At 39.6% G+C, this 144179-nt stretch overlaps 1 protein-coding gene and 1 long non-coding RNA gene across 14 annotated transcripts; one reads left to right on the forward strand and one right to left on the reverse strand.

Moving 5' to 3' along the window:
* The first annotated feature begins 17825 nt into the window (after nucleotides 1–17825).
* On the forward strand, nucleotides 17826–114377 carry LOC131088715 (uncharacterized). Of its 12 annotated transcripts, none has more exons than XR_009115146.1 (8): nucleotides 87698–87833; nucleotides 89314–89453; nucleotides 98434–98608; nucleotides 99428–99473; nucleotides 102383–104093; nucleotides 104395–104474; nucleotides 109841–110021; nucleotides 110315–111528. It is a non-coding gene; the product is annotated as an uncharacterized LOC131088715 (long non-coding RNA). The 12 variants fall into 12 exon arrangements; XR_009115151.1 differs by lacking the exon at nucleotides 89314–89453 and having other exon boundaries at nucleotides 102383–103583; nucleotides 103944–104093; XR_009115152.1 differs by lacking the exon at nucleotides 89314–89453 and having other exon boundaries at nucleotides 102383–102506; nucleotides 103403–104093.
* Nucleotides 82083–88109, reverse strand: SLITRK2 (SLIT and NTRK like family member 2). Of its 2 annotated transcripts, none has more exons than XM_058032962.1 (2): nucleotides 87851–88109; nucleotides 82083–86728 (listed from the first exon to the last, which is right to left on the reverse strand). In XM_058032962.1, exon 2 carries the CDS (start codon nucleotides 86683–86685, stop codon nucleotides 84115–84117), a length of 2571 nt encoding a protein of 856 aa, XP_057888945.1. In that variant the 5' UTR covers nucleotides 86686–86728; nucleotides 87851–88109; the 3' UTR covers nucleotides 82083–84114. The 2 variants fall into 2 exon arrangements, with proteins under 2 accessions (XP_057888945.1, XP_057888944.1); XM_058032961.1 differs by lacking the exon at nucleotides 87851–88109 and adding an exon at nucleotides 87363–87443.
* Nucleotides 114378–144179: the final 29802 nt, after the last annotated feature.

Here is a 144179-nt window from a genome sequence, read left to right on the forward strand (position 1 = left end):
CCAACAAAACCCACAGTGTGGGCCCTGCCTAAAATGCTGCCTTGTTTCATCTGAAGGTAGCTGCAATCTGCAGTCTCTGTGTCAGATGAGCAGTAGTGTGGCAGATGTGGAAGGAAAGGCAGGAACGTTCTGTCTGTACTGAAAACATTACAGCAATGTTGCATTGATCTGCTGTCTCCTCAGACCTTCCCTGGCCCAGAAAAGCCAAAATATTAAGGTTTTTGAGCTGTCCAAAGTTTGAAATAGAAGAGGCAGAAGTCAATAAGTAAACCAGACACTTTTAAAGAAAAATGCCAATTTCATAAAGATTTTACTTTAAGTAAGAAATTGGGAAGCAAGTCCTTTATACATACTCCACTTTTCCCAAATATTTGTTGTTCAGTGTAAAATCCTAAACAATTTATTAAAAATATCTGTTCCATGTCTGTGGCAAGGGATCAGATTCCATCAAAATATGACTGCAAATCAAGTGTCCACTGCAGATCTGGGAGGAAATTTTGAGTGTTCATCAAACAGCAGTTCTAGTGTTGTTCATCAAACAGCAATGTTGTTCACTGAAGAGCCTGAGTCATGCCAGAGAGCAATACATCTCCTCCTCTACCCTTGTAAAACCTCAGATTATGTTTTGGTGAACAGGCACATAAATATGATATGTTTATTTTTTGATCTTTTAAAAGACAAATTGTGTTCCTACTAGGAAATGTCAAATGCATTTGTGTCACTAAAAATATTTTCTTCCAAGCAAATAAGGCACTCTTTAATACCTAACTACATACTTTTATTTTCAAATTGATTCTCCTGCAGACCTGGAGGAGTACTTAAGATCATTAATGCAGGTGTGTTGTTAATTCTCACTGAAAGCTCTTCAAAACTCAGCTAAGTGTATCACCTGTGAAGATTCTGTTTTCATTTTGCATGAACCAGCATCCCAGTAACAGTACCCTTGCCCTGTTAGGACCAAAGTATGCGTTTTCTTGAGACTTTGCACACTATAATAGGTGAAATCAGTTGTTTGAAATGCATGTTTTTGACCCTAGGTTGTCCACTTGTTGGTGCTGTAGTTTTCCCTGTCACAGATGACAAGACCATGCAGAAAAAACTCCCTATATTGAATCATTATTGAGATGGTACTCAATAATATTGTGCAAACTTGTAGCTGGAATATATTACATTACCATGTTAAAAGGTTTGGGATATTAAACAGCACAGCCTCCACAAGGATATCCTTGGGCTGATCAGGATGATAACAGCAGCAGAGCAGAACAGACCAATTCAGCCACTATTAGGATGCAAACTCTGCAGCCCATCTCGGAGTTCTCAGTGCTGATTTGCAAATCAGGCAGCAGCTCTTTTAGGAAACATCATGCTGGCATGTGGCACCTGTGCTGGAGCTCTGCTGCTTTTAATCACAACAGCTAAAGGTTATAAATATAAACATATTTTCCTGAAGGAGTGATAAGAAAAATAAACAGGTCTGATCCTGTATTGGTTGACAGAAGGTATCAAAAGTAAAGGTGATATGAGTTTGCCTGGTATTGAATCTCACCCTGGTAATGAAGAAAAGGTGCATTAGAAATATGACCATAGGGCTGCACTGAACCTTCTGCAGCTTGATACACTGAAAGATGCAAGAAAACTAACATTATTTGGACCATGGAGGTTTGTGGTGTACAGGAGGCTGCTGGGAAATCATTAGGATGTTTCTGTTGCTTTTCTGGATCGTAAGGAAGCCACTACAAAGAGAGTTGTAGAATATAGAAGGTGAAGTAGCTACAGGTGGAGGTTCTAAGGATAAAGCAGTTGAGTAGGCATGTCTAAGAGCCCATAGCAACAGAGAGAGATGGAGGGATCTGGAGATGTGAAGAGGTGAGGAAGAACTTGAAATTGTCCTGAAGTGATCTCAGTTTCTACACTAAGTTTCAATATTGTTCTTGTAATCATTTTGCTATTTCTTCACTCTCCATTCTGTTCCTTGCTTGGAATGAACAGGCTCTGGTTAAACAAGGTTTCTCTTCTGATATTTGATGTAAATATCAGAGGAATGGAGTGCTGACTTCTGCATTGGCTTACTCTTATGATTTATGTTTCATGCATTCACTTCACTGTCTCCAACGAGTTCTTGGAAGGTATGGGAAACAATTGTTTTCTAGTGGGAAGGAGTTTTATTGCTCTTTTAAAAAGTCAGCTTCAAGGAGGTGGTCTGCTGAAACACCAGCTCCCTGTCCCTGATGATTTGTCTTTTATTACACAATGTTGTGCCAGCAATACAAAGAGTGAATTCTTACTGATTCATAGAGGAATCAGAAATGTGCTTTCTCTTTGCCTTCTCTCCCCATAAAAATTCATCAAGCCTTTAAGTGTCTTTCCATAAAAAGCCCAGAGAACCAGCCAATTAATTGTGAAAAACAAAATGCCATAGTTGCCAAGTATTGTACCTGATGGAAGAGAAGGGTATATTTAATTATAATAACTCCAGTTTACATTTTAAACAAAATTTCTTCTCTTGTGTCAGAGATCGCAGTGCTTATGCTTGGTACTGTCTCACAGCAACACAAAATTTTGTTAGATTTAATTATTAAATACACAGCAAAGCTGGCAGAAATGTTGAAGAGTGAACTGAGCTGGGGTATTTTTTTGCCTTGTTTTGCTTTGCTTTCATTCCAGTGTTGTTGTGGTGCTCACTACACCTGTAGATGTCGAGCACAGCAGCAGAGGTTTTTCACCCCCATGTGTGGATCCTCTCATTCCTGCTGTTAATGAGCAAACAAGATGCAGGATGAACCTTGTGGGAAAATGCCCCAGGGCAAACAGACATGTCTGAAGGCAGAAAAAATTGAAAAATGAAACTAAAATAAAAAAAATCCCTCCCAACAAGGTATTTCTGCAGTTATAGGGAATGTATTAGCTAGGTTCATTCACACAGAGAACTGAATACAATTTTATTTTATTTTTTCCCTGCTCTCTCTCTTAGTGGAATATTTACAATCAACACAATTTATGCTTGGAGATAAGGATTTTTGTGAGATAAATGGAGTTTATTTTTATTTCACTATTTAGAGAGAGCTGCATCACAGAGTGATTATTATAGGAAAAAAATATTGGAAAGAAGTTATAGAAATTATAATTATAGGAAAGCTTAAAAGTCAGTTTATCTAGATCAAACATCTTAACAGGCTTTATGAGATAATGGGTTTTATTAAGGTCAGTTGCCATTTTGTCCAGCATTCCTTGTTGCAGTGAAAATGCCTTTTCTGCAGCTATTAGAAACAAGCTGGACACACAAAGAAGAAACTTTTGTGTTATTCTGAGACCTCTCAGGAAAGTGTTCTGCAGGTGCAGCAGTGCCATGGAGCTGTGCCACATTCTCACTGCACACTGCAGAAAGGCTTTCTGGATGCTGCTGGGGCATCCTGTCAGATAAAGTCTCAAAAGTCTCACATGTCCCTTCAGTCAACACTGATCATCCTGGGCTGCTTTTCTTCACATAAAATATGATGTGCATAGTAAAATTCCATTTATGAAGAATAAATATAGCAATTTATGACTAAAATGTAGATTTTATTTAAAGTCATGTACATGCCTCCATAGGTGCTAAAAAGAAATGTTCCAAATTGTCAAGTGCTAAATGTTTATTTCCATATTTTCAATAACTATGGTTGAGTTAATTCAGATGTGTGATTTGTATTTATTAGAAAAACAGGATTCTTACTTAAGTGTTAAGGGATGCTGGGATCAGAGATGAGGAAAATAATCAGCTTTAGACAGCAGTAAGAAACAAAATGAGGGTAGAAAGACTAAACAGTACACAATCAGCAAGGAGTAATTTCAGATTCTATGTCAGAACTTCAGAATTGATATGAAATAATTTTAAAGTTTTATGACTAAAGGTTTGGTGGTTTTTTGTTTTGTTTTGTTTTTTTTTTTTTTTTTTTTTTGACACTAGAAACCTGACAGTGCATGACAGAAGGCAGATTTCTTAGAAATATCCTTGGCTGGAATATTTGATTTTATTAGTTGAACACCTGTTGTTATATCGGTAAGCAGCTGAAAAATAATTGTCAGTTTCTCTCAATCTCACGAAAGTTACCAGGACACCTGTAATGACATAACACCATGCCATAAATTTTAATAGCTATCACAGATGGTCATCTTCTAAAAGGTCTGACTGTGCCAATTCTGCAATGTCATTTTGTGTGTGTGCATCCTCTGTGTTAATGCATGAGTATATGTGACCTGTATGTGAGCCCTCAGCACTTACCTTGCCAAGCAGTGTTCAAAGGCCATAAGTTTGTGCTGCTGTTTTTGCTTTAAAAATAAGAAGAGTTAGCTGGAACAGCTGGAACTAGCCCTGGGCTTTTTACTATCATCATGGTTTAGGTCTTCAGAAGCAATTTATGATTGCATCACTCTTTGTTTGCCAGTAGTTTAGAGGATGCACATTGGAATTGCTGGTGCAGTTACTTGCTAACACCCAATCTGTGTTTGAGCCCTTAGAATAAAATGAGTGGAATGTAGAGTAAGTTCAAAGTAAAAACACCCCACATTTTTACCTTAAAGATAGTGAACATATTAAGGATTGAAGAGTTTTCAGGGGCCAGTATGCAGTCTGATAAATCAGAGGCATGATGAAGTTGAGGTTTGAGCTATTAAGGAAAACAAAGCTGTAATCACCATGAGATTTTTGTCATCCAGAACCTCAGGCATCTTCCAGAAGATGTTAAATCCAGGAAAAGAAAATTCCATCTATGACTCCTCCCTTGCTACTGTTAGCATACTTTAGGATCTTTACTAAATTAAAAGGACATTTTTAAAGTACACTTAGTTAAGAGGAAGCAGTGAGGGTTTTGAGATGCTGCAATCAAGAGAAAATAATTTCAGTCCCGTTAAGGAATTTTTTGTTGTTTCTTGGCAGTCAGCAGTTTGAGTTTGACAACTTCGCAAGAGAAAAATGATCTGTGTCAAGAAAAACAAGAAATAAGAGATGCTTGATATTTTCACATGTCCAAAGTGTCTATTATATAAACGTAAATTTTCAAAAACTGGTGCTGGTGAAGAAGCTTGGCTTTTCACCTAGGGCAAATCATTATTATCTCTCAAGACCTTAGCAGAATCTTTTACACTGATTACACTTTGAAAAACAGTTTTGAAAAGAAGTGAGACAGACTGCCTTTCAAAACTTGATTTTTATTGATGATAGATAAGCAATGATGGAGTGGAATTATTACATGTAAAGCCTTTTTTCTGTGCCTGATTTTTGAGATGCCTGAAGGTCTCACCTTTTCTCTTTGTTACCTCATACAGAAATTCCCAGAACACACAAATTACCAGTAGCACCTCATGCTCGAAGATGGAGCTCTGGTAATGATTAGAGACATTCTGGTCAAGAGCAGAGTTCAGAGCTCCCCTTTCCCTGCTGGGTGGTTTGCACTCCCCTTGTCTCAGCCTGACTGCTCCCTTGGTTGCCTGAGGCTTTCCAAGTTGCCCTCAGGCCCTTCTTCCTAAAAGTAGCTCTCAGCCCCTTCACTCCTGTTTAGACAGTAAACTCCTAGGACATGGGAGTTCTCTTTCCTTGTGTATGTACAGCCAGGGACAACTTTGTGAACAGCAATCAGGAGCGGGGCCAGAGGCCTGGAGCCAAGGGAGAGAGAGCTGCTGGACGATTAGGCAGGGAGTGCATAATTCATGCTGCGCTTGGGAGGGAGGAACAGCAGCCCAGGCTCTACCAACAGCCCTCTGCAGCTGAACTGGTTTGGTCTGTTGCCAAAATAAAAACTGAAGTAACCCAAATTGGCTTATGCTGACTTGCTTTACATGGTGCTGTAATGGTTAATGAAGGTGCAAATGGAACAATTGCATCAACTGCAAAATTGGATCTGAGAGATCAGGAGACTCTTAAACTGCACCTGTTTGACTCCTTGCTGTTGTCTCTGTGCAGGATAACACCTGGGAAACCTTGTTTGTGAATGATGGAATTAGTCAAGTGCTAACATAGGATTTTTTTTGTTTGCTTTTATATTTAATTTCCTGTATATCCTTTGCATGAAAACCTGACATTTGTGACAGAAAATTACAGCCCCAGTCCCACACATACTGACTTTTCTATTCTTCATTGATTGTCCCTGGTGGCACAGTCATTTCTGAGTTTGGAGTTCTGCCTGGGGATGGAGGACAAGCCTCAGCCCCTGTGAATAACAGGCAGCTCCCAGATGAGAAGGCTCCTCTGGCCTGCAGCAAACAGCAAAGGCTGTGTTATAGACAGGCTCCTCTAGCCTGTGTTCAAGGTAGATAAAATCAGCTAAAGCTAGAAAGAAAAGAGAAATTATGCATTAAAAGAACAGAATAAAGAGGGGAAAAAAGGCAGCATTCGAAGTGGTTGGATATGGTGGCTTTTAATTAAGAAGTGGGGTGTGGACCCTCTTCCTTTCAGAGGCAGTAATTAAATGTCAGATGCCTACATCCCAGGCAAATGATACCATAAAAAATAGAAACCCACAGCATCTACTCTTTTTGACTGGGTTTGGAAAAAACCCAGCACCAGAAAAACTGCTCTTCAGTCCCTTAAACTAAGTCCTAGGTGTCACACTCCTAACTGGATTTTTAGACATCTCTTATGTGGGAGCAGTCATTACCCAGTAAAACCTTGTAAAGTGCATAAACACTATTATTGATATTTCATACACTCCTATCATTATCATGTTTCCTCTCTTGGGACCATTCCCAGACCTGATTCATGTGTTTGTTTAACTTCTGTTGTAGATGGCTTTGCTTTTTTAAGTGAAAGCACAAGAATGAATGCTGCAGACCAATTAAAGCTCAGGAGAATAACACACATTTTAAAATCACATGCTTCAAGTCACCTGCAATACCTCTGTGATACATTTTTAGTAAAGTAAGAAGCAACTCTAATCACTAAAATAAACTCATCAATGTCCTCGCTTCTGCTGGAACCAGGAATTTGGGCCACCATTCTCAGTGTGTAGGTGTAAAGATCTGTCATTCAATCTGGGAGCTGTAGGAATACATTCCTTCTCTCCATATGAATCCCCATTCTGGTTTGTGCCTGTCCAGAGTGGGGACAGCTTCCTTTAACAAGGGCAGAGGAACAGTCAGTCTCATTCACAGTCTCAAAAAGTCACAGGGTTTACAACACTGCTTACAGTGACACACTTGGCACTCTGAAGGATATTGCTATCTAGGTGGTACTTCAGCCCTCAGCTCCTTTTGCTAGGCTTTTCATTAAGAAATCCTTCAGAAGATTTATATGTATGACTTCAAATTTCCTTGATGCCTAAAGCAGAAATGCTAAAATCCTGTCAAAACTTTTGTAAAGAGTACAGAATTGGCAGCTTCCCAGTAAACATGAAACTTGGTTAGTGATTAAAAGGATTCAGAAATTGCATAGCTGACAATACTCAGATGGGGGTAAATAAATTGTCTGCATCTCTTGAACTTGTTCTCCATGGGTGTGCTGAGAAGTGTATTCTGTAGAAAAAGGGTGGCTGAAATGGCAAGAGTTGTAACTGTCAATTTGTTAAAAGGGAAAGTAAATTATCAGCTTGAGAAAACCATTCTGGAATATTTAATTTGCAATGTCCAGCACCAGGTAGCAAAGTCTGGGTTTTTTTCATACTTATAATAGTATAGAACTGATGAGGAAAGAGTCTTAGGTAGAAGGTGAGGGACTAAAACTAAAGTCCTGAAACAAAGTTTTAATTGATTTTAAAATATCTGAAACTTAACTGAGCAGTTTTCATTTCCTCTGAAAGTTCTGTTCTAACCCTGAACCGTTCACAGAAAATACAGTGAAATAAAAAGGATTTTCTTATAAATTTTAATGCCAAGAAATTGCAAGATTAAAGCAGATATTTCTTATTATTTGCAAAAACATTTCTGCATAATTACTTCTGCCACCATTTCATTGATTTAGCATCCCCTTGAAAGATTGCCTTTCAAAGTGTGTTTTACAGCAAGCAGTCCTTAAAGATAATGTAAGGTTGTATCTGCTTTTTTAAGTGAAAAGGCATTGTAAATGCAAGCTCTGGTTTCTCTTTTCACCTGACCCGAGTGTGCATTCAGTGCCTTTGAGAGTGTTTCAATGTTTATGTAATATATTCTGTAACTGCTTTAATTTCAGCAGGATCCATACTCCAGAAGGTCACCAAAAGGTTGGGATGTACCAGTTAGCAAATGTTATTATGATCTTCATGGCCTCTATCTGAAACTCGACTTAAAACTTGATGTGGATTTTTGAATACAAGCTGTGCTTCTAAAATTGCCTTTAGGAGGTCACTTTTTAGCTTCTGCTTTCTCAATGTATTCCCAGCAGCAATGGATCTTGGTTTTCCAGGACCCAATTACATTGCATGGGGCTATCTGGAGGACATGGATACAGGCTACTAAACTGCATATTTGATTTAACTTTCCATATAGAGTTCTTTGACCTCTGAGTCTCCTTCCAGTTGCATGAAACACTCAATTCTGTGTCCCTGTCTGTGTGCTGCTGAAAGCTGGCTCAGTCCTCACTGAGCAGTTACAGACTCTGCACAGACCCTACCAGGGGCAACAAAACAAGGTTTCCTGTCACCTCTGCTCCTTGAGGACTCCGGTCTCTCAGACAGTGTAGGAGGAGCCTTTGTAGGGTTTTTTGTCTTACAGGTTTCACTGCTTTCTTCCAAGACTGACTGGCAGAAGAGCCAAGAGTTGTCACTTCCCTACAGTCTGGTGATCAGAGCCCTCTCTGGAGTGTAGAATAGCCATCTGTGTCTTGTACAGCAACCAAACGAGTCAGGCTTTCTTTTAGGCAACAACCCTGCTGTTTAAAAGGTGCTTGGGAATCCATTCTGAAGTAGCACTTCAGTGGAGCACAAGAAAGTTTCTGGTTTCTGGCCCTTAATAACAAGGATGATATTTTCCCCCCATATTGTGCTATTAAGGAGCTGTTAAATTGAAGTATTGATAAATAATTAAATTCATAAATCCCAAAGTCAACAACTCCTCCACCTGTCCTGGTAAAGAGGAAAAGACAAACCTTGAAACACTTTCCCTGAGCTTGTCCTATGGAATCTCCTTCTTCCTTCTTAACACCATGGAAATCCTCAGTTCAGAAACAGTTTGATTTCTATTTTTCATTCACTTGAATGATTTTAGGAGTGAAATAAGGATGAATTGTGATGTGTTAAATAATTGTTTGTTGGTTTCAAGTAAGAGCCAATATTAGGATTACAGTTTCAGTGGGTCTTGACAGCAGAATACCTTTCCACTTGGGTGCCATCTTCTTGTGGAAATTAATATAAATCTCAATCTATGGCCTCCAGTTTATGTAAGGTCTTGTGGAGGTGGTTTACTGAGCTGCAAAATTTTGATTAATATTTTTCTATCCACATCTGATTGGATATGACATCTGGAGCACAGGATCAAGTTTTTCCGGTTTTTAAACAAAATATACTCTGAGATGAATGGAAGGAAGGAAGGGAAAGAGGAAATTCCTCTCTTGTCAGTGCAGACCTGAGGAGCTGCATAGTTCTCTTTCACCCTATCAGTTTCTGTGAAAGGTATCTGTAGCTGGATAACTTGTTTGGTCTTTACATGATTCTGATTTCTTGAGCATATTCTGTCTCTACAGAGCACTGCTCACTGTGCAGGATGTTTTAGGCTGTCACTTTTTTTCAAGATACCACCATTTAAATTTTCTCAGTAGAAAAGATCATTCTGTATCAATTTTAACTTGATGGAGGGACATTTTTTCTACCTGCAGCAAAGAGGCCATGGTAACTGTCAGGGCTCGTGCCTGTGTACAGTTTCTGTGAACCAACCAAAAATAAATAAATGCAGTGCATTTTGAAAATTGATGCCTGTCCATTTTCAGGAGCATTTGAAAGTTAATCTAAAAGGCGAAAAACGTCAGATAGAGTTTACTGCACTCACGATTTTTAGCTTAACTCTGCAGTAATTGGAGACTAAGAACTTTCTGTGTGCTCTTGGGGAAATGTCAATGTCTTCTGTTTTGTTATGACATTTGAAAGCTGTGGCAAACGAATAAGAAATATGTAACCCACTCACTAGCAGTCATTATGCCTGTGCTTCCCATTTTGCCCACTCTGTTGTAGATGGGAAATTGCTTTGGTTCTTGGTTATAGGTACAGTCTGTTCAGTTCAAACCATAATGGTTCATGCAGTAATTTTGATCACTGTCAACAAGGATCAGTTGTGACAATACCTGAAGCTGCTTTCAATTACAGTGAATTTGGAGTCAGCACAGAGGAACTTCAGGGCTGTTGCAGTGTGGTGAGCAGGATCTCCCACACAGGGGTGTTTGATGCCAAGTTTTGCTGCTTGTTCATTTTATTGCTTGCCTGCAGAAGCACTGTGGCAGTAGCTAATGCAGCTGTCACCTGTGACCGAAGTCAGACTGTCCTCACAGTGGCACTCACTGCCAGGTGGATGGTCCATGATGTGTTGTGCTATCTGGAACACTCCCTTATGCTTGTGGGCAAAGTCATGCTCCTGTGATTACTCTGGATTTTGGGTTTTTGTTGTGATGTGAACAGGAATTTTTCGACAGCCTTTGAAGAAGCAAATTCTTCACATGTGCACAGTGCTCACACTGGGCAGTCATTAACTAATAGTAGGATTGGTTAGGAGAGATGTGTTTCCACACTGGAGAGAAAGGCTGACTGCTCTCTAGCCTGTCTTTCCTCTGCTTCTTTCAAAAATTTCACTCCTTCATCCTTGGGTTATTTGTGGGTTAGGTATGGATGATGTGTAAGTTATCAATTGCGTGGAAGACACTCCCTGTGTCTGGTGTTTGTGCAGGGAGTGGAGCATGCTCTAGGACAGCTCCAGGCAGGGATGCAGCTGGAGCACAGAAACAGAGAATCTGAGTGCAAAGGGCTGCTCTAGCAGTGTGTTTAGTAGAGTGTGCAGCCTTTGTCAGGTGCTTCCAGCACCCATACTCAGCCTGTGTTGGTAACTGAAGGCCTCTACCCTTAAAGGCAGTAGGAACAGGAATGTGTAGGGCTCAGTTCCAGGTTTGACCAAGTCCATGTCATACAGTCACCAGAGACAAGTAACTCCATCTTGTCACAGGTAATCACCTCATTGCTGGGCAGGAAATACTTTGGTTAGTGGCAGGCTCAGACTAAAGACCAAACCATGATACCGTGGTCTTGAACAAACCAGAGTGGGTTAGAGCAGCATCTGGTCTGCAGACTGTAGAGGGTGGAATGTTAGCACACCTGAGCGGGTCTTTATGTTTACTCACCTACTGAAAATCCAGAACCCAGTTCCTGTGTAGAATGGATATGAGGATGAAATCTTAGCCGGAATTGTCTGTGGTTCCTCCTGATTTCCCTACATTACTATCTGCGATTTAACGAGGTTATTTTAGCTTGGCTAAAAGGCTCTGTCCAAGTTTTAATTTCCTCTGTCCCTGACACATTGCTGTTTGCAAAGAGGTTATACGAAGTTAAACCAGAGAAAGATTAAAATCAGTGTAATGAAAGTTGTGTGCTGACATCTGAGAGAAAAATTCAACCTTCTTAATTTTGAAGAAGCTGCAAAGAGCCTGGCTGTACAGTACCTATGTCAGAGGGGTAAAGAAAAGCCTGTCAGATTTTGGCTTGGAGCCATTAGACATGATTTGCAGTATCCTTGCAGAGAGGAAGGCGAGGCAGCTGTGTGATGAGCATGGAACAGACAGAGATTTCAGATATCCACATGCAAATTCATTCTTTCTCTTCAGTTCAGGAACTACCAACATATCACATCCACAATGCCCCAAAGCATCCTCCCAGCCAGTTGGCTCTTAGCAAGAATAGAACCAATTTCTTAATCCTTACTACCACCTCCTGCCAACACACTATGGAAATAGAAGATGTATCTGCTTCAAAAAGCATTTGTCTGCTTTTCTGGCCAGGCATATGCTTCAGAGGTGACAGCTGGTGCAGGAAAGAAGCATTTATTTATACATAAATATATTTAGAAATGTATCTATTTATATAAATATATACACACAAAGATATATATATATATATATATATATATATGCCTACAGAAAATGCTTTATGTGCTCATGTGTATATGAAAAGGAAGGAACCAAGGAAACTGATGAGATGCCAGTTTTCCAGTTCAATTTTAAAACTCAGTACTTTATAAGAGTAGGGACAATATCTGTATCCCTAATGAACAGCAGGCAGAGTAGATCTTATCTTGGGATGATTTCTAGGCCGGGCAAAGTACATTTTTTGAAAATTCTTAATTTGACATCAAATAAATTCTTAAATATGCAGAAGATCAACTGTCTCGCTTCTCCTCTTCATAAAAGATAATCCTGCACTCACCATTTACTGAGAGTGACTCAGTAAATTCTCAGTAATGACATCTCTAGTGAAGTATCAAGAGAAAGCTAAGGAAGGCACTTGAATTTAGTTTTTAAAGGCCTCAAAGAAAAAAGTAACTCAGAATCTTCCTGAAAGAGAATTCACCATGTTGCCACACTAGTAGCAGAGTTAACAGACACTACATGCCATAGCCTGAGTTCTATTCAAATGAAAACTGCAATGAAAAGAATTTTAAGAATATGGGTTTCTGTTTTTCAGAGAAAAAACCCCTTTCTTGCTATATTTTCTCAAATTCATACTAAACAACATGCTTGCCTTGGCACTGAATAGATGCAAAAATTGTCAATCTAAAAATTTGGTTCATCTGTAAGAGAACAAGCCCACATTGGATGCCAAGTGTGGGTTTGAAATGCATTTATTCATTCCCGATTTAGCACCTACTCATAGCATAAAATGCAGTGAGATATAAAGGATACAGAAAAACACTGCTCCCCCTCCCCAGTTTTAATAGCACATACTTATCACCATTCTTATGTTAATGAAGTGTTTATACAGCTGCCACAGTGGGCACGGGAAGATTAAAATCTGCCTTCACTCAGTGTAAAGAACCTAAGGGAGATCAGCACATCTGGTCTGGGGGGAAGATAAGTCTGTCAAAACCATTATTTCACATCTTTTCCAGCAGCTTAGAAGAAGGGTGCGAAGGAGAGAAGGAAATTTCTTAACTTTAGGGCAGCCATGTGTCTGTAGTTTTATCCTACCTGACAACTGATCACTTGTTTAATGATCAGTACCCTTGGCACCCACATGTCATCTTCAGTATCCTGATAACTTTTACTATTAGCTGCTCTCTTTTGCTGGGTTGGTTACAGCTCAGGTACTGGAAACCAAACGAGGTTCTGGTGAGTGTTTCCCAAGCCAAACTCCAGCGGTGATGCTACAGAAAATGTGGCTTTTTCTATGGATTGGTTGTTGTTTCCTAGATAAAACATTAGATATCATAAGGACACCTTTCAGAAGAAGCGTGCATAGATGTGATGGAGAAAGAGATTTTAATGGTGATGCTGAGGATCTGCAGCTTTAGTCACATTGTCATTTGTGAAGCCAGTGTTCTTGTTTTAGCCCACAGCTCCTCCACAGAACAGTGACATTTCTCTGAGTTTTAGTCTCAATTAATGCAAGAAATATTATGAAAGGCAGAAATGTTTTGTCTGTTCCTGTTGCTTGCTGAGAATAATGATCGGTGGTGGTTGGTTGGGTATGAGCTGATGGGGCAGATGGAGAAGGAAAGGTGTTTTTTGAAGCAGTTAGAACTATTTTAATCTATTTTGTTACAGTGACATTGCCTCTAATCCTTTCCTTATATATTATTGATAAACTTTTCACAATGTACATCATAGTAGGATTCATCAGACTTGACATTTTATCCTCCCAGTGCATTTGGGAAGCTCAGAAGTCTTCTATTTCCCATTTTACATTTACATTTATTTCTCATTTTCATGACATTGAGAGAGAAGAGAGTGTAAGGCAAATTGTTTGAACGTCAGTTTCTGCAGTTAGGCAAGAAATGCTCATCTTGTTAAAAATCAGGCCATGGATTTTGGTCTCTAAATATAGATTTAAAGATCTAATATTAGCTACCTCATATGGGAGAGATTGACCTCTGTGATTGACCAGTACTGTGCAAAGGCCCTGCAGAGAATCTCAGAGGTGGATTTTTGATCTCCTAAAGCTTCATTGCTAAAAAGTTGTTTTTCCAAGAAATTTTATGCAAATAAATCTTTAAACACATCCTAACAATGAGACATAAGTTGGCTAAAGATGTTGAAAAAATGGAATTTTTTTGCAGAAACTGAACCAAAAACAAAGACAAAATAAGTTTTGGTCACTTTAAATGAAAATTATAACTGATTTATTTGGGGCTTTTCTTTTGAAACAACAAACTTTAGAAAAAAGAAAGTCTGTTGAGGCATGAAATGTTTTAACTGAGTGGAAAAAGAATTGATTTCTTTTTTGTGCTTGGGTATCTCTTTTATCTCTTAAAAAACCATTGAGTCTTGCTTTTCCAGATGAATCGATTTAAGATTTTTAAAAGACTGTAAAATTTTAAATTTAAAAATTTTTCCTCATGCCTTATTGTAAAGTAAGTACTGCTTCTGCTTAGGTCTAAGAATTTTTCTATAGTGCTATGTTCCTAGATTGAGAATAAATAATTTTCAATAATAGAAATAAATAAAGTATTTCATCATCTGTTCATCCTAAAACTCTTCAGTAAGGCCCTTCATTATTTCTGGGGGGACATGTGCAAGGTCTGTGGGATCCCATCAGAAACACTGCCCATAGCCTTGCTGTTCACTCTTGTGCCTTCGAGAAGAAACAGTTTGTCAAGCTTGATCAGGCCCACTCTTAGCAGCATCACTTCAGATTTACTCTGGAGTCCTCTTCAAAATACACTCTGTGCATCCGAGTCTGCCTTGATTTATGTTCAGTGCTTTCCTTGGATCTTGACTGTAGATCTGTTTCAAAACAGAGTTTGAAACATTCATCTTTGCCAACACGACTGGTTTGAAGGAAAAGGCTATGTTGCTTTAAAAACATTTTTATCAAGGCCAAGAAACTATTAAAATTATATGATCTTTTGTGTTTAAGCATTGATTTGGTCATTCAAACAAAGGAAAAAACCCATAGCCCCACAGATTCCTTCAAATGCCAGATATTGATTTTCCACTGTTTTGCAGAGACCAGATAGTAATTTTAGCATAAAGTGAATTTTTTACTTTTGAAAATTACTTGTTCAGGTTACTGAGCAATTGGTGATGTGTTGAGGATTTAAGAAAGCAAGGTGGAAAGCTTGAAGTTTTTGTGGTTGGTGCAACTTGCACTTTGAGACAGTCCTGTCTCTTCTCTCTTTCTGTGGAATTCAACCCTTCTGCCCCAAGCTGCTCTGAGCAGGACTGGTCTTGTGAGATAAGGGGGAATGCAACCCATGTGGAGCAAAAACCAGAAAAATCCTACACCAGGCCAGGAAACCCAAAAGAGACAAACCAGCACATTCTACTGACAGAGTGTCAGCTACAGCATCACCACTAATACCATGTAATCCTACCTTTACAGATCTTTTTTATCAAAAGGGATGGATTAGTTGGTAAAAACCTGAGCAGAGATGCATATTTAAAAAGATACATATTTGGAAGTCAGCTTCTGGCTGCTTCAGTTCTTGATGAATGTTGTCAGTTTGTTCTGCAAAGACTGATCCCAGATGTTCCCTAACAGGCTGTATGTAAAGGGGTATTTATTTAATTTTAAGATGGAAGATGTGTTGAAAGCCTTTTTTTTTTTTTTTTCATAATCTATCTTTTCTATTTTCTAGATTTAAATGTGGATGACATGATGATCTTCAGTTTTTTCCCCAAAAAACACGTGGAAACATGCAGTGGTTAGTCAGGCATCTGTCTATCTCCAAATAACATGTAGTCCATTGCTTACTTTAGCACAACACATTGTACATCTTAAATATCTCTTTGTCATACACTTAGGCCAGTACTGAAACTATAATTTAGTTTATCAAATAAGCTGATTAGTGTTTATTTAATTGGGTAACTGAGAAGGTAATAGCACACAAAGCTGAAGAGCCTTAGTAGTGGAGTCTGACAGGAAAAACAGATATGAAAACCACTAGCATGGGGAATCAGGTCTCATTTAAAAATTAAAGTATATAAATTTATTAAATTACCTCGAATTAATTCCTAAGTGTACACATGCACGCATTGTGAAACATCATTAAGATCCATCATAGTCATATTGATTTGAATTAATTCCCTGCAATAACAGAGATCCATATTCTAGTTTGTCAACTAAATCAGCTTTTCAAGATCTCTGAACTCCAATAATTGAGCACAGAAAAGCAGAGAAGACCAGGAAATCGTATCCACAATCAAATCTTTTGTGGGATATAAGTAGCCTTCTGAATCTCACCCCAGTAGCACCAAGTTTACCACAGACTGCATAAACCTGGCCGAAAGCTGGTTAAATTTTACTTCCTTTTTTCTTTTTTTTTTCCCCCCTTTTTTTTTTGTTCTAGTATGTCTGAGAGCTTTTAGTGTCTGAACTGATAAGATTTCAAGAAATCTTAATTTCTGTACGAAGCCCTCTGTGGTTTGTTTAGACTGCACAGTAGATACCCTCAGAATGACTTCACACATCTCTCTCATAAAATCTTCTAATACTACAGGAAAACAATGTTCTTTGTGACTTGGAAAGGGTGCTGTGTGTTTGTGTTAAAAGGCAATTTTTCCTTTTGAAAAGGCTAGCACGGAGCATCACTTCCAATCCTAAGAGTGACCTGGTGCTTCTTGTTGCCAAACTCTGATGCCTTAGACATGTATGGCATGATCATTTCTCCTTGAAAGGGCAGAAAACTCAGAATTTTGGGCTGCATCTGTTCAAGGCCTTTATTCCTTTTGTTCAGGACATTACTTTGTCATTTGCAGACTCTGCTTAGCAAACCCAAAGCCCACTCTTGCTGTGATTGCAAAACTCCATATAACATATTTTTCCTCCAAAATTACAAATGCACCTTTCAGATAAATCTCAACACTAGTAATTTCAGTGAAATAAAACTGCACACTCTGTGCCATGGCTCTGTGTGACTAAATACCCTCTTTTCTTGGCTGTGGCTCTCTGATCTGGTGGGGTTATGGAGAATGCTGTGGATTGAATATCCATCTGTATCAACTAAAGCAGTGCTGCACTTCAGTGTTGTGGTTACCTTTGAGAGTGCCATGGAGCTGTTACCACTGAGTTTTAGAGGTCTTTTCAGAGAGATGTGTTGTTCAGAGTATATTGGCGTAATAATGTGGGCCCACCACTTTAAAACTGCCCTGCTCAAGGTAGGGCGCTGCACTAAATTTTATTGTTTTGAGATGAATATGTTCATACTTAGAATATATCCACTGCTTACTACAAGTCAAATCTAAAAAATCTGGTGGAAATCTGGTGAACTGAGTGGATTTTTTTTTTCCTTAAAGGAAACCCCAAATGTATATGTCCTTATTGTGTAATATTGGAAATTCAGCCTTGTCACTGTGAAACATAGATCTCTAAATGTTTCTATCCTCAACATTTTTTTTTCAAATGTCAAGATCCAAATTTACAAGGGTGAATTCTTATCTATGTGAAAATGAAGGGGAGAAAGCTCTTAACATATAGTTAAGCAAAGAAAACTCACTAGTCTATAAGAAAAGAATTTATTGAAATATTTCAGAATGTATTGAAAAGGATAATGTCATACTATTAGGAGAACTTGCAATTAGATTCAGGAAGGCTGTTAAATTGGCTTATTAAATTCAATCTGCAATCTGAATAGCACTGAAGGTTTGGAGGAAAAAAATTGTGTGAGCTAGTTATGTCCACTGTTGCTGTGACAACAGGATTGGAGAACAGTCTGTTTAAAACAAAACAACCTCTCCCAAAAATAACCACCAAACCCAACAGAAGAACATTCTGCTGGCCCCACTAAACCCAAATAACCAGACAATAACAACATGATGCCATTCCAACTTAATGAAAATGAATCATGTAAGTATTGAAATCGTGCCTGCTGCTGTTGTCTAGAATAATAGTAAACTCAGAAATGGATAAGTCAAATTAATGTCAGTGTTGTTGAGCATTTGCTAATTGAGATAAACTGTTATGTGTAAACCTCAGTGTGTGTTTTTACTGATTTTTTGAAGGAGTATGTTTGACCTCCTGTTCCATGATGCAGGGGGGTCCTGCAAAGGGAACATTAGATGCTTGCAGACAAGTTTTGTGTTTTTAGCCATGGCTTGTGCTGAGCTCTGTTACAGGCTGAGCACTTCTGAAAAATCTCTCCTCCCTTTGGGAGTCCAAATGGAAATGGGCTCCCATATCTCACCCATAGCTGCTACTTGAGTTGCTGTTATTTGTGCTTTTCATATAAGGTTTTGTCTCTGGTTTGTGGATCAAACTAGATAATTTGCCTGTTGTTCTGGTGCAGTCACCTCCCTACCTTTATCTCTGTACATGTAGCTGGATATTTCCAGTGCACAGTAACTTTATTTCCAACTGCAGGCTCACAGGTCACAGCATGGTCACAGTGGCAGGCAAGGGTCATTGTTCTCTTAAAATTAATTTCATTTGGTTAGGACAAATTACAGTAGGTATCCTCAAGTTGTGAAGATAAGGGCAGAGATGGACAATTATTCTGATTTGAACTGAATGAATTTGCTGATTGAGGAAGTTCTGGTTGTTGGGGGCAGAGACAAAAAAGGAGAGATAGAAAAAGGCTAAATTTTATATCTGCTGCCTAAAATATGTCTGCTGAGCTATAATTCAACTAAGTAGCAGCAAGTAAATCTAATTAATCTCTAATTAAGCCCATGAATCTTGGCTAACAGAGGGTTTGGTTTCTTAAAAATAATAATAAAAAAATCTCTCCACCACCAAAGACTGTGTTTCCAGACTTTTCTAGCCTTAATTGGAGTCCCAAACACCTCAAACAATTTCCTGGGCCAATTAAATCAGGGCAGTGGCTAGATTAACATATTGCAGTGCATTTGGTGTGCTTGCTTGCACATTTGGTGTGCTTTCTTGCTGGAGTTAAATGGTTTGAAAAGTGAGGAACAGCCTGGCCCCCAGACCTAGATCTTGCAGCTGGCATTGCTCTGCAATTTTACAATGGCCACTTCAGATCTTAATGGGTAATATTTTTTTTCTTTATGCGTAAAATTTTTTTCTACTGATGCCTAAGGAGACTTAGAAGTAGGAGAAACAGCAAAAGCAAAAGAAAAGAGAGAGAGAAAAAGCTGATGGGAAAAAATTGTGCCTTTTTTATTACCAGGAATCTTATGTGGTGAGAAAAGATTCCAGTGAAGAAGAGTCCTTCCTTGTGTGCTCTGCAGTATATTCAGCATTGTTTATGTTGCCTATACAAAGGAATGAGGTTTTGCAGTGACAGTTTTTAATATACAACTACCCTAATGCTACTTTGGAGGATGATTCACTCTATGGGAGCAGGCATCAATATTTAACACGCAGTGACATTTTCCCTGTGTTTTTGGAAGAATTTACACAGCCTGAAAGACAGTGAAATTTGATAATGCTTTTCCCAGTGCAACCATGGAGGATCTGTAGAGAGTCCTCTTTCTGTGACCTACATCTGCAGAGCATGAGCTTTATGTGATGCATTTGTCTGTTTTCTAAAGGGTTCATTAAGAGGAGACACTGGAATAAGCTAAATATGCTGTTTATGTGAGCTGCTCCATTTCATACAGTCTTGAAAAATATTGTTTCCCTGCTGGTTCTCTGTTGACCTTAGATTACTCATTTGCTACTGCATTTATATTTCATGCAATGGAAATTGAATCAAACAAGTTTCAATCTGCAATATAAAGGAAGAGGACACAGTAAGATCAAACAGAAAAGATGAGAAACCAATTTAAGAAAATCTGGATGAAAATTATATTTTTGAAATCGGGGAGTACCTTTCACAGCAGTAGGTTGAAATGGGAGGTCATAGGAACACAAGAGTTCACATGGGGGAGGGAGCTTGCCAATTCTAGAGCACAGGTGGTTCGCATAGATGTGATGAAGGGCACAAGCCCCTTTCTGCTCATCTAAGTTCTATCTCAGAGGGTCTATACACCTGTAAAACCTTCTAGGTGCCTACATTTGTGCAGAAGTGTAATTGTAGGGACCCTAGGTTTTGACAGCTTAGCATCTCCACCTTTCCCATATGGCCTGGTGAGGATTCACAGGCTGGATGTTTCCATGCATCCTTCTTCACGCAGTAAATATGGCCTTGCACGTGTGCTCACACCTTCAGGATTGTTTTAATGAAAACTGAGAAAATTTAAGTAATTTTTTTTAAGACAGAACACTTGGTGATAATTCAAATGGTTCTTTAGAATTTTAAAGAAATATGGATTTGTTTCCTTGTTTTAAAGCAATTGTACTAAATGGAAGAAACTGAGATAATTTAATAGTAGAAAGAACCTGGCTGATGACATTTGCCAAGATGGGAAACTGACACTCCAATGTCAGAATATTTTAAATAAGGAATGTCTGTTGAAGCATGAGCTAGCAGAGGTTTGACTGTCTTTCTAGTATTATTAATGCAAATTCCTTTTGAGCTGCAAGATTATAAACTTTGTGTCACTAAATCAAACAATTATATATGAAAGGTGTGAAATATAGACCATGCCAGAGTAGTGTGACCCTTTTGGATAGTGGCAGATTTTAAATGCTTGATCTCCTACCTTTGTTCTCCTAAATAATTCTGGATTTCCTTGTCAGTTAATAAGCATTTAAGCAAATTGTGTATTCTTATCAGAGTTTGTGGCAGTGAACTGTAGCAGCATTAAAATGGCATTTAGAGGAAGAGAAGAGTATCCTTTCATGGCTGTCCTGATGAAAAGGACTGTCAAATCCATCTGGTATTATCTCCTTTTTTTTTCCTGCAGTTGTTGCCAATATTGAAAAGCACAAACTGGCTATAACAGGGCCTGCAGTGCCTCTTGCTATGGTTTCTGCTGGTTGATTTCCTTGACCAGGAGAGTCAGTGATGTCCTGGAAGAGGAGATGTTTTGCAATTATTCATCTGTGATTAGAGGCTCAGGACAAACAATACTGCAGAGTGCATGTGGGTGGCTGCCTTAGGGAGGGGGAACATCTTGGAGTCCACTGGAGGGCTGGGAAGGCTGATTGTAGCTATAGCACATGTGAGCACAGCTTTTTCCAGCTTTAAAAGAAATTCATGTTTGTTTGAGATTTTCATACTTTGAATGTGTGTCTTGGCCTTTTTTACATGAACTGGTAATAATACCACTGTGGAATGCAAGCTGTTCAGATATTGGACTATGTTAGAATTGCACAATCAGTTGATTTGATTGCATTTAGAAATGTCTTCATCAGCTTCTAGCTCTGTAAAAACTTTACTGATCTTAAAACAGTTTAGCAGAACAGAACTTGCCATTCTGGGGTATCCTGAAGTATGTTATCCCTAACTGGCTTGAATTTTAGGTGAACTTAAAGATTAAAATGAGCTGACACCAAGTTCTACTTGATTAAAGGGGTAAAAAAAAAAATCAGATCTCTTGTATTGCAAGCGCCTATTTCTAATTTTTTCTGATTTCATATAAATAGTGGCATAAGTATTCCTAACATCAGACTGACTATTATGTGTGGAATGAAGCCTGAGGCTGGTAGAAATTTCTATGAGCTTGTGTTGGAAGCATTTCCAACCCAGAAAGGGCTTAGTGTAGCAAATCTAGAGTCAGACAGTAGCTCAGAGCTGCATACCAGATGAGATATGTAAAGAATAGAAATTATTTATTCTAAATGGGCATGAAGAAACACAATCTGGAAAGTAAAAGAATAAAGTTTTTGCTCAAATATTTGGCACCACCAACAAAAACCAAATTAGATTCATGTCCATGCTCTGCTCTGGCCTTGCAACGTCCTTAGCAAATTCCATAAAATATCCATCTGTGTGAAAGGCAAAGTGCTGCAATGGAAAATTGAGCATGATGGCAAAGCACAAAAGAACAATGCACATGAGGTACTTGCTCAGAATCCGCTCTGCTTCACGACGCTGCCTCTGCAAGAGGAGGTTGCCTTTCATGTTTTTTCATCCTTTGCTGAATGTTAGGTGCTTGAACAATGCATCACTGTGAGCCAGTGCAATAAGTCTACAGAAATGTGTAGCCATAATCCCTCAGTTCAGCAGAGCCTTGTGTTTTTTCCCAGTTAATAGGAACACATTTCCAGTATAATAAGATAATCACTTGGAAAACTGGTAAGAAAATAGGGCTGTTTCCTATGCCATTTTAATTAAAGTCTTGAGTTTTAATATGGAAAATTTAATTTGGGGTGACACTCTGACTTAACAACCAGGATCTTTTTTTTTAAAAAAACTTGTAACTGTTATACTGATGATTAAGTGTTTAAAGTTTAAATTTTGAGATAAATCACATTGGCTCTGTGTGCATGAAGCTCTAAAACTAAAAAGTAACATAATTTATTGGACATTTTCACAGAAATGTCTCTCCTTAACTTAGTTTGATTTTATTTTTTTTCCGGTTTTGACCTCCTGGAAATTTTGGATTGTGACTCAAAACTTGACTGCTGGTATTTCACATCCCGGCTTCTGGTTCTTGGACATTTTAATGCCTTTTGCCATGTTTTCTTCATCTGCTTGCAATCCAGCTCCATCATAAATGATTATTCCAGTAATTTTAAGGAGCAATTCTGAGAAATGGTTTAGTTCTCTTTCAGTAGTCCTAATCCAAATAATTTTGACATCTGTTTAATACACTCTTCATGAAAGTACTGAAATTATACTGTCTCCTTCCTAATGCTATCTTCTCATCCAAAATGACCCACTAAGAACCTTGAGCTTTGGTGAGGTGAATGATTCTAATCTCTGGTACTAATGTGGAGAGTTCCTGGCACACAAAAATGAATGATAGGATCTTAATACTCTATATAGATATACATAGACATTATCATGTCCATTTAAATCTGAAAACCAAAAAGTACAATGAAGCTTTTATAATAAGAGCTTGAGTGTTTTGTAGGGCCAATTAGCAGGCCAGATTCAGAACTTGTGTCCTGCATGGCTCCTTAACTACTCATTAACCTGCTCTTCCTCTCTAAAATTCATTGCAGAAATGAAATGTTTTTCAAAGCCTCTTCTTCAGCTACTTTTGCCACGTTAAAAAATCTTGAGCTATACTATATTTAAACTATTAAACTATACTGTGACATTAGAATGGCAAGAATATGCTTTTCCCCAGGAAAGCTGTAGAAAGTAAGCAGTAAATCTGTAATGACAAGTGAAAAGTGCATAAATGTTATAATCTTCACTGACAAAATCATATCTTGGTTTAGGCAAGATTAGACTTCAAAGCATGGTTGTTCTTTGTGCTACGCTAAATTCTGCATCTTTGCTTCGAAGGTGAATTTAATTAGAGAACAGAAATTCAGGGAACATCAGTGTCATGTAGGTCAGCCAAAAGGATTGTGTGAAGGTTCATGATTTGCAGTGGAACCTCAAAATCAATAATGCACCTCAGGGAGCAGGGTGGTGCCTGAGTGTGCTGCTCATGCTGTGCTTTTAGCACCTGGTTTGGAGAGTAAAAGAGCTCCAGACATGTTGGTGTTTGTGTTCTCAGCTGAGACTAATGCACATTTTGGAAAGAAAGGTCTGCTTGAAAGATTTCTTTTAAATATAGGTGCCCTGCAGTTTTACACCAACTGGAGCTTTGGGCCAAAGTGTTTGATCAGTCTTTGATGAGGTGAGGGCAAGATTTCTGTGCCTGAGTGATGGCAGGAATGCTATGTAGGTTAGAACCCTTGGGCAGAGCTGCACTTGAAAGGTTCTAATGAGTGACAAGGTAAGCCCTTTAAAAATGCAATGACAAAAAAGAAAACCCAGCACATCATTTGAATAGTACTTACAAGAGGAAAAAGTAGATATAGAATATGAAATAGTATAAAATAAGTAGTTTCATTCAAATGGATGTCTATTGTTCTCAGCTGGGTCGATGGATATATTGGTGTTATTTAAGAAAAGAAGCATGATATGATTGGTAAATATCAAATAATTTTTAGGATGGTTTTAATGAGTGGTAACAAGTGGAGTTCTGTTTAAAACAAACAAATGAACCAAAAAAATCCCTCAAGTCCCAGAGCGTATCTACAGCAATAGTTTAAAAAATTTCAACCTAAAATGGAACGTCATTTGTCTCAGTGCAAAATCCTCAGTGTCTTTTGTGGGGAACTTGAAATGCCTAGTCCCTTCAAATGCTGAAATTGTACAATTCTACATCAAGCTTCCTCCTTGCCTAATGCCCACATTAATTTTCTTCAGCTAGAAAAATGAAGACGTTGTAATTAACAGTAGACCAATTCCCTGTCACAGATGCAGTGTTAGGAGCAGAACCTGTCCAGTTTAAAGGGGCGTGAAGGCTTTGTTGGCTTGCAGAGACTGAGAGCACTGCAGAGATGACACATTTGATTTCTGTAGGGAAGGGGAAAACTGACTGCTCTAACTGATGACATTCCCTGTTGGCCAGAGGTAGTGTAGGGAAAATGGCAAGGCTGATACTGCAGTAGGAAATGTTGAGGCAATGAAATTGAGATAAAGGAAATACTGTAGTGAGGAGCACTTCTCTCTTTTAGATTTTACCTTGTTAGACTTTGAGATGTTCCAAACAAGCAAGAAAGCACATCTGAGTGATGGATGGTACAAAAAACAAGTTAAACAAATTTATGCAGAAGGGTTTCTCATATGAACTCCTAACAATAAGTTAGTTCACTTTCTGCTGAAGCAGGTCTGAGCTTTATAGCTACAGCTAAGGCAAAAAGGCCAGTTGTGCTCAGCACTTTTGCAAATTGCATCACTCAGTGATGTGTTTGAGCAAGAACTAATTTGTTCTTAATGCACTTGTTTTTAGGGTTGTTAACCTGATTTAACATATTTTTACAGATAGATAGATAAATCTTTTAATCAAGCCAGCAAGAATCAGGGCTTTCAATTTTAGTGCTATATTAGCATTGGATCAAAACTTAAAGCTGTGTGGTTTTTGACACAGTGGTGAAAGGTAAATGTGTTGCTTCTTAGTTGATGTCTGGCTGGGGCTCAGCAGTGGTGATCCATCTAATTATTGGAATTCAACAGATTTTGGAGTGAAATGATGCTCATTTTTCAGAATGGTTCAAATAAAGAAAGGTGTGAAATTTCACATCATGCACCACAGAAGATCTATCATAAGAAAACAGCAGAAACTGCTGCTTGGAAAAATTATTCTGGCCCGTGGATGCTTGTGTAGACACAGAACATTTCCTCCACACTGTGACACGAATCAGAGGGGAGACTGAGCATGGCCGAGTCACAGGAAAAAACATAAAATATACTCAAAACCCCTGGGAAAATTGAAACTACTTTGAATTAAACTTTATGGCCACTGTATGTGTTGCTTGCACATCTGCTGCAGAAGGAGAGGCAAAGTTAAAGGTGAGAGGTTGATCCCTGAAGTAGCTTCTGCCTCTGCCAGTAGTGCTGAGCAGAAAGCTGATTCTCTTCTGTCCTTGCCTTCATTCTCCTTACTTTTAAATTGTGAGGACAAAGTGAAGTGGACAGTAAACAAAGACGCAGATAAGTAAATCTTTTATTGTTGCTACACAATTTGTTGCTGGGTTTTGATTGAATAATTCACTTTATGCAGTTGACTCCATGAATTAGCTTGTTGAAGTGGTTTGTTTTTTATAAGTCCTTGAGGATTTTTCTGCCTGGTCTGAGATTCTCTTCTCAACTATTCCCATTCCTTGTATTTTCCTCTCATTTCTCTATTTTTATTTGCACTGCTGCATATATTAAAAGACAAAGAGATTTTATTTTACTAATCTCCTTGTGCCTATGTGTGTAGTGCACCAAGTGTGGAATGAAGAGTGAATAAAGTATCTTTATAAAGGATAACAGAGTGAAGGACATACAGCTTGACTTTGCTGTTAAACTTCCACAAGCATATGAGGAAGGAGCTGATTATTAGGATGTCAAGTAACTGAATTGTTATTCCTTGGAAAATACCCGAAGTATTTTTGGGAGTGTACTTGTTTTCTGATAGGGTTGAAGTTTTATGATATTGTTTCCTTTATTTAAATTTGTTTGTGTATATTTCTTGGTGTATGTCATTTGGGTTTAGTGGTTCAGTGAGGAAGGTCCAAGGTCTCCCCAGGTTGCTGTAGATGGAAGATGAACATGAAAATGCATTTAAATTCAGCAGTATCTCCTAGTTTGCATGAAACCTAGCTTTGTGTTTATTTTTTTCCTTATGAGAGGAAGAGGGACAGACTCCACTTTTACCACTTTCCAAAGCAATTCTGAGCTTAATTGGTGTAATTCTTTGGGGTGGAACAAGGCAGCAGCCTGTGCATTGCTCATTCTTCTTGCCTCAGATCATGTGCAGGACTTTAGAGAGGCATTACACAGCCTCTCTGTGTCAGGGATTGTGAGAACTCCTCGTGCTGCAAATGCCAAGAAAGTCCAGAAGGTATTTAGGAGCACAAAAGAATTGGTTCTGTTCTTAAGTTTGTGGTGTGTTGGGTGAACCGAGGAAAGCCATTGCCCTTGGTTGTTTTTTTAATTGATTTATTTAGATTAACAAAAGGCACATGTGATGTTGCCTCTGTGGGCCAAGTATTGTAACCTGATAATTACGTATTATAAATTATAATTATTATATTGTATACCTGATATAATTAGCACATGTCAAAAGTAGCTGGTGCTGGGCAGTTATCCTCCAGCAGTAAAGATGGTGTTCATAAGGACTCAGAACTACTCTGGAGGTGTTAGAACTAGAAACATGCAGTGCTCATAAATTATTTCATTATAGGCTCACAAACAGATCCATAAAAAGAATTGTTTCTTGTTATATGTTGGCCTGATACCAAATGTAAACCCTGCTCTGACTCACAGACCTTTGGAAAAATTTTGCTCCTGAGAAAGGACTCACCACAACACAGTGAACATCAAAGTAATTAGAATTCAGTAGAAGAGATTTAAAATAGATTTAACCGTTCCATTTTGGATAAATTGGCAATAAGAAGTAGACAACTTCCTTAGGAGAAAATAGTGAGAATGAGTGCTCTGTGAGGCCAGGTTTTAGGAGGCTGCTGGTGATGCCTCATTATGCCAATAGCAGTATTGTCCCTTGTATTGTGTATATCATGGTACCTGGGAGGAGTATGGGACTGAAGATCAGGAAGAAGTATGCTATTCAAATATAAATGTGGTTTTATACATTCTTCCTATGCATCTAGAGTCATTCCACCTCCTTTTTTTTTTTCTCTTTAGAGGTCACTACATAGGCGTTATAGTAAAAGTCATGTGGGTTTTTATTTTTTTTCTCTATGGATATGTAATGAATTCTGGTAACATAATTTCTTGCACAGTTAAAGATAATAGTTGTTCATGACCATTAAAGCTAGTAGGTTTTCATTACAATTTCCCCTGATGTCAGCATTTTAGTGTCATATATTTTTATTTACATTTTCAGCACACAAATACACCCAGATTTTCTATGTACCATCTGTTGCAATGGTGTGAGCTGGAGGATTGATGGTGTGATCACACACTCGGAATCTGCTGTTGTTGGAGAAGGGGCAGCAAGCTCTGCAGCCACAGGCTCCAGTGTAACACAAATGTCAGGAGTGGCAAAGAAGGGACATCACAGAGTCATCACAGCACGTCCTGTGGGCATTTTTTGGTACAAAGGACAACCTGAGTTTCCCAATTAAGTTTCTGCATGTGCTTTGTGCTTCCTAACTCTTCCTGTTGACTGAGAGTACTGGTCCCTGTGCCCTGATGTTCCAAAGCTCTGTGAAACCTGGTGTTCCAAAGCTGTGGGGAAATTAAATGAGCAATTTCCACGCTGTGTGGGTGGATATAAATAGAACAAAAATGCTCTTAGTAAAGTACTGTTCTGTAAGTGGCTCCAATGTCTGTTCTACAAAGGTCAATTTGAAGAAATCTGGTTAAACCTGTAATAGCAACTGTGGAAATCTAAGTAGATGTTTCAAACACCATCCACTTTTTTCTGTCTACAAAGTCTGCAAAGTCTAATCCAGTGATCCTGCACACTGCAAAAAAGGAGGAATAGGGTAACCAAATGTACCTTATATGGGGGGAAAAAGGTATCTTTTTATCTCTATTTGTATTTATAGGTGGAAAAGGATGCAAAATTTAATTAGGAGAAATTATCTTTTCTTACGTACTTGGAACACAAGAATTCCTTCTGATAGTTAGATCTTTGAAAATCTGGTGAATATTTTACAATAGATCAATTGCAAAAAGAATCTGAGCTTCATATTGCTGCAGGAAATTTTGGGTTTTAGCAAACTATTTAAAGAAACATCCCTCAAGGCCTGTTAATCACTGAAATCGCTATAAGCACAGTTTTAATGAATCAAGAACATATTTAATAGCTTTATTTTTTTCTTTAAAAATTTATTGTATACAAAAGGCTTAAAAAGCAGTTATGAAATCTAAATTAATTGTAACTCTTCAAAATACAAAACCAGACCATCAGATCTACATTTGCAATTTAAAATCAGGATGGTTTTTGGAAAGATCAAGCTTATTTTCTGCTTTTGAAAGAAGGGATAGGGAGAATTGCAGTCCTTTGATTGCATAGCTCTGATTGCAGACAGTGATATGCTAACAATGATTACTGGAATTTTCAGAAAACTTCATAGTGATAATTCATTTACAGTTAGACATTTGATTGCATAGTCCATGTCTTTTTAACAGTGCCTTTAATGTGGGTACAAATCCTTAGCTTTGTGTCTTCAACAGAAGAAACTGAGCTGGGTTCTTAGGAAGACACTGTCCAAAAGTCCAACGTCACACATAACAGAAATTATTTAGAAACTTTAATGCCATCCCTGTATTATCAAACCTCTGTTAAGTTATTGTGATGGCACCACTTTCTTCCATCCTTCACTTTTTATTTTTTATGCAGTCACAGAACTTCTTTAGATTTTTCTTTTTCTCTTATTTCTACAGCAGAAGTTGGTGATGCCGGGTTGGGTGGCTTGGTCATTTGCACTGCACGTGGCACAGGCAGGTCCTGGGCTGTGCTTCCAGGCTGCAAAACAGGCAAATGCAGCAGATACATGAAACATATAAAAGCATTCAAAGATTACCTGGCTTCTTTCCAAACAAATTGGGATTTCTCAGCCTGGAAAAGGGAAAGCTTTGGGGTGATATAATTATGCTTTTCAGTACCTTGGTGGCATCCGACAAGAAAGATGGAGAGAGACAATTTGTAAGGGCAAGGAGTGACAGGACAAGGGAGAATGGGTTCAAATTCAAAGAGAATAAGTTTAGGTCGATATTAGGAAGGAATTCTTCCCCTGTGAGGGTGGTGAGGCCCTGGCACAGGGTGCCCAGGGAAGCTGTGGCTGCCCCATCCCTGGAAGTGTCCAAGGCCTGGTTGGACAGGGCTTGGAGAAACCTGGAGTAGCAGAAATGTCCCTGACCATGGCATGGTGTTGGAGCAAGATGATTTTTAAGATCCTTTTCATTCCAGGCCATTCTGTAATTCTATGATTCCCTGAGTGGAATGCTTGGTTAGGTGTTTAACAGGAGGTTGTGTGCATTCCTGCTCTGAATTTTTTTTTTTTGAGGTAGAGCACTGTGTCTTGCTAAATTTTTTAATTTTTTTTTTTATTGGAAGTTTAGGTAAGAAGCAGGAGCCTGTGAGGAATTTGGGGCCAAAACTTCCCCACTGTATTTGAAGAGCATTCAGCACCCAGTGCCTTGAATAATACTATAATAAATATAGCATAGAAATGCAATAGCAGTGATGATCCTGCTTACATCAGGGATATTTCACCCAGACATCTTTTCTTTCTCTTTATTCACATGACAGAAGCTAATTTTAAAGAGGAAAGCCTTACATAATTCCAGGTGAGTATATAAACTGGAAAATGTTGGTATTATTTTCTGGTACTACTAAGCAGTACCAGTAAGTATCAGCTGGAATGAATCTCAGTAGAAGTTGTTTTTAAAAGTGCAATAAAATTCTAATATCCTCTGAAAGGTTATTATCCAAGTAAAGAAGGCATTTATGTATAAAGCTATGCCAATTTGTCTCGTCAAGATGGGGCTTTTCATGACACCAAATGTGAACTAATTCTTTTTTCACTTACCTTGTAAGTAGCTTTATTCCAATACTGCTGAAGTCAATGACAGAGCTGCCATTAAATTCTTTTCATATAATAGCACGGAACTAATGGTAAAAAGGCCATGAGGTGGCAATTCCAGCTGGCAGCACTTACAAAGGAGGCTTTATGAGGAAGTTGGATAAATTCAAAGCCAAAGTGCAGTAGAAGGTGACAAATTCTCAGTCACCAGACTGGATTTACAGAAAAATGATTGTGACAAATTAAAGAACTGACAGAAGTTTGTATTAGTGCCGTTGCATTTAATTGGTGGAACGTAGCAGAATTATGGAGTTATGAGCTGGTAAAGAGGTTTATAGAAACCAATTAAAGTATAAACATTAAGGATGGCTGTTTGAGTGGCTGGAAACAATTGCTAGGCATTTCCTGAGGTTGTGCTCTTCACAGAGATGTTTTAATTGCCAAGGATAATGCTCTGAAAAGCAAATAGTTTATTTTATCACTTTCTGTTATTTCTGTAGCTATCCACTTATCTCTCTAGATTTGGTTATGTTTCCTTTTCTGAAGTTATTCAGGGTTATTTAATTTCCTTGTACATTCTTTTAATGGAGAATATGGGCATTCACCTGTCACCAGAAATTCAGTGTTTTACTGTGGCAAGCTCATAAAGAAGTAGGATCATCCACAGAAGATGCTTGTAGAGTAGTTTTGGACCAATCTGCTCCTAGGAGCCAGAGATATGCAGCTGAAGAGAAGATAAAGCTGGTGGTTGAGTTAGTAGCCAGAAAATCCAGCATTACTGTCACTGAGTGCAGTTCCATATTAAATCACAATAAGGAGGTTGGAACTGGGTGATCTTTAAGGTCCATTTTAACCCAAACCATTCTATGATTCTATGAAATGAGTGTCTCCTGGGGATTCAAATATTTTTATACATGAACCCTATAGAGTATCCTCATACTTCAGTTTCCAACTTGTAAAGCAGGACTAACAAGAACATCCCTCTTCACAAGCATGTAACTTGATCTCAAAAACATATATAGAGGACAAATATTTCAAAGATGGGACTCATTTATATCACTCCCATAATGTCTAGCTAGAGTGGGTAAATATTGCCAAAATTTATTTTCAGGCCTGAAGATCCCGAGGAAACAGCTCCTGTTCAGTACTTAGAATTCTGATTTCTGAGACTGCAGAAAAGACAAGAATATATTTAACTGATAAAATCCTAGACTTTAGTAAAGGTGTAAAAATTAATAAAAAGCTATACATAACCTCTTAAAATTAAAAATTGTACTCTTTCCTCCTTAAAATAATGATATCCAACAAAGAACTAAACAAATTTGTCAAAGTTTCTGTAGGATCTGTTTGTACTCATCATTTCCTGAGTAGTTATTTCTCCCTGTGATTTTATTTTATATATATAATTTTGAGTTCCACCTCGCAATCCTCATTCTTCTGTGTGAATGTTGGAAAAATTTCCTGATCCTGCTGCTCTGGCTGTGCTGGCATTTTCATTCTTTATTCAAGCTTCTCCCTAATCTAGGCAGAAAGAACTATTCTAGGGCTGCCTCCAGGTAAATAAGTCTTTTTTTGCAGTCTCCCTGTGCATGAGAATTTTCCCATGCCCTTAATCAGATTTAACTAAGCCCTTAATTGCCTCATTCTATTTGGTCAGATTCTCTAATACGATCACTTAGATGACAAGAGAGTGGTCATAATCTGGCTGCAAATTCCCTGTGGCTTAGAGGAGCCGATGGCTGGGCAGAACCTGACAGCTCAGAGTTTTCCCCTTCTTGCCACAGTGGTTGATTTGCCACTGATTTACTGGAGGGGAATGACAGAATCTGGGAGGGGGTGCAGGAGAACAGCTGTGCTGCATCAGTCCAAGGCTGGGAAAACAGAGTGGCCCTGTGGGCTTCAGGCACTTGCAGGATGAAGTGTGGCACGAGCACCTCGGTGGTCGTGTTTCTTTGTGGCACTGAGTGCGGTAAAATTTGACCACAGAAGTTTGGGTAATAATTTATGTGCCTCAAGTGGGTGAGATATTTAAGTGTCCCACTCTGCAAATCCCAATGGCTGTGCTATTTATGGCAAGTTCTGTTGTTATCAATAGATCATTTATGACATGTGGCAAAAAAAAGAAAGAGAGCCTGAGGCAAGATGGATTTTAGTTAGGTCTGAATTAGATTTTATAGGTCGGGTACTCTCAGTTAATTCAATACCATCTGATTGCTAAAAAGGTACTTAATGAGGCTTAATTAGAAGGGATGTCTTTTATTGTCATTTAATGCAGTTGCATTTACATGAGTTCAGGGTTTGGCAGTAGGTTTTTCTCAGCAATTCTTGGGTCTCAATCTAACAAAAGCCAATAAATGATCCCATCTGCTCCCAGGCTTTCTGTCTGATCTTGTAGTGTAAGCAGCATAAGGACCAGCTTTAGAGAATGTGTGACCACTGCCCAGAAAGGGCCTCAACCTTGAATTGCTTACTAGCTTGATAAAAAGAGAAAAAAGCAGTAAATGCCAGAGTAAGTTGAAACTTGAATTTTGTGTTTCAAGAGAAGAGGAATTTCATGGGAAATCTTACTTTTTAAAGATTATTCCCTGTCTTCTATCTCGTTCTAATGAACAATTAATGTCATAATGTGGCATAACAGGAGAAAAAAAATACCCTATTACTTTTCAAAAGATGTTTTAAGCATAATTGCCTCTTGGAATTGACTCTTTCCTCAAACATTTTGTAAAGACTTTTCCTGTTTATCACGACAAGTTTCCATCTGTATATTATTGTGCTGTAGTTCCTAAAAATGCTGTAGATATGAAAAGAGAAATGGATTTAAAAAAATGTAGATCAGGATGTAATATTTAAAGCAAAATCAGAACATTCTAAATTAATTTGAAAGTATTTAAGATATATTAATCCCTGATAATTTGTAAAAAAGTTTTTTAGAACAAAGACAATACCATCAAATGAAAAAAAACTTTTAAAAATATCATTTTATAAAAAAATTCTCTAGCACTTGTATAAAAACTAATGTTCTTGAAAAAAAGGAAAACTGTTTGAAGCTTACAGAGTGTTTTCTACCAACCAGATGGAACAAGTTTTGTGATCAGACTCTTAAGAGGCTGCTGCATTTTCTCTGAGGTACAGCCAGGGTTGCACACCAACCCTCTGTGATCTCTCAGGTGGTGTATACATATAACCAGCCACTGTGCAAGCCTTAAATAACCAGTGCACATAAATGGTTGGACTGAACTGATATTGAAAATAATGAGGGGCAACAGATTGAACTGAAAAAGGAAAAATATAGTGAAGATGTTGACATGACAATAAATTAACTGGGCTTGAATTATAGTAAATGTATCTTCATCAAGCTCACAGATGTGCTTCTCTCACAGTTGAATGATGTTCAATTCTATACAACAGCCTTGTTAAATTTAAATTAAATGCTAATTTAACACATCTAAAGGCATTATCACATTTTGTTCTGAACTGTGTTTCTAATGACTTCAAATCGTGTGTGGTGTATTTATGGCAAACGTCTTTAGCTGTTGTGCTGGAGAATTTGTGAGGTTTTATTAAATAAATCACATTCTGCTCCCTGTCAACCATTTACAAAAAGAAAAAAGTCAAGAGAGTCAGTGAAGCACAAGGTGAAGGCACAACCCAGGAAGTGTCTCATACAAAATACATGGAAATCTAATGACCAAATGAGGGAGAGAGAAGATAGTAATGTGGAAGATGCAATTAAGAAGAGAAACTTCAAGTTACACTTTCAGCTGTCATAATCTTGCCAATTGAAATGCTAGATGGGTCCTGTTGTACTAATAGATTATTTAGAAGGAAAGGTGCCTTTTTACTTTAATGAAATTAGTATATCTTTCTTTTCAATACACCGTGCTGCTTGAACAACTAACCTTTAACTAATGTGCTACTGCCACTTCCAATTGATGTACCTATTTAAAATGAACAATGTTAGTGACAGAATAATGAAAACAATTAAGCTGAACTTGTCAAAATTAATAGAAGAGATTGCATCTTCATCTTAGGCAGCAAAGGCTATTAGAATCAGATGGTTTCCATAAGAAGGTTTAGCACTGGTTGTGTGTGGTTTCAAAAAGATGCACACTTCACATTCTTATCTTTCAAAAGCTGGGTGATCTGAGTAGATCCCAAAATCCCAGAAATTCTTTCTGGTGACTCATTTTCTCAAAGTTTTTCCCTTCTTTGATGTTCCTAGTAGCAGGTGCTCCCAGCAGCCCTCAGGAAGTCATCAGCCCTCCTTTGGATGCCAGGAGTTACATGGATTCACCTAAGGAGGTCTGGGCTTTCAGATGCTGATAGACTTTGTAGGTACATTCTCAGATTTGTTCAATACTCCATGAAAAATCCCTGTTCATGTGGAAAATGAAAGGACAATGTAATATGCAACATACTGTTCCACAAACAAGAGCGTTCTGTAAGTTTAGCTTCCTGTAGAATTTTCTCACATGTTCTTATATCCAGCTTCACAATTAGCACCCTCTTTGATCTTACTCATTACCACTATCTCTTAAATCCCACTGTACTTGAGACCTTCTGCCTCATCCTTGCTTTGGAACTCTTTTATGGATGTTCTTACATTATTCTATAAAATATAGTCACTTGTGCAACTTGGCAAATAAACCAGGCATCCTGGATTGTACCTACAAACAGCAGCATCTTCTCCCCATGTTTGTATCATTATTTTATGGCAGGACAAAAACTACCATTGTAATTAGGGTTTTTTTTTTTTTCCCCTTATAAAAATCTGGAGTCATTATGATAATATTTGCTTTAAGAACAAAAACTGTAATATATATTTTAAGGGTAAACTGAGTTGCTGTGTTTTGCAGAGTGCTTGCACAAATCTTCTGGATTTAGTCAATAGCTTATCTATACTTTGCAAAAAAATTTAGATTTGCTATGTCTCTCCCATACACTGAATTAAAGAGAAGATGCTAATCTCAGTAATTAATCTTGAGATCTTCCTGTCTTCATGTGCTCTGCCTAAGCCTCTGCAGTATTACAAGTAAGTCTTTGGAGTGCATTTTAGCACTGATAGTACATTGCTATTATTTTTGGAACTATATTTGATGCTACATAATTACTACTGTGAGCTCTGTGTTACCAGAAGCCTTCATTAATCACAAATATTTTGCTCCTCTAGTTATGGCTCTTCCTTCCCTTGTTCCACTGACTTCCGTCTTCTTTCTTATTTTATTTAAATCTCTGGCCCAGAGCAGCTATAAAGGGTAGACATTTATGGCAAAAACAAAGAACAGCAAATTCTGTGCTGGGCAATGGAGGCAGTCATTTGTTTGTTTGCATGCTGAGAAACCTGCCAAAAGTACCAGAACTTCTCTCCTGTGAATAATGTAATAAATTAGATTTCATCTCCATGTAATCACAGGTCCATGAGAACTGGGTATAAAAATCTTTCTCTGAATATTTCCTCAATGGAGCCCGTCATGATATACACACAGGCTCTGTTTGAAAATGTGCTTCCTTGTTACAAGGCTGTGTTTGCTCTTCAAAGAAACCCAATCTTTTCTACCTCAAAAACTGCATGGAGGCTCTGTGTGTTACTAGCTAATAAAAATGTGTAAAGAGTTGACTGTAGAAGTAGGGCATATTTGTAAGCATCTGCTACATTTATATTTTCTAAATATGTCCATTTGAGTAGGCAGATCCACAATTTAGCTGAAATAAAACAAGACCAGAAAAGGACTTTACAAATATTCTGATTTTCTTTCAAAAGTTTTATCTTTTTAAGGCATTAAAATGTAAATATATAAATGAGGAGGACTGAAAATGCCCAAGAAGAGGCAATGAAGCTGATATGATTCGTAAGCCTGACTTCTGTTGTGTTTATGGACATGATTTCATCTTTAAGTGCACAAACCAGCTGCTGGAGTGTTAGAGGGATGGGTCAGTTGGTTAAAGTCCAACCCTGCAGAAGAGCCTGGGCAAGCCACTGCAGACAGGGACTGTGGCCACCAGGTTTTGAGCTGATCTCAAGAGCTGTGCCAAAACTGTTTAGTAGGGTTTGGAAATGCTCAACAAAGGAAGGTACCTGCGCATTCACTGGTGTCCTGCCCTACTCCATGGGAGATTTGGGGTGTTGGAGTGAGATCATCAAGGTGATAACTCCTAAGTGGTTTTCAATACACAACACTAGGTCCATATTTTATTTTGGTGATAACAAAGAGCTGTCAGGAATACAAGGAAATGAGTAAATTCACAGGAAGGTGCCTGTAGACATCCTGTCCTAGAAAATGTTCTGCTTGGCAGGAGGCTCCCATACTGTAGCCTTTCCCTCTGTGGCATCAGCCAGCACAAACTGCAGCCCCATGTTTACATCTCAGGGATCTATGGACACTGGTTTTTCTTTGGTGAGTTCCTTTACATTCCAGAACTAGAGCTGGTTTGGTGTTTGGGAGTTTCTTTTGAATGGTGGTGCTCATTTTTATATGTAGACAGCTTGCTAAGCCTCAGAACCCTGCTTTATTGTTTTAAATATATTCTTATGTCCTTAGCATTCTTTCCCCTCTTTAATTAAGTGATAACTACAGCTTTGTGCTAAAGGCTTTCTACTTCTAATAGGGTCTTTTATTCACAGTTTAAAAACAACATATTTTTTCCCCTTCCTTGAATATAGTTTTGAAATTTTTTATACACTTATCATGAGCTTCACAATAATAGTGTCTTTTAATAGTCTTTCTATCATGAACAGCTTTTTAGCTGCTCCTTTTTGTTTGATCTCTGAAAGTTGCTTCTTTTTCATATAATTCTCTCCTTGGAACTGAGTATTACTTTGGTTGATTTGTGTGTGTGTGTGGCTTCCTCATACTTCCAAAGACACTGAAATCAATTTTGAATTGAAGAGTTGTTCTTATTTTGAAAATGGGTCTTCAGTAACTGCAGCTTCTGCTGTGTCCAATATGCCGCTAAGGGAGTAATGAAGAATTGCTTTTGCCCTTCTGCATTGTCCTTTTCATCACAAAAATGAAGTGCCTGTTGAATTTCAGTCTCTTCCTCTCTGCCCCTGTCCCCAGCCTGTTGGGCTCCCTCTGAAGGGCTGCGCAGCCCTCTGGGGCGGTGCCACAGACATCTTTCATGGAAAATCCTTTCTTAGGATTTTTCCTCCTGAGAAGTTGAGAGCCCTCAGGAACGAAATGCAAACAATGGTTATCTGCTGCTGTGGAATGCAACAGGTGCATCTGTGATTGGCCTATGTTGGATGTTTGTAATTAATGGCCAATCACAGTCAGCTGACTCAGACAGAGAACCCAAGCCACAAACCTTTGTTATCATTCCTTTCTATTCTATTCTTAGCCAGCCTTCTGATGAAATTCTTTCTTCTATTAGTTTAGTATAGTTTTAATGTAATATATATCATAAATTAATAAATCAAGCCTTGTGAAACATGGAGTCAGATCCTCGTCTCATCCAAAAACCCCTGTGAACACCATCACAGGGTGACGGTCACTTCTCCCAGCTTTGTGCCATCAGCACATTTGCTGAGGAGGCATCTACCCCCTCATCCAAGTCATTGATGGATAAGTTAAACAATAATGGACCCGCTTTAATATTAAAAATCTGAGTAAAATCGAGTTAATTTTTTTTCTTGAGTCTGAAAATTTTGCCTCCAGTCTTTAAATTTTGGATAGCAAAGAACATGCAGAAAAACTCTTAATTTCATGCAAGATTTACAAATCACTAATAACACTGAAAATCTGTGTTTTCTTCAGAAAATAATCCAGGAATTTCCTTTTAAATTAGGGAGTTAATATTTTATGTGATTAGAATTAACTTTGGGAACATTTGTCTCATCATGTTTGAATATTCAAGTCTATGATGTATTTTGAGCTAATTTGGGTAGGCTCATTAGGGTAAAAAGGTGTTGTTATTAATAGTAATTTGCAAGAACTTTTGTTGAAGATTAAATTCCCTTTCAGACTAGATTTCTTAGAAGTCAGTGACAAATATAGTAACAGGCTGACATGAGAAGGTGTAAAATCTCAGGCTTGACTCAGTAAGAAGCTGTATCATTATTAACTTCTCATCTTAGAATATTCATTAATATTTTTATCCCAATACAATCCACTTTGATGACACTGCTTTCCTTTTTAGTGCATTTTCAAAAGAGATCAGGTGAAAAAAAAAGGTTTTAGTATTCAATTAAAATATTCTGTACTCTCTTTCCAAAATCTCCCTAGTCTAACACTGAGCATCCAGTAGAATCCTTTTTTCAGGAACAGTGGTTTGATATCAGTGCAGAACACTTTCGATTGGAAATAGGAGCTTTAGTTTTCCAGTCCCACTTTTGGGCTGTGCTGGAGCAGAGTTTTCAGTGAGGGAAATAGCTTGGCTTAGCCTCTTGTGCAGCTGAGCGCATTTGTTTCACTGCAGTCATCTTTTTTACACTCTCTGTGGAGAAATGGGAACTCAGTTTAGAATGTTCTCTTTTACCAAAGGACACCAGCTTTGACCAACATTTCATACATGTTTATGATGGAAATGATGAATGTTTGAGAGCAGGCTGGGAATACTAAAAAAAGTACTATGATTTTTCTTTTATTTTAAAAATCCAATGTTTTCAAAATTATTTTGAACTTATTTTGCTTGACATAGAATGTGATTATGTTTACAATGCTCATTTTAGAAAGTATGAATTTCAGTTTAAAGTAATGGAGAATTACCATGTAATTTTTCTCCAGCTATTTCTAATAACTAATGCAGTTAATATTACCTTGCATACCATTCATCATTTTAGGATGAATGCTATTAACTGAAAAGGAATTTTTTAACATAATACAATATAAATAAGAATTAATTAGTAATTTGCATAGTAAATAGCAAAAATAAGTGCATCCAAATTAATGAGATGTGAATCTGTACACATACTAAAGGAAATTACACTGCCTAAAGAAAAGGGAATGTGATGTACTCCACCTATTCTGTATTCAGAACTCCTTGGAGTTAGGTCTGATATTAAGTCAAAAACCTTCTCTTAAAATAGACTCAGCTGCTTTGATTAGACAAATGATGGTACAGTAAGAAGAGTTCAAAGCCTATAAAAAGCTTCTTTTTTGATAGCTGGTTATAAGTGCATTATCTAATACAGGAACAGTGAAGAAAATAGGTAAATGAGGACCTTAAGAGAAGGTCCATGCAGGTCATTATTTCAGCCATTTCTTTTTTCTTATTTTCATCATCAATTGCAAGATTTGATTTTTTAATTGAGACATTGCATTTGAGTAAAGTATAATTTGCTCTAATAGATAGCTAATTGCACTAATTGTCTACTGTAATTAGCTAGAAGTCTAGTACATCTTTATTTTAAATGTTGAAGGTCTCATTAAAATTCCTTCATGTGAATGGGGGAAGAAGGATGTACCATAAAACTAATTGTTTATGCGAAGTGAAAATGTTCTGCTCTTTCATGTGATATCAAAATTTGAGAACTTAGGAATGGAGCTTGGGGACCCTTATCCATCTGGGAAGATTTGCCTTGGGATGTGTTATGAGGTTTACCAAGTTTCTCCAAATCCTGTCCTTGAACACATCCAGTGATGGGGCAAACAACTTCTCTGGGCAGCTTATTCCAGGGCCTCACTACCCTGGCAGGGAAAAATTTCTTCCTAAAATGTAATCTAAGCTTATCTTTTTTCAGCTTAAAGCAACGTTCCCTTGTCCTATCACTCCATGCCTTTGCAACAGTCCCTCCCCAGCTCTGTTGTAGCCCCTTCCCATCCCATGAGGGACTCCAAGGCCTGCCCAGAGCCTTCTCTTCTCCACCCTGAATGGCCCCAGCTGGCAGCCTGTCTCCCCAGGAGAGCTGCTCCAGCCCTCTGAGCACCTTTGTGGCCTCCAGCAAGGTCACATCTTGTGCTGGAGCCTAGAGCTGGATGCAGTGTTGCAGGTGGGCTCTCACCAGAGCACGGTAAAGAGGGAGAGAATTCCCTCCCTCAGAATTCTGGCCATGCTGCTCTGGGTGTAGCTCAGGGTATGATTGTCTTTCTGGGCTGCAAGTGCTCATTACAGGGTCAGGAAAAGCTTCACCACCACCCCAAGTCCTTCTCCTCAGGGCTGTTCTCAATTTCTTGCACTTTCTTTCCTTTAGAGGGTGGCAAATTGAGCTAACACTCCTGTGTATTTCTCATGTCTTTTTCAGAGGTAGATAGAGCCAAAATTTCATCAGAATAGTAATTACATCAGTCTTTACTGAAGAGAATACTGCCAGGCTTTATGGGGCTGATTAGAGACAACAGCTCTGAAACACATCCTGCACATATTTAAGACTTTATGAACAATGAATATCATTTTGCATTACACTCACAGCATGATATTATTGCAGGATAGGGTTACAAAGTAGGGATTATCTTAAAAGTGAAGGTTTGATCATTTCTTTTTCAGCATTTAAGAGATTTTGACATGTAAACCAGCAGTGTGGCTGCTGGGACATATTGGGAATGTTGCTGCACAGCTGGCACATCATGCAGGGTTTCTCAGGAAGAAATAGGGACTTCATTTCCATCAGGTTTTGGCAGCACAGTTTACAACTATCCTTTTCTTTAGGGGCCACTATAATTTTTATCATGAGCAGAAATAATTCCTGCATTGTAGCAGTGGAGAGCCAGTGGCTGCAGGAGTCTCACTGTGAACGCTAATCCTCTCCTGAGGCTGGCTCCCACAGAGCAACAAAGACGAGCAAGTATTTGCTGAAGTGCTCATAATTCAGCTGGGTGCTGTGAAAGCTCTCAGATTATTTCTATTTTCCAATTTTTGTATTTCTAAATGCTCAGAAAGCAACAATTGGGCAAAGAAAAGCCAATTTAACCATGCTCCTCTTGCCTTAAGATGTCTTCATCCCAGAATAGACCATAGGAAAGCTGTTTTTTTTCTCTAGGGAGCAGGGTGGTGTTTTTGTTTCCTGAAGCATCTCTGCCTTTAGTCTTTTCTGAGCAAACCACATGGAGCACCAAGACATGGATTCAAACCATCCACTAATCCACCAAGATCCTGCATTGAAGTTTATTGAAGTGATTATTTGGTAGAGAAAAGGAGTGATTCAATTATTCAAAGATTGCTGTTGGGCAATGGAAAATGCATGTTCTCTCTCAGCTGTTTGATGACCACATGCAGATTGATTATTAAAACTCCTAAAAATACAGATTGTGAAATTACAATAAGTTGAGAATGTTATTTTGTCAGTCATTTTTTATACATACAGCTGGCTGGTGTTTGTATTGTCTTATGATATTTTTAACTTGAAAACTCATTTTATTGTAACCAAAATCTTTTCTAAAAGCATTTTTTAGGCTTGATGAGCTAATTAGGTTGATATAAAATTACTGGCTCATATGTCATATGTTTGAAAATTTGCATGCTTAATATATGTGTTTAAATGGGGAGTACTTGTATGGGTTTTCTTATAGCTAAAAAGATTGTTAGCTTAATCCTGGAATCTTAGGAACTCTCAGGTGGCAATTTAAGTTTGGGCTCATGCATAATAGGGCAAAAATGAAACTATAAATGCCTATGTGACATGACAAGTTTAGGCAGGAAAATTTTGTTTTGCTGACATTTTATGATTGCTTCTCTTGTCACAAGTATCTTAAATAAGGTCTGTTTGGAACAGGTTTAATTTGGGAGTTTTCACATTCTGCTTCAATATCTTGTAACTATAGTATAAATTTACACTGATCCATTCATTCTTTCTCTCTCCTGTGCAGTCTGACCTCAAATAAACTGATGTAAACAGAGAAATTACTTGTGCCAGCAAACCTACTGTAATTTGAGGCTATTAAAATAGAGGTTAGAACCTGGCCATGAGTATAAATAGACTGTAAACTAATTTCTTGAGGTCTGCAGATTCAGTAAGTTTTGATATTTATGAATTTGAACTCCAGCAACGTTTTATGCTGACATGCACCTGCTTGATGCAGCTTAAAATGGATGAAGCAAAATTTTTGAGAGGAATGTATGTCCAGCTCAAGACTGAGTCTTGAGCTATGGCTGTGAAAGTCAATCCTTTGGTTTTAATCCACTCCATCCCATCCCTTGCATACCTACTTCTGCCCCTATTTATGTGCATATAGTCTAGATTATTTTCTTTTTCATCTTGTAAAACCTGTGAAATTTAACTTGTTAAAGAACACTTTTGTCTTTTGAAAAGGAAACAATCAAAACCATAATGTCTACCAAAATGCTTCTCACCATGGATTTCCAGTGCACTGTCCTGCAGGAATGGCTTTAGTTAATTATGCAATGGCATTGGCTGAGCTGTACATTTTTACTTTCTCAGATTCTTCACTGCTGCAGTGATCACAAAAGTGATCACAAAGACATTTGTGTGGGAGAAAGCAGCTAAGGCCAGGTAGAACAGGAGATTGTGATTTTCATCTCTCTGTCCCTCGATGTTATGACTTTGCTCTAAACACAGCAAGAGTCATGATGGACAGTCAGCACTAGCATTTGCATCAAAACAGACTTCACTGGAGCTGAACTAATACAAATATAATGGTGAGAGAGTGAAAGAAAGATAAAGAAGTCCATGGCTTGGACTTCAGGGTGAAACAGCCACTATGTCATCTGGTCACTGTAGTCCTTCCATCAAATCATTGGCAGCCTGAAAGATCTTTGACTAGCCAAATACCTTGCAGACATTTCTATTTATTGAATCAGCCATGCAAAACACAAAAAAATAATCTGTTATAGAGACTTAATTATAGACAATTAGGCCAGAATGTCTGTGCTGTCAGTTAATGATAATAATGTTAAAAAAGGTAACCATTGTCATTGTATCCATGATTGCCTTTTGTACCTTAACCTCATATTCAAAGGGAAATGCAAGTTTAATCTGTTTTATGCATGTGTTGTTCTGTAAATTTTCTGCTGTGGTTGCATGCAGTCATCAGATTTGCCATTGCAGAGCTGCATTGTGGCAGTTCTCATTCCAAGTGAAAGGAGCACAGATTGCTGACTTGAGCAATGCAGTGCTCCTGACGTTCGAAGTAAATCTCACTCGTGTAATTATCTTTCACCGTAGTAGGACCAAGTAAATCATGACTCTGCCATACTCAGCATGATGTGTGAGATAGCTTTCATTTTGCCTGATGGTGGGGAAAGAGTAAAAGTTTCTCCAGCTGGTGCTGTGGAGCTCAGCTCTCTGTCTAGGCGTCATAACTCACACCCTTGAAGCCCTGAGTGAGAGTGGAGAATGCACACATTCACCCCTCTCCAGAAATACTGGAATGCCTCTCTGCACATGGCCTAAACTTTCTCAGTCCATAGTGGCTGAAACAGCAAATGAACCCCATCTGCTGACAGAAACCAGCCTGAGGGTGAAACAACAAATATGGAACCAGGTACATTGGAGTTAACATCAGTAATTTCCAGCATCAGCTGAAACATGGTCAAAGAGACTGTCATTGCCTTTAATTAAGGCTAGATAGGATATGTGGGTGGGTTAAATATGTGTCTATTGGGAGAATCTGCATGCAAAAAATAACTGGTGTTTCTAGGAGACAAGGTAGATGTATAAATTATGAGAAATAAATGCCATTACCATTTGTAGATGTGAACTGAGTTACAGAAAAATAGCTTGCCTGAAAAAATAACACCATCCAAGGTTTGCAGAGAAGCAGTAACAGCAGCTCTGAGTCCTGTGCCCTGCCATATGTCCATATTTAAGTATTGCAATAAATTGACTGTGGAATGGATAGTTCTAAAGAATTTATTAATTAAATAGTTATAATTAATATTTTATTAATTATTTAATTAGCTGTTAGTAATGGTTTGGGAGGCAATGATCACTTTGGATTAAAACAGGGGTAGGACAACTTCTGGCAGAACTGGCCCACCCAGTGGTGTCCTTGATTGCTGTTCAGTGGTTGTACATTTCATTAGATTGTGGACAGGTGAGTTGGCACTGAACCTGAAAGCTTTCCACAGCAGAGAAATATCTCATTACTGAGTTCCAAGATTGCCTGATGAGTTAATTTTTCCTTTCATTTAAGTGGTTTCCTGTGGGGTATAAAAAAATCATAGAGTTAATACTGTAATAAACAGAAGAGAACTACAGAACTGTTCAGTTAAAATCGTGGTCGCTTTTGGCAGATTTACCTGCTTTACAGTGGTTTACTTACGGGCACAATTGATCTTATGATCAATTGTTGTAATTGCTCTTAATATAGCCATATGAAATCAAGTTGCACATAGGTTTTACACACATATTTCCTATACTTAAGACATCTATTAAATTTGTGCTGAAACACTAGTGATGGTTGAAGAAGATCCTCTTCCCTCTTCCTGTTTTCATAATCAAAGCTGGAGTTTTGGACAAATCACAAGAAAACACAAATCACACTAAGGGTCAGGCTCTTGGAATTCAGAGGTAGCCATGTCTCTGTGCCCAGTTATCTTGGGGAAAATAATACTTAATAACATGAAAAGAAAGTAAATGTAAGACTGAAACAGTCCTTTCTTTACCTTTCTATCCCCATGAGATAGACAGTTAGATAGTATTTTAATTCATTCCTTTAAATGCAAAAGAGTTTAATTTTAATTTTAAGAGGGTGGTGCTGCTCCTCTCAGTCACTATCTGAGTCACGTTCTGCGTGACGAGGGAACAAAATCCAAAGTACCTAATATGTGAAAATAGCAGCTGTGCCTTAAATTAGAGTCAAGGACTGGGATGGGAGTTGCTTTTTTGGAAGAATGTATTAATAGATAAAGCTGAGATGTATGACTACCACTAGTGTAGAGATAAAGTTACAGTTTAGATCTCTTTAGAAATTAAATGTGGCATTTATGCATGTATGAATCAGAAGGCACATCTGAATGTGTCAAACTTCCATCAACTATCATTAGGCTTTTACAACTTCTTTTTTCTATTTTTCCCCTCAAGTTTTCTGGCTTTTGTTCATGTTTGCTCAGCGTAGGAGCTGTGGGCCCTTAACAGCAAGTGTTGGCTTCATTTCTGCTCAGTTTTCAGCTTCCTGAGCAGGGAGCCTTTTATAGACTGTGACACAATTGTTAATTATGAGTGTTGCTCTGCTCGTGCTTTGGAATACTAGTGGGAAGATTAAGGTATTCAGAGAGACATAAAATTGGCCCACCTTGCGTCAATGTGGCATAAAAAGATCTGATTTGGGAAGGCAAACTCTTGACCTCGATGACATTTGGAATAGTCCAAGTTTGTATTTCTGGCTCATGTATAATTAAGTAGCAAACACAGGCCTGATTTTGGAAGGTACTTTTCGATATCCTGAAATTTCTGACAAGTGGAATTTTGTTTCCACAAATTGTATTTTCACACCTCTCTTATATCAGGGAAACTTTACAGATTCATATTGGAAAAGGTTTGGTGAGTCTGTTCCCAAAGGCCTCCCTGGGGATGGATTGCAATGAAATGACAAAGACACACAATGGCTGGAAATGAGAAGGGTCACACAGATGGTACACCCAGAGCTGGTGAGAGGCACAGGGAGGTGCCCAGGAGCAGCAGGAGGAGCAGCATGGCCAGAGCAGCTCTGTATTCAGAGGGAACCAAGCTGCTGACTACAATCCACACATGTTGCATAAAACACCCACACTCTGGGGAGAGCTGCGTTGTTTAGTTCTTCATCACAAAACTGCCACCCCCTGTGGGTAACTTTCAAGCAAAATCAGGTGCCCTGCCATTTATTATTTTAATGCAATACCCACTGAGAGGCACAAAATAAACAAATAAGCAGATATTGTTTGTTGTGTGCAGTGTAAGGAAAACAATCAGCACACCATGTTAGTCCAGTTCTGTCTTGGATTTCAGCTCCCAGATAAACACAGCTTTGCATTCAAAGACAGTATTTAGCACAGCTTGAAAAGTGGGCTTGTTTATTTTTAGTGTTTTGAAGGATCAGCTCTCAGACAAATCATTTTTCACATAAACCAACTCATAAATTCCTAGGATGCTATCTCAGTCATCCCAAATATGCCAAAGAAGTGAAGGTCATACGGTGTAAATTGAAGCTGTACAAGTTTGCCTACTAGTTTTTTTGTTTGTATGCAATGGAAGGAAAAGAGCCATATCTATTTTATTTTTTATGTTTTTTCTAATTTGCTTTTTCAGTCCACCTGCAACCCTTAAATCACTGAGGGAATACAGTTTCTTTAATGAATAACTGGTGTTGGTGGGTAATGGCAATTCACTTTCAATTAGGAAGACAGTCAATTCCTTCTGGAGAAAAATATTGTAAGAAATGCAAAATGGGTTTTCCTCATCCAAAAAAAAAAAACAAACCCAGACAACAAAACTACCCCTTGGTGTTCAGTTGTTTTACTTATGTTGGGAAATGTAAGGGAAAAAAAGCCAAAAAGCAACAACAACAACAAAACTTCAAACAGACAAAAAAATCCCCCACAACTTTCCCAATTCAGTGACTGGAAATCCACAGTAGTTTTGGGAAAATGACAATGTATATTTTCTTTTTCTGACGAAAATTAGTCTGTATCATTGCAACCATAAATTCAGCTACTAATGACAGCTCTGGGTAGCTTATTCAAATTTCTAAACCCTTTAAGTGATAAGAATGTCTTGTATTGTCTGCTTAAGACGTGCAGTAACTCTTAAAAGAGTTTATGTAATCAAGCACATCAGAAATTTCTTGCCATGAATTAACATACACCAAAATTAATTGACATCATAAACTGCACACTTTCTAAGCAGGTAAACTGCAGGCAGAATGAAAATTTAATTTAGAAAAATCTCTCTTTGCTGAGTACTGTAGTGCTGGAGAGAGGGGAGCTGCTGCAGTCAGTGCTCTGGGGGGCTCTGAGGGGGATGAAGAGATTGGAGCAGCTCCTGCGAGGAAGGGCTGGGAGAGATGGGGCTCTAGCCAAGACTAGAGAAGAGAAGGCTCAGGCAGGGAACTCATGAGCATGGACAAATATCTGATAGGGAGTGTAGAGAAGACAGAGCCAGGTTCTGTCCAGTTTTGTCCAGTGAGAGACCAGAGTTAGAGGGCATAAACTGAAACACAGGATGCTGAAGTTTCACAGAGCTTGATCAAGACTTTACTGCTTTGGAAGTAATGGATTATTGCAAACAATAGTATTTCTTTTTTGGTTGTTTAAAGATTTCTCAGTCTCTAAAATGACACCTTGATTTATGCCCCTACATTCTTGTGGCTTACTGCAAAATATTTATCTAATCAATTGTGAGACTGTCACAGAGGAAAAGTCAAGTGCCTATTTAGAATGCAAATTGGTATAAACTAAAGGCTGTAGTGTTTCTGTGTCTGCTGCAGCATTCTGACCCCTTTTGTGTAACTAACATTCAATGATGCTGAATATTTAATTACATACTGTGCTAAGAGACTGATTATAGTGATTGAGGCCTTTTGCTATTGCACATTAATAGTATGGGGTGAAATTCTAATGTTTGACCCCAGGTACATGCAGGACTCAATGATCTGAAGTTTAGAACTGATCTTCTTATAATTGCAAGTGTCCAGGGGTTTTTATTTGGTTTGTTTGTTTTTAGTTTTTGTTTGGGTTTTTTGTTTTGTTTTGTTTTTATTTTTTTTTTTTAACTCTTTGAAGCATTTTGGGGGCAATTTAAACTGTAGGAACACATATTTGTATTAGGCAGTTCCAAGTATGACTTTCCAATATTTAGGCTCTTGCAAGTAGAGAAAGTTGTGATTTCTTTTCTGATTACTTTAGTATTGTGATTTCTCTGTGATTGCTAGCTGTCCTGACTCTATAGCTGATAACCACAGCTATAAGTGAATGGAATGCATCCCTTAAAATGTCTCCCTGAGAAAGCACCAGCTATTCTCTTCCAGTTCACAAAATTTTCAGTCATGAGGCAAGATTAGCACTTTTCAGAATCCCCAGGTCTGAAGACAACTGGAAGAATTCAGACATATTTTCACATCCTTGATAAGACTAAATTGTTCTTTAATGGAGACCAAAAAGTGAAACCATAGGAAACCCTTGCAGTCATTTTAAAACTGTTGTTTATACTGTTTTCCTCTGTAATTGCACAGGCTCTTTTTGTCAAGCATTGGAAGTAAAAAAAATCCGTCTTTTGCTATGGCAACACAGAGGACTTAGAAAATGATCTCTCAGCATGGAAGAATGATGATTCCTAAAATAGTGTAAGAGCACTGAAAAAGAGCGAGATTCTCTCTTGTGCCAAGGTCTTTTCAGCTCTGGAATGGAGGTTCTCCCACAGAGCTGGCTGTCATTCTCCCATCATTAAACTTATTTAAATGTACAGTAATTTAGAGCAACCTATACCCTGCTGTAATTTATGACTGTCTGGCTATTGTCTGCAAGGACCCCTGGATATATTGGGAGCCGTCAGAGTGAGACAACGCTTTCCCCAACTTTAATGCATCTCCAGCCCTCAAGTGAGGGGGAGGGATAAATAGCAGAGGAAGAGGATCCTCTCACTTTGCACTACTGGTTAGCTCCAAATAGCTGAGAAAACTCTAATGCAAATTAATCTTTTCAGCTGGATTTAGGTACTTTACTTTTCAAAGAACTTTCTGTGCAGGTAGCAAATTGATCACGAACTGCTTTAGGAGGTGGCTGCTTTGCTTCATTAATCCAAGCAGCCAATAATTTGTGAACAAAACAATGTCACAAGTCTGTGAGGTGATGTTTAGTAATACAGCATTGGGGTTGCCACCTCTGAAGTTGAATAAATCTAGAGAAAAGAAGAGCTGGTAGTAAAGTTCTGCAAAGTTCAAGCTAATTATTTCAATTATTTTAAAAATGACTGTGAAAGAACTCTTAGTGATATTTCCAGTTAATGATAATAAATAAAATCCTTGTGTCATAATTTTTTTTATTGCTGACATGTATTCCTTCAGCAAGAAATTAGAATAAAAATAAACAAATATCCAAAGACTTTCTTTTAATACAAAACACAAGTACCAAGGAGTTTTTTGTAAGGATTAATGTGTCCTCTGCTACCTTCTGTGAGCATCATACAGAAATTTCAATGTTTGGAACCAAAATCATGAAGCAGCCACTTGCAGGTCCCTAAACTAGTTGCTCCCTTCATTTTTCTACACAGCACCTCTTGCACAACAAAATGGTCACACATGGGAGGCAATAAAAGCTAATATACTGAGACAATGAGATCTAGTTCATGTGCCCCTTGTGGTCACTGGTTCTGACCTTGGCCTTCTGCAATCTCATGTTGGGCTATACTATCTCAGAGCCTTCTCAGTCTGCTAGCCAAATGTAGAGTGCTCTTCACCAAAACTCACATCACTGCCTTACACGGGTTTAAAGGCAATAATTTCTGCGGCCATTCATGAATTTGTGTTTCTAGCCCAACATGCCTAAGTGAAGAATGTCACAGAGCCACATTCATTCTAGGGGTACTGTGAGTGTTCCTTGTTGGGAGAATTTCTTGTTATTTGTTTCTGAGATCAGAGACACATCATCTGTCTGCCTAGAACCCCACACACTGCTGGAAATGAAAACCATTTGTGTGTCTTGTTTCTTAAAAAGCTGCTTATCAACCTCATAGGCAAATGCACATATTTAAAGGAGTCCAAAGGATTCATTTGCATGATACACTGAGGTTTTTGTGTTCACAGTGATGTTACTCTGATGTACATGAGTAAACATCCTTTGCCTGCGAGAAAGGTTACTCAAGATGTTTTTGGAGCTGCTAGGTTCTGCTCTGCCTTTGCTCTGTGCCTGTGCCAATATTATCTGAAGCTACTCAGATCTACACCTACTGTACATATAACTCACCTAACAGTTGACTTAACCCACAGAATTATCATTATTCAGACCCAGGGTCTCAATCAATGGCTTTCAGCCCCCATTTTTAAATGAGTGAATGCTTCATTCTGTGCTAAGAGTCTCCCTCTGAACAAATCTCTCCAAATACACATATTCCATGTGGAGCTTACAAGTCCTTCTGTTCTTACACAGATCAGCTAGATGAGCTTTCTGTGTTAACAGCTTTCTGTGCTCTGCAAACAGTTGTATTAAGTGTACTTGAGAGGGTTAGGATGGGTCTCCCAGTTCTGTGCTTTGATGAGGGTTTTGATTCATTTTCTTTACTGCTGTAATTGTGTTAGGACAGTCCCTTGAATGGTTGCAACTATTTTGCCATCAAAGGGGCCAAGGTATTTTATTTACCTTTTAGTAAAGGTATATAATCTCTCCACACATAAATTCCTTTATGCAATTATCACTAAAATGCTCATGTTGGGGGGGAGTTTTGTGGTTCTATTTCATTGCAGAAGAGAATTTTGTTTGTATGCAAGATTGTGGCTATCGGTAAAAGTCAGCATTTTGAAAAACTGCTGACTTTTGGGGATGTGTGTGTGCTGTAAATTTCTTCTCCATCTCTACAATTTGCCTGTCTATGTATTTTATAGTGTGTGGATGTGAAATGCCTCCCTTGTTATGAACACAGGGTCAGTTCTTCCTCTGCAGTCTCTCCTGAACAAGAATCTATTAAAATCTATTAATCCATTTATCCTTTGTCTTTGGGGTGCCTTTGTCTATCAGCCTTAACTGAAGCTCCAGTCTACCATAGGATTCTCTTTATATGTGTGTGTATATATATATTTATATTTAAAAAAATTTCCTTTCCCTGTCTTGCTCTCTCACCCCTTCTTTGTATGTAAATGGGACACTTATGATCTCATACCCTTTGGAACTGGGATTAAAGCTGCTTCGTTTTACGTGCCAAAACTGCCTTTCCTTGTTGCTTATCACCAGACACATTGTATTCTTGCATTGACATTGCTTATCCATGGGGAGGTAATTTATGGCATGCAAACTGCATTGTTGTGCTAACTTTTAATGGTGGCAGCTGTACTTGGCTCTAAGGACATTTAGATCTGCCTTCACATATAAATGGTTGATTTCGTAGACATGGGAATTTTTACACCCTTGACACTCCAAGATCTTATCTGTGTGCCTCACATGCTGCACCCAGAATGTATGAAATTTTGCACAAGAGACACAACATAAATCTTGTAACTAATTCAGTAAACTGAGTGAAAGTCACCTGTGTGACTGACTGCAAAACGGAAAAGCCTCAGCAGTCCAAAGAGCTCACTAAGCATGTTCCATAGGAGTGGAGTGAAATTACTCTGTTACATCAGGAATTAATGGAAAACAGCATTTTGTAAATATGAGTATCTGAAAGACCAAGTATTTGAACATTTATTCTGTGGATAGTCCTCTTGTAGGTGGTTCTGGGAGAAAATTCTTCATATGTGAAAGCCGGGACTACAGGGGAAAGGGAATATGTCAACATCTTGGAATGCAAATGTATTATTTTCATCTCCAAGTGATGGCTGCTCACAAAGGTCTCTGTCCTCAGCCCTTCTCTCTGCATGTAAGGCTGTGATGATTTTCTTCTGGTGCTAGATCCAAGAGCATTTCCATTCCTTTATGCCGGAGAATCGAGGTTGTAATTTACAATGTTGTTGGAGGTACTCTGTTGGGGCCTTCTTAGGAACAAATTTCTTTAAAGATAAAGGAGAATTCAACCGTGCCTGTGTAGAGTTTTACTGGGACTTTGTTGCCACAGAGGAGGGGTAGTGGGACTACAAGGGGTAGTCAGGAGTTCTGAGTTTTGTTGTGCTTGGATCCTGCCTTTCCTCCTTCCAGAAGGGCTCTTGGTGTGGGATGTGATCATCCCTGAACTGAGTGTCACGTTCCTATGGGCCCTGCTGTGAATTTTGGCTTCTAATATTAACCAATTGCAGTGCCCTCCACACCATACATTTATTCAAAAACTTTTTCCACATGTGAAATGTGTAGCTGTTTTAAAAACGAACTCCTCACTCTCACACTCAGCATTTGGACATTTTATGTAGGAACCTTCTTTGATATACTGTTAGCTCTGCTTGGTGACATGAGGTAATCTCAGCCTGTTATGGAAGCAGGAATCATCTCAGACTCCCACAGAGAAGAAGCTGAGTGAAGGTGCAGAAAAATGAAGTGAGCTCTTTCCAGCTTTGAATCCATCCTAAACCCAGAGATTTAAGGCTAATAAGATCTGGGAAGACCCAAAAGTTGTACCTCTCAGCTGGACTATTAGGAATATCTGCAATTAGGGAAAGAAAAAGAATATGTATTTTTATTCATACAAATGTGTATTATACATTTTGAATGGGAATATGAGCACTAGCAATATGTTTCCTGTACAAGGAAAAAGCTCTGTCAGAAATCAGGCACTTGAACTTTAAAGAAGTATTTAATGACTGTGAGACCACCATCTGTGTTCACTACTTGAATCTTTATTCTCAAAGATGTAATAAATTTCTTTCTGGTATAAAATAATTAAGAAATAAAAAATGAGATATGCACATAATTCACTGCTGACAGAAGGAGAAACACAAATTAACACAATTGCATAAGCATAATTTCATTAGAAAATAAGTCTCATGATCAGCTTTTAGAACAGACTGTTGCTGGATGCTTTTATTAAAACACCACATTTTCTGTCATAGGTTTTGTGCCTTTATGACTAGATAGAGCTTAACAAAAAATTGCTGCTTATTTATAGAAACCCTAAATCATTCCGGAGAATTAAGGGCTAACCATTCCTGATGGTTGGAGACCAGGTTATCCATTATAAAATAGGTTAAGAAATATAGAATGATGACTCTAAATGTTGGTTTCCCACCCCTGGAGTTTTCACATGGTGTGTGGTTACTTTTTTCCCCGTTCTGTAGGTACTTGGAAACTCTGACTTGTATATTGTTCTGTGCTGAAGTTCATAAATGTGATTCATGGAAGTTTGGTGATACTGGTTTGTCCTGGCTCTTGGATCAGATCTGTGGCTGGATCTTTAGAGATCAAGGGAATGAAATGGTAGCTAATTTTTACTGGATCAAGAAAATATCTTCAAGCCCTCATCCCTGCTCTAGGAAGGATCTTTTTTGTTTTTTTTTTTTTTTTTGTTTAACTGTTGAAATGTTATCATATGTACCTTTTGAGCTTATGCTTTAGAAAAACATCTTTTGATCTAAACCTATAAACAAACTAATAAAGAAAGGCCTCAATAAAGCAATCAGAAAAACATTTAGAAGGAACTTGGGGGTACTTTGGGAAGATTGGTTTCCTTGGTACATCCTCTGAATGTCAAATTCTTACATCCAGGAAAGGTACTGACAAAGAAAGCACAAAGGCATTTTTTTTTTTTCAATGAGACATCAACACCTCAGAAATGGAGAGAAGAGGAGAAAATTCTAACTTACAGTTAGTCCCTTACCTGTTAACACTCAGTGTTTCTACTAGAAAAAAATATAATGAAAGATAGGAAATGAGCTATGATTTGAAAAGTTCCTCATGCTATTAAAAAAGAAAGGACAATGGTATTTATATGATCTTTAAAAGCTAAGTAATAATGACACATGAAAGGCTGGAATGAATGGAACAAAGGGTGATCTGCTGAAGTGTTTCATAGAAATCTTTTTCCCTAGAAGCATCACTAAATTGATTAACTTATTAGGAAAGCATACATTTTCACTGAAGGAGAGGATTTTATCCTATTTTCTGTCATCTATGTGTTCTGGTTGTTGTCAACGTGTTTTAATCAAAAATTGTTTAATAGATTGCCTACACAAAATAAAATATCTTGTTGCACTCCAGGTCAATTAACAAATACAAATTGGGCTGGCGATCTTTAATTGGACTGGTTTGGGTTTTTAAATTTCTCCTGTCAGGCTGCAAGGAATCTATCCTTATAGTCAAAGTGCTTGGGGGAATAAAAAGAAATCTGAACCATGGAAATTTAAATAAAAATGAAAGAAGTGAAATGGGATGAGCACTGCCATTCGAAATAAAGTGCTAATAAAACACTCAGGTATTAGCTTCTGAAGAAGATTTTTATAGAAATCCCTTGAAGGCTGGAAAGACTGGAATAATATTGTAATTGGCATCCCTGACCTGTTTTATGTATACTGCAAGAAGTTTTTGTCTCTGGCTTGAAAAGTTCATGATAAAACAAAGCTCCCAGAATTCCCTGGTCCTTAGCTTTGAAGGTCTAAAGTATGGATTTTTTCATTATAGTATAGTGAAAAATAAACCGGTTTAGCCATGAAACAGAGAGCATAATCATCAGGTGTTCTTTGCTGCACAGCCTTGGATAATGTTTTTTGCAATAGCTTTGATGAGGATTCTACTTAGCAGACTGTGAAAACGTGACCTTCAAAGCTCTGCTATGTTATAATCATGTGTACAGTGCCCTGTAACCAAATCTAAAGCTCATGCATTGTGTGTTTGGGTGTCATTCTTCAGAACACTTTTATTGCTCATCTAGGCCTGGAAATTCTGTTAAAACCAAATCAAGCATTAATTCCTGCAAAATAGGCAAAAATACACTCATATTAGCTGTGACAAAATCAGGAGCAGCTCTGGTATGAGGGGGATTACCAAAGGCAAAACAAACAAAGAAAAGTATTCAGGAGTTGAAATATGTGATTGAGATATTGAAAGTGCTTTGAAATTCTTAGGAATTCTTTGCAGACTGGCATAATGCAGCCTTCTCACATCTCCTTGTGTAATTACAGTGATGAGGAAAAGATTTTCAGGTCAGGTCCTTAATTTAGATAATTCTGTCTTAATATTCAAGGATAATACACCAAAAGATTAGCATTCTGAGTGCTGAAGGGATTCTTGTGCCTTGCAGTGTTTCACTGCAGCCAGCTTTATTGTGATATGTCTTATATTTTTCTTACTTTATAACACAGATTCTGCTCTGCAGAAATGGATCTAATATTTTGCTTATTTTCTTTCCTTCCTAACCATCACTCTCACGGTGGCACCTTTGTCAGCTGCAAATCATTATTTCTGCACCCTGCATGGGTGGGAGCTCACAAGAGTGAGCGATGGTGTGGGCACAGTGTTCCAGCCATCCCTTTTCTGCAGGAAGCTGCAAACATGTGCCCACCCATGTGCCACACTTGTGTTGACATTGCAAGCCTGTCCCATTGCAGGAGAAAAAACAGGTACAAAAATGGCAATGACTGAGACATTTCCAAACTTAAAATATACTTTCCTCTTTGTGAAATAACTGTTATTGAACAGTAAAAGCACAGGCTTTGTTTGACTGCCATTCATCTAAATCTCTTCCCTTTTCCCAGAAATTTGCTCTGACTTGATGAAATGTATGTTTTTTTTTTTTTTGAGTAACAGCCCCTATTAACAAACACAAAGGGTAATAGAATTTGAGCATCTTGAAGTGTGATTTAATTTGGAAGAATGTAGTCTGTGAATATTAACTACTAACAAATTAAATTATTCAATGACAAATCACATCAGGCAGGCACCTATGTAATATTAATTGGTTTTGTCATTATAACAATTCTTCCAAACAGTAGGATGCAGGCAAACTCTGCATTAATGTTTTGGCTCAAGGTGTTCATTTGTAAATGAACAATTCATCATGTGAAGGAAAAGGGAAATAGCTCCAGGTTTGTGCCAGAGTGCCCTGGTGTTAACTGCTGCTCTTTGATGTGACATTGTCTAGACCTGTAACCACTGGGAGTAATAGAGGGGCAGAGTGGCCATTCCATTATTTTGGATGAATTAAACTCTTGGCTGCCACTACCCAAGTATAATGTTTCTAGTGATCCATATCTATAACTTGTATTAATAAAAACATTTATATATTTGGTGTTTGCTTCCAAACTTTAAAAATATAGCCTTTAAAACCATGTGCCATTTAAAATAAGAACCTAGGCAATATCCTAAAGTATTTATTTTTTTTTTCTATTTAAAAACAGAGACAGGGTCTGCTGGATCAACAGGAGTCATTCTTTAGTTTCTATTGACTTTATATTAGCTTTTATAGAAACACATTACTGAGCTGCCATGAGGCATATAATTTATGCTGGCAACTACAGAAGGAAATTAACAGTTGGAGGGTTATTCTATAGTGCACCATGCAGGCAAGAGGTGCACCCTTTGACCCAAATAATAGTATACACCAACATTTATGCAGACAGAATCTAGAGAATACCAGGGCAGAAATTTGTTCACAAAAATGAGGGCAACAGACTTCAGACTTGCTATTTCTGTTGTAAAGCACTGGATTTTAAGATACATTACTGTTTGTTTGAAGTATTTTGTAATTCACTCTTCAATAGAAGAAAACCTTATTATAAAATGTATTTTGTGTGTATATGGTTAGAGATTAAACATATTATGATTGTAAAGAGCATTCAGTTTCTTCCCCAAAATACACTGTGTATGCAGAATATGATGCTTTAACATCCAGCAAAGTCAAAGACATAATTTGAAAGTCTCTGAATTCAATCAATACTTTGATTCTGTTAAAAATAGTATTTCTTAATGTTATTAAATTCATGTTTATTGCCAGGCTACATGCCAGGAAATATACTTTGTTCATTTTATTTTGAAAATAATACTGTATCCTTTGGAAACAAGGTACACAGCTGCTTTCTTTGACATTTTTATGCTTTTAATAAGCATTCTCTTCTCAGTCAGTCTCTTCTGAGATACTTTATCCCTTTTACAGATATTAGCAGTCTTGATACGAGAAAACAAAATCCAGCCAGAAACCTCTGCAAGGCCCTGAAGGTTTGTCTTGTCCATGTCATAAATTTAGGAGTAGTCTGTCTCAGCTGAAAACACGCTACACAGGCTGGTCCAGTCACAAGGCATCTCACAATAATATCTTCAGTGCTCTGAGAGAATATTGATGTTCTGTGGAGAAGACATGCCAGGTTGCCTTGACCTGCCAATATGAGATTACAGCTATATCAGTATATTGGACTTTGCCTAGCCTCAAATGATCAAAGAGACTTTTGTTTCTTCTCCCAAGAGGCATCTGCACAGCACAATAGACTAAGGTTAGGCTTTCTTCACACTTATTGCTCAGTCCTTTGAGAATAGCAATTATTTGGTACCATCATAAAAACTTCTTCCTCCTTAGTGTTCGTTGTCCTGTCTTATGACTCTGTTTTCTGTTTTTAGGTAGGTTAAACACAATTAGATATTTTTTACAGTCTCCTCATTCTGGCCAGAACAATGTGGAAATTCAGAGAAAAATTCAGCTTTTGCTTTCTCAGTTTTGTCAGTCGTGCTGTTAGTCAGTCTAAAGCAGAGTCATGTCAATGAGAAACTCTTCACATTGTAGTCCTGTGACACAAACCTGGAGCTGTTTCCTTTCTGTCTCATAAGATGAATTGCTCATTTGTAAATGAGCACCTAGAGCCAAAATATGAGTCCTGACTTTGACTACATCGCAGAGTACAGAAAACTATTGTGCTTTCCAATTCACTGTAAACTTGGAAAATCCTATAGAGTTTACAGAACGGTTAATAAAGCCTTTCTAGTCAACAAGGACATGGTTTACAGAATTGCACAGAATCACTGGGGAAACTGAAGCTTACCCTAATGCTCAGACAAAGGCAAATGAAATAATTCACCTGCCCTTTGTTTGAAGGTGTGGGATATTGTTTAGCACAAATATCAGGTCAAAACTTAATTTTTTTGGAAGTGTAAAGGCCTACAGTGTCTGTCAGTGGCCTGTAGTGAATGTGGGTTGGCAATGGGTACATAGGGATGGGAATTGCAGTGGACACATGCAGTGATGCTTTCCTTCTTCCTGCAGTCACAAAGAGCTCAGGAGCAGAATGAGGCTCTCATTGATGATTACAGACCTCTGATTTTAGTTTGTTCTTAAATATTGCGTAGAAACCTTTTGCTGTGACCTTCACAACAGTAGTTGTGGAACTCTGAAATCCCACATTTAAATTTGCTGCCTGCCCATTTATACAGATAGGAACTACTTGTAACATGCAAACTAACAAGTCCCCATCTTTCAGGATTTTATTGTAGTCTGTAATATATCATCTCTTTCCAAACCTTAAGTCATAGTGTGTTTATTCTCACAAAGTAAAGGCTGTTCCATACTTCTGATCATCTTTCTAATTCTTTTTCTGTAACTTTTCTCATTCTGCTGTGTTCTTCTTCAAGTTGTTATCAGAATTTCATGCAAAAATCAAAACAGATGGAACACCAAGCACCTACTAGGTTTTCTGATTTGTTCTCAGGTTTTTTTCTCTAGTATTCAACATTGTTTGCTTTTCTGGACTTACAACAGGGATCTTCAGAGAACTTCCTAAAATTTCTCAATTTTTCCTCCTGGTAAAAAAAATTCAAATCATATATTTTTAAATGCTGAGGTTATTATTTTTGATTGCAGCAATCAAACCTGCATTTCATCTGATCCCAGATAATTTGTATCACCTGGAAATGTTTTATCTCCCTTATTTAATTCATAAATATGTTGAATAGCATGTGCTTACTAAATGGATGCCATTGGGCCTCTGACAACCATCCTCAGCTGTGAATGATGTCTCTTTATATTTGTTTCTTAGTTTGCAATGAATTCCTGACCTTCAATAGAACTGTTCTCTTTCATTGTGTTCTCTTTCCTTTTTCAAGAACACTGTCACAAGCTCTTTCAAAAATCCAAGGACAATGAACTGAGCACACCACAGCTGCCCAAATGCTTGTTGACTCCTTCAAAGAACTGCAAGAGGTTTTAAAGGAAATATCTTCCACCTCCAGAAGCTGCAGGAGTTTTCCCCTAATGGCTGTCCAAACATGTGCTGTTCTAGTTCTTGTTCAGATCTTTAGCTATTTACCTGGAAGTGACAATTCCTTGCCTACACTTCCTTGCCTGCCTGGTGGAGCCCTTCTCAAAGGCTGAGGCTGCATTTGCTGATTTCCATTGCTCAGCTGCTGATAAGGGTTTGAGTGACAGGGTTTATGACACCACAGTTAGCACATGTTTTGCTTCCTGTTTATGTAGAGTGAACTTTTCTGTAAGGACTCGAGTGCACAGGAGAGTACAAAACAGCTGTTTAAAAGCTGTGTTTTATTCACCTACTTCACTGAGATAAGAGACACTAATTTTTCATTACAGTGTAAATCGAATGCATTATTCAGCCAATGTGACCTTGCCAGCAGATCCTGAATATCTTCCAGTCCTTGAGATTTTGTTTAGTACAAATGGATCATATTCAGTATTAGCTGGAGGAAGATCAAATGTAAATGCTGACTTACCGGTTATTAAAAAATGAACAATTTATCAGATATCAATAGGGTATTTACCTATCATTGTGTTCACAACAGATAAATAAAACCATACAATAATTAGTGCAAGAAGAAATTCATATTTTATTCTTTATTTTCATCTGATATCATCAAGAAAAGGATAAGAGGGCTTTATAAATGTTCCATTAACATTTTTTCAGAGTAAGCTACTGTCCACAGGGGCCTCCACTTTTACCTTGTAACACACATCTTGTCAGAAGGAACAGGTGGCATGAATTTTACTAGAAGTACAATTCTCTTTAGCAAAAATTTCTTCTTTGTCTGGGAATAATTCTCAGTTCATTTTAGGCTGCTCTCATATGACCCTTGTTGGCTCAGTGATTTGAAGCCCAGAGGAATTTCAGACCATTTATTTACTCCTTCTGAGTTACACCTGTTTGCCTTTTAAATTTTATGCACGTTGGTGATTGTTAGATGGTTTTATTACACTCACACTGTACTGATCCATCCATTAAAAATCCACTGCAAGAGATTAGGAGAATTATTTTTTTTCCTTTTTTTTTTTTTTTAATCAGCCAGGTCAAGGTGCTGCTGAAATGACTCAACCATTTTCCTGAAGAGAAATAAGGCTATGCTAAAATGAGTTTGGAGCCAGAACCACAGCATGAGAGGCAGCAGGAAAACTCAGCCTGAGCTTTCTTGTCTCTGTAGCTGGATACTAACACTTTTCAGTAAAAACTTCACACCACTAGTTATTTGACATCTTGCATTCTTTCTTTTACCAAGGAACTAGCTAAGTGTTGTGCATTTATTTCCAGCAAGGCTGAGCTGATGAGGAAACAGAACAAGTTTTTTACTTGGTGTCACTTGGCTAAGTCTTTTGCTGGAAAGGAAACACTATTTGAATTCTGTTAAATCACACTTAATTTAAGAGAAATCAGGATAACCTGCCTCTGAAACTGCCTGCTGCCAGGAACTATTTTTGATGTCAGTATTAAATATACACAACAGACAGTAGTTTTAGAAAGTGTCTACTATATTGTTTGGGATCATTGTGAAGTTGCCAAATTGGGAAATTGTTCTGGATTATATTCTCATCTTTTGGAAAATATCTCAGCCTTTACAATCCACATATTTTACTCCTTCAATATTCTGCAAATAGGTTTCAGTGCATTCCTGCAGAAGACCTGCATGGATGAGCAAGGAGCTTCTGGCAAAACTCAGACTGAAGAACAGAGTTTACAGAATGTGGGAAACAAGGGGAGTCCACTTGGAAGGAATGAAGGAATGTTTTCAGAGTATGCAGGGATGCACACAGGAAGGCTAAGGTCCACTTGGAATTAAATCAGGCAAGAGATTTCAGGGACAGGAAGAAGGATTTCTTCATGTATATCAGTAGCAAGGGGAAGATTAGGGAAAGTGGGCTCAGTGCTGACTGAGGTGGATGTCCTGGTGGATACAGAGAGGGTGGAGTTACTGAATGTCATCTGTGCTCCACTCCAGTGCTAAAGCCAGCCCTCAGGAATCTTAGGCCATGCAGGCAAGAGAGAAAGTCTGGAGAAGGGATTGGGTAAGAGATCAAACAGCAGTGTAGAGGAAATGTTAAACTTTCACTTAGAAAGCAAATGCAAACAGAGCCATTCCCTGGGAAAGCATCCCTGTGTAAGCACAGGAGAGCAAAGCTGTTGCAGTTTATGGTGTGAATGCTCAGACAGCACTGAGTCCAGCTGACAGCAACTGAGAGGAGCTGATCCTTGTTTCTGGAGACAGCAACGAAAACAGAAATCCTGTTCCTTATGGATGGTGTGAAATTGGAAACTCTAAAAGCTCACATTGGATCTTCAGTGGATTCTTCTCTCAGACATTTTTGTTTGTTTCCCATGCTCCAATTAATAAAGGAAAAATCACACTTAAGGTGTGATAATCAAAAAATCATCCATAAGGCTTTCCCATAAAGTTATACACATCAATTTGGTGCCAGAGCTGGATGCACAATGACTGCCAGGTCTTGTCTACAAGTTCAAAGCTTATACAACAATGGGAAAATGCAGCACCTCTGGCTCTTTGCAAGAGTATTTGAATATGTGTTTCTTTACACACCTAAGATGCTGTAATTAGTAGTTAATAGTATTCCTGTAGTATGAATATCATGGCTTTTTGCTGCATGGCACTCTCCCCAGCACATTTAGCTGCTGTTTCCAACCTGACTTCTGCCATTTTTGCAGCATTGACATTGACTGTTTTGTTGTGCTTAAATAACATTGCTTGTTACTCTGTGATTCCCTTTGCTCATTCCTGCTGACCTCAATGTTTCAGTTGATATTACTGCCTGTAGCATTCTGGCACAACCTACTGGAGTCAGTGATTTTTTTGTTTCTATTTTCTACAACCTACTCAGTAACAAATCCACTGCCATTACATTTATATTAATGACCCTCTGTTAAATCATGAGGGTGTCTTGCTCCTTATTTCTTATCAGACCTAGTTCTGGAAGTCAACACCTTTCTGTATTTGTGGCTTAGGAAGGCTCTGTGATATGAATTTTTGGAGGCTGAGCAAATATTCTGAGGAAGAATCACACTGTTGACTTGTTCATATGATCCTTTAGATATCTGTTTGTGGCATTTGAGGGACAGGGTGCAAAGATATTTGTTCTGATAAATAAGGCCATTTTATATTTTCAACCAGTGATGCTTATTACTTTTAGGCAGATACTGCAGAGATACTTCATGCTTACCAATATCTTTTTTCTCCATGAATTCCTTCAATTCTTGTTAGTAAGAGGATTCAGTCTGTGCCTGTGCCATTTAAGAGGGATAGCAATATTCCCTTGAGTTCCCCAGGTATCAAATGGTAAGGTAATGTCAAGTGAATGTGGTTGAGGTTTGCTGTACTAGAGTCAGCTTGAGCTCTCCTTTTTAACTTATTTCTTTTTTACTAGCATGAAGGGAAAATAAGGGAATAACACAGCTCTTAATTGGCTGTAAATAGATAGAAATATGTGTTAACATATGGTGACTGTTAATGGTGGTTTACTTTGTATAAAATAATTCTATCATCTGTCTGTCTAAATGATCTCACCACAGAAGCATGGCAACATTTAGTGTAGTACATGTTTCCCTGAGTGTTTTTTTACATGATAGCCAGAGTTGAATATTAACCAATTTTATTTTCTGTGACTTGGCAGCAAATCTGATCTTTGATCATGTATCTCATTTATATCACACTTTTCTTTTCTTTTAATAACTTAGTGTAGTTTAGCTTAAATGTGCCAAATAAACATGGCTTGCTGGCTACTAAACCAAAATAAATATATTTTTCCCACTTAAAAACCTTCACATTTGCAGTTAGCCATGTGCATAACAAAACAGAGACTGTGGAGCATATGCAAGGACTCAGCATTACTGACAGAAGGAAAGCTTTTTAAATGTGAAGGACACCCACTGGGCAGTTCAGAATCTAGGGCAAAAATTGCTATTTCACTTGCTCATTCCCCATATTTACAAATCTTTTATATAAAAAAACAGCACCATTTATTCAAAAGCTATTCTGTAGCTGGCTGGTTTTGGCAGGTAGGCAAAGTGTTTTAACATTTTCAACCTTAAGAAAACAATTGACGCTTGATAATGGATAGTAGCAAATGGTGCAGTACAAATAGGAAAAGCTGTGAATGGTCACTTGCCTCCAAAGGATGAATTAATTTACTTACAGGTGGTTTGAGTTTGTGCTGTTCCTCTCCACCACTCTGAATTTTGCAGACTGAAGCAAATCTTACACCTAAACAAAATCAGGTGTACACAAGCACAGTTTTACAGATTTCAGTTCATTAACAAAGACATTTCACTTTACAAATGTGCCATGAATCTCCTTTGTCAGCTTATATAAAGCTGATTTGAATTATCCTCCTAGTACAAATTATGGAAGGTTATAGCCTTTATATGGATTATTTTATCTGCAAGCACCACCACTGTGCAGTTTCCTTGGACTGTGCCCGGACCTACCTGGAGGTCAGGGAAGAGTGGGGGCATTTTAAACTGCAGTCTATGAAGGCTCATTTTTGAAAAGTGTCTGCAAAGTTCGTGTTCAGCTGTGAAGCACCTGTGATCCAAGCAGGGCCTGGTGGTGCCCCTGTCAATAACTCTGGACAGCTCTTTGTGAGAGGCCTCTGGAGCCCCGGGTAGGCCCTGCTCAGGATGTGAGTGCTGCAGAGTGGGAGGAGGGTCTGGGGGCACAGCCTGGCCCTGGGCACTTGGTCAGTGGAAAGCATGGCTTAATATTAAACAAAAAGAATGGTTTTAGTGTTCCCAGAGCTCTGCTGGTTATTCACGTCCCATGAACTCAACAAGCTGTAAATAGCAGGCAATCATGCATTATTTGTGAATGGTCTCCCTGCAGTTCTGCTTAGTCCTGCAATGCACACAGTTAAGAAGGAAACCTGTGAATGATTCCCAGGGAAGAATCATCATGCTCTGCAGACCCCTGGATTAAACCTTTTCTTACATGCTTTTACAGATGCATTCTTTACTTTTTAGTGTAAACCAGATAAGAAATCTTCATCAAATACTATAAATTGTTTAAATCTCTCTATATTGAATCAATTTTATTTCCTGGGTTGTCAAATACAGGAAGGGAAATCTTATCTTTTTGTTGTTTACTTTTTTACTATAAAAATATTGGTGTTCCTGTACCAAATGCCATTCCATCTGTGGGAGTTGCGCACAGAAGCTGTAGGAAGTTTCCTAGTTTCTATGTGCATGTTTTGTGAGATGCTAGAATTTTGATATATTGTGAAGGCTTCCAGACCTCTCACCAGATTTTAAACTCAATTTACAAAAGTTTTCTATTATTTCTCTCATATTTGAGGTAGCCTGGGTGATTTCTCTCCCCATTTCCATGATGCATTTGTCTTCTCCTGTAGCAATGTTGGTCAAGGGATCTTGGAGGTTGTAAGGATCAGAAACAACCACTTTATTATCTTCTGTAATGCAGGAAGGGCCTGGGAGTTTATTCATCCTGCTCTGCTTGATTCTGGTTATGATGACCAAAAAGGCCTTAATAATTAAAGTTCATATCTAAAGATTGCATTCTCTCTTTACTACCTGTAACAACAATTTAACCTTTTTTTTTCGTCTTAAGATAGAAAAATGTAAAACCAGTGGAAAGTTAGGTTCAGAGCAAAGTGAACCAGTGATTTCTCAGTACCTTGATACTGCACTGTAACCTCTGCTGTCTATTTCTAAAGCACTTTAATTGTTCCATACTGCATCTCAGTCCATTTTTTAATACCTTAGTCTAAAATTATTCTTTATAAGAACATATTCTGTTACTGGGAAAAAAAAATCATAAATTCGTCATGAATACTGATTCATATTTTATGGGAATCAAATAAAAAATATATAAAAATTCTAGAACACATTTTCCTTTACTTTCGTTGTATTTATATTTTCACAGAGTGTCTTCCAGGTTATGTAAATATTAAGCTTGGGATTTTATGTGTAAGGAGCCAGAAAATTAGGATTTTTTTTCCTGACAAGTTAAATATAAAACCAAGAATTTAACTTGGTGTATTAGGTACAAAATTTCTTAATATACTTAAATAATTCCTGAAAAATTATGATCAATAGAAAGGTAGCAAAATTTGCTGAGAGTAGGGGTATATGGGTCAGTTATCACAAAGGAAGACTGGTTTATGTGTGAGGGATGGAGAGATGTTCACGCTGGTTTTCTGGTTTAACATCAATTTTGTGGTGAAGAGCTCCCAGACTCGGTGGCCCTGTGGTCCTGTTTGATACCATGGACTGATGGATGAGCTCCACCAGGACCATGACAGCAAACCAGACTGACCATCAGCCCAGGCAAAGCATAAAACATCTGTGAAAGTGCAAAGGATTCAGAATGAATTATTCAGTTCAGGAAAGAGATTTGGATGTTGGTACCAACAGCTTAATGAAGTCTTTACTGATGGCCAGAAGTCCAAAAAGACATTAGCAACCATAAGGAATGGGATGGAGAATAACATGTAAAACACTATAATTAGATACCTGATTGGGAAATGTTCCCTCAGCAATGAGTAATTGGAGAACTCTGAACAAACCCCTCACCTTTATTTGTAAAAAAAACAAACCCAGCCATTTGGAGCAAAATTTTGATTACATTCAAAAGGAGTCTAGTCAATTAATAATGCATAAAATAAGAAGGCTGTTCAAAATTGTTTTTGAAGGAGGTAATAAGCTGTGTTTCATTTTCATGCCTATCCCAGTAAGAAAATACTTAGAGGGGAAGACTGATTACAGCACAGATTTTAAAGAACTGTTGTGCTAGCCACTGATAGGAAATGAGAAAGGATTATAAGGTTAAGTGAACTACAGGATTAAGCCAGTGTAGTGTTCCTATATTCTTGCACTTTGCCTCTGCTCCCTGAAAATTAATCCATGGCAGTATTTCAGCATCAGCTCTTTGGACAATGTGCATTAAAAGGTGTCTCATAGATCAAAGCAAAATTATACCAAAATTTAAGAAAAACACAGACAAGAGTATTATTCAACTAGAGGAAATTTGGTCTTAAATGAATGACATTATGGTTTTTGAAATTTAGTATAAAAAGCAAAGGCACATTGAAGTTAATTAGTGTGAAGCAATATAGAACCTGGTTCACATAACTGCACTCCGTTGGTCTCAGCACAGACAATATTCTCACTTCAATGAAGTTATGTCACTTTTAATTGTAATAGTTCTATCAGGTATCTGCTTTAGGCTGTACTTAAACAGAGTCCTAATTCCCCACTGGTGTCAATTACTGCAGTTCCATAGGGATCTTAATAATTTTAGCAGTAATGATCTGATCCAGGATAGCCCGAACATCAAATTTTCCTTTGACCTTGTGACAATTTTTAATTAATTTTATAAGGAGAGTAAATACAACTGAGCAAAGAGTAGATCCTACCTCATTTGTAGGAGCATTTCCACAGAGGCAGAAGCAGGAAAATCACAACCTCTGTCAATAAGTAAAGGATACTTTTAAATGCTTAAATGGAATGGAATTAATCACTACTTAGCTAGCAGGGCAAAATCTATGCATTGATGTTTGTCTTATCCCCCAGCTAGAGACAACTAAATACTCAGTACTTTGTCTTCCCTCTGCTAGTCCCAGTAAATTCTCATTTTCTTTTCTCGTTAATCAGGAATGTTTCTTTTCCCCTACCATCTTTTGGCATCTTCCCCCACCTCCATTATTTAATTTTCTTTTAAATCCTAGCAATACTTATTCTTTACAGATCTTATTCCCCATCTCCAGATACTCTTTATTTCCTTTGCCTTTATTTTAGGCTTTTCTTCACTTTTTTCCTCCCTTATCTTTTTCTTCCTTCCCTCTTCACAAAGTTCAGTGTGCAAGTTAATCTAACAGCCTGAAGCCTACTGATATGATCAAGACTTGTGAAATAGAAACTAAGCCCTGACTGATTTTAGAGCCTTCTGGTGGCAAATCTCACATGAACAAATGGGTTCTTGACATTTGATCAGGTCTGCTTGCTTCTTAAAACATGCTTTAAAATTAACCTGTAGGCCTGATTCTCCTTTTATTCTGGAAATATTGTACATTTGTTTCACAAAACTTTCTTCTCCATAGAGTAATTCTTGATTTGGTAAGTATAATCCAAATCAGTTGTAGGAAATTCACACTTGGCTTGCTTCATTATAATCCTATATATTAATGAGAAGTTTTAGTCTCCTTTTGTGTGTCTATAAAGAGTCAAGCTTCATAGGAAAAAAATAGTAACTCTTTTACATTGCTAACACTGTAGAGAGAGTGATATTAACCACATCATATATACCTATACAATACTCCTGTGGAATCTTTGGATGGTTTGGTTTGAAAGGACCCTTAAAGGCCATCTAGTTCCAACCCCTTGCCATGGGCAGGGACAACTTCCACTCAGACCAGGTTGTCCGGGGCCCCATCCACGCTGGCCTTGAAGTGGACAGAGATCTGAACAGCTCCAGCCCTTCCACGGCTTCTCTGGGCAATGTGTGCCAGGGCCTCACCACCCTTGTAGTAATTTTTCCTAATATTGAATGTAAACCTTCTCTCTTTCAGTTTAAAGTCTTTACTCCTTGTCCTACTTAATGGAGCCACTGCTGCTGCTGTGTCATTTTCATTTTCACTTTCTTTGTGTCTTTGGACTAAGACAACCCAACTCTTTTGCCATGCTGATGACCCTCACCTGTTAACCAGTTGTCTGGAAGAATTCATTAAATAGCTGCTGCTCCTTTAAGGACATAGAGTAGGCTTTATCAAATGCATCATAAAAATTAGGTTCTTTCTGAAAAGAGCTAATTTTTTTGAAAGTTATTCTATTGAGAAACACACGCAGCAAAAAAAGGAAGATCATTGTAAGCTAACCTCTGTAACCTACTGTAGGACACATGATCGCAGCTCTTACATCCATGTCTGATCCTGACACATCCAGCATCCTCTTTAGTCCTGTTCGAGGCATCAGATGTGACACAGAGAGTCTTTTCTCAGTGACTTGGCTCAACATTTCTAATCTCTCCTTTGAGCAGAGGTTCAGAGACAGCAGCCAGGTCCTAAGTCCATTCCAATCAGTGCACAGGTGCTCAGGAAAGCTGGATGAGTCCCTGAGATGAGCAGAAGGTCTCATGCTCCTCCGAGGAGGCCGGGGCTGCCACTCCAGCCATGTCAGAGTGTGTTAAAGTGGCTCTGGCCCTGCAGCTGCACAGCCCCTGCTCTGAGAGAGGCGCTGGGCAGCACCAACCCTGTGAGCACAAGGAGGTTGGAGGGCTGAGTTTTCACCACAGCTGATTGGGATGCTGAATTATCCCTGGGTTTCCTTATTTTACACTCAACTAACAAGTGATTTCTTCCCTTTCCTCTGTTACTCAGAGAATGGTATTAACTGTGTGCATTTCAAGAGACTGCAGCAATCCTGCTGAATTTACCCAGAGTTTCAAATATATGTAGGGTATCATAACTATAATGTCCTCATTCTGTCATACTTGCTTGAAATGTTTATATTTGTATATTAGGTAGCTTTACCCTGCCTAGAAAACAATACAAAAAACAGGATAAACTGTTTTTCTGTTTTCAAACATCTTCATTCTATCAGTAATTAAAAAACAGAAATAATTTCTTAGAGATCAGAGATAATTATCTCAGGGGCCTATTGATATTGTTTTCCTTATTTTGTTTAATACAACTTTTGTTGTATTGGCTCAGCAGTAGTTTTTAAACCTTCTAGTCTAATAATGGAAATCTTGTAAGAGGTGTAATAACTTTAATAGAAGATTAAGTAAACGGGAAATAACTGAACAAACTTGCTAAATACAAAACATCATATACCTATTTTGCAATAATAAAGTCAGTCAGTGACAAAAAGGGTTTGTCTATTTTTCAGGAATACAAACTGAAGATATTAAATTGGTGCCATAAATACCAAAAGGCAGATTCTTGTCTAGCTATGGCAGAAAATGGGATGGTTATGGCTTCAATTTCAGAGGGAAATTATTCAAGACCACAAACTAGTGGCTTGGAACTTACTGCATGTTTAAAATTCTCTTTTCAGCAACAAACTCAGTGTTTCCTTACATTTTTGTTGCTGGGAGGATATTCAGTTAAATTAAAACTTCCTATAATAAACTGCTGTTGCTCAAAGTCTTTGCTCCTGCTCCTACTGAATTTACATGGACTTTAGTGATACAGGATTGTAACAAAAGGGTGCAACTGACTTATAGTAACTTTGGTGGGTGCATTCACCCTTAAGGGAGGAAAAGGGAAAGAAAAAGGCTGCGTTTTAGAAGAGTTGTCCCTACAGCTTGACTTTTCCTTCATACTTAGCACACCTCAGAGTGGAAAGTGAAGGGTATCAAATAGCCATGAGCAACAATAACAACACATATTTTACCCTTCACTAGCTCTTTCTTAGAACTCTAAATACTAGCTTATAGAATCCAATTGAGAGTTTTACCCCCTTTTAGCAAAAAAAAGAAACAATTCTGTAATTAATATGACTCATCTGTATGGATGTCAAAGAACTGGTTTAAGTTACTTGGTTTCTCAGTTTTTGATTCTTGCTATGGAAGGAAGAGAGAATGATGAACACTGCTGTGCATTTGCCACATTTACATTCTACTTGTGTGTAACTTTCCCATGGGGAAATCCTTATCTTCCTTAGAGTTCTTCAGGATAAAACTCACAATTATGCAATTATTGCATGGATGAACTGCCCCATTTGATCAGTTGATATCTGAAAGTGTTCTGTTAGTGGAGCCAACATAAATGAGGAATAGAGGTAGTTATTGTTGGTTCATTTATTTTATAAAGCAGAGAAGTGTGGGTGTGTATGCAGCAGGAGACAAGAAGGGCTCACCTACAGCAAGAATACAGGCTGCAGTGTCTTTCTGTCTGTCTTCAGGCTGTCTGCTTAGCACAAAACAGAAAAGTAAAATATGCATCTTTATTATTGCAGAGAGCAAGTAATGAAGAAGAATTATTACATACTTGCTATAGAAAATATATCCACTGCTCTTTAAATGAAGACTAATGGTGTTGATTGTGTGATTAAGCTCACAGCCCATCCAGGAAAGCCCTTGTTTTATGCATTGTATTACACATTTTGTCAGCACCAGTCACAAAGGGTGGAAGGAGGAAGGTCTGTGTGGGGAGGGGGTCCAGACATCCCCAGCTGATTGATCATTGAGCTTTACTTGGCTTCTGCAACAAGGATGAGGAGAAGTTGTACTGTACAAAGTGGGGTGGCTGCAGAGGCACCTTTTCCCCAGTGTGAGCACATTGGAAATCCTGCTAGCACTGAGTCTGCTGCTCAGACTTGGGTTCATTTTGGGAGCTGGGATGGAGGCCCAGGGGATCAGGAGGATGGTCTGTCCTCCTGGAACAGAGTGTTCCTTAACTGACTGAGGCACTGCTTGTCTGGACAAATAGGATTGGTGTCAAAGTGCTGACAAGGGAGATAAATCCCCCAAGTTTGTAAACTCGCATGATTGTCTAGGTAACAACAGCCCTTCATGGCTGTGCTTCTAAAAGTGACCATTTAGGCACCTTCTAGAACTGCTCAGAGCTTCAAAAATGAATGAGCCTTAGCTGCTTAAAAAAAATACATGTATTTCTTTCATGATCAGATGTCAAAGAGATAATTTATGGTGTGGTTCAACACTTATACCAGTAAGATTTTTGAAAATGCCACCTTTCGCTCCCGGGCATTTTTATTTATAAAAGGACATGTTGAAAAGATGGAGTGATTTGTCTCGGTGAGTAAGAGCAAAGTGAGGTCACTCTCTGTAAGCAGCAACTGTTATGATAAACAGCACATCATAAAGCCATGGTTGGCTAAGCAGAATAATTTCAAATACTTTGCTGGATACTCACAACAACTGCACGTGGCTGGTGCTGCCTCAGAGTGATCAACACAGAGACTCAGCTCTTGGTGGAATCTCTTGCTTGCTCACAATTCAATACAAACCCACTCTGAGCCCCCTCATGGGAGGAACTTCTTGGCATCTTCCAAATCTTTCTCTCCTGTACTTCTCTTAAGTTGAATACATGAGATGCACAAGCATCTTTGCTACTCGAAAGACTGCTGGATCTTTCTCTCTGTAAATATATCCAAACGAGGCCTTTAATAGCTGCAGAGGATGTGATTTTTCTGCTGGTGTGATGTGGGGTACCACTGACAATTAGTCTGCTACAAAATCTCATTTGTGGCTCCTCTGTTTTAACTGTGACTACAAATCTGAAAAAGCCCAATTGCCTGAAAGGAGATAGGAAAGGACATGAGGATCTACATCTTTGGAATCTATGTAGGATCCCAGGATTAGCTAAATCTTGCTAAAATTATAGTTTTCAAAGGAGGAATCTGGACATAAACAGAAAATTTGGTACAGCATTATATGAGCTGAGTATTTTCAAGCATAGGGGTGGGTGGAGGAGATTTAAGGCTCAGGAAACGCAGAATTTATGGCAGTAGACATAAAGGAAGGAGGTGTAGGGGGCTGCATACCACTAAAAATATGCTCTTTTAAAAAATCAGAATATTTTTTCTTCTTTTCCTGGATTTTTTTTTCTCTCAATAAGAGTTTTACTTTTGGCATTAAAGCATAGGAAATTCATGTTTCTACAAGAAATTAGAAGATCCATATCGATGTAAGTCAAAAAACTGAAAAACCTGCTTTAGTGTTTTCATTTATTTCCTGTTCAGTAGGACTTTTACCTATTAATTTGCCTTGGAGACTACTCTAACTCATAAAGGCATACACAGTGAGCAGACAATTTGCTGAGGTGGGTGAGATGAATCAACTCATGATGGGACCGATTTCTTCTGCTAACTATAAAAAGTACCCTGATAATTAAACACCTCATGCTTAGGCAGCTACTGTTAAATGACATGAATCCCACATGAATGACAAAATCAAGCAGCAAAAAAAGCAACATTTATTATAGAGAATCATCTGTGGAGGCATCAATGCTTACAGGGCATCTCTCAAAGGACCCTCTCCTTTTGTCACTGGAATTTAAATCTCTGTGTACTGGACAAGAGAGCACAGTACTGCCATGTTTGCTAAAGTGATAATAATTCCTCTGCATTTAAAGGGTAGAGCAGTGCACAGTTTTTAAGAACAATCACTGATTCTAAGGTAGTAACTTTGTTTAAAAATTGATGGTTGTGCTATGTGACCCACTTTTTTCTCAGGGCAGAGAGAGTCCAGTGATTTTTCTGCCATCTGTGCTATCAAAAAGCACTTGGGGCCAGGGTCAGTTAATAAGGAAGGGCTCATTTGTTCTTTCACTTTTTGAGATCATCAGGGAGTCTCATCTCCCTTTCTCTTTTTCAGGATGGTCCTGTTCATATATTTGGAAGAGTTTAGTTTATCTCAGTCTAGAAATGTAATGCTTTTATCAAACCCTCCAAACTCACACCTACCCCCCATTTAAAAGCAAATTGATTTCTGAACACTGCTACTTACAGAGGAGGCAAAATGTATTGGAATACAGTACCATGTGCTGGAATATTAACAGAGTATAGCTAAAATATTTTAAGCAATTGTTCCCCATGTTTTCCATGCCACGGGAAACAGTTCAAAGTTAATAACATGGTATTAGGAATATGGAACTGTGGGGACTACATAACATTTGTTCACCCAGTATAGCTTCACCATTTCTGAAAATCTTGGAGAATTTCAATTCAGGATGAGTAAGGATGTAAGAAACCCAACCTTTGGAAACTGTGGGACCTCTGCTCTGTGCTTTTCTGGCAGCAGCAGTGTTGGTGTGACAGACAGAGCAGCAGCACGTAGAGCTGTACTCAGGAATGTCAGTCCCTCTTCCAGCAGCTTCACCACTGGAGCCCTCTTTGACCTCCAACACCAAGTACTTCCTCTTATATAACCATTTTAATATTTATCTTCCTCTGTGCCCTTGTTGAGACATCTTACTTATCTTTTCCTTAACGATAGTGACATCTTATTGAGTGCAATGAGATGAGGAGTGTCAGGCAGGCTCCCAGGACTCTCTCGAGGAAAGCTGATTGTTCCCTTCCCACTTTCCCAGTTATCTGAAGCACAGAGCTTTCCAGATCCAATTCCCAAGCCCTTAGAATGGGATTTCTACCAGACCATTAGATTTCTCACCATATTAGCCAAGTTTAGGAGAGGGCAGACAGCTTTGGATGGATAGACATCAACCCAGGACATCAACCCAGGCCAACTGCCCTGCAAGCAGGTCCTGGGTAGGCAGACAGGCTGGGCGCCCAGTGTCTAATTTGGTTGTGCCCACCAAAACCTTACTATGAGATGGAATGCCAGGCTGGAGGAACCTGTCTCTATGTGTGAGTGTGGAGAACACTGCTAGGAGGGCAGAGTTCTCATTTTTGTGGCCTCAACACCTCTTCAAGACTTTGCTTCTGTGTCTGCCTTCTGTTCCTTCTTGTGTCCCCACAGCTCCTCTTCTGTCCCTTCCTTGCCCTTTGCAGAAGCAGCCTAGCAGTTACTCAGCCTGACTACTCAGCCCAGAGGCAGCAAAATTCAATTTATCAGTTCAATTAATTCAGTTAATAAGCAAAATTCAACAGATCAGAGAGCTGGCATTGCAATCAACATCACAATCCATGTTGCTAAGTGGAGTTCCTTCAGTGAAGGGGATGTGCCATTGTTATTTCCATGCTCATATTTTATTAATATGGAAGAAGCTGTTAAGGGTATTATTAAATTGGAATCTCATATAATGGGAAGTGTTCTGGAAGATGCTGGCAAGGCTTACAAAATTTTGCTCATTTCCCTCAAAGCTTTCACAGCTCTCAGTGTGGCTTTTTCACAAAGCTAAACTTAGAGGATTAACACTGCTCTCCTCATGGCACTCTGTTTACCAAGGGAGCTTTGGTCAAAGGGAGAAATGTGGACAACTTCAGACTTTTCATGTCAGTGCTCCTTACAGAACAAATATCCATTGGCAGGGTAAGTGCCAGAAGAAGAAGAAAAGCAGCTTTCTACCTATTGTGCAATAAATCAAAAGGTTCAAGTGAATTTCTTTGAGTGTTAGCAAAATTGCTTAATCGAGGATTTCAAAGGGTGATCAAAACTGTTTTCAGTTATTCCTGACTTGCACTTGTATCATTCCAGACTGAGCTGAGTCTTTTTCCCTAGTACATTCCTTTATTTAAAGGCAATAGAAAGAAGAGAAAGCAGTGAATTTCAATTATCAGAATCTTAATGTGTGGGAAATATGACTTCAATTCTTCCTCTGGAACATCTGAATAAGAGCAAATAATTGCAAGTTCTTCACTAATAAAAAGCAAAGGAAAAAAGAAACAATAAGAGAACATTTTCAGAAATTGGATTTTCATTATCTGCAGTAACACAGGAAGCTTATCTATGGCAAAGAAAGCCAGTCTGATTCTAATGTGGCATAAATATTTGCATGATAATAAGGTAATGTATTTTAGATTAAGTCAATGTATTGCTCACAAAGAAAAAGAGACAGCTGTGGCCTTCCTTGGGAAAATGTGACTTTCTGGATGTGTCTTTGTGCATCTCAGGACTCTGCTGCTGGTTTTCTTTGAAAGGACATTTACGGTTACAGTGCAATTACAATTGGCTACAGACTCATCCAAACTCTGAGGGTGGCAGAATAGGGATGCAAGAGCTGCTAAAAAGCCTTGATCTTTAGGAATAAGTGAAAAGTCCCAAAAGAGAACACAAAATATGCCGGGCTGCCTCACTGTGTTGTATTACTAACTCTCAAGGTCTGAAAATTAAAAGGGTTTGTGAAGCACCAAGTGTATAAATATATGAACCAAAGAGTTTTAGTACAGAAATTATTCATTTAGATCCCAAAATGAACTAGGTGCTGAACTTTCAAAGATCTCTTTCTTTTCAAATGTGACTAAAAATTCCAAGGCAGTGGCAAACTGTACTGGTTCTACAGCAGTGGAATCAAAGAGAGCAACATAGTGCACTGACAGCACTGATCCATTATTGGAATAAATGCTGATTGCTCAAGTGAAGGGGTTAACAAAACAAAACAGCTGATCCTCAGCTACTGTAAACCAGTTCTGTGATGTTTATGGAAGCAAACACTGTTTATAGCAGGTGAGGGTCTGGATAGCCTTCCTTAAATAATAAACTCTTTTTTCTAAGAAGAGAAAAATAATCCCCTAAAGTGCTGAAGATGAACATGTTAAAAGGAGCACTGAATATTTACTTTCCTTGATTCAGATTTCTCTCAGAATTTAAGAAAACCAAGTATTTTTAAGCACTATGAATTACCTCTTTAGATGTATTTCTGATGGTCCAGGACAGATGGTTTACCTTGCACAGCCAGAAATAATGTGGGTGTACCAAGTATCTTACGTTCTACATAAATAGCCTCTAAACAATTGCCAATAATCTAGAAGTGTGAAAGTATGAAATTGGATGAGAGCACTTGGATCAGCACTTGCATAGGATCAGAGCACTTGCCCCATCCAGACAAAAAACCCCAAGTCATTTGCAGAGTAGAAACCAGGAAAACCTATGTTGATGTTGATGTGAACATTGTTCACATCCCACTTTATGGATCAGCAAGAAAAGGAGAGCATCAATCTTAGCACTCTCAAAATTTAAATGGGCATAGTATCCAGACATAAGGCAGAACAAAAGGCCTAGCCAGTGAATGAATTTTAGTAGGTTAATCAAAAGCAAATTTAAAAGCTGAGGTATAGTTATGTTCTCTGTTGTGTTGAATGGATGTGGTGCCACAGATTCTTTAGTCCTACATTTAGAAATCAGCTCTCTTTTATGGAAGCATCATGCCATGGAAGATTGGCTGTGGAAAATGCTGGGCTTTCCTACACATGGCTGGATTTTACAGTATGTGGTTGGGCTATATATGGAAAAATGTGCCCACAGTCTGCATTCAATGGACAAGAGAATTATTATGGCCACTATAGAGTAGAAAGAAAGAAGTTAAAGAGGAAGGGAAGAGGATGACAAGGAAAGTTGAATGAATTTCTTTCTTTCCCCAGAGTGCCAGGCTCTTATTTCAGCAGCTGTCTGCCACTCAGAGCCTCTCTTGGCTCGCTTGCCAGCATAAAAACTGTCAGCAATAGCCCAACTGACTTCACACAGAAAAAGGTGAATAAAAAAATGACTGGTATGCTGAGAACTATTTTTGAAGGGATTCTATAGGGCAGAAACAGGCAAGTTGATTCAACTCAGCCAGAGAGAGAAAACTGAGGAGATGGGGTGCTATGCATTTTCAAAGGTTTAAAAACAAACTGTAGCTTTTGCCTACCCATTTTATTCCATATATCTCATATTATTTTACAAGGAGACAGTATCTTTTCCCTGTACAAGGTAATCTTCATGGTCTGTTTTTAACTCCAAAGACAGAAAACAAAACAAAATCTGACATGTCTACACCACATTCTTAGATCAGAAAAACATATGCCGAGGAAAAAAAGCTGCACACTGTTACTGCATTTGGATGAAGCTATCAAGGCTTTGAAAAACAATTATACTTAGCATTTCTCATCAGTAAATCCCACTAGACTAAGGCAGAAAGTATCACCCTCCTTATTTAATGATGCAGAAATTAAAGCATGGGGACACAGGTATGCCTTGTGCAAGGTCACTGGTAGAACTGAAAAGAGAACATTATTTTCAGTTCCCAGCACATGAGCTTTTAACAAGGGCCACTGCTTCAATACCTACAAAACAAAATAAAACAAAACAAAAAACAGATAACATAAAGAAAGTCCTTGGTAGCTCAATTTTAGGCTTTCACTATGAAATATCCATTAGGACTCTACTGTTAGGAATTATCCCCAAGCATTATTTGGAGAGTAAAAAGAAGCCATGGCAAACTTAAACCACCATCAAACAAATTTGTAAACATTGCATTACGGAAAGGAAGACCACATCAATAAATATAAGAATTATCTACTCAGCTCTGGTAAGTAGCTTATGAGTTGGATGTGATGGTAAATATGGTTACAGAAAATACAGGCTACAAACCATACCACTAATTAAGGAGTGAACTGCAGCATGAAGCATTTTCCCCACTTCCATTATCTCTTCACATAAGCCATGCTTATATCTGAATGACAGTAAATCTGCTCTAACTTTAAGGCTGGGATTTCTCAGCTCTCCAAGGGAGCCTGTCCAGTTCCCTCAGCCCTCAGGAAAGCAGCCTGTGAACCATTTCCCTTTAGATGTTCCACAGAAAAGTAGGTATTTTTGTAAGCTCTTTGAGTCATAAACTCTGAACTCCTTAGTTTTCTGGTAGTCTCCTGTTGACATCTTGACAGTTAAGACAACTATAATCTACCTTTTTTTCCCTCATTCCCCCACCTCCACTATCTTACACAAAAAGCACAAAAAAAAACCCCTACACAACACTGTTGTTAGAATTCCTTTTGATTCCCTAGTAATCATAATAAATCCCTCTGAAACCTTCAGGAAAAAACCCCAGAATTTTGAAAGGCTTTTCCCAACCTCTAACTCCCTCTCTTTATTATAAGCTGAATGTTATAAGGTTTTACACAGATACTTATTAGCATGTATGTGTTTTAAATTGGAATTCATCTGAATAAAATCGGCAGCTTAGCAGAACACAGCAGATGTGATGGGAGCGGTAAGGCTTTGGGTAAAGCTTTGCTCAATTGAGTGGATCACTGAGCTTCTGAAACTTTTGACTTGTTCAAGTCTCAGCTGCCTGATACGTGAGGAACTTGGCTACTTGTGAATAAGATAAAGAAAAACCAAATATTTTGCTGATTCTATTTGACTTCCATAGAAAGAACACAGTCAGGAATAATTAAGAATTAAAATTTAGAAGAGATAGAATAAACCAAAGGTTCTAAGCAAAACCTCACCAGGAGTAAGAGATGTGATAGCCAAAAGGTTGCATCACTCAAACATTACTGAAAATCTCATCTTGAAGCATAAACTTGGAGTGTGCTGAGTTCAGATTTATGGGAATGAGTATTGAGTCTGGAAAACTCCCAAATGGCATTTTAAGTGATGGCAAGAAGGACATAGGCATTTTTCTCTCCCCTCTGCCACTCACAGCTGGGCAGCTCAATGGGATTGTTCTTATTTAGTGAGATTCCTGTCACTCTGCCAACCCCAGGGCATCCCACAGAAGGCACTCAGGTGTAAAACAAAGGTACTCTGCAGCTACACCTAAATTCCTCAGATTTGACTGCACCCTGGAATCTTTAAAAGCCTCTGTGACAGCTTTGCTTCCTCATCATGTTGTATGTTCTTCTGTTATTAGAAGAAAATTTATGTAGTCATTACATTTTCACAGTTCTCCAAAAAAATTTGTGTTCATTTCAGCTCTCTGGCTAAGATGCTGGCATGCATCAAATCTGTAACAAATCCCTGGGGAAAAGGACAAAACTTCATAGCATGGCAAAAAAATGCCTTAACTCCAACTCTCAGATGAGAGGCTTTCAGAACTAAAATCAAGATGTTCTAAAATAGACTCTGTCACATTATCAGCAATCTCAAGGGGATTTTTTTCCAGGCTTTTGTATGGAAATATGTCTTATCTCAAGAGGAGATAACTGCAACAGGTCTATATACATTAGCTGTGCTTTTTCCAATGCAGAGTTCATTTTTAAAAAGGCTGTTCTGCCTCCTTCTCTCAAGACAACTGGTGATTAACAGTTCTGGCTGTGGAGAGCAATGCACAAGCAGGGCAAGAAGACACAACCTGTGTTTTCAAGACACAAATCTACACTTGCTCTGTCACCACAAAGAATTCTGACATTATTATATTGCATAACTTTGTAATGCTGATGTAATTTGTTATACTGCTAATATGTATTTACAGTACCTTGACTGCTTCCTTCTTAAGATCAGCCACAATGTTTTGTAAGTAGCTACATTCACTGATCTGAAAAGTTTGCTGAGATCTTAGTTTACAAAGGACTTCAGAATTTAAAAGTCTATGGCATTAAATGCACCAATGGTTAATTAATTTCATTTTAAAGGCCAGAAATAAGAACCATTCAGAAATACTGCAAATAGCTCTGCCCCTCCAAACTTCGCCTTGTTTACTTTCACAAAGTAATGCAGAAGCAGTGCTAATATAGGTGGGTGCACACAGGGTAACAGCCAGGGATGAGAACAAATCCTGAACCCTTCAGTCTCTCCTCAAGGATAATGGAGGTGCATCTGGCCTCTGATTTCATCCCTCCAAATGGTTAACAGCATGTATCAGGATCTGCTGCTGTATTCACAGCGGGGTCCTCTGTGTTTACGATCTCAGGAAGAAAGCCACTTTTATGATGTCCTGTTTTTCAAACTTCACTCATACTCTTGAGCCTATTTGGTCTTGAGAATGACTGCATCTCTGACTGCCACTCCAACATTTCTTTCATTCAAAACGATCTATTCATCTGTATTCATAAACATGTCAATCTACTGGTTCAAAAAATCCAACCAATCCTTCAAGAACAAAAGAACAACAACAAAAACCTTCTCCTTAATCCACCTCCCTCATTAGCTAGGATTAAAAACCTTAGTCAAAATGATTGGCCTTGTGCCCAGAAAAGCTATGAGATCAATAATCCAAACAGACTTAATGATCCTCTTAGAAAAGAATAACTTTTGTACTTCTTTGGAACGCTTAGAAAAAGTGATGGGAAATGCACAAGAAGTGTCACATCATCTGCATAAGTTAATTTATGTTATTTTGAAGTTCTACAGTTAGGGGAGGTCTTTGGGAAATAGTTTTTTTTTTTTCTTCTTCTCTGTTAAATGACGTTTATTGTCTGCAAAAACAGTAATATGAAAAATCACAAACTGTATCAGTGATTAGCCTGTAAGAACCTAAGAAGCTTCATTAACATTTCCAGTATCTCATTTCACTCATGAGCAGTTTAAAATTATTGTATTCCTATACAAGCTCAGTATTCTATAAGACTTTTTATGGCAATTTAACTTGTTGGTATCCTTATTTTGACATTACTAATTACACCTTCAAACTTTTAATAAGTGCGACTTTTATTTTACAAATTCAAGTGGTGGTGGGAAGAAAAAAAAAAAAAAAAAAGAAACAAACTAATCCCTACTGTATAGCACAAGGTGGTATAAAAAGTCAGTGCATTTGACCAAAGCAGTGTTTAAACTCCACAGGGAATGCTTTTCTCATGGACAGGAAAAAAATGTCTTGGAGTAGAGAAGGGCAGATACTCAGCAGAGCATGGATGTTGTATGTGGGTGTGCTAGCTGCAGTCAGCCCAGCCTGACCATTTTCCATGTGGGAATTAGCTGTTATCAGCACTCATTATCTATCCTCTCTACACTTCCTGGAAGAAAGCAGGCATTTCTGTAGCCCATTTCACACCTTGCATTGTGAGCAGGAATAAATCCCCTTTGAATGGCCTGGTATCTTTGCTATTTACTCTAGAGACACCACACGACCAGTTTGAGTTTAAAATTTTAGTAGCTAATTTTGGCAAGATTAACTCATGCTGAAGAGAGCTCACCAAAATGACAGCAAAAAGTGATGTAATGGCAATGGTCTCAGCAAGCTCATCCATTTGCTCTTGCTTAGACACAGGTTATGGCACCTGTCCCAGGCTGGCACACGGGGAATCCTGCGTGGAAACTGAAACCCTCTGTGATTTTAGGCTTCTCTTCTCTGTTCAGTGAGGGGTAGAGGGAACAGCTAAGCAGACTTTCCTCCAGCACAGCTCCCAGGAAAAACACTGTGATGTGACCAGGTGTCTCATTTGACTCAGCAATGGCAGGGCAGGAGGTGAGGACTGAGCTCAGGGGGAGCAGGGACAGCAGCTCCCTTCAGAGCTGGGACAGGTCCTGCAGAGCTTGCTTGGGAAGGAATGGACAGCCTATAGGGACTGATAGAGGCAAGAGGAAAGACTGAGGCATGATGAGGGCTTTGGAAGCAGATAATAGAGGTGGGGTAGGAGCTGATAATGCTGGAGCCCAAAAAGGTGAAATCTGAGGGAAGACAGAGACTGCAGAAAGGAGGAGCACCACTGGGCATGCAGAGTGGCTCTGCAGCAGGCTTGAGGACACAAAGAACACTTTTTCCAAAAAGTGACATTTTTTTTGTCACTGGGGAGAAAAAGGGAAATAAACTTTATCTAATAAAGATAAACTTTAGATAAACTTTATCTAATACTTACCCAGAAACATCCCCCCCCCCCCAAAAAAAAAAGAAAAAAGTATTCATGCTTTGGAAGTGTAGAACTCCTCATTTTCACTAAATATAATTGCACAGTTTGAACAGTGCTTCAGTCTGCACTGTTACTGTTTCTGTAAAGGTCATTAAGTTCACTTTCACAACAGAAAACTTATGAAGAAAGAAAGAAAACTATTTGCACCCCATTTTCCCGAGGGAATAAAAACAACTTTGCTAACCTGGTTACATAATTTTCACAGTTCAACTTTTGAAACTGTGAAAGAAATTTTTTTTCAGACTCATTATCAAGCCACGACTCAGGCAAGCAGCTCTCCCCTAACAAGCAGCAGCTTCCAGGGCAGCACAGCTGAAGAAATGTGGAGACCTTCTATCCAGCAGCTGCCGACACACTTTCCCTGTTAAACAAATCTCTTTAAGTGTAACTGAAAAAAATCTTCTCTTTCACCTAGACACTCTATGAAAAGAATTGTCTAAAAGATGTCAGCTGAAGGGTATAAAAACAAACCTAAAAGATCTACAGCAATAATAATTTTTTAGCTGGTACTGGTGATGCAAAATAAAATCTAGTCATTAAATAAATTCCACTAGGAAACCTAAGGAAATGTAAAGCAACAGCAAGCTCTGTAAAGTATGGCTGTGCCACCAAAGCAAACATCAAAGTACTGAGACTAAAGAACTAAACCCAAACAATATAATGTTACTAAAACAATCAATTCCCTATCTTTGTTGTTTGCCAGCACTAGAACACTGAAAACACTTCTGTTGAAAAAATTAGCTTTTTTTTCTGAGGGAATAAACCTTTGTAATTGGTTCTTGCTCACTGGAGAATAATTAATAACAATATCCTAGCTGCTGCCAGATGTAACATGGTACTTGTTCTGCAGGCAATACTAAATTTGTACCTGGAAAGAGTTAATAACTTTAAAATAATACTTATACTTTTCTCAGTGTTTCAGTAATAAATGCTTTTAATTACCCAGGGGAAGGAGCCATAATAAGACAGTCAGTACTGGAAGCTTTCAAGCAAGTACCTTGCTCAAAGATGGACGTAATTCCAGTCAAATGTTCCAAGTTCAACTAAAGTGATACCATTTCACCTCCCTCTTGATGTGAGACCATTTTGAAGACTGATTCTTCAGTAGCTCATTGTAGCACTTCAATTTTAAACCTGATCTAATGGACAGCCATAGATGCTATGGATTCTAAACATAAAGAATTGACACGTTAGCATATTAATGTACCCAGATGTCACATAAATCATTAGAAGGCATTTTACTAAGTGACTCAGATATCTGGCAATACACATGCAAAGCCTCTTTAGCTCTTAAATATAAAGCAACTTCCTTTTGGCAAAGTCCTGATTAGAACAACATTGATTGTAGTTATTTATAGCTTAAATGCTATTGCTGACAATTTCTCCAAGTTGTAGATACTGTATTATTAACTATAGCAAAGCTCTAAAAATCAGTCAGCAGAGGCCACTTCAATCTCTGCATGATAATAAAGGATTATTATGTGCAGTAACCTATTTATGAAAAGGAAACAGTGTGCTTCTTTCAGACCCCATCAATTGCTTTAATAAGGAATTGAAAAGCCTGGCCTACTTTATATGCAGATCACCATCCCAGTTGCATAAGGATTTAGAACAGACAAAACAAAACTGTTTTTGTTGTAAATAAGGGCTGTTTGTTTAAATTGCACAATAATGTTTGCATCTAAAAATTATTTAGAAGCTAATAAGGTTTAATAAAGTTTGACTGTATACTTGTTAATAAAAATGGTTTCAATATTCTCCATGAAGGAAAAGCAAATTGAAGGTGATAACATAAAGCTTGAAGCAAAACAGGCCTGAGTTAATGGGAAAGGAGAAGACTCATTGCATTTGTTCACTGATGGGCTAAAGAAAACCAGTGCTGAGAATGGAATTAAGTTAACTTAAAACATTTTATAAAATTTAGGACAGTGAACTTAAAGGTGTTTTTCTCTAACAGATTAGAATTATTGCGGTATTACTTCAGCTTTAGAGACAAAAAGCACAGACAATGACAGAATTCAGACTACCAAAAGTTAGTGGGATGCACATACTGATTTCAGTTGGAGGACTCTGGAGTCCTGGGTTCAAATTTTACCTTTGGCATTGGTTCATTTGCCTGTATGTTAATAAATTTAATGAGGTGTGGGATGACCCCTGCTGGTGTCCCTGCTTATGAAAAAAATATGTATCTGGCAAGAAGAGGACATGTTAATTTCAGTCCAAAAAGTTACAAATATAAACTCTGTCCCAAAATGTATAAAAATACCTAATCCAATGCATAAAATATTATGAGTAATGTTCTGTTAAGTATGAAAATAATCTTAAGCCATTGAACATTACTGTGTTAGAGCTGCAATGCAATGTATTAAGAAGGACATTAATTGTTCAGTTCACTATGACATTGTGTTAAACATCTTTTATTAATGAGCTGTTATTCCCGGCTGAGGCATTTGATAACCTCTAGTCCATTGCTAAATCCTCTCAGTTGATTTCTGTGAGTCACTCTAAACAAACCTAGAGGGAAAAAACACCCCAATAATTTACATTTGAGTCTGTAAGGTCCTAGAACTAGAGTCATTTAAAGAAGGGCAGCTTTCCTATAAATCAAACCTTCTGATTTAATGCAGCTGACATATAGATCTATTTTACAGTTTTTTTTTAATTTCAAAAATACAACACATTAAAATAGGTTCAATTTATCAAAGCTAAGAGCAACAATTAAGTAATAATGTACTTAAAGTGCAAAGGCACTTTAACACAAAAAAGTGACGCCCAGTGGCTATAGTTGGTAATTGAAACAGCAGTACTGTATATTATTATTTACAAAAGAAAGTCATAGTCCAGGAAAAAAAGATCTTTGGAGATCTTCTACATAATACATTAAGTTTCCATTTTGAAATGAAAAGAAAAAAAAAACCAGAAATCCCAAAGACCCCTTCCTCATTTCCTTCAAAATCAAAAAAAATTATGCAAGATCTATTTCAGAAAGATACATTTGCATTTGCAATGACAGTTCCTAGAGAAGGGTCAAAAGGAGAGAGATATAGAAATAACTTAAAGGGAACGTTGTAAAAGCAACACCACATCCCTGCTATGCTGCAAGGGTTCCTTTTCTCTCTCATTCCTTCTCTAATTTTAAAAAAGTGGAAATGTTGGGAATGCGACAGATGACATCAGTACTGAGTTCAGACTCAAAGAAATATGATGCTGAGCTCATTTAAAAAAATTTCTTTTGTCTCCCACCTCCCCCCTCACAGCTGACTGATTGCAGTTTGTTTTTCCAGAACTTCGAGGTAGTCTGGTTCTGTTTGTAGCTTTCCTTGGAGTAAAGGATGCTCAGGTTTAGACTGTTCTGCAAAATATTTCCTGGGAGTTCCATATAAAACAGTTTTATTTATCCTGTCCTGGTTTTGGCGTCTGGATTCATATGAAGGGGCAAACTGCCTTTTGGGTAAGGTACAAAAGTTATAATGAACTAATCCTCCGGTGGGGAGTTCCTTGACCCTTTCTGCAATATTTTGATACAGGAGCTCTGGTTCCCTTGGTGAGGACTGCTTTTCCAGCAATTCAGCTGCACTGATGGTAAATGCAAGACTGGTGGGGTCTTCTTTTTTGTGGTCAAGACTGCTATAGCTAAACTCATGGAGATTCCTGTAATAGGCAACTGGATCCCCTTCCTTTTGCATGTAGATTGGGTTTTGGCACATCTGTCCAACAGGAGGGGGAATGTAGTTATAAACATGTCCTTCAGTTTTATCGTGGGTCTCAGTGTTGTAAGACCCATACTGGAGCTGAAATGAACTTATATCTACATTGTTGGCACTGGTGGGCATGCTCTGCACCCCCTTCCGGCGCTTAAGGACAAAGACAAACAGACCTGCCCCAAAACAAACTGACAGGATAAACACAACCAGCAAGCCTAAAATTAGGACAGACAGCGGAACTTCAGTGTGTAACTCTGGGTAGGAGCTGGGGGAGGCACCGACATGGGGGGTATCAGTGTTCTGGTTCATGGAGAGGAGAGAAGAATCTGACAAGTTGGGGTTCTCTGGGCAGATGGCTTCTTTGCTCAGGAATTTCAGATGCTCTCCAGAGTGCTTGGTGGGAGACTCGCAGATTACTTCATTGATAACTACAGGGGGATTCGACTGCTGGTTGTTCTGGTCAGTGACTTTCTCTATCCAGTTCCTCAGCCCCAGGATGTCACACGTGCAGTCCCAAGGGTTCTCTTGGAGGTCTATCTGAATCAGAGCCGAGAGCTGGTCCAAGACTCCTCTCACAGGCAGGTATGAGAAATGGTTGTTCCTAAGGTTGAGCCTGGTGAGGGAAGTGCCTCCAAAGACATTATCAGGCAAGGATCTGAGCAGGTTGTTATTGAGGAACAACAGATGAAGATTGCTCAGAGCATCAAATGTGCGTGGCAGGATCTCCTTGATGACATTGTACTCTAGGTAGAGATATTGCAGGCTGTGCAGCCCTTCAAACATGGATCGGTACAGAACCTCAAGGTAGTTGCCATTAAGGTAAAGTCTGCGTAAACTTGTGAGGTTTGTAAAGGCACCTTCTTGTATCACTGCAATTCTGTTATTTCCTAGATGCAGCAAATCCAGCGAGCTGTACTCTGTGAGATCGGTTCTATAAATGACTTGCAGATAGTTACTGGTTAGGTAAAGTTTCTTTGGACTGGTTGGCCTGGGGTGCAGATCAGAGATGTTACTTATCTTCTTCTCTTGGCAGTTAACATTTAGGCCATTGTCTGAGCTCTGGGACGTACAGATGCAGCCAGCTGGGCAGGTGATGGGCACAGGAGACTTTGTCTGGTAAACCATGATAGGTCCAAATATTTGCCTGTCTTTTGACACAGAGACACGGGGGGTGGGGCGGTTCCTAGTTTTGGGTGGCCGGCTGGCTTTTGGGGCCCTGGTGGGATTGATGGCAGAGTTGGCTGTGGGCGATAGCCTTGAGATGTGTGGGTCTGAGAGGACAGGGTGTTTTTCCCTCTGGTTTGAATCACTGGAGCTTTTCCTAGGGCAGAGATCTTGCCTGGTGAGCTGGGTCACATCTTTCCCATGAAGCCTGAAGGGGGTTTCACAGACTATCTCACCCACAAACACGGTGATGGTGTCTAGCCAGGCCTTGAGTGGCAGCAAGTCGCAGGTGCAGTTCCAAGGGTTTTCCTCCAGCTGGATTTCCATGATGCCTCCAATGTGCTCCAGCACACCAGCAAAAGGCATCATCTTCAGCCGGTTGCCCCGCAGGTCGAGGTGAGTGAGGAGCACAAAGCGGAAGACATTGCTGGGCAGGGACAGCAGGAGGTTGTCATTGAGGATCAGCACCTTGAGCTTGTTCAGCTTGCTGAATGCCCCCGCTTCAATGGCACTGATGTAATTGTAATCAGCCTGCAGGTACTCCAGACTCTCCAAGCCCAGGAAGGTGTCTTCCTTCAGCACTTCCAGCTTGTTGTTGTTGAGGTGCAGCCTCTTGAGGGTGCGGAGGCCGCTGAAGGCCCCCGTGCGGATCTCCTGCATGTCGTTGTTGCCCAGGTGCAGGGTCACGGCGTTGGAATAGTTGACGAACTCATTGGGAAACAGGCGGGTCAGTGCGTTCCCATTGAGAAACAGCTGGTAGATCTTGGATGGGGGCGGCAGGAGGAGGCTGACGGTTGTAAATCCCTTGTTTTCACAATTAATGTTCAGCACGTTCTCCTTCTCCTCGCAAGGGCAGCGGCTCTTGCTGCAAATGTCTTTGGCAGGTTTGCGACTCTCTGTCCACGAGATCCCAGCCACTGTTAACAAACTGAGCAACCAAGCACCCTTCAGCATCTTTATGCGCCGTCGATCCCCGCTTTGGTACCTACAGTCAAACCTTTTGAGACAGGTAAGGAGAGAAAGAAGAAATCCCCAGTGAACACTGCCGGGAGCAGGGGCTGCACGGGGAGAGCGAAAGCAGGTCGGAAGGCTGGGGGGGAAGGGGAGCTGCAAGGCAGCGACTTCCCAACTCCTCTGGAATCCCCCCCTCCTCCTCCCTTCTTTTCCTCTCGGAAAGCGCCAGCGGAGCCGCTGCGGGGGAAGCCCCGTCGGGGAGCTCCCCAAACCCGGGTCCCTAGCGCTGGGCTCTCCGCCCGATCCCCCGCCCGTCGCGGCCGCCGCCTCCGCCCCGGCGGCCGCCGGCAGCACGATCCCGATCCCGTCCCCGCTGCCCGTCCCACGGCCACGGCGCGCCCGGCTGCCCGGCTCCTGCCAGCATCTTAAACCGCGGAACACACGGACTGCCAGCGTCTTAACCCGGGGAACACACGGACTGCCAACATCTTAAACTGGGGTTCACACGGACTGCCAGCGTCTTAACCCGGGGCTCACACGGACTGCCAGCGTCTTAACCCGGGGAACACACGGACTGCCAGCGTCTTAACCCGGGGTTCACACGGACTGACAGCACACCCTCCCCGCCGCAGCGGCGCCCCCAGCCCGCGCTCCCCGCGCCGCCCCCGCGCCCGTACCTGCTCTCGGGGCGCCCGAGGGGGCAGTGGGGGCCGTGCCCGCCGCCGAGAGCCGCCGCGCCCCGGGAGCCAGGCACCCGGCGGCGAGCGGCATCGCCCGCTCACGCCTCAGCAGGAGCCCAGCGGGGCGCCGCCGTCCCGTCCCGTCCCGGCCGGGCCCGTCCCGGCCGCGGCTGTGCGGGAAGTTGGGCCGGGCGCGGGCCGAGAGCGGCGGCGCTGCGGGAGCGCGGGCAGTGCGCGGGGCGCGGCGGGCGCGGCGCTTTTGCCGGGTGCCCCGCGCGGAGCCGCGCTGACGTCAGCCGGGGGCGGGGGGGACACGTTTTTCCCAGCCCCCCTGTCCCAGCCGCCGTCCCCCCTTCCCTTGGCGGCTCTCGCAGCCGGCTCCGCTCCCGGCTCGGCCGCTCTTCGCGGGAGCGCTCTGACAGCACCTGCAGGACAGCGCGGGCACTCGGAGCCGGGAAGGGGAATAAGGTAACGAGCGGATTTACCTGGGTCCGGAGAATTCTTGGCCCCGAGTCCCTGAATCCGCGCCCTCAAAATAGAGAGCAAGTCAAGCGGCTCCTTTGGCAAAAGCCAGCCGGCACCGCGCAGCACGCACCGCACACTCACGCACACCGCACAGGGACACACGCACAGCCCGCACACATCCTCCGCACACGCCGCACAGACGCGCACATCGCACATCGCGCACATGCACAATCTGGCTCTCCGAGCAGCGGTGCTGCAAATCCTGATCTGGCATCAGCATCGATCCCCCGCTCCGGCTGGAGCAGCCAGCCCCCTTCCCAAACTGCCGTGCCGAGCTCTGCCCTGCACATTGGTGTTCTACACGTTCAGGGAAGTTCAACACCTCCCACCAAACCGGGCTGCCAGGCAGCGGCAGTCCCAAGCCTGAACCCCTGCACCCTCTGGAACGCAGCCTCGAGTACTGAGCAGCCAGATTTAACCACATCTAACACCATCATTCCCACTGGCTGGATTAGCCCCACTGCCCCATTAAAATGTTGTGGTGTAGCGTTTGGCTGCCTTTAAAAAGAGCAAGATGTTGGATCTGGGTTATTGTGACTTTGCTTAAGCTCCGTGCCCTGGGCACAGATCTATGTGATGGGAAAGGATGGCTGCTCTTGGTCTCTATCTAAAGGTAAAACTTTGGGTTCACACTGCGGGGAGGGGACAAAAAGGCACTCTACAGGGAATTTTTAAAGTGCTAGCAGGGCAAGGTGCATTATTGCCAGATTCTTATAGGGTATTATATGCACTTAGTCTCTAGAATGTAAAGGTTTGCTGCCAAAAGAGTTCTGAAATTGGCAAAAGTGGTACTGTCATCTCGTGGTATTCTTTAGCCATTATGTATCAGAGCTCACATTTTAGGAGCAGCAGAAATGTACTGCCTATTTTTATCTCTCTTCTTGAGGCTGGAAAAGGTAACATCCTGCAGCAGCCAGCACAGATGCCTTTGCAGTGCTCCTGGACAGGAATAGTGCTGGAGTTTGCGTTTGGGATTGAAACAGTTGCAGTTTTCCTATCTAAAATTTGGAGAGGTTGTGGCAAGAGCAGGAGCATCCCACACTGGAGCGCACTTTTGGTGCGCTGCTGTGTAAATTTCAACAAGATTGGGATTCTGAAATGCACTCAGAGCTGTTCCATTATGATTCTTTATCCAGCTGAATTCAGGAGCAAAAATTGCTAACATCAGGAAAGATCTGTGTGGCAGATCTGCTGTTTTACAACACTAATACACCATCAACCAGATTATTATTCTGTGAGATTTTTTTCTTATTTTCTGCTCTAAACATGAGGATATGGTGTTTGGGGAGCAAAATTGGACTAGTTACAGGCTGTAGCAAATCCTGTTTTCAGCTCTTTCTAACATAGTCTGGGGGCATGAACCTTAAAAGAGAAGGTAAAAGGAGACCCAGGTCGATTTTTTTTTTTTTTGTTTTGTTTTCAGAAGGGACCATATTCATATACACCTGGCCCACACAGGGGCACACAGAGGCTCCTGTAACCTCCCTCCATCACACCTCACCTGAGCAGCCCAGCACTACCAGCTCTCACAGGGCTTGCTCCATAGCAAAAACGAAGGCACAAGTAACTTCAGTGCATTTCTCCCTCGTCTCAAAGTGTACATTTTTTTTATGACCATGAGTTTCAGCCAGGTACACCTTTCTGGTGAGCAAGGACCATGTCCTGGAACTGGTTTATGAGGCAACATGCACTATACCACTTGCTTGTGTTTACTGATGGGTGGGAAATGTGTTTGTGGCACTGCTGATGCTGCCCGGGAAGGGAGAGCGTACACATGGCATGCCTCAGCAGTAATTACCAGATTCATGTGGGATGGAAGGAACAGCATGTTAGGGGATTGCAACAGTAATAAGACACAGAGATGATACTGATTCTATTACACTGCAAATGCATGCATATAATAACCATGGTTGTAGGAGGAGGAACAAGGATTAAAAAAAAAAAATAATAGCTTCAGCTTTTTATTTAGGAACAAAGTCCTGATTTCTCAGCATGCCTGAAGTGTTTTATAATCCCTTCAATTAAAAACAGAGTGTAAAAGAACAGCTTTTTTCCTCCACCTGTTTTAAGGCCTTTTTATTTTATATGTTGAATGGAGGAACATTTCTAGTTTGTGACTATCTGGGAGCCTCCAGGGATAAAAGGCCAGGAGGCAGGTTGGTACAGCAGCCCATGAGGGCTTGGGGAAACTCAAGGTTATGCCTGATTTGTAAGCATTGTGGAGGTCCCAAATATTTAGCTGTGTTCCCTCAATGCTCCTTTTTGTGCAGAGTCATGAAGACTCAATACAGTTGCATAGATTATGAGACTTAATAGAACCATTGTGGCTTTTGAATCTTGCATAACCCAGGCCATCAGCTAAATTTGAATTAATTCCTGTTCAAACTAGATCATACTTCATAGGAAAAAGAAAAAAAAATGAAACCAAATAACATAGCCAGGCATATTTTAGCAATTGCCTATGGTGAAAATCTGCCATTGTGTTCGGTAAATTGTTCCGATAGATTTCATCCCCCACAGGTAAAAGACTGGGCTTTCTCTACAACTCTGCATCTAACTGTCTTCAGTTGGAAATGTTTATCCTTGTAACATCCTTGTCTGCTGGCTTAAGAGCCCTTAATTATCCCCTACCTGTTTCCCATGGGGACACTCCCAGACAGCTGCAGAGCAAGTATGAACTGAATACTTGCCTGGTGCCAGCCTTACCCTGCTTCAAACAGTCTGTCAGTCCTGTGCTCCTCCATACACCAGTGCAGCTCTTGGCTCCTGCACAGTTCTGAAGCCACCACTTTGTCTGTCTGCTGGCAGGGGAAAAAAAAGCCAGACCACAGCATGAAGCATAAGCACATAAAATTTGGCACAGATCATTACCCTTCCTGCCTAGTGCACATCATGCTGTTGTCCTTCTGGGAGAGTAAATATCAAGGAGAAGAAAAAGTCTGGAAAAATGTGGAGATAATTTTCTTTCTTCGCATTGTATCTGCAGGTGGATGCTAAACACTACTTATACATCTTTACCTATCAGTTTTTTTGGGTTTGCTTCTCTGTATATAAATGAAGGAATAAACATATCCACCAAGTCTTATGAAATGAAGGCAGCAAGAAACAAAGCAAAACTCTGTGAGTTGGATGGAGGGTAGGATATAAGTTTTAATGGTCATTAGAATCTATTAAGGTAGCCTGGATGCTGCTGGCAAGTAAAGAAGTGTTTATTCATATAGTATAAGGAGAAGCCAATATTGATTTCTGTGGACACAACGTGATGGGTGATGCAGTAAAACAATGGGAATTTGGAAATATAGGTATTTGTTTATCTCATATGTTCCTCATCCTGTAATCCTGAACTGCACATGAGATGCCTACTCCATGTAAGCTCTTAGGGTTCTGAGATAATCATCATTGCTCTTCAACAATATCTTGTGTTCTGGCTTTCTCTGTGCATGTGTGTATCTCCATGTAGCTGGAGATATTCTACTTCCATAACTATGTACATTTTTGTGGTCTTTCCTATACTGTAAAGTGAACTTTTGACCATCACTTAAAAGGAATTCTTAAGGAAATAAACAGTTCCCAGATTTAGCAGTGAACAGTATGCAAAATAATTGTTACTTGTAATCCACAGTTTCATCTCATCCAGCAGCACTGGGAAGTGCTGTAAAGGACAGGATGAAAGAGGAGTCTCTGGCTTCTCCTTTCTTTGGGCAAGGAATGAGCAGGGGAGGGTGAAGGAGGGTGAGCATGAGAGGCAGGGAGGAAGGAGAGGCAGGGAAGAAGGAGAGGAAGGGAAGAAGGAGAGGAAGGAGAGGAAGGGAAGAAGGAGAGGCAGGGAGGGCAGCCTGTGCCCTCCTGGCCCTGGGCCCATCCCGGGCTGCCCAGCCACCGCCCCATGTGCCGAGAGAGGCAGAGGAGGGAGACCCCTGGGATGAAGCCTTGGTGGAAGGAGAGCTGCTGGATGAGGCAGTGTGAGGGCACTCCAGACTGGGTCTGCTGAGCTGCCTTTTGCTGGCAATCAGTGACTGCCTGTGCCATCAACTGTGAGGAATTTCTCTGGTTTCCAGATGTGCTTTTTAGCTCCATTTCTCCCAACCATGCAAACATATGGAGGGCTGGCCTACTTCAGAGTACTGTTCACTGACACTTCATGACTACCTATTGTAAAAATGAAAGAATTTAATGAACTATGACTTTAAATTATTGTGCTTTCTAACTCTTCCCTCAGTTTTTGCTTCCTGCAAAGACTCAGACCCTGGTCAAGGTTGGGCATTTTTGAGACCCGTTATCTAACTCCAACATGATTTTTTTGCAAGGAGAATACATCATTATTTGTTTCAATAGATCTGGGGTAATCTGTTTCATAACAGCACAGTGTGATTCCACCCTGGTGGTAAAAACTGCAACAGCAGATCTACCAGCTTCTGATTTTTTGTATCATTAATCCTGACTGTCTTAAGAAGAGAATTTAGTGTGTTATAATGGCAGAAATATTGGTTTCAGCAGGAAGTGTAAAGGAAGATAAAGAAGCTGTCTTTCAGAAGGCATCCCTGGTAGCCTGTGCTTTGGGGATACTGACAGACTCACCACTGTGCAATTAAGAATTGATCATTAGTTTAGATTTACCCCAGTTTTTTTTCTTTCTTGCCTAGAAAAACAAATATCCACTCGCACCTTTTATCATAGGACCCAGCAGAGCACTGAGACAATTAATATTTATGGATGTCTTCATCCTACTCAGGAAAGTAGGATGTCTGATCCAAAGCCCTTTGGTGTCAGTGGAAGGACTCCGACTGATTTCAGTGGGATTTGGATCAGATCTTTGAACAAATACTTAGCTTCAAAGTCGGTACTTAGGTTTTATTGAGTGCTTTAAATATTTTTGGAAGTGCTTTGTTTCATCATGTCAATGGCTCTTTTTCTGTGATAGGAACAACGAGATGAATCTTCCTGATGATAGATATTCTGTGCTGGCATTGCTAAGCTACAAGAACAAAAAAAAAAAAAAAAAGAAAAGAGAAGTGTGGGGTTTTATGGTTTTATTTTCCCATCCTTAAAACAACAATGGATGTATTATTTATTGTGTTTCAAATGTGTGTCCACAGTAATTTCTACCACTACCATTTACAAGTACATTTTTTCAGTTTTCCTCAGAGTCATAATCTATGTGTTACATACTGTGAATGTTTTTAACTGGAAATGTCCCATCATGTAAGCACAAGTGCACACAAGTGTTTTTTGCAATTTGGAGAGTATTGTTTAAATTATTGTGTCTTCTTGCCTTACTTCAGTGGACAGGGGGCTCATATTTGCATAATGCAGTTGATGTATGGGTATGATGAACTTTCATTGTTGAAAGTGTGGTGAGCTGATGTGAGAAGTTTTTTCTCTTTAGTTTTTAGTAGTAAAAGGAACATAAAGAAATCTCTCCATATCATTATTGTTATGGCAATGAAGTTGAAAGAATACAAATTCCACTGTGCTAATGACATATCTAGAAATATGTGAGGAGCAGGAGCAATGGGTGAAATTCAATCCTGGGCAGAGGGCCAGCCTGGAGTGATTCATCATGAAAGCCCCCAATTAAGACCTCAAAACAGGGCTTAAGTGAGACTTCAGTGCCCTGTGCCTTGAGCTGGCTTTCTGCAACAGTGGGAGAAAGTTCCTCCAAATGAATTATTCATCATAAATAATGCATTCTATTAGTTTAGCCTATTTTTCTTGATTCCTTGAATTTATTTAATTGAAATTACTCACCAAATAATTTCTATGAATAATCATGGCCTGAGGATTATTTTTGAGCAGTTCATGGTGAGCATTTCTTATTCCACATTCAGAATGAGAGCTGTGTCATTGAGTTGTCATTATGCACAGAGGTCACATAATTCTGGTTTCGCTTCAGAAAAAAGTGAGATGAGTAGAAAAGAAACAGCATTTTTTTCAGACTCCATGTGTTCCCAAAAGTTCCTTCCATTAAATTCATTTCATGAGATGTTTGTGAATAGCTGCCCACTGAAGAAAGAAATGGGTAATCATTGGCTTTTGTTTTTTCACCTGGTTTCTAAGAAGAGTGTAATTCTGCATGTGCACAGGGTGTGTGTATGCCTGGCTGTCAGTCAAGGTCCCCCCCCGTCACAAAAGTTTGGAACCAAATCTGCTGAAAGGTGCTGCTCTGAGCAATTTTAGCTCCCCACTCATTCATCAGTGGAGAAGTGAGTGAGGATTGCCCCAGGTGGGTGGGAGGTTTCAGCTGGGTCTGGCTGAGCTGGGGCTCATTTCCCCGGCAGCGCTGGGCTGGGCACTGGCAGCCAGGGGAGTGGATAATTCACCAGAGCTTTGGCTGCTGCTGAGCAGCGTTCCCACAGCCTCAGGGCTGGCTCTCCAACATTCTGCCCTCACTGGGCTGGGCAGGAGGAGGGTCTTGGGAAGAGCCCACAGCCAGGGCAGCTGGCCCCAGCTGGACATGGCACCTGGTGCTATAGTCTAGTTGAGGTGTTAGGGCACAGGTTGGACTCGATGATCTTAGACGTCTCTTCCAACCTCATTATTCTGTGATTCTGTGACCTGGCCAAAGGGATATTCCACACAACGTGATGTCTGCTCCGCACTAAAAGCTAAGAGAGGGAGGAGATGACATTAGTTACAAGGATGTTTGTTTTCTAGAGCAACCACTAATGAAGACCTACATCCTAGCAAGTGGCTGGACAGCACCACTTTGCTGAGAAGAAATCTTTTGTTTTCTTTTGTTTACACATGCCTGTCACTTTGCTTTGGTAAACCACTTTTCTTTTATCTTGACCCACAAGTTTTTCCAGTGATAAAAAATGTAATTTTCTGAGAATTAAATACTTCAATTTTTAAGTAAAGCAAAACATTCTCTGCTTTTCTGCAGTCTTTTCAACATCACTCTAGCCAGTAACTTCACTGTCTCTGAGCAGTAATCATTTACCTGAAAAATACCCTACAATATTTGTCTTGTGGAGGCTGGTTGTACACATGCTGACTTTGAAGCATGATGTATAACTGCAAGTGGCATGAAAAGAAATTGATGAGACAATTAGAACTTGTGAGAATGGTGGCTGCATTAATTTGTCAGGGAGAATCACTTATAAAGTATTTCAAATTCCACAGAAACCTCAAAATTTATTTGGCATCTGAAGTAGCTCCCTGAGTTGTTATTGCACAAAGCACAAAATAAACATACATAAAATCCTGACCCAGACTTCAGCCACAGACAAATCTCCCTTTGGCTTCATGGGGCCAGGATTCCATCTGGCTTCTACCCTGGGGATTACACAGACACACAAATCCTGAGTATCTAGTAGGATGTGTTATGATGAGATGTAGGTGCTTGGGTAGAAAATAGGCATACTCAGATTCTCCTCAGCTACTGACAATGGTCAAACTCTGATGGTGCTTAAAACTGCTTGATGTCAAAATTTCTAACATTGCTGTTTACCTGGCCTTGGAGTTGCTTTCCTGGCTGTCCTCAGAACCATCTCTGGGTTGATGGATTCATTCCAAAGCAAATCAGAAATATGCCAAATGTGCACATTAACTGAAAGGACAATAGGAAGGGAAGAAGTTAGGATAATATCTCTGCTTTATTGCAGTCATGGAAATCTGGATGCTGAAGATATTTAGTCAACTGCTTTCCAGCCTAAATGCCAGGGGGTGGTGGGGGACACCTGAATCTGTGGGATAGTCCATGGATGAGTGTGTGCCCCAATGCTGCACAGCATGGACCTTGTTCTTTGTGTGGTGCCTTTCTAGCCCCTGAGATTCCATGCGAAATGGAGCAGCTTTGGCCTCAATATGAAGTGTGTGTATGCATTCCATAGCTCTTGTGGCATTTCTTTCCATTCCAAAGCATATAATTCTTGAACAACTGCCCATTCTTTATATGGCCTCTGTTTTATCATCTATTAGTCTTTTTCCTGTAAAGCAATAAAATCCTTTGCACAGCAGGAGATTTTTATGTCCAGTGTGTGCCTGAGCAGCAAGTAAAGCTGGGAGAGAAGAGGACAGCTCAGTTAGCCTTGGTAATCAACTGCACCTTGGAATCTGGAAAATTCATTTGCACGCATATTTGCTCAGAGTGTTTTTGCTTTACAACCATTACACTGGTTAGCATTTGAGCTTTCTGATTAGAAATGTTGTTGCTTTTGCACACAGAAGTGTTTGGCTTTATTATTTCTAGCAGGTGTAACTGATGCACTTAGAATTCTATAAATCTGAGGTCCCTATTTTGCATATATTTACTTATGACCTGTCCAGTGGTCCAGATCATCTCAGGTATAAGCACTTCAATACCTTCCTTTTTAGAGATGTCTTTCAGAAGCCTCTCCTGCCTTATGACAACTACCCTTGTGTTTTGACATTTTTTTGTACTAATACAAATATCTTAAACATCTTTTCTTTTGGCAGAATACTTAAACCTCAACAGCTAACATGTGTCATTCGGCAAATCACAGCTAACATGGTACCTGTAGCAGAATTGGGCTCATGGCAGATGCACTGCACCTACGAGTTTCTCACCCCAAAAAATCTTGTTGTTATTTTTTATCCTTTCTGGCATTAAAATTTGTGTTCAGCATTAGTATTTTGATACTGCGGGAACATCTGATAACATGAGTCATGAACCAGCCCTCATTGTTGTATTGTTAGCTGTTTTGCTTATCTCTTTCTTTCTCCTCTAGAGAGCAAGTATAACTGTGAGGAGAGGTCATATCTTTTTTGTTCCATACCTTAAAAGCTTTTGTAATATGAAGGCTTAGATCTAGAATTATAATTGTGTGGGATGCTGTATGCACAAGCAGAATGACAGCGCTTGCCAGGTAGCTTACAATGATGTAGTGAGAATTTTGCTATTTTTTAAACTGAATGTGGACATGAAAGATGCACCTATCTCTGAAAGATAAGTACAATTAGATTGACAACTTGTATGTGAGGCTTCTTGTTGGTGTCATTTAAAATTGCTGAAATGCAGAGTTGCCACTCCCTCCCTTCTTCCATTCCCTGAAATGAGGCTTATACTGGAAATGCTGACAAGACCCTTATCATTTGAGATGGCACCATGCACAGCTTTAAATACTGGTTATAAATGTTAATGCGTTATCTGAATGATATTTTTTCCACATGTAGGCAGCTCAGGATAGAGTCTCAGTAATAAATTTAACGAGTTCAGGGGGAAGACGCAGTATGCTTATGTGAGTATTATAATGATTGGCATTTTTGCAAACAACATATGATAAGTGGTGCAATTTTATTTTCAAAGTTTAATCAATAGAGAGCTCTTTGATATTGCCATGTACTTTGCAAATAGATGCTTACTTGGGGTGACAGCAAAACAACTTCTGTTTCATGGTGTGTTTACGCTTAGGGTTTAATCAGTCTGCTTTAGTGATTGTCATAAATTTTGATATTCCAAAAATTAAATAGGGGCTATAAAACAATTATGCTTCATGGTGATCCTCTTGCTGCTAGCTTGGGTTATCTGACTTCACAAATGTTGAAAAGGGCTCCAAGTCCATCACTGTGCCAATTACAAGAGCATGGGCTGTGTACCAGTTTATTCTCATTTATTGTAAACCCCCACCAGGTGTTGTAGAGGAAATTGAGGTGGATCTTCAAGAGCTTAAGAAGGACTTTATGAATATCATGTGTTAGCTTTGGGAATGAATTTCCTGTCAGATAAGAGGAAGCAGAAATGACCCTGCTTTACACTGCAGCCTCCCCTGTAATTTTGATGCACATGGGCTGCAGAAGTGGCTGAAGCTCCTTATGTGTGAGCACGGTGGTTCCAAATGCCCCAGAGAGCCTCCTTCAGTGAGCCCCAGGGAGGCTGGGAGGAGCAGAGCATCCCTGGCCTTTCTTTGGGACATTTGAAACCAGCACAGAGGATTTGGGGGGATTCCCGCTGCTCTGGGTGAGCTTTGTTCTTGCTGAGCAGAGCTCGATGGGCTGTGTCTCTTTAGTTCTTGGAAAGCTGGAGTTGGAAGATCATTTCACAGGCATTTGAAGGCTGACCATGTCCACATGGAGCTGTGGTGCCAGCCCAGCTTGTCCTCCCTGTTGCAGCAGAAATTCCTGCTGGCCCCACAGGAGCAGTCCCAGGAAGGCTGCCTGGAACAGTGTTAATGCTTGATTGGATGTGGCAGCAGAAGGACGCACACCATGAACTCAGAGATAACCTTTGGCAGGGAATTTCTCTGTCACTCTCGTCCTCTCTGATAAAAATACAGTAACTGGTAGGCATTGGGAAGAGAGGAAGCTGGAGCTTTTCAGGTGATTTAACCTGAATGCAGCAGAGTGCCACGAGCACTGAGGCAGAACCTCCAGAGACGGCAGTGGGAGATGTGTGCCAGGGAATGACCCTGTGGGATCCTGATCTCAGCACAGAAATTCCTCCAGAGCCATGAGGGGTTTTGGCAGGCTGACAGCAGTGTAAGATCAGGGTGTGTGTGTGCTGTGCATACCTGATGAGTTGTTGTAGCTGCCTGTGAAAAAAATTGGAATTTGAATATTTCTTTTTAACACTTTTTACTTGCAGCAAGAAGACACTGTTTCAACATCAAGACACTGCAGCTTCAGCTGGAGTTCCACTTATGTTCATACAAAGATTCAAGAGAATATCCAAGAGAGAGCAAAGTGGTTTTACTCCTTTTTATACAATTTTTTTGTGATATATGTATGTGTGTGAGCTCTGTATGAGCAAATATATACATGTAAGTATGTACATCTGTTTAAATAACAGGTGTTGTGCTTTGCTGTCCCCTAACCAACACCAATTGCTGTGCTGCCTTTGTGAATGTGCTGTACTGGCTGATTCTTTTGCATTCTTTGTGCTATCCTTGCTTATGCTGAATAGCAGCTGACACTTTAATTGGGATGGCTGAGCTCAGTGCATTTGCCTTTGGAATTGGACACTTTTCAGTGCAAAGAGAGGGTACCACAGGCTGACTCTTCTGCCTTTATCCTCAATCAAAACTCCATTAAATCAGACCTATAGTTTGTGGCATTCTCCCTGGGACATTCTCCCTTGCATTGAAATCCATGGGAAAGGCTGGAGACTTCGTTTTTAAGGTTAATTAGGTCCTGAAAAGGATTAACTGGGTTTATTTTATCTATATTTTTTATCCTATTTTTAAAAAGCTTTTTAATTGCCTTCATCTTTGTTGGTATATTCAGATACATTTTTTCCTTTACAGGAAAAATTTTATGTTCTTTTGAGTTTATTAAAAGCTATTTTGATAGACAGACTCTAATTCTCATTTTAAACAAAGATGAGCATAGAGTTGACATTGTGTTAAAATTTAGGCATCAGATATTTCTATATATTAATGTGAGTTGTACAGTTAATCTTTATTTTTGTTTAAGTGACTGCTAACATTTTTCACTGCTTAACCACTAAATGTGAATTTGATTTGCAGTTGGCTACAATGCGGAAAATAATAGAACAAATAGTTTAAGGCATGACCATTTAAAAATTCTTTGGTGGAGGTGGCAGTTTCAGAAGCCATTTTTTTTTTTTTTATTATTTTCAGGTTCCCCTAATGAATCTGCTGTGGACCCTACTGCTGATTCGGAAAGGTAAATTCTCTCCTTTGGCTTTTGGCTGCATGAAAACATTTCTATAGAGATATGATGGCAATAGTTAAGTGACCTGCCTCTGGGCCAGAAAAAACATCCCCTCTGTGTCCCTAAAGATGTCTCCCAAAACCTGCCTAACACTGCCAGCAGAAACGGTCTCCTTGTAGAAGAGCATGCAAGGTTTGAGGCTGGAGTCAGTCTCATAACTTTCTTCTTTTTGTTACTGAAAATAGAGCTATTTATCATGCTTACCCTTCAATGTCAATATGCATGAAGAATAGAATGTGTTGTAGGAGGGAGGAGGGAGATATCATCTTGTTCTTTTACTCAATTTTAGATGAATTGATTTTGCAGGGGAGTAAATTCGTATTTGTAGTCCTCCTCCCCATTCCAGGTTTCCTTGTGTTGCGTTCACTTCCAGCCCTTTCTCCCACATCTCTTCAGAAATAACTGGGTTCTCAGTTATTTTTAGTAGAATTCAATTCTCTTAACCCTTAGCAATAATCCAGGCAGGAGGGGTTTTGAGCAAGTGCAAGAAAGGCCCTACAATGTCAGCACAATAACATGGCTCTTCTCATTCTAATGGCATTCCTTGCTCCTTGTTAGATTAAAGAAGTTTTCTGTGGCTTTTTTCCTGTTGCTGTACAACACACTTCAGTCATGAAATGGCAATGTTCTCCATGGACTGCAGGATTTTCTTCTTGATTCTTTTCTTCTGTTCTTATGATCCCTTTCTTCTTATCTTAGCTCTGGCTCTTGGTTTTGTATCTGTTGTACTGAATGTAAAATACTTGGAAAGAGCAAGAATGAACAGAGACTGACAAGGTATACTTCTGATCAATCATGTTACACCAAAAAATATTAATAAAAATAGTAGTCAGGCTGGAAGAGGCACAGAGGAGGGACTGCTGTGGGAATGCTGAATAAAAGTGGGGTAAACTCCAGTTTTAGAGCATGGTTTGAAGATCCCACTCTTTTGTCATGTCTGATACCCACAAATTCTCCTGTCACAGACCCTCAAAGCCACAGTGTGGTGATTCCCAACAGGGCAAAGGCAGGCAAGCAGAAGCTGCTGTAAGAACACAGGTCCTTGCATTTTTCTTGGTGTTTCAGTGCTCTGTTTACATGAGCACCCACTGGGTTCAGCCCTAGTGACCCACTGGAGGTGCTGAGTGAATGAAAACACACAGTCAGTCAAGCTTAGCTTCAGAAATTATTGGGACCATTACTAGATCTTGGAGTTTTACTTGTCCATCCCAGCTGTGTTTCACTCCTGTGAAATACACTGAGGCATTTCACACCTGCTGTCACCCTAGAGTTCTTCAATACAGCCTCATTTGATGCTGCTTCAGGCATCCAGGAACATCTGGAGAGTCACTGATTTCAGCCAGCCTTCAGAACATCCTCAAATCCTGGCATTCCTGCTCTCATAGCTTTGGGGTGCTGCAGGAGTCAGTTGACACAAACAGACACAAAGAGATTAACTGGAGGTGCAAAGCACTGAGGTATGATTGTTCACATATAGTGGATTTTAATGGCAGCTGAGTCATGGATTGCTCCTGTGGCTTTGAAATTGTTGACAAAACAAAGTGGTGGGTTTATCTGACATTCAATGCAGAACTAAATTTGGTATTTATGCTCAGGAACCTTGACAATGGCTCAGAAGCCCCTTCCCTCTGAGCAGGGGAAAACACAGAATAGGGTCTCATTGCTTAAAGTGTAGCTATTGAGTGAAAGTTTCCTTGATGACATTGGCAGCATAGCACAAGGGCACAAACCCAACCTCTTTTGAAAGATAATTTTTTTTTTGCAGGTATTGGAAAACAAGCTGGTTATTTGTTATTTGGATTCCATACAAGGCAGTGTCTGATAAGGAGTTGTTGCTTTTATGCTAAGAAAGTCAAGATGTTTTATGTGATTGCTTAGAGTCAGAAGAAAGCTGTCTTAACAGACTTAGCAAGTTATGGACCTAAAGCCATCCTTTTCTGGCACCTCCCAAAAGCAGATTTTACCTTGCTAACTGGCAAAATGCCATCTGAGCAGGCCAGCTGTGGCTGGGTTCATCTCATGTGTTTGTTGAGGTCAAATCTCCTGGAAGGCAGTGGAACAGAGGTGCTGTGTCCTGAGTTTCTGAGACTTCATCTGCTAATTGGATAGACTGTCTCTGCCTTAGTGCTGATCAGAGTTAATGCCCAAGATCAAAAGATAGCTCAATGAAGATAAATTTGCAGCATGAGAGAATTTGCCGTATATTTAAGTTACTGAAATACAGAACAAGCAGAACACTGGTATTATGTAGGTGTGTGCAAGAGTATTGTGAGGAAAGATCCTGAGGCACTCATGGAATCTGAACAGTTGGACATAGGGTTTAAAGAAAATTAAGTGTCCTAATTTGAGTTTGAAGTTATAAGCTCTTCCCAATATATTGAAGTTCCTCCCTGAAATTCTCTAGAAATCATCCCACATCCCTAGAACATAACATAGGACTTTCTGATTGCTGTGGAATCTTTCCACCACATAAGATATTGTAAAACTGTTTATAAACTGAGACAAGAAGGGTTCTGCAGGCCATATTCTGTGATACAGGCAATTCTGACTGAACAAAATCAGAGGAACTCCTGCTACACAGGTGTAGGAATGGGGAAGCACAAGCTTTGGGATACTATTCCTCTTTTTACAGTAGTCAGCAAAGTTTTTCCAAACCCCTATATCACTTTGGGATATATGGAAGGTGAAGGCTTTTGAAATAGAGTGAAATCTAACCTGGAATCATAGGGGAGCTTTATTTAAACCAGGTGTATGTAAACACAACTTCCTACACCAACAATCTCCTCTTTGCCCACATGAAAAGAAATGTTTTCTCTAAATTTGCAGCTAATACACCCTGTTTGCATCTGTTACATTTTCAGGGCATCAAAGAGTGATCAGCAGGCTTAGGCTGGAGCGAACTGAAACTTTCCTTCTGCTGTAGAACATTCAGGCGGGGTGTAAGACAATGAGGAAACACTGAGACTGCTGAGGAGGTCTGTACAGGTAGTGCTCACCATCCTCTGAAGGGCACAGGAGTGGTTATGCAGAGGATGAGAGCCACTGTTTCAGGCAGCTCGAGCCAAGCTAGGGTCCAGCAGCAGCATATTGTGGGGTGGGTGTGTTCTGCTGCTTCATTAACAGCACTCGGTGTGCCTCCAGTGCTCTGACCTTTGCTGTCCTGTGAGCATGAGATTGCTTTCAGTTTTTTGCCTCATCTACTTCTTCCTGGTCAGGTGGCCTGTAGCAGACACTGACCACAATGTCATGGGCTGCCCTCTGCTCCTGGCTGCCAGCTGTCAGCTGGCTCCTCACCTGCCCCAAGGCACAGACAGCTCCGTGTGCCCCAGCTGCTCTCTCACATCAAGGGATCTCTTTAATGTCCTGTCCTGTGCTTCCTAAAGATCCATCCCTGGCAGCCCTCCATGGCAGCTGACCACTCCTCTCCCTTTCTTACGGCCTCTTGCACCACATTGCTGTGATTCCAGCAAGATCACAGCCCATCCCAGAACCTTTGTGGCTCCCGTTTGTCCCCTGTAGTGTACAGGGAATTACTGGGGATCATTGTGAACCATGATGAACCAGCACCAGGTTGGCACCCTGCCCAGACACACCTGTCCAGCAGCAGGGCAGGTGCAACAGAGGCCAACCAGCCCCAAAAGGACTTCTTGACTTGCACTGACATCGAGGGGCAGACACTTTCCCAGTGTCTCAAACACCCGCCCCAGCTCTCGGGCAGGTGCATGAGCCCTGCTGCCTGTTGGTGTGGTGTTTTCAGGTGCACCAAGAGCACAGGATTTAGCAAAACCATGACCTGAGCCCTCAGTGCAGCACTCATTAGCAGCAGGCTCAGCCCTTGGCTCTGCCTGGTGCATACTAACAACTTGTTTTGATCCTTCCAGGCCATGGGAATTGTCCCCACATGCTGCATCCTCAGCCACTCCTCCCGTGGGCTGCCCAGGGCGCTGGGGCAGCACTCAGGGCACCTCAGAGATTTTGGTGGGTTACAGGTGATCCCATGTACAACAGGAAAAAAAGGAAACTATCGCTTGTTCTGAAGACTATGCACAGGATTTATGATAAGTAAGATTTTGCTGTTTTTTCCTCTTGGTGTGCAGGCCCTTTTTCGTAAGTTCTCTGCTGCCTCGGGTTGAGACAGGATGCCCTTTATGCTCGCAATATGATGCTATGGAGCTGGCAGCCTTCATTTTTCACAGCCCCACACTAAATGCAGGGCAAGCAGGCTCGGGAAAATAAATCTGAAAAGGGAGAAGGTTGTGCTGTTCTAGTTTCCCTTCCCCTCTTTCCTGCCTGCTCTTTTCCTCAGGTCTTTTGCCCTGCTATAAATGCAGGTAAAAGCCTCCAGTCACAACGAGCAAAATGAAGAGAGCCACGGGCTCCGGCAGTGCGCATCTACTCTAATTTCTCTTTTCTTTCTTCTAGTAATCCAGACAAGACTTGCATGTTTTCTGCTCCAGTCTTTGGGTCAAGAACACACTGGTTAATAGCTAATTATTTCATGCCCTAAGGAAATTTTGGCAAAGAAGTTCCTGGGAAGAGTCAACTTGTTTTGGGAAATGAGACTAATATTCAGTAAGTGAGATATTTCCCTTTGCTCTCTTTTGCAATACTGTCCCATCTCAGCACAAGGCTGAATTTATTGCTGTAATAGCTGCAATTCAGACAAAGCATAATCGTTTCCCAGAGTTGTTTTTTTGGTTTTTTTTCTTGTTTTTCACAAAAAGTGAAGTTTTAGCCAGGACACTATAGCAAAAATTTCAGTTAGGTAATAAAATTCTGCTTATTAAAAATTTCCCTTTTAAAATCTGTCCTAAACTACTGGTTGCTTTTCCTTTGAGCACTTTTAAGGGGATAATTCACTTTAAATTCACAGATTTCCAAACTCTGAAGCCTGCTGAAATTTTCCTGGACTGCCTAAACCAGAATGTGCAGTTCCAGCTAACATATCTAAAGGTACATTTTTGCTTGTTTTATTGTTGTTGTTTGTATTCTTGTTTAGACACAACTCATGTAGACTCAACCTATGACTAGCAAAATTAAACAAAATTATTTGCATAGGAAAAACAAGCCTTATTTAAAACTATTTTTTAGTAGGAGTAGCATAGAGTATGAATAAATTCAATTTGTGTATCAAAGGCTGTTTTACATGTATAAAAATTCAATAGTGAAAAAATAGGCTGAAAGATAATCTGAGGCGAAGAGTCTGGAACAGCAACCCAGAACAGATGATCCACTGTATAAATTACTGCAATTTATTTTTTTAATTTACTTGTGCTACTTTATTATTGTTTATTCATTTGATAGATGGCATTTAATTTCAGTTTGAGAGCATCAGGATGAGTGTTTGATGCTAATGGTTGGAATTTACTCCTGGGCAGAAAGCCAACGTGCCACAGCCATGTTCCAGTGGTGCCCTCCAAGCTGTGTTTAAGTGGCCTTCTGCTGCCCTTGGGGTATGTTTTACACAGGAAGCTAAAAGCCTAATGCAGGCCTGCAGCTCACTTGCTGGAGCAAGAGAAAGATGGTTTTCCCTCTCTCCTGGTCTCTGCAGCAAGAAAATCAAATTATTGGATTACTGGCCCTTCGATTGCGCTCAGCGCAAATAGTTCAAAATCCCATTGTGCTGGAGACCTTTGAGATGAAATGTAAATGGATAAAGAAAACAAATGTATTAAATTGGTCTAATATGTCAATAGTGTGCTATTACCTGATTAAGTGGAATGGCTACGACTGTTCTTCTAAACAGCCTGATGGAGGTAAGACATCTGCTGCTAGACTGGCCACACAAAAAAACCCCCAACAAACCAATAAACCGAAAAAGGTGTCCACAGGAGCCTATGAGAAGCATAAATTAATGCAGATTCTCTTTCCTTGCTTATTTTTATTTCTGGAAAAGAAAATCAAAGCAAGCAGATCGATCTTGTGCAGGGTTAAAATTGCAATTACACAGGGATCTATGCAGCACATGAAATATTGGGGCTGATAGATCAGAACCTGACTGCTTTGTTCTACATATATCTCTGTATGCATTAGGTTGAACTTGGAATTTCCTGCTTTCTGCCTTTTTTTTTTTACTTGCACATGTATTTTATGAATTTATTTAGGGCTAATTCCTATTTGTTATCATGTATTTTTAAGACATAATATCAGCTAAGATTGGGAGAAGCATCTAATGGATTTTAAACTCCCTTATTGCTGTAATTTTTGTGCATATTCACACATAATATCACGATTCGAATGTCACTCCATTGTGCAGAATAAATAGGTCCACAGGAAAGTATAAGTGAGGTAAATTATTGTACTTTTCAAAGTGGAGAAAACTTCTTTAACAACCAAGGATTCATTTCTTCCATTTTATATAAGGCTGGTGGGTTTCTCTACAAGTTTCTTGTTAAAATTATCTTACTGTCCTTTTGTGTTTACGTGTCCATAGAGCAATAAACAGCTATTGAAACACAGTTGTTACTGCCAGTGTCACTGTGTTTGAATTCCTTTCACTCCAGTTTTGATGAAATCTGGGTAGCTCTTGTGTGCAAGTGCCAAATATGTGAGCACGTATTCTAATGGCTTGGGTTTCAAATAGAGCCTCCAAAACTGACTAATAAAATGCACATTAAACTAGAGGCTGAGATATATTTTTGTAGCTTGCTGAGATTCTAGCACGTACTGGTATTCATAAGATAATAAATGTGAAATGGATTTGATGCTTATCCACCTGAACATTTCTGAGTTTAAAAAAAAAAAAGAGATTGATAGACAACGCCTTCTCTCTTTTACAACTAATAAGCTTCTAGTTCATTAAGTTATTACATGCCATTCCTTGTCTGACAAATAGAATCCATAATTCAGTTTTTCCCAGAGTTGCACATTCTTTAAGTCTACAGACTAAATCACCAGAGCACATTTTGTCAATAAAGCTTCTGTTTGGTGGGGGAAGGAGGGGGCAGTTAAGTAAAGTAATATGAAATGCAATCCGTTCTTGGTGTCAGAGGTCATTTATTTGCTTCAATATTGCTTTTATTCTATTTATACATTCACTAAATGATGATTGTTATGGAAAGTCCGTGGTTATTCACTGCATTATATTTAAAATGAGCAACATTTTGTTGCGGGCTCTTACACTTGGGAATCTTTAGCATTATCTCGAGAAGTAAACTGTGCTTTTGCAAGGAATCCTTGACAATGTATTAGTTCAGCTCTGCATTTACTGAGGGATAAAGGCTTTCTTCTGTGAGCAGTGGGAAAGCCACAGAGACAAACAAAAAACCAGCCATGTTCTGCAGCCCTGAACCAAAAGACTTGTCACTTCCTGAGCCAGAACTGCCCAGCACAGATGCAGGCAGCCAGTGACACCTTCAGCATGGAAAGTTATATGGGACTAATTTGTGTCCTAGACCAAGGTTCCAGCACTGCTCTTCTCACCAGGGCTTGAAGAGGGATTGCTGTGCCCTGTGTTGAGTATAATATATGGTATCTATTTGTAAAAAATACAGCCTGGTGATAAAATGCTTGCCCAGGGAGTGGGATAGAGTGGTCCAGGCTCTTCACATCTTGCAGTGATTTAAACCCATTTTGCTGTCCAGAGAAACAGGCAATCATGACAGGGGGAGAAAAAAGCAGTGCCCTGCCCTCCAGCCCTGGCATTTGGGTGGATGTTCTGCCAAGGGTGCCCAAGGTTGCAGCTGATGAGAGCAGTGAGACAGCACTCCCTAAGGAGGGGTGAGGCTGAGAGCTGGCAGGGCAAGGCGGCTGCCCTGCAGCACTTTTAGTTCTGTTTTGGGGTGGGCTGGGGTGACCATTGCATTACCTTCCCTGGGCAGGTGTTGTCTAACCCTGGGGAGGCTCAGAACCTGACTTCTTCCCTTGTCTGCCCCTATTCTGATTAAAGCCTGCCTTTTTCCTTGCAGTGGAAATTAGGAGCAGTGAGCAGTTGCCATTTTCAGCAGAGGGAGAAGCAGCCATTCCCTGGCCCAAAGTGTCCCAGGGGTATATGGTTCAATTTCTGCAGGCATCCAGGAATTAGTGTCACCTCTAGGGTGAATGAAAGTCAGAGTTAGTCGGAGTAAGGAGGGGAATGAAGGAGGGCAGCACTGAGCAGGAATATTCAAGCCTGCACACTGCTGGGAGGAGGTGTAGAGTAACATTTCAACCAGTCCAGGTCTGTCCAAAATGCTCTGACATTGTTTAATGGTGCTTTAATATGGGCTAATACTTCTCATTATATTTTTAGTTAACAAATACACAGGTGATTGTTGCAACTGAGGGATAATGGTGTCTTTGGAAAGCACTGTTTTAAAATGGAATGTTGTAATATGGTACTAAGACAACAGCCTAATGGGGTCACTGCTCATGACAATTACTGACTGTGAATTATAAATGAGAGAACAATGGGAAACATTATTTCAATAGAAAATGTAATAAATGAAGAGAAGCCAAAGTATCTAATTGATCCTTTCTCCAGAGAGCACTCAGAGCTGCTCTGATGCTGAAAAATCCCTCTTTGAAGAAGATGCAGTTTCTGTGTGTCCATTCTCTGCAGTGCTCCCTGACAGCAGAGCAGAGCAGGCACCTCCAGACCCTCGCTGGTGGTCACTCTTGGGCTTGAAACCCTGCTCAGGATATATCCTGACTTCCCAAAATGGGAATTACGCTGCTGAGGCTGTATTGGTGCCCTGAGCTAACCTCTGTAAGGAAGGCTCACTAGATCATCATGGAAATGAATGAGTCAACAATGCTTTTTTGCCTTATCAAAGCATTTATAACATCTGATTTTTCTAGATAGCTAGGTAATGAAATATTCAGTATTCTGATGGAGTTTCCTAACCCACTGTCACTCTTGTCTGTGACTGTAGCCTGTGTAATTTAATTAGCCATTTATTGCTTTTGTACATAATATATAAAAAATAGCAATGAGCTGGAATGAGTTTAATGAGCAATGAGTTTAAAACACTGGAAATATTCACAAGAACCAGAAAAGCAGACTGGTAGCTGTGGGTCTTCTGTAACTGCTGATATCTCCTGAGAGGCCCTCACACTGAATTTATCCAGGACTTTTGAGCTCTTGCTTTGTGTTTAAATAAATAAATGAATAAATAAATAAATCTATTATCTTTAAGCTTTTTGCTTTTTATCAGGGAAAATTTTAATGAGAAAGTTTAGCTCATCAGTGTTAAGTTTTCTACTAATTAGGTGAAAGTGATTTTTCTTCTGCATGCAGTTTCTGTTATCTGGCACTCCTGAGCTAGTGGGTAGCATCCACAAATAGTCCTGCCCTGCTTTAGTATTTTCAAAAAACAAAATAGAAGGTCTAAGAAGTTATTGACTACTGTAGCATTTACATTCTGTGGGAACAAGTAAAATGACATTTAAGAGCTGCATGTTGTTTCTGTAATTCCAGAACTGGAATAGATATGCTAAGCCTTTCTGCTTTAGTGTATAATCTTTCAGTAACAAGACAATTTATGATAAAAGATAATATAATTGACAGCATAAATGAGTGATCTGGTAACATCCACCAAGTTAAGCATGTGGTTTTGCTCATTGTTATAAAAAAACAAACCAAATTTTCATTCCTTGCCAAACCAACACTCATTCCCGGCCCACTGGCTATTTTTTCATGCAGGTTGTTTTTTATTTTACAGGCCTATAAAGTGCTGCTATGGAAGTCACTTTTTTCCCTACTGAGTGAATAAATTACAAGTCCTGGAGCAGTGCTCAGTGTGCTGTAATTCTTGGCTATAACATCTATGAGATATGTTTAAACTGAATGATCCACTGCTCAGAGGAGTGATGGCTTCTTTTATGGCCCTCTTGTTCTTGCAGACAGTAAACCATTGAAATAGACCATGCAGACAAGGGCAAGTTCACCATATTCTCATCTTCCCTGGAGTTGCATGTACTTTTGTCTGTGCTGTGGGACACCTCACACCTCACACATTCAGGACTAGCTAAGTCTTGGCATTAAGAGTGTTTTGTGGGTTTTTTTTCCCTCCAGTCTATATTTTGAATTATAAAACTTTGATAATTTCTAGAAAAGGTTATATTTCTTTCTAAAGCAGATACAAGCTTCAAACTCACATGTAACCTGTATGTATAAAACCACCTTGAAAGATGTTATTGTTCCTTCCAGTGGTTTTTTTCTCCATCTGCACATAAAATGTTTTTCCACTTCCAGGCAGACTCTTCTGTTCCTAACTCTTATGTAGTCAGTCACCTTGTAAATGCAGACCATTATTGTACAGAAGAAGCCTTTTCACAGAATCCATGACTTTGACAATTACTTATTGTAATTTTTCCATCTCTCCTGTCCTTTTTGACAGATCCTGCAAGATTATGTTATCCATTATGTGACCTTCTTACTTGACATTCCTTTGTCATTGTTCTGAATGCAAAGAGCTGAGGAGGGCTGGGATGCAGAGGAGGGGAGAGGCCAGGATTGTCACCCAGAGCTCCCAGAGCAGGAGTGCCTGGGCAGGTCTGGGCTCCCACACTGCAGCCAAGGTAATTGCATTGCATATCTATTTAAATGCTAAAGAATAACACACGTGCTCACAGCCTCCTCATGGGTTAAACTGTCTTTTATCCATAGGAGCAAGGTGACATATAACTTTTTTATACACAAGCTGGAAGTTGTGGTTGAAAATGCCCACTCTCAATACCCCCAGCTCCCATTTCAGGTTTTACTGGGTTTCTACTACTGAGAAGTATGTTTTATAATTTTACTGTTTTCATGTATTTAAATATAATGCCTCTCTAGCTACTAATTTTATTTTCCTGTTTAATTTATTCTCCAGATTCTCTGGCCTTCAATCAATGCACTGAGTGATTAAATTATTATCCCAGTAATGAGATTTGACACAATCTATGCCAGTTACCTGTGTGACCTGCTAAGTAGGTTAATTGGCAACCCTGAATAATTATCACCCACCTCATCTTGCTGACTGAGAGTCTGACAAATAAATGAAACATAAAAATGCTGAAAATGACACACCATTTTTAATTTCAACTTCTGAATTGTTTCAAAGAAACCTTTTACTTAGTAGCTTATTAATAAAATTGAAAAATACCTTGTTAACATACTGGTTTTATTAATATGTAGATGTTTGCTCCTGTGCATAAGCAAAGCTTCCTAGAGGAAAATGAACTCTGAGACATATTAGATGAGCAGGTCTCTCTAGTCTACAAATTGCTTATATAAGTCAATTGTTGCATCCTCAGAGGCTGCTCAAACGTGAGGAAAATTCAAGAAGTCAAAGTGATATTTGTGGTGACATTACAATAGTTACGTTTTAATGCTTTTCTGTGAAATCTTGAGAATTGTAAATTAATTTTATTGTTTAATGAAAGCTGTGATCTTTCTATTCCCATTTCCCAGGAAAGAGAGTTAAGAAAAATAAATATGGTACCTGGTGATGCTGACTTGTATTGTGTATCTAATCTTTTCTGCTTTGTTCATTTCTGAAAAGCCAGGATGCTATTTCTTTCTGCCCTAGAAAATGTAACATTGGAGCTTAGAGAGGAAAAAGAATGAACTCCTACAGATGAGAAGATGGGTTAAAAATTTAAACTTGTGGTCTTTTCATGATATAACCAGCTCAAATTAATGGTTCAGAGCCACAGATTTAGAAAGACTGCTTCCAAAAATAATTCCTCTGCCCTGGCCAGAAATCTCACCAAAACTTAGGGTAGAGAGAGCAATCAAAGAATTAATTTCTTGTTATCAGCAGTTAATGACTGCGACATAAAGTGTTTTCAGAGAAGCACTTTGGAGAGGAGGAGCTGCTCTGCCCTGTCCTGGAGCTCTCCTGTGGCACAGGGGGTGGTGGTCCTGAGCTGGTCCTGCAAGCACAGACACCACTGGTGGAACCACACAAATAAGTACTAAAGGCATGGTAATTTTGGGCCGTTTACATCAGCTTATCATGTGCCACGTCTCAAAATTTCAGCATGGTTTTCCATTAAATAAAAGTTTGCAACATCCTGATGTCCCATCCCCTCTGTCTTCTATTGACATATGTTTCCATTTCTAAGCTCGTTCCATTACAGAAAGCAGAATGTGCAGTTTGCTGTGTCCACAATGGATTCTTCAGGTGGATCACCCATCCAAAGCCATTCCATCTTTCAGTTTGTTGTCTTACAGACTTTCAAGTAGGGTGACACAATTCAAGAGAGGATGCTGATGAAATCACCCTCAAACCTGAGTCTGAAAAGTCAGCAGAGCGCAGCTTTTGGGAGTGAGTCATGTTAAAACCAAGCATATGCTCAAGTGTTTTGCTGGATCATGGCCATATTGAACTATAATGACCTAAATGGATTTACTCCCCAGACAAATTTACCCTTTGCTTTCCTCCTGCCCACACATACATTTGCACCTCAATCAATCACTTATGTCTCCTTCTATTTCCTGCATCCTACTTTTATGAAAAACTTCATGACTTGTTTAATCTCTTCTAAGCATGGCTTTATTTCCTCTATCGGTTTCCTTGATATTTCATCATCAAGGCTTTTTTTCCCCTACCTAAAGGTTTTCAATTTTAGTGTAGAAATTTAATAAAAACAAATTTGTTAAGGCTTTTTAAAGGAGCTGTTCCATCTCTTTGTGCTCTTTTATCTAAACCCCTTCCTCCCCATATAAAGACAAAGGTGTTGAAGATGCACATCAGGTAAACTATTGCCTACAAATGGCAAAAATAACATCTTGAAGCTCTCTTTCTGTGGATGGTTTTTTTTCTGACATGTGGTCTTTATATCTAGAATTATAGACATTTAGATGTCAGGTAGCTAGAGAGAAAAAAATAAAATAGAATAGATATTGTAGCAAAATATCAAAGAAATGATGCATTGGTGGTAGTTACAAGGTGTTTTATTTCTCAAGAAGTGCCCAACTTTATAAAGTTTTTATCATACCTGATGGAAAATTAAGGGCTGCTGATATTTTGCAATTCATTACCCATTGCTTGTTGATTACATAATTGTTATTGAATGAAGGAGCACTGTAAGGTCCTGTGAGAAGCTAAGCTGACATGACTTCTGTCTTTCCTTTTTATTACGATAGTCAATAGCGTAGTTGTAAGGAACAGAATTGCTCTTTGTGACTGTATTCGACATTCTTCTGGGAGAGCTAGCTAAAATTTGAGAGCAGAAAAGCATTTCTGGAAAATAAAGAAACAAAAAAAAAAAACAACAACCCAGCATGCCAGACAAATCAATAAGTGGATGGAGCCGAGTCTGAGACTTTGGGGTTGGGTTAGAACCTAAATCAAGACACTATTGACTCTGCAAAGCCTGTATCTTTAGGGGTGCCTATATCAAAATCAATATTGCTTTCCTGCTTTATTTGATAACTTCTATGCTTTTGTGCAAGCAAATCCATTTTACAGTTGTATTTCTTTTCTTGAGCAAAAGTCTACTCTTTGGTATGTGTGACCTGTGTACTATGGCTCTGTGTAAATTAACAAAAGGTGGATTGTGTGTGATATCTGTCACCAGTGTTCTCCAATGATGACATTTGCAAAGGAAATGAAATATCTGTAAATTCTTTGCTGCATAATTTATGCTCAACTCCTATATGCGAGTTCTCTACAAGCTGTTCACCGTTACCTCAGGAATAACTGTTTTATTTTATGGAAAAAGGATATAAGCATACATTGATCATCAGAAACTGAGAGCATAAACAGTGGGCTTTAATGATGTAATGCTTTGCATTTATGCAGTTTCCCATGCAAGATTTTTATATTGTATCCAATGTATCCAATATCACTTAATTTAAATGCATCCCAGCTTTGTGAAAGGTAGATTTTGTAATCCTGTTTTTCAGATAAAGCTGCAAGGACAATTGAAATTTTACCTGTCTATGCTTTAAGTTAGACAAGTATCTTGTGCTTGTGCACTTAGCTGAAGTGTTTGGACTGGTCCTGACTGTTTGGTAAGTTCAGCCAGGCTTAATATTTTAAGAAAAGTTATATTGTTCATGAATGATTTGTGATCTTGAATGATTGCTCTGGACTGTCGTTCAGAACCAGTTTGTGATGGCCATCTCAAAGTGAACCCAGTGAAAGCCTCCTTGTGCACCTGCCTACATAGACTTGCCCTAAATAAATCTGAAAATTAGACCTATGTATCTTTGAACATTTTGAGTGGAGTTGGTGCAGTATTAGGTTGCTATAAAGCCACTGAAAATTCTGAACCTGGTCTCTGAAGTTAAACCATCAATCACACCATAGCCAGACCCCTGCATTCTGCAGGTTTTGGAATTAAAAAGCATTGCTAAAATTTTACTTAACTGGTTTATGAGGCAAAACCTCTGCATTCCCAGTGAGCTCCTTGTGGTAGAAAAATGCCTCTATCACAGGTAACATTTCCTCTGATTTTTGCTTGTGCTACCAGCCTTGCCTTATCTGTCTCATAAGTACTCTGTGTGTGGTATTTATGAAATATTATCCAGGTATGGTATTTAATCTCTTTACAAGAGAGAAAAAACCACAATGCACTTACTCAGCAATTCCATCTGAATTGTGCTTCCGTGATCCGATTTTCTGCCTCTTGATACCACCAAATTATTACTTCAGCAAAACTGTCTGCAGTGCCAACACACGCACAGATGAAGTCATAATAGCAGTTCATATTTCACATGCATATGCACAATCCTCCAAATGGTGTTCCTAAGAATAGAGGTTTGAAAAGCTCCTTGATAACATGAGTGTGAAAGGAGTTTTGTACAATCAATACTCACATTCTGCTTGCTGCTTGGTATTGATAGCATCTGCTTCTGCAGGGTATAATGTATATTTAACTGTATAAAATAAGTATATTAATTACTGGACCTGTGCTTCCAATAAAATGAAAATTCTGAATTAATACTTTCCTTTTCTTTTTTTTGATACATTTAATATCTCAGAGTTAACATCAAAATTCTTCCTGAGATAGAAGAAATAAATTCAGTCTTCTGGGTAAAACAATTCCTATAGGACTGGTGAAATTCAAGCTTTAAAATTGTGTTCACTGTAAAATATGGTTCAATGCAGAATGATAAAATGCTTAAGAAAAGATAGGTAAAATATAAGAGTATATGAGGGACTGGACATTGCCTAAAAATATGTGTTTGTAATTGTGGTTTAGGTAAGTTGTAAAGGTAGGAAAAATAAAGTGGTTATAGCTACAATAATGAGGTTTGATAATGAAGCATTCATTGCAGGTAGAGATGAGAAGTGTAATGAACACACCTTTTCCTGATGGATTCCTTTATAAACCTTTTGGGGTTTATACCAACATCATGGTGTGTTTCCACAGGGTACTGAAAGTGCAGAAATTCTCTTCACAAAGGAAAACCTGCATGGGCAGCCACCCTGCTTTCCTACAGCTTCCCCCTGGAACAAAATTTGCTCAAAGAAAGTGTCAGTAAGAAGGCAGAGTTGATGCCAGTCCCACATAACAAGGGGATGGGTAAAAAAACACTTCATGTTCCTCTGCCCCACACTGGATTCCAGTTATTGCCACATCTGTGCCACCTCTGCATTTTGTGGGGCCGCTTCTGTGAGGCAGATCAATGGATTGATCCCTGTTAAGAGTAAGCAGGCAAAAAGATCAATTAGCGCACTGAAAGTAATTTCATAAAATAAATCAATTTACACCAATAAAGGAGCAATTAAAAACTGGTGGGCAATCTCACCCTTTGGGCTTGAAAAAAATAGATCTGTGCTGATGTGAAACAGCATGATTTCAATAAATAACTGTCAGTTGTCCTTTTGTTTGCAGTTTAGGAATCCCTGTGGTTCCTGAGAATACAAAAGAAGCCCAAAAGCAATCAAGATACCTTTATTGTGCTTTTCATATAGAAAACAATCAGGACTTCAGGACTCAACAGGGCACTGTCCAGTTTTATTTAAAAACTGCTAAGAGTAGAAAATAGCTGTAACTCTAATGAACACCTTTTAACTACAATCAATTCCATCTTCTGAGGTCTTCATGACAGATAAAGAGCAAATTACTGGTACACATTAACAACTTGAGAAGTAAATAGTCCCATTAAAATATTTTGCCAGTGTTCATAAACCATTGCTTCCCAGAACTCCATCCCTGTCAAATAAATAACTTTTTGTTCCCTATTAAATACAGAGAGCACAGGTTACTATGGTGATCAACAGAACACAGAATAAACTCTGCTTCTTCATAGCAGCCACATTCTAGAGGAAAAAAATAACTGAACATCAGCTTGCAGTTTCAAGCTGAATCTCTGAAAAATATTTTGAGAAAACAAAATGATTTTGATGATGTCCAAGTAACACTGGGTGCTGTACCACAAAAATGGAAGTGTTGCATCAGAGTTCCCCTTCAAATAAGACTGTTTCTAGTCTGAAACATTTCAAAACTCAGGATCACAAGGCTTAGGATTTTTGTCTTTTTATTCTAATCAATGAAACATATAGAACTGTGCTGGAATGCTATGGGCCACACTGCTGTGCACATACATCTCCATCTGGGTCAGGGACACCCTGGCCTTTGCCTGTTGTGTTCTTTGTGTGCCAGTTGTTTACAATCCCATTTACTCTGTGTTTTATGTTCAAAGGCTGAATCCTTGACATTGGACACCCACTGAGCAGGGGTTGATGCCAATTTTGGAAGCTTCACTCTTTTGATAAGTATGGCTCCCAAGTTTTAATTGCACTTGTATTAGTTGTTGACTCTTCACTACCAAGGCTTAAGAAAGCAATGAAGTAGCATTTGCATCTGCTTTCTTAGTAATCTCTCTTTCATATTTGTTATCAAGAATATTTTTTTCAAATATTTGCAATGAATTCCACACCACAATGTGAAATGCTGTAGTTATTTCTAGTCATCCCCAGGTTTAGTTTAATGAAACACAACTTTGATTGATGCAGTCATGTTGCACTGCAAGTCAGACCTTTCTGTTGGTCTGCACAGTGGCATTGAAATGGTTTAGGAGCAAGGAAGGCAGTCTAGAGCTAACAAAACTGGGTGGACCTTGGAAACAGCTGCTTGTTGCACAGCTTCAGATTATATGCCATTTATTTTTACATATTTCAGCTTCTTCTAGTCTCAGTACAAAATCAGATCTGCAAAATATCCAAGTGAATTAAACAGAAAGATCACCCAGTAGCTTGCATGCTGACCTTCAGAACAAAACACTGCCAAGTCCCCAAATTCTCCATTCACATTCATTAAGACCTGAAGAGCAGCATTGAGATGGGTTTCTCTTTTATCCTACTCTATCCATTCACTCTGCTATATAACAGTATCCCTTCCTGCTACCTCTGATATGTTTTTGAGAGGGATAATAACCTACTTTTTAATTGTAGGGCTGCACAAGGGACAAAGTGAAAGTGATTAAAAAAAAATTGTGGTCCATTGTAAGATGCTTCTAAGCACACTCTGGGGGTTTGAAGCCCTACACAGTTATTATCTAGCTGGACTCTTGGCATCAGTTTTATTTCTAGTCCCAAGCATTCAGTTCCCAGGCATTCATGGTAGTGAATTTAAGTCACACAAAACTTGTGCAGCATGAAAATCATCTACAACCTTTACAGCTCCAAAGGACATGCCTGTGGGGTCACAAATACATGAAGCCTTTCCCTCAAAAGGGTTGAAAGCAGGAGGTTCAAAGGCTGGTACAATCCAGAGCCACAGCTTTCATCATTTGATGATGGCACAGAGGATGTTTCCTCCCAGCTGAATCATGCTCAGCACTCCTGCTCTCAGATGGGGGAGCTCCCCTTTGATACCTGGCAGAGAATTGCAGACTCTTGGACCTTCCACATATCTGAGCTGGGGAGGGAGAGAGAGAGACTGAGGAAAAGAGGTAATATCTTTCACATGTCACATTACTGGCAGCCTTTTCTGGATTTCTTAAGGACTTTGGGTTTTTTTTTAAAGTTTTTTTTTTTTTCTCTTCGAGGCATGCTGTAATGCGAGCAAAATTCAACTCAGCAAAACCATCTAATGCTTTAGATTAAGCCTTATAAACTTTATAATTTGTAGAATCTATGAACCCAGTAACTCAGAAGGTAACAAGCATCCCTGTTATTCTGCATGAATGTGTCACAAAGTAGCTTTTATTTTTTAACCTTTAACTAATGGTGTCACTCTGGTGTCCTTCTCCTAACCCATCGCTTCTGCCCAGCATGCCTGCCTTTTGTCTTTAAAATGTCATATTAAATATCATCAGCCTTTGTAATCTTCTGGACAGAACATTTTAGGTTGAAATAGTTGGTGTCAATGCATATAGACACTGAAATGGAGCTTATTCAATAAAAATCTATATGGACAATTGGTGCAGTACCAGCTCTTCTCTAACCCAAATGTCATTCTGCATTATGGCTTGGCTGTAGGACTGTATCACAACTAAGCCATAACTTCTAAAAGTACCAGGCATTTCAAATTCACATTGATTTAAAAAAATTAAAATTAAAAATCCATAAAAGTTAGTTGCCCACTAACAGCTTTTAATAAATGGCTCTATGTCTTATGTGTATGACTAACATCTCTGTATGCCTAATAAATTCTGTGACCACAGTATAACCACTCCTGCTAACTGTGGGTGTTGGGCTGAAGAAACACCTGGATAATGGAGACCTGAAGAATTGCAGAGACTAAATCTCCTCTTTTATCTCACAAGCAGCAGCCTTTTATGGGATGAGTTTGCCCTGAACTTGTGTTGATACAAATGCTTGTGCAATGCTCTGGCTGTGCCTCCTTAAGCAACATTCTGCATAAGTATTTATGCATTCCTATTTTTACCTGGCATGATCTTGGAAAGCAAGTACAGTAAATACAGTATAAGCGTGCCCACAAATGACTCAGTTTGCATCTCAGAAAGCAATCCAGTAATTTTACCCATGTTACTCCAACATTTGTAAAACTTCAAGTAATCAACAACTATTATCTTTACCAAACTGTAGACAGAACACGTGCTTAAAACCCTGGATTAAATTTTACATCCAGTTCTTAGTTTTGTTGCCGTTCTGTTATTGAATTTGAGCAGATTTGTCCTTCCAATTCTGCCACTCTGAACAAATCTGAAATTTCCCATCTGGACAGGCAGCAGAGGCTGCATGTGAGAATGACAGGATCATGTACAATGGTAAATCAGATGAGAGGGCCATTAACAAAAATCTGGATCAGTTTGACCACACTATCTACAGGGGCTGCTGTCATTAATTTTTGCTCTGAATTATGTTCTCCAGCATAAATTATAGGATGATGGAAGCTCCAATTTTACACTGCCAATTTTAGAATACTTAAATTAAAACAAAAGTGAGTACAAAGTCTGCACCAGAAGAAATTACGTTTTAAGAGTGAAACTAATAATATATCTATTTAGTTTTAAACATTAATTCATTAAGGATGAATTTCACCATGAGTTCAACATTCTGCAATCACGGTATTTTATATTATCCAGTGAATGCCTCCTTCCTGCTTTGTAGAACTCATGTTGATACAGAAGGAGGAAAAAAAAGAAACAGTTTCTGGAGTGATCTGTCTATATGGAGAGCTAAATTTAATTAATTGGAAGCTCATTTATTACTGAGCAATAACATTTCTGATAGGTTTGTAGGGAACATTCCAATAAACACTCTATTGCTCTTGAAGCAGGAAATAATTAGCTTTCAGTTCTGACCAAAATAAAGGAAAGAATTCTTGGCAGAAGGAGAATCTGAACTGCTGCTTCCAAACACCATTACACACTTAGCAAAAACTTTTTTTAAAAAAAGAGAGGTGAATGGAGTTAGATATTGAGAGCTCCTCAAATGGTGCATTTTTGAGGCTGTTTCCTTGCAGTTTCTTGAGCAGAGGGTCTAACCAGGATGCCCAGAGCTCAGCTGTGCTGCTGAGTGGGTCCTGCATGGTTCTGTATAGGTGGGGCCTCGATGCTGGAGCCCTGGGCACAGGGAAGCACCATCCCAACCTCCTCTCCTGTCCTGTCCTGGCTGGCACAGACTGAGATCTATTTCACTCTGCTTCCCACACTCCTTGACAAATAGCCCAGAGGTCATCCCTAGCAGCACAGAAGTGCCAGTTCTATTAAGTCCTGCCTGATCCTAAAGGCATGTCTTGGACTCTGGGTCCCAAATTAGTTTCAGCCTTGCTCTGCTTCTGATGTAGGCAAAATGGTAGAATTATATTCAGGATTATTTTTGATGAAGGTTAGGTAGGAGATGAATGGTCTGCAATAAAGACTATGAATTATGTGATATCAAGGAAAGTAATCTATATGAAGATGTTGATTGTAGATTAAATTGTCACATACCTGTCACTTATTTATCCAGGGCCTTTTACAGCCAGACAAGAGCCTACATAAAAGTGCATATCCATAGAGAAATAGTCAATACCCTTCATTAAAGAGAAAAATGGTAATTTTTTTTAATTGCTGCTCATATCCCTTCTAGTTTTGACACATTTTCCATTTGGTAAGGAACTAAAGAAGTTCCAAAAGAAGTCCTGACATGTTTCCTAAGAGCCATTTTTCTTCAGTACCTGCCTTGGTTTTAAGATGTGCTACATCACTGCAGGACAGCTGGGCACAGCAGTGCAATTCCTCAGCCCTGTGCTGGGTCTGGCTGCTGTGTGGCACACACTGGGCTGTAGCTCACAGCTCTGACACTCTGACACAGCCCCACAGGATTTAGGGCTTGCAGGACCCTGTCAGAGAAGGGGTATTTATACCCAGAGGAGAGGAAAGGTTGTAGATGAGCAGGTTTCTAATGCATGGCTTTCACTCCCAAGCCCAAACCATTTGCATTTAGAGTCTCTCTTGTGTGGAAATGTTCCAGTGAAGGCACCTTCTTTCCCCCAAGGGCAGATGCATGTGCTATAGCAGTGCTGGAATTAATATGAGCAGCTAGAAGGTCAGGAGGGAGCTCTTCACTTCAGAAAGGAAAATATCATTAAACTCCTCCTTGGACAAGTGCTTTGATTCCTTCCCAGGATGTGTGGGAGCTCCCTGGTGCCAGGATCCTTCAGAGGCCCTGGTCTCAGTGATGTCACTTAGATGACACTTTCAAGGCAACTTGAAAGTAACAATTGCTCCTTTGACCTGAGCATTCAGCCACACTTTCAGGACTTCGCAGGGTTTTCTGCTTAGAAGCAATATGTTTGCAACACCAGCAGTTCTTTGAAGCAGACCTGTTGTTATTTTCAGAGAACACAGACCTATTTCCCCGAATGCTGAAGGAATCAAACAATAAGAAGTATTGTCTTTGCTCTCAGACTCTGCCTCTTTATGCTGGCCTGCCAGGCTGCTCTCTTGTGTTTCTATTTTTTTCTCAAGTCAGCATTACAGAGAGGCAAAGCTGTGGGTTCCCAGTCTCATTTGCCTGCAGGTTTACAAGCACGTTGCCTACACAATCACATTATCCTTTGTCTCTGTTAACAGGGGTCAAGTGTGGCCCCCATGAGGCTTTGTTTTGTCAGGAAATGTCCTGACATGTTATTCCACCTCCTTTCATCACTGGTGGTGGTTTTACCCTCCTGTTTCCACTCAAAGCTGTTGTAAGAGTTATTACAAGAACTGTGCTGGACCACCCTTTACAAACCTGTTGAAAATAAATCCCCAAACTGTGAAATTGAGGAGGTCCAGCCTTCTGACCATGCCTGTTTGCAGACTGACAATTTCCCTCAACTGGCAGGATTTTCTTCAAAGACATTCAGTTTCTTCACACAATTGTTTTCATTTGCTGACACCCAGACATTTAGCAACATTTCATCATGAAGAAAAAATGGAAAAGCCAGCTGGGTCATATCCCTCACATTGAACTACCTTTTCTCTTGATTTTCAGACTGCGAGAAAATGTGTGGTTTGGGTTTTTTTAAGTGAAAAACTGAAGTTATTCACATTCTGATCTGACTTTGGTACAGTAATAATCATGGCAACTTGAGGCTTTGCTGAATCACTGAAATAATTTTGGAGGCAAACATATTTCTATTAATATAGAGCTGCTGGTTTGTGCAGTATTTCTAGGCTACACAGGGTTATTATTACTCTCTGCCCAGCTTTACAGATTAAAGCTGCACACTTTCATGGCGGTGGTCGTGTAGAATGTTTTCTATTTCTAAATTTATATTTGAAGGGAACACTACAAACACTACAAAGAGGTGCATCAGTTCATGGCAAGGCATAGACAGTTTTGTTAGGAACAAAAGCCTCTTTACACTTGCAGTTTCTGAGCTATTTGAAGTTGGTATCTGTTACAATAATCCCCTCAACTCCATCTTCTAATTTATCTAATTTTTATATGCGTTCTTTTTGATAAAAGAGAAAGAAGATGAATACGTTTATATCACTTCTGCCCTCCCAACAGGTAGTAGCAGTCTATGATACAGGTATTTATAGGTTTTCCTCTGAGGAAAATACTTAAAGAAGCTATAACTTCCTGTGGAAATCCCAGCTGACCTGCTTTCCCAGCTTTCTCTAAGGCAGTGGAGTTCTGCTGGGGTTACAGCTCCATGTGCTCCTCTTGTGGATCTGGGATTTGGACAGACACCATTTATTACAAGATAAATCAGCACTCCAGGCATCTAACACTGAATGGACAAGACAGAATCCCAATTTGAAGGGGAAATGTTGACTTTTTCTTCAACTCTTTAAGTAAGAAGTACCTGATTTAGCAATAAATCTGCTAACTACTCTTTTTACTTCACTTTAACTGTTAATCATTCTGACCCCAGACTATCCTGAGCAGTCTTTGCATGACTGGTAGTGTAGAAGGAATTGATTTGGCATAGGTTAGTAGTTCTGATATTTTTTTTTTTTTTTTTTTTTTTTTTTTTTTTTTTTTTTTTTTTTTTTATCAAGAAAACTCAATTTTAGCAGAAGTCTGCCTCTTCCCAGCCTGGAAAAGTTCTGGGCAAACTCAAAAGCTGATGAAATTTACTTTGAACTCAGAGGTCTATTGGACCCCATCTGATGAAGCAAACTGAGCAGCAGAACCAGGGGGTGGCTGTAAATAGCTCAGAAATCTTTACACCTGCCACAGGCGCTTGGCTGGAAATGCCACTTTCCAATTTTTTTCCAGTTCTCACTTAATTCCCCCTGAAAACTCAGTGCAGTTGTACTTTAACTCCTTTCTAGTGCTGAGATTGTGAAATTAATGGCAAATTGTTCATTCTGGATGGAAGAAAGTTGTGCCTTAAAAATTCTCACACTATCAAGGTTTTGAGGCCTTTCTCCTTTTCCTTCCCAGGAATTTCCTACCATGGCTCCTCTTCCTCAGGCTACCAAGCCACTGCCCAGGCTTGGCCATGCCCAGTGGTGTCTGTTTGGATCATCCCAGCTCTGCTCCCTCTGCTCTGCCCTTTCTGCACCTCTGGATTTCAGATGTGAGGTTTTAGTGGTGACAGCTGTTTCTCCCACAACTCATCCACTCACGGGAAATGCAGGCAGCCAGATGCCAGTGTTTCCATGTGATTTAGCATGCATGTCAGAGGAATCGTTCCCTTTGTAGCTGGCAAAGTGGAAGAGAGAGGTAGGATTAGTATTCTTGACCTGCACTAGTGTAGAGATGGAAAAATGCTTCACAAAATATAAGGGATGGGATTTAGTGGACAGTGGAGGGTATATCTTAATTAATCTCTTTGCCAATTAAAAGATGGAAGTTCTAATTAAGATGACCCCAAAGCAATTATTCAGACTTGTGCATTTACGTTAATTAGACTACCAAAGCATTAAGAGTAAGATTATGACTTGCAGATGGCAAAAAGTCCATTTTCCATATTGAAGCACCTCACTACCTAATTTGTAAGGAGGGGAGATGTCCCAGTTCTTCACCGTTCCTACCACACCAGTTATTTTGTTTCCCATTATTTCAGGTTTAAAATACAATTAAGAGGAGGATGTTTGTGTTGAGGTGCTGTGTCACAACCCTCTTTCTGATAATGGGGAAGATTGATGTAGAAATATCCATTTGTTGTGTGAAGTGAAAATCTTCTCCAAGGAGAAAACTTCTTTTCACTCCCACTTAAATATTCACCAACACAATCAATTATGATATCCCTACTGATATTTAGCACATACATTTGTGGTGTATTCTTTCCTACAGCAGATTTCTTGATCCATTTTCAGTGCAGGCACTTGCCTCCTTTGGAGCCTCTACCAAACCACACTGCTGTGGGGAAGGAGTCACCTTCATCCATCACATTCCCAAAGTTCACTCACAAAAATAATCAGCACCAGGTATTTCCACATCATTCCTCATCAGTAAATTTAAAATATTATGCTACTTTTATGTGGATGAATGTTTCTAAACTGTCAAACACCTTCAAAATCTTTCAGTGTTTGGATTTGGTGTCTGTAATTGAGAATGACATTGTGTGATGCAGCATAGGCAAACCATATGCTTTTAAACTGTTTTTACCTGTCAAATTTATATTTTACCTGCTACAATGCTCTCTGTGTTTTAGCAAAAAGACAATCAAAACAATCTGTACCTGAATTATTTTGGGAATGGAAAAATATTGTAAATAATATTTTCTACAGAGCCACCTGAGACAACACCATCTGACATTCAAACAATTTTAAGGAATGTATTATTGTTCTTGCAAAAAGAACTGGATAAAATCAGGAAGGACTTGGAGTTCTGGATATGTCCACCAGAGTTTTTGTCATTGTGAATGCCCAGTTGATGCCTGGGAAGGAAGTGAGTAAGGAATCACAGAGATATTTCCCCTTAAAACAGTGGAATTTACCTTAGCTGCAGGCTCCACACAAATACCCATCTGCTTTTGTTTCACACACCTCTTAAAGTCTCTGCTATTTACATTTTCTTCTAAAATTTTCATCAATGAATACAAAACCATGCTCATTTTTCATCATCTAGTCACTCCAATAAGTAACATACATTTTATTTTCTGTTTATCTTGTGGCCTGGCCTAAAAATTTGCTTTGGAATAAGGTAAAATAAAAGCAGATGGAAATTGGAGCAGACTTACTGGTTAATCTTTGTGTAGCTCACTATAAACTATTCTGGAAACCAAAATGTAAATCTGGTCACATTTAAAATATCAAAATTTGACTATGTTCAAGATAGTATTAGGCTGGGGGTATTATATCAACAGCAGAGCAGGAGGAGAAGATAATATTTTAGCTGGAGAATGCCTAGGGGGATATGAACTGTAGGATCTCTTTTGACCCAAGTAGCAGAATCAATATTTAATGGTTTTGGGATATTCTGATTCAGCAGGGGGGAAAAAAAGCAGTAGAACTGTTGCATTTCTGCTTATTTATTAAAAATGTACAAAATTCCAGCCTTTTGAGCAGAGAATCCAGAGGGGTTTGATTTTTCTGTTTACAGCTCCAAACTTGATGCAGCTGCCACATTAACTCAAAAACCAACTTCTTTAATGTGCTGTCAAGGTGAAACCCAGGTGCTGCTCAGGCAGTGCAGAACAGCTGCTGCCTCTCTTCCACCCACACAGGCACATTGATGCACAGCCTGCCCCAAAACACTGCAGTACCCCCAAAAAAATCCCAAAATACAGAATACTGGATTTTTGTGATAACCGACTGTTGTCTTTGGCCATGGAAAGGACCTTAAATGAAAATTAAACTCAAACATTTTGAAAGCTTTAATCCAACCTGTAGACATAACCAAGAGCAGGAGGAGGAAATTTCCTATGGAAGCCACTAAGTTACTTGCCAAAAACAAAAGCCATAATTAAATTTTCTCTTAAAAATTTACATTGTCAGTTGGATACCAAATTCAGTCTGAATTAATTGGAGTGTGAAGAAAATTAATTTTAGTACTCCTTTATCTGTATATTTTAACCAACCATCCTTAACTGTGGTATCTCTTCTGACATCGCCATAATGTGTGAGCATGTGCATAAGTGTAAATGCAAACTAGGCCTCTTATTGAGTTTTATTGGATAAAAATTTTCAGTCATGAAATTCTCAGTTGCATAATGGAAAATTCCACAAAGAGCTGGGATTTACTCTCCAGAAATATCCCACACTCTATTGAAAGACATTTAGTCTGTTTACAAAGATAATTTTTGAGGTTTTTTATCCCACACTTTTCTAAAATACATGAATATCTTTGGTTTTTTCCTCCTGCCTCTGATTATAAAGTTCTGGTGCTTCATTCAACTTCCCACCCTCTTTTCCTGGAGCTGATGCTTTCACCCTGGGCTTCTATGAGTAATGCCAAACAGAGAATTACCAGGGTTGCATAATACAGGGACAAGCTATTTCACAGTTGAATAGATCTAAGCTCTCCAGGCAAGAAGATAATAGAAGTTATGGCTATGAAGTGACTGAGTTCCTCCTTGGGGGGCAAAAAAATCTATCTTTACCCAAAGGTGAAGTAAAATATAGCAAATCATGGCAGAATGCAATTGTATATATAATCATCTTGTGAAATTTTAACTCCTAGTGATGAAAGGAGGAGAGGAAGAGAGAAAAAGAGAGAGACGATAAATTAGGTTTACTAGATCATCTATTATTTGACCTGCTATGCTGATCTTCTAAGAAGTGAAAAATCACATTTATAGTAATTCACTATAAAAAAAGAGATATTGCCTTTATCTCATTGACAATTTACTTACCAAAACTGAGGCACAGACACTCTCATTTTATAGACTGGAATACCTTAGATCACCTTGAAACCTGGTGAAAAAATGTACCAGTACATTCAAAGACTGCCAATGGCCTTATGAAAAAAGTGCATTAGAGCCCTGCATCCTGCACAGGGAATCCTGTGCCTGTAAAGCAAGAGTACAAAATATAATCACAGACAGGAGACTGAAAACAAGTCTAGAGTCAGACAAAAGGCTTGGCACAACTGTGGCTTCCATTTCAAAGAGGTTAGGGAGCCACTAGGGGCTTTGGCCAGACATAGTTGCCTTAATCAGAGTTCTTTGCCCAAGGGTAAGACACCCCCAAGCCTGGCCTTGCAGCCCCTGGACAGAACTCACCTGTTCCTCATGTCCCAGTGACCAGCGCCAAGGTCCCTTCAATGCTCTGGCCCATCAAGCCAGCCATGGGCTCTGACACAAACAGCTTACTTGCCCAGATGATGCCTCATATTGTGCCATTTTCAGCTTTGCATAAAAACAAAAAGAAGGAAATATTGAACATACACTCCTTTTCCCCCTCCCTAGCCCCTCAGGGCTTGTTTTTTAGCAAGGAAAAAGCATCCAAACCTGTGTGTTCCACTCATAGCTAATCATCATAACAGGAACTACAGTGCATTTGTCATTTTTCTTGGAGCTTGCAGCACTTAAGCATCATTTATATCTCTGGTCTTTCATACACCAGCTCTCAAACAACCACTCACCACCGAGACATTCCATTAGTGTCATGCTGGGAAGGGAATCTGTCGCTGGGTTTTGCAGCTTGACTTTGCACCAGAGCTTGGTAGCTGCTCTTACCCTCAGGATCAGGGTTCCCCTGCAGTCAGGAGAGGTGGGTGGGATGCTGCCCAGCACTCCCCTGCCTGTGCAAAGCTCCTGGACAAATTGTGAGTCGGTGTTTTCTCCTTCTCCTTGCTTGCATAAAGTGTAATTCACACCTGCTCATTAAATAGCTCACTCCCTGTCATGGGTGCAAAGAAGGAATTATCCAGCTCTTGGCTTCTTTGACCTGCCTCCTCTCTGAACCCATGATGGGCTCAGTGACAGCACACCAGAGCAGCAGCCTAGGGAGAGGCAATTTTTCTCCCATAAATACCTGTTTGTTCAGCCAAATATGTGATAACAACACAAAATTATTATCAAATGGCTGAAATAAACATTATCTGAATCTTTCTCTGTTCTAATTTGAGGGTGAAAGTGCATTTTGCAAATACTCAATGCAGAGAGGGCAGGATTGATAACTGTGTAAGCCCTGAAGTGCTCTACTTCCATTTGAGACCTCATCTGGCATTTTCAGAGACTTTAGTGAAGTGTTAAACTACTAATCTCAGATCAAAAGGGTCAGAGTGATATCAGAACCCAGATTTCAGACTTATTTTATAATTTTAAGAGTGGAAGATGTTGCATTGTTCTGTGCATTTATTGCTCTATGGTCAGTCTCAGAGGAGAATGACAAACTTACATCTTTTGATTAGTACCCCAGTCATTTAACACTCACAGATCAGCATTGATCTCCATTCCCTTTGACCTCTGAATCATACAGATTAAATTTCTAGAACTTTGTGGATTTTTTTTCTCATTTTCAGTAGAATATTCTTTCTTTTCTCCCTCCCAACCCCAGGAGTGGGGTAATTAACTGGAAAGGGAATGGCTCTGGAAGGCAGTGACTGACTGTTCAGCAAGGGGAGGATGCAGCTCCTGTGGGAACAGGGAGATCAGTGGGGCCATGGGACTCTGATGTAGGCAGGAGAGATGAACTGGCTGCTGATAACAGGAGGGAGGAACAGATGCTCACTAAAACACTTTGTACTGTGCTGATGGCCTGGGTAAGATGCAACAACATCTTTATCAACACTTCTTTTTCTACCATGCACCTCATTTGCTCTTATTCTCACACCAGTAAAGTGGAGCAGAAGTGCCAGGACTAAAGGAAAAGCAGTAGCCCTACAGGCTTTCTTTAGCTGCATTGTTTCCAAAGGATTGTGTATTTTCTGGTGAGCAGCAGAGCGAGCTGCCTGCCATCAGGAGTGGCTTTCTGAATAGGAGACAGCTCAGAGATCCTCAGTCATATCAGATAACATTCTGCAAGAGCTTTGCTGACCTTATGCCAGAGGAAGGTGTAATTCTAGGGTTAGTGTTAGCAGAATGTTGCCCAGAGTAGAAGGCAGTCTATCCTTATTAACAATAACGGGTAAAGACATGTCTAGAGGTTTGTGACTGTGTTCACAGGGGTCTGAGGATGAGGGAAGAGATGAGGATCTGACTCCATGTTTCAGAAGGCTGATTTATTATTTTATGATATATATTATATTAAAACGATAATAAAAGAATAGAAGAAAGGATTTCATCAGTAGGCTGGCTAAGAATAGAACAGCAAAGAATGATAACAAAGGCTTGTGGCTCAGCTCTCTGTCCAAGCCACCAGGGCTGTGATTGGCCATTAATTACAAACATCCAACATGGGCCAATCACAGATGCACCTGTTGCATTCCACAGCAGCAGATAACCATTGTTTACATTTTGTTCCCAAGGCCTCCCAGCTTCTCAGGAGGAAAAATCCTAAGGAAAGGATTTTCCATAAAAGACGTCTGCGACAGAGGTTGTGTCCAGTTTATCTGGAGTGAGGTGAGCCCAGCCTCAGAACAGCATTCCTGCCATGTTACTGCAGAGGAGCTGCAGTAACCTCCCCTCCCCTTTCCCTGCCTGCCCAAGTGGGAGTAAAAAGCTGTGAAATCCAAAATGCAGCACTATATAACTTCTTTACCTTACTGGAAATCATTATACAGAATAAAGGCAAGGTTGAGTTGGGTCCAAATTAACAAAGAAAGCATTGTCAAAATATATTCTGCATTAATAAGGACAGAGAAAGAAAAAAAGGACTTTTTGTTAGTTCCTATTTATTTAATGATAACATAAAGTCTAAGCTGGCTATTTTGTGTGTCAGAAAGTAATCGTGCATGAACGATTTTTGCTCTTGTTAGAATTTTACCTTGTGGCTACATTTTGTTTGAGATTATTTCAAGGAATACTTTTATCATGCACATGCTTTTCAAAGGTTTGCTCACTTAATGAAGAAGTGAGAGAAGAAAGGGGCTTTGTTTATCTAAAGTAACTCTCCAAGGAAATCAGGGTTCTATATAGAACGTTTAAGGCCCTGTAGCCTTTTCAGTGACTGTGATGGCATCCCATTCTCCCCAGTAATCTGCTGAAGAGCTCCCACACTCCTGAAAGGAATTTTTGCCTCATAGACCCTCCAATTATTAGTTTTCAAATCAGCTCATGCAGTTATAGCAATGCTGCTACCCTTTACATATCCCAGGAAATGGGCTTGAGTGGCCCAGCCATGTTACATGGACTATCAAACAGGAAAGGATGAAAATTCTGGTCTTGGGGGCTCTTTGGAATCATCCTCAGCTCAGGCAGGCTAAGACACAATAGTGGGGGTGTCGAACAGCTTCTGTTGAATTAATATTGTTATTTTCATACATCTGTTGGACATTGTATTTGCTCCTCAATTCTGAAAAGATGGTGCATATGGGGAAAGGTGAAATAACTTAAAAAAGAATGTAAACCATCAATTTCTCTTTTCTCTCCACCAAAATATACAAGGGTATATTTTGGAAACCACTTATAAAGGATAAGTAATTGAGTTCATATGAAAATGTAAGCAAGGAATAAATTTTCTTATAGCAGGTTCTAATGATTTTTGCAGTTGTGAGTGGAGAGTAAAAGAGCTGAGGAATTATAGAGAAAGGGGTGCTGTGGGTTTCTGAGTCTTGCTGCTGAGTGCAGCACAGGCTCTTGCCTTTCCCTTTTCTCTATCCACATCTCCATGAATCTTCAGGCTGCCATTAATTTTTTTAAACCAGGAGAACTGACTGTAATTTCTGTTTCATCTCAACTTCAGCCTCTGCCAAGGGGAAACAGGAATAGAGCAAATCCTTTCCATTCTAATATAAAATATATAATATATATAATGAAAATTGAACTCTTAACATATCAAAAACCTTTCTCTGTCAACATATTCTCACACCTTGTACCAACTGACATCACATCTGACAAAAGCCAACTAGTAAGAAAGGCTTTAGAAACCCCTCTGAATAATAATTCTCACAAATCTCCAGTAAAATGGTACAAAATAAACTGAAACAGAGTTCAGGTGAGCAGGGCACATACCACCAGTATATTTTTTCATGTGGCCATAGAAATGCTCTGGAGCTGGCCACTGGGGGACATTTGTTTCAGCCATTTGGAGCACTTCTCAGGGGACATACCATTCCAGCTTTTTAGCTGCTATTTTGCTACAAGACCCAAGAAATTGCTCTGAGGTGTTTCCTTTCTCACAGGCAAATGGAAATTTAATATTTTATATGAAGATGAGCACAGTCCTCCACTGCAGCTTAATACATTTTTTACAATTTAAATGTCATTGCATTACCAGCACAATGGGTCAAATTTGCCCAAGGGTATTTCTGTTGACAAAGTGATAGGAGAGCTAGGACAGGCTCAGAACAAGGCAAACACGCTGAACATATTTACCTTGGGAATGGCTCCTCCAGAGGAACTGAACACAGCCAGAGCCTCCTTTAACATTTTTATGTGTAATCAAGGCAAGCAAGTGCTCTAGTCAGACATGAATTGTATGACACACATTTAGTGTGGGGACAAGGAAAAGCGAAACTTGCAGCATCTGAGCCTGGCTGATTACACAAGTAACCCTCTTTCCCTCTGTGGTCCTTGCCTGCCAATGTAGACAGCATTTCTGTACCTTCGATATTTGCATCCAGTTCAGGCCAGGGGCAGCAAGTGAATAAGACACCAAGAAAACTCACAGAGGAGGTGAAAATACAAAGGACAAGCACAAAATATTTTCTGTTTCTTCCAGAATCAAACCATAAAAACCCCTGAGGCTTTCTGGAGTGAGTACATAGGTGGTGACAAAGAGTTTTGGGGCCATAATTGCCATGGAAAATGGGGGTGGCCTCTTGGGTGCTTGATGACTGGAAGTTATGAGGAAGGCTCAGATCAGCCCCTTTTGGCCCTGGGGTTTCAATATGGTCATTCCAGACCCAAGTAACAAAGAGGAGCAAAACTTGGTATAGCTCAGGCTGGCTGAATCTGGACAGAGCTCTTCTTCAGCATCTAAAATACATTGTTTTCTTCTGCTGTCAAGAGACAGCTTCTGTCTCTGCTGCTGGTAGAGTAAATTGCCCTTCAACCTCCCTCAGCACACCCAAGTCTGCACACTTTCCAGGTGAGGAAAGGGTGGAGGAAGGAGCTGTTCTTGCTCTGCCTGCTCATTAGAACATAACAGATGTGCTGGGGAGCTGGATCATCAGCTGCCTCATGATTCGTGCTGCAGTCAGGCAAAGCAGATGTAAAATGCCATCTTGTTCAGCTGGGACAGTGTAAACTGTGTATCCACACACTTTGCTGAAGGTATGTTTATAGGCAAGGGGCTAAGCGACAGTAAATTCTTCCTGAAACCTTTAATCTGCACACTTACAGCATTTAGGATATATAGAAGGCAAATTAGATCTGGGAGGAGACTGAAATTCACCACCTCACCAAATTCTGATTTCTCTGTGGCTGACTCTTTCTAACCTAGCCCCTGTGAGAGGATAGTACCTCATTATGACTTTAAAGCCTGATTTTTTCAGCAGGGCTGTGTGTTTTAAATGAGAATTTATTCCATGTCAGGGAATTTCATTATTTGATAGCCGCAACAAAAAAAAAAAAGTGTAAAAATTGTTTTTGGGTTGAATGGACATGGCTTTAAAATAATCACTGCACCTTTTTCCTCAGTAATGTATGTGGATTGGTAGACACATACAATTGAGTTGTGGAGGTGGGAAAAACAATGTTCTTGCCTAGGGGAAATAAATGTGCTATAAACACTTTCCTCATGAATACACCTATTCCTGTCATATTTATTCTTTAAATGTATGCATTCTTTAGAAACTTCAGTAAATGCTACACTTCAGTTGTCTGAGGGAAACATTAACTTCTTAGTATTCTATTTGTATTTTGAAATCTGGAGAGAAGGGAGTGCTGTGCTAGTACACTGGTATTTAAAAGTCGTTTTACAAGCAGCTTGTCATTCAATCTAAACAATAAACATTACAAAAAAAAAAAACAAGCAAAACTTTTAAATTTTAGTTTTATAATTCATAACCAGATGGACATGCAGAGGAGGAAGAATAAAATTTCTGGTCTGGACAATGAAATGTCTGAGGAGCCCTGGACATTTGTGGCCAAGGGCCATTTCTGTGCCCTGTTGCAGTTGCTGGTGATTTCATGGCAGCCACACTCCTGCCCTGTGGCCCCATGAGTGGTCCTGGTGCAGCAGCCAGATGTGGGGGAAGCATCCAGCCTCTGCCCATTAACTGCCCAGATAATGAGGGGAAGATGTTCTGTTTGTCTAAGTCAGTTCTTGCTCTGTGGCAGTGGGAATAAGGCAGCTCAGCCTCAGAGGAGCTGTGAGGCAGCAGAGGATCTCAGAGGAATGTCTATGTACTTAACTAGATGAATAGTGAGTCAGTGGGGCATGGGAAAACAGCTGTCACATTTATCTTCCTCACACTAGCAACTGAGAGTCATTACCAGGATCTAATACACCAAAGGATGCTCTGAACAGAGATCATCCTCATTTATTTGTCTACACAAACTTAAAATGTTGCTCTGTGGTCTAAGTTACTGGCACAGAAGGAAGAGTTTGGGCTATAATTATTTTAGGGACTATTTAAGTGGGGGAGATTAAAGCTGATCTGTTCTTTTCCAGTATCCTCTTTCTCATTTTACCGTGGGGAACCTGCTTTTGTGAGCCAATCATAATTTTTCTTAAACATATAGAGAAATTATAAAGGATAATTATATCTCAGGGGCACCTTAATTGTCCCAATTACTTGGCCAGTTTTGACAGCCAGACCTGATGAAGAGAGATCTGTAGGCATAAGACAACATTTCATGTGGTACTTGGACAATACTCATGGTACAGCTATAATAATCAAAGTATCTGCGTTTAAAAATATACTACGTGCAAAATAAAACTGGAGGAGAAAAAGAGCTTTGGTGAATTATAAGAAATTCTTTACCCAGTCAGACTTCTGCATGAGATATACAGCATTAGCACTAAATCAATTATAATTAAGTTGCACGTAACTAAAATTGGCAAATTCAATTTCCTCAGTGTTTCATTATAGCTTAGCTGCAGTAATGATCGATGGAATTATGCCACCTTCTACAAGACCTTCCAGGTATAGCCATTATCAAACACAATTTTACTTTTACTTCTTCTTTTTTTTTTAATATTAAAAAATATATATTTTTCCTGGATCAATGATGAGGTTACTATCTCTAGTATAACACGCAATATAAAAACCCCTGAGATCATATTGGGGTGCACAGTTGCTAAAGAGCCTTTTTTAGGGCTTTTTAGGCATAATGGACATGTTTTGGTTAAAGGATGAAAGCCAAATATTTGAACTCATAGGGCTAATGGTAGTTTGAATTAAAAAAAAATTTAAAAATTAATGAAAGTGCAGATACTTCTACTCTCTGTAACTTCTAAAAATGAAACAATGCCTTCCCTTGGAAGGCTTTGGTGCTAGTATGATTTCAAGGACAAGGTTAATGTTGAGCACAGCCTTATACCCTGTCTTGTAGAGATGCTTTCTTGAGCTGAGATCATGGTAAAGGGTAGAAAAATAAACAGAAGCCTTCCTCTTTTTCTGTCTGAAATTCACCCAGTCTGAAATACACCCACAACAAGGTTTTACATCTTGTCCAAATGAGCAAAATGTTATTCTCATCATTAAACTGGAAGTTGCACAAAGGCAACTGGATCAGATAAAAAACCAAAGCTCTTTCACAAGGTTATTCCTTTGGGTAATCAGGGAGCAGGCAACCATAAATTAAAGCAAAACTTTATTCCCTGCTTCCTGAATCTCCAAATCAGTTTTTTCAAAAAATAATCTTTTAAAAAGAAAGGTAGAGAAGAAGCTAGTAAAAATACATGTAAAATGCAAATATTTTATATAGCTCTGTAAGATAGAAGAATTGAGATTTTTCAGCTCAGAGTTTTCAGTAAAAAATAGCAAGAAAAACCCAACCAGGTTATATTTGATAAAAAATAAGGAGTGGTTTTCAGGGACTCTGAAATCATGAGGGACATATCTATGCCCACATTGGAATGCAGCACAAGACACATCTCCATGATGAACACAAGCACTAGGCATAATCCACAGCCCCTGTCCCTGATAAAAAATTATTAATCCTGTGAAATAAACATGGAAATACAGTCAAAAGCTCAGTACTGAACCATCCTTGCCCGTGCACATATCATCTGTCACACTGAGACCCACTGGCAGATTGGCTCTTGAAGAAAAGAGCATTTTAATGCAAAACCTTCTATTACTATGAGACACTCTGAGCAACCAGTGGGGGGCCTGTCCAATCCTTTCCTATCAAATCTGTTTTACTGGAAAACAAAAGTTATTTAAAGCAAGAAACATAACAATCAACTTCAGGGTCCAGCTCACCTCTGTTTACTGCTCTGATTCCGGAGATTAGCCTCCATTTCCTACAGAGAGATCAGCAATCAAAGCTCAATTACATTTTCATTGGATGAATCAGTTACAAGTAGTCTGAGATTCTGGTCTGAAAGCTTCAGCATGACTAAAGAAGCTCTTCTCTCATTTTGAGTGCGTTCAAGGGGAATCTATGTGTAAACTGGCCCTACCACCTAGAAATTCCAGCCCATAGGAAGCTATCACAAACAGATATAAAACATGTTATCAGCCAGAGAGTTGTGATTGAATATAATCCTTAGGGAGGATGACATATTTGATAATATCTTTGGACTTAGGCTACATGGCTACTACATGGGAGACTGTATTTAAAAAAAAAAATTACAGCATCAAAGTAGTTAGTAAATGAAAAGATGTCAAATAAACTTTATCCTACATGCTTGATATAGCTAAACCTCACTGTGTATCTATGACACACCAACAGGATGAACAAACTGGAAAATTCATTGGCAAATCTTGAGAGCCACAATTCATAGAATCATAGACTATGAGGTTGAAAAGGGACCTGAGTTCATCTATTTGTGACACATATATGCTTTGAGAGACAAAAGTTAGTCATTATTTTGCAAATAAAGAAGAACAGGTCTTCATGGCTACAAGGCTCAAACACCTTTCAGAGTTTGTGCTAACTTAGCTTCAGTATCAAGGCTGCTGTCACCTAGAAGTGCACACAGTACATTTTGCCCAAAACCAACTTGCAGTCACTTAGTAGCATTAATCTTATTTCCTGTGTGTCATTAGGATTCATGTCCATCATACTCTTGGTGGAGGACAGCAGATCAAAGGTAGATCATATGTCCTTGTGCCAGGGCACAGGTCCATCCCTTTTAACTTTTTTCCAAGACTGAAACCTGCACGGTTTAAATCCTGTAGATGTGAGGCAAGCATGCACCTTTTAGAGGATGAAATAATAGGGCCCAGACACTAATTCTGCTCTCCTAGTTGCTCAGGCATTTTAAAATCTCCAAGTACAGTATTTCTTTTCCAACATAAAAATTTCCTGCCAACAAATATAAATAACAAGTGTCCCTGGACTCTACCACAACTATGGAAGTGGCAGAAAGCACCTGGACTCCTGCTCCTCCATTTGTGCCCTTCTCACCAACACCCTGTGCCATCAGGAGTGGCTCCTGCAGTTCTGTGGGGCTCAGCCTGGCACCTCCCTGGGCATTGCCCCTGCAGGGCTCACCCCGGCACCTCCCTGGGCATTGCCCCTGCACATCTCACCCCGGCACCTCCCTGGGCATTGCCCCTGCAGGGCTCACCCTGGCACCTCCCTGGGCATTGCCCCTGCAGGGCTCAGCCTGGCACCTCCCTGGCATTGCCCCTGCAGGGCTCAGCCTGGCACCTCCCTGGGCATTGCCTGTGCACATCTCACCCCGGCACCTCCCTGGGCATTGCCCCTGCAGGGCTCAGCCTGGCACCTCCCTGGGCATTGCCCCTGCAGGGCTCACCCTGGCACCTCCCTGGGCACTGCCCCTGCAGGGCTCAGCCTGGCACCTCCCTGGGCATTGCCCCTGCAGGGCTCAGCCTGGCACCTCCCTGGCATTGCCTCTGCAGGCACAGAGTTTGGCTGGGGCTGGCACTGGCTGCCTGCTGCAGAGAGCCCCTGGAAAGGGGCAGCTCCTGCTAATGAGCTCAGTGCTGCTGCCCCTCAGGGGAGCTGGGTCTGATTTGAGTCTGCTGAACATTTCAGAGGCTGAACAGCACACGTGGCCCTGCCTCAAGTGCTCAGCTACCCTGGCCATCAGTTTTCTAATTCACATTAGCCAGCACTTAATGCCAATGACAGTGATTTAAGTGTCAACTCCCACTCACAGATAGTGTTTAATTTTTGGTGGTACCCAGGACGTGTCAGATAGGAGGTGGCATAATTTAGTTCTCTATCAAATTGATGAGAATGTTGCTGCTTTCATTGATATGTAGTAGAGTACAATTGATCAAGTATCCCTATTAAATTCTGCCAACAGGATTGAAAATCCCAAAGATAATTTCAGTGTAATGCTTGCCTTGCATTGGCAAAGTACACACAGACATTTCATAGCCTACCTGATTTTTAATCACTGTGAGCAAAATTAATCCATCTCCGGGGAGCCTAAAAGAAATGTCAGCCAGTCAAGTTAAAAAAGGACTTAAAGAGGGCTGATCAATAAGGCTGGATTTCACCCCAGGTTGCTGAGATTTCATGTACCTCTGTAGAAGTCAAATAAGCCATACAAGTGTCAAATGCCCACTTTTTAGTATGTGCTTTAACATGTGCTGTGGATGTCTGAATAGATTATTGAAGGTAAATGATGCTGAGTCCAGAAAAAAACCTCTGCTATTAAAATGAGGATAGTTTATAAAGCAAAACTTATGCACTGCCATTGTTAAACATGTATAATTTTATGTCCCCACCTCTTCTATATAACCTACTTCATATATTAACTCTATTATAACTGAACTTTTCTTACCCTTTCCTCCTTTCTTTTTCCCTCCTCACCCATCCCATCAGGTAGAAAAAAAGAGAAGCTACAATTTTTACTCTAGATTACATGCGGCAGTTGCGCACATTCGCTGATCCTGCTGCAATATCAGAGCAATCCAAGCTCACAGTCTGCTTCAAAATGTCCCATTTTCCCCTTGAGTCTGCATGTCTGAGCAGGAACGAATGACACACACTTGGAAGGACTATTTTTGTCTTCAGCCAGTTTGTATGGATTTTTCTAAGAGAGTAGTGGTAAGGTGACCTCCCGTTGTCCCAAGGACACATTATATTCATGTAATACACAGGCAGGTAAAGAAATGTTGCAGAAAAAAACAAGGAATTATGTGGAGGTCAGGCTAGCAAAGAAAAGAGCAAAGGAAAACTGAAAAGTTCTGCAGGAACAAGAGGAGCTGTTTCCTCTCTCCTATGAATTAGAAAAATGAGCACTTGCTCCTATTTCTAAGGTCCTTCACAAATAAAAATTTATAGCTTATCTTAATAAGAGTTTAGAAATAATTACTTAGGTTGATATGCATTGGAATCTGCAATAAGCACAGGAATATACAACATGACAGCAGATGGGACAGGTAAAACTACTTACCTGCAAAAACTCTGGCAAATAAATGTCAGCATTTTGGGAAATTTACTTGTTCAGCATCAACTTCTTCAATGTTACTACTGTTAATTTTCTCTCTGAAGGCAGGTAAGGGTAATTGGCTTCTTCCCAATAGACTCTGGATGAGCATATACCAAAGAAAGTTAGATTCAGACTTTGTCCTGTAAAGTGAGGGAAAATAGATAAATACAGTGCAAAAAGCAGAAAACCGTCCCACGGGCAGGCTAAAAGTTATCAACCAGAAATATTCTCAGAGGAAATTTAAGTGTTTGAAAAACAGGGTTTTTTAAACAAATAGTACATTTTTATTAAAAAACAATTGCATTTGAAATTGACCTAGAATAAAAGAGGTCAGAAGCATGCTTAGCTCTAGCTTCCCAGAAGCATTATCTGAAAGTAAACAAAATCTACCATCCTTTTGTCAATCTTGTGATAACTTTGCCGTAGTAATATTTCTAGGAGGTGGACCAGAAAAACCTTGTGTGGGACCAATAAGGTTTTAGGAGTGATTTCCCAACTCATGCAAATACAGCTGTAGCAAAATGGAGCAGCTTAGATCATTGATAAAACAATGCTGTGAAAGTAATTTATTTTAAACAAATGAGTGAGCTCAGAGAATCACAGAGTGGTCGGCTGAGACCCAGCCCAACCCCAGCTCAGAGCCAGGAGCAGCAAGAACAGCCTTCCTGGGAACATCACCAGTTTACATGCTTAGGGTCTCCAAGAGTGGAGGCTCTTGGGCACCTCGTTCCAGTGTGTGAGTGTCCTCACAGTGAGGAAGTGTTTTCTCATGGTTAGATGGAATTTCCTGCATTTCAGTTTGTGCCCACTGCCTCTCCTCTCACTGTGCAGCGCTGAAAGTCTGGTGCCACCTTCTTTTCTCCCCTCCCTCAGTTATTCTTACACAAGGGGAAGATCTCTGTACCTCTGTGGCTGTCCTCTTCTGCAGGCTGAGCAGTCCCAGCTCTCCCAGCCTCTTCTTCTATGACAGCTTCTCCAATCCCTTAATCACCTTAAAGACTCTTTTATACTCTCTGACATCCACTGTTAATTTAAAGTCAATCCATTTTCTCCATCATGTTTATCAGGTTTTTAAAGTTCAGTTATTCCAAGAGTAAATAAAGGCTGTCCCTATTGTCACTGCCTAAAAAAAGATGAAGGAAGGATCATTCCCTCCCTTTAACATCAATCAAATTTAGACTGCACCTTTGTAATATTTGGGGGATATTAAATGTGGCTGAGCTGCTGTCTTAGAGTGATTGCTCATGGTGTTTGATCACATGAAGATGTTGTCTTTTGCTTTTCTAAGTTGACAATCTTAGAACATGAATCCCATTGAGCATAATGGTGGACTGAAAACTATGCAATCAATTAGGTAAAAAACATTGAAGGAAAAGAATTCATTAATAAGACTCTTGAGATTTAATGCCCATATGGGCCTGTAGACTTTTTTTAGAATAAATACTTTGATGAGCTGGTCATGTCTGTTCTCTATTTTAATGTCTTTATATTTAATTCTATCGTTGAAATTCAATTGTTTTCTCCTGGGTTTGCAGGAGCTCTGATACCCTGAAAATTACACAATCCCCTGGGAACTTTCTTTATTTATACTTTTGCATATGGATAGCTTGAGGGAGGATGTCTTTCCTTCTAAGTTATTATCTTAAGTTTTGAGATCTGTTCATTCAACTGGGTGCACTTTTTGGTCTTTCCTTCAGGAGTATTATTACTCTTTATCTGCCATTTGATCTTCACTTGAGCAGGGAAAGCTACTCCAGAAATACTCCAAAAATTCAGAGAGTAGACTACTGGTGACTGGGCAATATTGGATAAATGTTTTTTGCCTTCTATTTTAGCAAAACATTTTACTGTGAGCAGCCAAGCCCAGAGAGCTTCTTCCCTGAAAATATCTGTGTTATGCCAAAGCAGTAGATTACACAGAAATTACTCAGTGACTCAAATTCTGTCTCATCAGATATAATACAGAAAGATGAAGTGAATTGAACTGCAGGTTGCAAAACAGAAATGATAAAAATAAAAAAAAAAAATAGAAAAAGCATTATGTACAAATTAAATGTAAATTTCCTGATACATTAGATCTTTCTCTCACCAGTCAGGGTTCTGCTTTCTTGCAGATAGGGAAAAATACATGCCAGTGCAATAAAGGTCAGCCTTTTCCAATCAAATATAAACATTAATTTTAAAAATGCTTATTTTCTGATTGTCTCTTTGCCGTGTTCTTTGCAAGGGCAAATGTTTTTGTCTGTTTTTGTCTGTCTTACTCCCAACTCTCATTTTTCTCTTGCTTTGCAGACAAATGAGGATAACATCCACATTGTTACTGGGATATGAAAGTCAACACAACCTGATACAAAATGGGGATGATAATGAAAGACCAGGTGACATTTCAGGCTGACATTTCAGGCCAGCATTTTAGTGATGTTTATGAAAATATTAGCTTAACAATATGTTGAACAAGGACTTTGCAGAATTGGGCCTGAATCTGGGACTGTTTATAGTGGATTTATCTCACCTTAGTTTCTAGAGTAAATCATCAGAGATGAGTTCCTGCACAGTGTTTCTCAGGCTGTGTTTTACAGCTCTTTAGTGGTCACAAATGAGTCCCAAAAACCACACTGCCTTAGACTTGCTGGGAACAGCTCTGTCCTCCAACACTGGCCTCAGCAATTTCAATTAGCTCTCCTCCCTCTGCCCCAGCTGAGCAGAGCTGCTGCCAGGAATGAAAAGTGCAGGTGCTGCAGGGGTTATGAGAGTGGGAAGAAGGGAGAGGAAAAGGGAGTTGTGATAAGAGACTGGAGTCCTGCATTCCTATTCAAGAAATACTGCTGCAAAGAAATGAAAATACTTTAGTTTTTGCTGTATTAGTGCAAGGATTAATTGAAAATGTCCGAGTTACAGCAGCTATTACACTGCAAGAAAGCAGAATAACACTGGAACCCGAGGTCAGAAGTGAAACAGAACAATATCTTGCACTCAGCCATTGCACTGAACCACCATGGAACAAACCAGGCTGCCCTACTTCAGCTACAGGAAAATTCTGACCATGTGGTTTAACCCCAAATAAACACCACAAAGCTGCCCACTGATTCTTCTCCCAGTGGGATGAAGGAAAGAATTGGAAGGATAAAAGTGAGAAAACTTGTGGGTTGAAGTGGGAACATTTTAATAATTGAAGTAAAATATTATAAGAATTAATAATAAAAACAAAAATTGCAATTAAAAAAAATTTTTAAAGGGAGAGAAATTAAACCAAACAGATGATGCACAGTGCAATTTTTCATCACCAATGGGTTTATTTTCAGATTCAGAGCTCAGGAAAATACTGAGGATAACTATAAAGAGACTATATGAATAATCTTTTATAGGCAGCTGTATTTTTCTTTTTTTTTCTCCCCAGTGTTTCAAAAGTGACTCTCTGTAGGTTCCAGATAGCAGAAGTCTGAAGAGAAAGCAATCCCAATGTCACCCCCACCCTCTCTAATCTACTTTTATTACAATTGAAGTATAAATCACACAAGTTAATCTTCCACAAAAGCCTCTATTGTTTTACATTTACTTCTATTTTTATTCTGAAATTGCAGAGATTTTGTTTTATCATTTATCATCAGAGGTGTTGCTGAAATGTGGGAAGTGACAGAACAGGGTGAATGTAGGAAGGAGTGAAACCCCAATCTTTTGGCTGGCTCATATTAGTCACTATAATCTGATATTTTTCCTGCAATAAATACATGGAAGAGAGGGCACAATTTAGAAAAGTGTTAAATATCATGCTCCATGCTGCATACAAAATATTTGTTGACAATTATGGTGAAAGAAATTATACCCATGGAGAGGTGCCATTGGATAATTGCAATCATTTCTGTTAACATGTTATAAATACAGTACTTCAACCTTCAATTTTAGAATAATTTAAATTAGAATATGAAAATATTTCAGTTACAAACTGGGTAAAAAAAAACCTTCAAAACCAATAAATGGAAGCTTCAGTTTGTTTTTGAGAAAAAATATTTACAGAGAGAACCCTTCCAAAGGATTGTTCTCATAGTTTTTTGGATCAGACATTGAACTGAAAAATTCATAAATAACACAATGTTGTTCTTTAATTATAACCACTGTGTTGTAACATTGAAGTTGTTACTAAGTCTATTTTTCATGCTTTATGCAACTAGCATTTATTTCAGAAAATGATTTTTACTTGTGTGTTTTCAGAAGACTGCATACCTGACCCCTGCCCATACCTTGAATGATTACATTACAGAATTGATAAATTAACTAATCAATAAAAGTCTTGAGTTCCTAACTGTGTTCAAATGTTCTTGAAATGGTTTCTGAGACATACTGTTACACTGTAGGAGGAAATATTTACCTGTCAAATGGCCATTTCCAAACAACAAACCACTTCCTCTTGCATATTTTACATAAAAGAGGAGTTAAAAAATAATACTGAGAGTCTGCACCACAGCATGTTCATGTCTGCTAGAACCTGTCAAAATTATTCCTTCCAAATTAGGTAATTAATTGGTGCAATACCACTCTCTGCACTTTATTGGTGTTACAGCATTCCCAGTTCCACCTCACAGTTTGTTTCTTTTGTGAAACATGGGAACTTTTTAATTTGTCTTCTCTCAGACAGAAGTACAACATGCATGAAGCAGAAGAGATGAATTTGTCAGGATTATTACAGTAACAAGATAAGAGATCCTCAGAAGGAAATTTTCTTTCCCAGATGTATAAATATTACAGCATGATTGAGATTGGAAATTAGGGTCATCTTGCCCAATCCCCTATTTAAAATAGCTAAAAATCACTCTGTTGTTTTTAAAGGAAACAGATTCTTTCTGTGCTCTGATTTAAGATGCTATGAAAGTTTATATCTTGTCAGATTTATATTCAGGAGACAAAAACCCCTTTTAAACCTAACCACTGAAGTTGGGTCTTCAGAGACTCCATTCAAAGTTCCTAATTAGCTCTTTTACCTATATATCCACTTTCTGCATATTACCATGGAATAGAAATTGGCCATGAGGGAGAAGGCTGCTGATAGAGAACAGAAATTTCAAGGAGATGTGCTGAGATACCAACTGACAACCAGGCAAAAGGTGAAAATAGACTGGAGAGGAATGCAGGGAAGGACAAAGAGCAGCCTGGGCTAGTGGTCATGCATGGTGATGGAGGCATGAGGACTCCTGGGCTGATGAAACCAAGGTGCAGAGTGGGCAGAGCAGGACCAGTGGCTGCTCCTAGAATGTGGCTTGTGTGGCCATTTGTGTACAAATTGCTCCTAAACCTGTGCTGATTTACACACGTGCACTTGGCCACTGACCCATGACTTGGGAGGTGCTCTCTCTCACACGTCAGTGATCTGTTTTCCCTTTCTGTTTGACAGCTTTTATATCTGCCTTTGAAAAAGTGTTTTTGCTCCTCAGTGAGAGAAGCAAAGAGAGAGGGTTTGAAACAGGGTATCTGCACTGCCATGGCAATCTCCTGGACAGCACGGAGGCTCAGCCTCCATGGCTTTGTCATGCAGCCAAGTCACTTTTCAAAAAGCTTGTCCAGACCCAGGAGCTTTTCCAGCAGCCTGCCTGCTGCAAAAAGCCACAGGATTATTCTGCTAGAGAGGGGGAACCTGCCAAGCCAGAACTCTGTCACCTTATTAAGGCAGAGTTTGTGAGAAAGCTGTGTGAATTAATCAGGGAGTCAGACAGCAGCTTGACTAAATCACTGAGGAAGAGTCCTGCAGCAGTAATGAGTTATTGTGTCCTCTGCCCAGGGGGGAAGGAACACGTGTCAGGAGCTGTGCTGGCTGTGGAAAATGACCTGGACAAACTGCTTGGGGATTTTTCTCAGAACAGGGAAAAAAAGTGTGTGTGACTCTATTTCCCCAGGGAACCATTTTCTCATAACAATTCTTGAGTGTTTATTCCCTCCTCAGATGACAATGCAAGGATAAAGCAGGATATTTCAATTGCTTCTATCCATTACACAGAGAGCAATAGGATTAGGCAAAAAGGAATCTATTCCCTTTTAAAAAATCACACCTTTGATAGAGAAAACTGATTTGGAATTGTGAAAAGTTCAAGCTGTTTTATTCTGCAAGTGTCAGATCTATGCTGTCAATGGAGATTGAACAATGCCTGGAGACCCAGCCATGTAACAAGACAAATAGGAAAAAGGATTTACTCAAACTTGGGTACTGAATGGTTACTAGTGGGTAATCCATGGCAGAGCATGTTGCTTGTCAACAGAGGCACCAGATTCTCACATTGCACATCCATAAGAGCAGCACCCCCTCTCCCTAACATGCAGGATGGCCACAGTTGGTTATTTAGAAGAGTAATACCCACAAAAGCCCCAAGAAAACTTAATAAAAGAGACATCAGCAGAAA

Source organism: Melospiza georgiana, chromosome 12, assembly GCF_028018845.1.
Source record: "Melospiza georgiana isolate bMelGeo1 chromosome 12, bMelGeo1.pri, whole genome shotgun sequence".
Taxonomy (NCBI): domain Eukaryota; kingdom Metazoa; phylum Chordata; class Aves; order Passeriformes; family Passerellidae; genus Melospiza; species Melospiza georgiana.

Coding starts and splice junctions, on each gene's coding strand:
- SLITRK2 (XM_058032962.1), bottom strand. CDS start 86,685: ATGCTGAAGGGTGCTTGGTTGCTCAGTTTGTTAACAGTGGCTGGGATC.